The sequence below is a fragment of the Callospermophilus lateralis genome, chromosome 8 (genome assembly GCF_048772815.1).
Source record: "Callospermophilus lateralis isolate mCalLat2 chromosome 8, mCalLat2.hap1, whole genome shotgun sequence".
Lineage (NCBI taxonomy): Eukaryota > Metazoa > Chordata > Mammalia > Rodentia > Sciuridae > Callospermophilus > Callospermophilus lateralis.
Window position 1 is genome coordinate 64,070,445 of NC_135312.1, and position 142,982 is coordinate 64,213,426.

The following is a 142,982-nucleotide window of genomic DNA, read 5'->3' on the forward strand; positions in this document are numbered from 1 at the left end:
GTTTAAAGTAAAAGTCCAAAGTTAATATCTCAAGCTGGCAGGTAACTATGCTTCAAATACTCAAGGACTAGGTTCTTTCTGACATGATTTTCCACCCTAAACCCTGGGTCTTTTGCTGTCCGCACATTAAGGATTCTTGTAATTCAGGTGATGAGAAGGCAAAGAGAACGCATTCTCCTGATTTTAAGATGCAGGGCCCAGAAATATAGGTATATACTCTTTTTGTTTTTGCAGTACTAGGGATTGAACCAGGGCTTCACGCATGCTAGGCAAGTATTCTACCACTGAGTTATACCTCCAGCCAAAGGACACATTCTATTACTAACGTAGTCTTAGATGAAACTAACATGACCACAACTCTCTATTAGGTGAGCTGGAATTTCCTTTCTTTCTTTCTTTTTTTTTTTTTTTTTGACACAATACCTTTATTTTACTTATTTGTTTTTATGTGGTGCTGAGGATGGAAGCCAGTGCCTCACATGTTCTAGGCAAGTGCTCTGCCATGAATTATAACCCCAACCTGGAAATGTTTCATAGCAATGTACCTAGGAAGAAAAATTCACCCCTTCCCCTGTGCTAGGGATAGAACTCAGGGCCTCACATATGCTAGGCAAGTGTTTTATCTTTGAGCCACATGCCCAGCCCAGGTAACAGAATCTTCATATTCAAGTTAGAGCCTGAGCTAAGAAAACCACTCTGAAAGATATATACAGACTGCTGGTCTCATACACTCATATACTTCTAATACACATAAGGGTACAGAGCCTCTACAGTATAGCTAATTAATCCATGTAGCTTGAACACCACATGGTTTTCCAGTTAAAAATGATTTCCACCATTCTCAGGCATATTTTTTTTATTGGTTGTTCAAAACATTACGAAGCTCATGACATATCAACTTTCATACATTTGATTCAAGTGAGTTATGAACTCCCATTTTTACCCCAAATACAAATTGCAGAATCACATCAGTTACACATTCACAATTTTTACATAATGCCATATTAGTGACTGTTGTATTCTGCTGCCTTTCCTATCCCCTACTATCCCCCCTCCCCTCCCCTCCCATCTTCCCTCTCTACCTCATCTGCTGTTGTTCAATTCTCTCCCTTGTTTCCCCCTCCCTTTCCCCTCACAACCTCTTATATGTAATTTTGTGCAACATTGAGGGTCTCCTACCATTTCCATATGCTTTCCCTTCTCTCTCCCTTTCTCTTCCCCCACTCGTCTCTGTTTAGTGTTAATCTTTTCCTCATGCTCTTCCTCCCTGTTCTGTTCTTAGTTGCTCTCTTTATATCAAAGAAGATATTTGGTATTTGTTTTTTTAAGGATTGGCTAGCTTCGATTAGCATAATCTGTTCTAATGCCATCCATTTCCCTGCAAATTCTATGATTTTGTCATTTTTTAGTGCTGCGTAATACTCCATTGTGTATAGATGCCACATTTTTTTTTATCCATTCATCTATTGAAGGGCATCTAGGTTGATTCCACAGTCTAGCTATTGTGAATTGTGCCGCTATGATCATTGATGTGGCAGTATCTCTATAGTATGCTCTTTTAAGATCCTCAGGGAATAGTCCGAGAAGGGCGATAGCTGAGTCAAATGGTGGATCCATTCCCAGCTTTCCCAGGAATCTCCATACTGCTTTCCAAATTGGCCTCACCAATTTGCAGTCCCACCAGCAGTGTACAAGTGTACCCTTTTCCCCACATCCTTGCCAACACTTATTGTTGTTTGACTTCATAATGGCTGCCAATCTTACTGGAGTGAGATGGTATCTTAGGGTGGTTTTGATTTGCATTTCTCTGACTGCTAGAGACGGTGAGCATTTTTTCATGTACTTGTTGATCGATTGTATGTCCTCCTCTGTGAAGTGTCTGTTCAGGTCCTTGACCCATTTGTTGATTGGGTTATTTGTTATCTTATTGTTTAATTTTTTGAGTTCTTTGTATATTCTGGATATTAGGGCTCTATCTGAAGTGTGAGGGGTAAAAATTTGTTCCCAGGATGTAGGCTCTCTATTTATCTCTCTTATTGTTTCTCTTGCTGAGAAAAAACTTTTTAGTTTAAGTAAGTCCCATTTGTTTATTCTTGTTATTAACTCTTGGGCTATGGGCATCCTATTAAGGAATTTGGAGCCCGACCCCACAGTATGTAGATCATTGCCAACTTTTTCTTTTATCAGATGCCATGTCTCTGATTTGATATCTAGGTCCTTGATCCATTTTGAGTTAATTTTTGTGCATGGCGAGAGACAGGGATTCAGTTTCATTTTGTTGCATATGGATTTCCAATTTTCCCAGCACCATTTGTTGAAGATGCTATCCTTCCTCCATTGCATGCTTTTAGCCCCTTTATCAAATATAAGAAAGTTGTACTTTTGTGGATTGGTTTCTGTGTCCTCTATTCTGTACCATTGGTCCACCCGCCTGTTTTGGTACCAGTACCACGCTGTTTTTGTTACTATTGCTTTGTAGTACAGTTTGAACTCTGGTATCGCTATACCTCCAGATTCACACTTCCTGCTTAGAATTGCTTTTGCTATCTGGGTCTTTTGTTTTTCCATATGAATTTCATGATTGCTTTATCTATTTCTACAAGAAATGCCTTTGGGATTTTGATTGGCATTGCATTAAACCTGTAGAGAACTTTGGGTAATATTGCCATTTTGATGATGTTAGTTCTGCCTATCCATGAACAGGGTACATTTTTCCATCTTCTAAGATCTTCTTCTATCTCTCTCTTTAGGGTTCTGTAGTTTTCATTGTATAAATCTTTCACCTCTTTTGTTAGGTTGATTCCCAAGTATCTTATTTTCTTTGAGGATATTGTGAATGGAGTGGTTTTCCTCATTTCCATTTCAGAAGTTTTGTTGCTGATATACAGGAATGCCTTTGATTTATGCATTGATTTTATATCCTGCCACTTTGCTGAATTCATTTATTAGCTCTAATAGTTTCTTTGTAGACCCTTTTGGGTCTGTTAAATATATTATCATGTCATCCGCAAACAGTGATAATTTAAGTTCTTCTTTTCCTATTTTTATGCCTTTAATTTATTTTGTCTGTCTGATTGCTCTGGCTAGTATTTCAAGAACTAAATTGAATAGAAGTGGTGATAGAGGGCATCCCTGTCTTGTTCCAGATTTTAGAGGGAATGCCTTCAGTTTTTCTCCATTTAGGATGATGCTAGCCTGAGGTTTAGCATATATATAGCTTTTACCATGTTGAGGTAAGTTCCTGTTATCCCTAGTTTTTCTAGTGTTTTGAACATAAAGGGATGCTGTACTTTGTCGAATGCTTTTTCTGCATCTATCAAGATGATCATATGGTTCTTGTCTTTAAGTCTATTGATGTGGTGGATTACATTTATTGATTTCCGTATATTGAACCAGCCTTGCATCCCAGGGATGAATCCTACTTGATCATGATGCACAATTTTTTCGATATGCTTTTGTATTCGATTCGCCAGGATTTTATTGAGAATTTTTGCATCTAAGTTCATTTGAGATATTGGTCTGTAGTTTTCTTTCTTTGAAGTGTCTTTGTCTGTTTTTGGGATCAGGGTGATGTTGGCTTCATAGAATGAATTTAGAAGAACTCCTTCTTTTTCTATTTCTTGAAATAGCTTGAAAAGTATTGGTATTAATTCTTCTTTGAATGTTTTGTAGAACTCCGCTGTACACCCATCCGGTCCAGGGCTTTTTTTGGTTGGTAGTATTTTGATGGCTTCTTCTATTTCTTCTTTTGTTATTGGTCTATTTAAATTGTGTGTGTTTTCCTGACTCAATCTGGGCAGATCGTATGACTTAAGAAATTTATCGATATCTTCATTATCTTCTATTTTATTGGAATATAGGGTTTCAAAATACTTTCTAATTATCTTCTGTATTTCTGTAGTGTCTGTTGTGATATTGCCTTTTTCATCCCGTATGTTAGTAATTTGAGTTCTCTCTCTTCTTCTCTTCGTTAGCATGGCTAAGAGCCTGTCGATCTCATTTATTTTTTCAAAGGACCAACTTTTAGTTTTTTCAATGGTTTTTTTTGTTTCAATTTCGTTGATTTCTGCTCTAATTTTAATTATTTCTTGTTTTCTACTACATTTGCTGTTGTTTTGCTCTTCCTTTTCTAGGTTTTTGAGGTGTAGTATGAGTTCATTTATTTGTTGGTTTTTTCTTTTTTTGAGGAAAGAACTCCAAGAAATGAATTTCCCTCTTAAAACTGCTTTCATTGTGTCCCATAGATTCTGGTATGTTGTGTCTGTATTGTCATTTGTCTCTAAGAATTTTTTATCTCCTCCTTTATGTCTTCTGTAACCCATTGATCATTCAGTAACATATTGTTCATTTTCCACGTGATGTAGGATTTTTCCTTCCTTCTTTTATCATTGATTTCCAGTTTCATTCCATTATGATCAGATATGGTGCATGGTATTATCTCCACACCTTTATATTTACTGAGAGTTGCCCTATGGCATAATATATGGTCTATCTTTGAGTAGGATCCATGTGCTGCTGAGAAGAACGTGTATCCACTTGATGATGGTTGATATATTCTATATATGTCGGTTAAGTCTAGGTTATTGATAGTGTTATTGAGTTTTATAGTTTCTTTGTTCAGCTTTTGTCTAGAGGATCTGTCCAATGGTGAGAGCGGTGTGTTGAAGTCCCCCATAATTATTGTGTTGTGGTCTATTTGACTCTTGAACTTGAGGAGGGTTTGTTTTATGAATGTTGCAGCACCATTGTTTGGTGCATACAAATTGATAATAATTGTTATGTCTTGGTGGTGGATGGTTCCTTTTAACAGTATACAGTGTCCTTCTTTATCCCTTTTGATTAACTTAGGTTTGAAGTTGATTTTATTCGATATGAGTATGGCCAGTCCTGCTTGCTTCCGAGGGCCATGTGAGTGGTATGATTTTTCCCATCCTTTCACCTTCAGTCTGTGTATGTTTTTTCCTATCATATGAGTCTCCTGAAGGCAGCATATTGTTGGATTTGTTTTTTTAATCCAGGTTACTAGCCTATGTCTCTTGATTGGTGAATTTAAGCCATTAACATTTAAGGTTACAATTGAAATATGGTTTGTACTTCCAGTCATGTTTATTTATTTATTTATTTTAGTTTGGCTAGTTTTTCCTCTTTGGTTATTTTTCTCCCCCTTTACTGAAATACCTCCCACTGTTAGTTTTGGGCACTATTTTTCAATTCCCCTTCTTGTAGTATTTTGCTCAAAATGCTTTGCAGTGCTGGTTTTCTGGCTGCGAATTCTTTTAGCTTTTGGTTATCATGAAAGATTTTAATTTCATTGTCAAATCTGAAGCTTAATTTTGCTGGATACAGTATTCTTGGTTGGAATCCATTATTTTTCAGCGTTTGAAATACGTTGTTCCAGGATCTTCTCACTTTCAAAGTCTGTGATGAAAAATCAGTCGTTAACCTAATTGGTTTACCCCTGAATGTAATCTGCCTCCTTTCTCTCGTAGCTTTTATTTATTTATTTATTTTAAAGAGAGAGTGAGAGAGGGAGAGAGAGAGAGAGAAAGAGAGAGAGAGAGAATTTTTTAATGTTTTTTTTTTAGTTATCGGCGGACACAACATCTTTGTATGTGGTGCTGAGAATCGAACCCGGGCCGCAAGCATGCCAGGCAAGCATGCTACCGCTTGAGCCACATCCTGAGCCCCTCTCTCGTAGCTTTTAATATTCTCTCCTTGTTCTGTATGTTAGCTATCTTCATAATTATATGTCTTGGAGTTGGTCTATTATGGTTTTGGATGTTTGGGGTCCTGTAGGCTTCCAGGATTTGGCAATCCATTCCATCTTTCATCTCTGGGAAGTTTTCTAGGATTATTTCATTTAATAAGTTGTCCATTCCTTTGGTTTGAAACTCTGTGCCTTCTTCTATCCCAATGACTCTCAAATTTGGTTTTTTTATGAGATCCCATATCTCTTGGATAGATTGCTCGTGAGATTTAAGCATCTTTTCTGTTGACTATATTCTTTTCAAGTTGATAAACTTTGTCTTCATTATCTGATGTTCTGACTTCTACTTGATCTAGTCTATTTGTAATATTCTCGTTAGAGTTTTTAATCTGGTTTATGGTTTCTTGCATTTCTAGGATTACTGTTTTCTTTTTTTTTTTAATCTCTATCTCCTGGTAAAGCTCGTCCTTTGCAGTTTGAATTTGTTTGTTTAGTTCGTTTTCAAAATATACTTTCAATGCTTGGACTTGCCGTCTCATGTCTTCTCTAATATTCCGTTCCATCTGAATTAGGTATGCCTTGATTTCTTTCCCTGTCCATGTTTCTGATGCTTCTAGGTCCTCCTGTAGATTTAAGTTGTCTTGCATTGTTTGTAGTCCTTTTTTCCCTTGTTTTTTTCATGTTGTTCACGTTACTTTCCAGCTCTGTTTGACTGCTTTGTAACTGCTTTCTCCTATACATTTGTTTTGGCTTTGTATATCTCTGTTGTCTCTCCTTTGTGGTGGGAGATTATGCCTAGAAATGTTGGGCTTTATTGTACTTTAAAGCTGATTCATTCAATTCATAAAAGGCTTCCAGGTTCTGTATGCATATAGTGATTTGTTGTTTGTTCGTAGGACTATGTGTTTAGGTTAGGTGCTATGATGGTACGAGGGTTAGTATGTCTTGGCTACTTTAGAAGATTGCTCTACTGAAGGTGGATACTAACAGGCGATTGGATCAGGGTGTTGGTAGTAGCTAGGTATTTAGGAGCCCTATAGACAGCCTCGAGACATTCACCTATTTGCATTTAGACAATTAAATGTAATGGAAGATGTAATGCTTGGGATGAAAGTTGGGGGGTAGGGGAATGAAGGTGCTCTTAAAAAGAAAGAAGGAGAGAGAGATAGATAGATTAGAGGAGAATGAAAAGAACAATAAAACTTGAAATGGGAAAGAAAGAGAGAAGGAAAAGGGGAGAAAGGAACAGAGAGAGAAGAAGAAAAAAAAATATTGAAGTCTTAGAGATCCATTTTCTTCTCTTCCAGTAGGTGGAGCTGTGCCCTCCGAGCGGAGCTTCTGCTCTCTACCTGCCCATAGCAATCCCTGTAAGGCGTCTCCTGGGAGCCTCTCAGACTTGTCAGTCCAGAGCCATTTCACTTCTCCGGCCCTTACCCCCCTTCCTCCTGTCAGCCAGCCAGCCAGGTCCTGTTCACCAGAAGCGGTTCCCCAGAGATCTAGTTACACTTGCAGCCCCACCGCGTGTCCCATTTAAGCCCCAGTGCTGTGGTAAACTGGAGGCTAAGAACTTGGGAGTCACCGCTGGTGATATGGGGGGTTGGGGGTCGGGGATCCCCTCTACTTCCCTACAGACACGACCCCTGAGAGGTCCATGAAGTTTCCTGGCTGCTTGTATCTGGATGGGGAGGGAGTCACACACCTGCTAAAGTGGATTCTGTTGGGAAGGAATTCCGTCGGCTGAACTCCAATGACGTCACCTCTCTGCTATGGCGGGCCTCAGGCTCCTTGCTGGAGTGTCCAAAGGGAGGGGTGGGACTGGTCTGTCCCCGGTTGGCTTCAGCTCCCAGCTTGCTAATTCATGAAGGCTTGGCTAAATACTTCTTCCTGCCAAGCTGCGTCTTGGAGGCTAGCGGGACCCAGTCACGTTTGCTGCGGGCGGACAGGCCGGCAGCCGCACGCTGCGGCGCACGGACTGTGGCTGGTGGATCTGGACCTCTGCATCTCGTGGGGAAATCTGTTGCTTCAACAAATCCTAGTAGCTCCCAGCCAGTCTCTCTTCAGTGGAATTTTGCTAGGAGATTCTCCGTTGGTAGAATCTAAGCGTTATCTATGCGTCTTTATGACCCCATCACTGGGGGGGTATTGAAAACACTGCCTCTCCACCCGCCGCCATGTTGGATCTCCCATTTTTAGGCATATTAACAACTAGCATAATGATGTAGCAGTAGTTGAACGACTTATAATAGGTCCTCTGGAACATAGAGACTTAAGAAAAACATTTCAGCAACACCCTGAAGAGTATATTCCTAATTAGGGGAATTTAAATGCTAATTTACCATCTCTAGATTAAAATTAACACACACATATCACATTGTACCACTGATAGAACACTGAAAACATTTACACACACACACACACAAACACGCGTGCGCGAGCGCGAGCACATACATTGGAAATACAGAAGATGTGGCACCAGCATTGAGATGGGGGTCCATGCCACTTGGTAACATGCAGCTATCACCATATAAATATTCTTTTTTTTTTCCATTGTAAGGCTTTTAATTAAAGAACAAGAATTTGACCCAAGCGTAAAAGATGAACTTCCATAAAATCTCAATATTCATCTGCTTGAAGGAAGCAGAATGTATTTCTTCAGTAAAGAAACCATACATAAAATTGATACAGAAAAGTTGATGTTAATCTGATGGAATATTTTCTTTTTTTATTTAGTATCTAATTTTATTTTTTTTTAATTTTTAAAAAATTTTTATTGTTGGTTGTTCATAACATTACATAGTTCTTGATATATCATATTTCACACTTTGATTCAAGTGGGTTATGAACTCCCATTTTTACCCCGTATACAGATTGCAGAATCACATCGGTTACACATCCACTGATTTACATATTGCCATACTAGTGTCTGTTGTATTCTGCTGCCTTTCCTATCCTCTGCTATCCCCCTCCCCTCCCCTCCCCTCCCCTTCGCTCTTCTCTCTCTACCCCATCTACTGTAATTCATTTCTCCCCCTTGTTTTTTTTCCCTTACCCCTCACTTCCTCTTGTATGTAATTTTGTAAAACCCTGAGGGTCTCCTTCCATTTCCATGCAATTTCCCATCTCTCTCCCTTTTCCTCCCACCTCTCATCCCTGTTTAATGTTAATCTTCTTCTCATGCTCTTCCTCCCTACTCTGTTCTTAGTTATTCTCCTTATATCAAAGAAGACATTTGGCATTTGTTTTTTAGGGATTGGCTAGCTTCACTTAGCATAACTGCTCTAATGCCATCCATTTCCCTGCAAATTCTATGATTTTGTCATTTTTTAATGCAGAGTAATACTCCATTGTGTATAAATGCCACATTTTTTTTTTTTTTTATCCATTCATCTATTGAAGGGCATCTAGGCTGGTTCCACAGTCTTGCTATTGTGAATTGTGCTGCTATGAACATCGATGTAGCAGTGTCCCTGTAGTATGCTCTTTTTAGGTCTTTAGGGAATAGACCAAGAAGGGGAATAGCTGGGTCAAATGGTGGTTCCATTCCCAGCTTTCCAAGAAATCTCCATACTGCTTTCCATATTGGCCGCGCCAATTTGCAGTCCCACTAGCAAAGTACAAGTGTACCCTTTTCCCCACATCCTCGCCAGCACTTGTTTTTTTTTTTTTTTTTTGCACTTGTTGTTTGACTTCATAATGGCTGCCAATCTTATTGGAGTGAGATGGTATCTTAGGGTGGTTTTGATTTGCATTTCTCTGGCTGCTAGAGATGATGAGCATTTTTTCATGTACTTGTTGATTGATTGTATGTCCTCCTCTGAGAAGTGTCTGTTCAGGTCCTTGGCCCATTTGTTGATTGGGTTATTTGTTATCTTATTGTTTAATTTTTTGGGTTCTTTGTATACTCTGGATATTAGGGCTTTATCTGAAGTGTGAGGAGTAAAGATTATAAATATTCTTAAGGGCTTCTATAATTTAGGATTTTGTGAAGAAAACAAAAGAAATGAAGGATGACTGAACCCATCCTGTATCTTACAATTCTGGGTCCTGACATCAATGTCCATTTCTCCTCACTAAGGAACTGGCAATCAAGGTTAACCTCTGTGGCCTAAGGACTGTTTCCCAGATGGCCTGGATCCTGCTTCAGATTCTTACACTGCTCTTATCCCATGCTATTTGGGTATGTCTACTTCTGTGTCTGGGTTTGTATTATAAATGAGAAAGTTATTTTTTATCTTGACCCTGGTTCAAAATATCATCCTGAACTACTGAATCCCTATTGATTCCTTTATATCTGATTGCATTGTTCTTTGTGAAAGGGCAATAAAACTGAGAGTGACAAACACTTTTAGTTTCCTCATCTGAAAACTGAGTCGATAGATACCAAGTGCTTAGAACAGCACCTGGCACTCAGTAACACTCTATGGGTATCGTCAGATCCATAGGCTGGTACTTTGAATCATCTCCACTTTATTTTGCTGTTATAACTAAACCACTAGCAAATACTTCTATACTTTAAAGATCACTCTGGGCACATTGCATGTGCTGCCTTCCTTTAGGTAACTGCCAGGGCAAGGTCATATGGCTGCTGGGATTGTTTTGAATCTTGACATTAGTGAGCCTGTGATTCCAGGATCAGAAACATTACTTTTCTCTTGCCCTTTATCTGTTGTCTGCTTTTTAGACATGAAATTGACTTTTATATGAAGTAATAAATGGGTTAGAAAAGGAGAACTGAAATAATTTCTTTTTAAAGAACTAAAGTTCAGTGGGTAGCTGTTGAAAATTTGAGAGTTCCCCATCTTCCTGCCTTAATTTTTATCTGCCTACTATACGTTCCCCTTAATAACTATAGATTTTTTTGCTGGTTTTAAAATGTTCTGAAAATTCAGAGAAAATATTTTAAACTTGTTTATTTAAAAAAATGGAACTGGGGCTGTAGCTAAGTGGTTGGACACAAGGCCCTGGTTCTATCTCCAGAATGGGGGAAAACAATGTATGACAGACCTTATGTAATTCTGGCTGTGAGGTTGTGTCACATTAACTATTCATCCATTGAGCTTATGATAAATATTCTATCATCATCTGATGGGAACTGATAGTAATGGCTAAAAGATATGTAAAATTGAAAGTATACTTTATCAACAAAAATTACATATACATTAATATAACTGTATCCTAAAGTAAAAACTCTCCTTAGTAGGTTTAAAATAGATTCAAATAGTAAAAATTAAATCTGAGAAAACTATTTCCTTATCCTTCCAGACAATGTAGTTGCTGGGATAGTGACTAGATTGCTAGATTCTGGGGGTCCTGGTTTGCCTGAAATTTTCCTAGTGATATTACAAACAGTCCCAAGTCCCAGGAAACACCTCAGTCCTGGGCAAACTAGGAGATTTGGTTGTCCTAGCTAGGAGGAAAGGGGGCCTTACACGCCAAACTAGAAAGGCTCATTGACATAGCAGTTCCACGAACAGAAGGACATCAGGCACCATCTACCATGTTCTGTGGCTTCCTAGGAACCTCTTCTTTCAGAGGAAAAAAGAGAAGCCATAATCATACCACCTCCCATCCCCCAAACACACCAAATCTAGTGTTTAGCATCTAGACATTTGTGTATTCCTCAATGCCATCCAGACCATGGTTGAGGAGTGTATCACCTTGTCCCCTTAAGGAGATAAAATATACTAATAGTTAAGATGGTGTAAGAAGGTTGAGACTTCACACTGCCTACAGTCACATTCCTGCTCTGCCCCTTCCTAGGTGTGACAACTTTATAATGAGTCAACTTGGCTAGAATGAATGTTTTCTGGGGTTATCCTGCCTGTGTGGCTCTAGGTAGGGAGGCCACTAGACACATTCTTTAATCAAGGACCTCTGTGTCTGTAAATTCACTTAGGTCTGAAAACTGGGTAAAAGGCTATGACTTTTCATTATGATGATTCAAGCAGGTTTTTGGCTACCAGTCCTAAGAGTTTTTCCATAATATAGCTCAAGCAATATACTAGACTGCCTGAATACTTTGTTCCCAGGAACATCATGATCAATTAGCCACTGCCAAAGGTCTTTGTGAGCCAAGGGAAAAGATTGACAATATGACCCTGCCACCCTGTACTGCAGGTGTGCCCACACATCTAGTCTTGGTGGTCACATATTGCAACTTTGGGGGCTGGGGTTGTGGTTCCACAGTAGAGTGCTCACGTAGCACGTGCAAGGCCCTGGGTTCGATCTTAAGCACCACATAAAAATAAATAAAATAAAGGTATTGTGTCCAACTACAACAAAAAAATAAATATTTAAAAAATGTAACTTTGCTTCCTCTGCTCTGGGATTCTGTAACCCCCATGCAAATCAGGTAACCCTTCTCAATGGTGACATCTTTTATAATCATGCCTAACTTACAAAGGTGACAACCACAGTTTCAAGACTGAAGCCTTGGTGAAGGGACTTGTCTTCTGGGTCTTCTCCTGAAACATGGTTCAGGAAAAGTGTGCAGGTTGCATGTGATTAATCTAGTCCAATATTCCTGTCTCCCAAAGACTTTGGCATCCTTCCATATGGCAATAGGGAAGCTCTCTAGTAAGTACACCCCAGTGAATGAACTTGGCCTGATCTAGTGTTATATTCTGCTCTTCGTTCCCTAACATTTTTAGAATGCATCCCTGATTTATGGGGCTATATGTAATCTAAAAGTGTAGCACTAGTTATGGATCTGATGGCAATTAGGGTGACTGTGGTAGATTTTCAAAATGAGTAACCCCTTTCTAGGCCTATGCTTCTGATGAGATTATCAGAGGTATTTAAGCAAAGAAAGGCTAGTCTTCCACAGAGCACAGCTACTCCAGGACAGGGAAGCTCCAAAACTATAAATTCAATATTGCTGTAATCCAGAAACCTATACTGTTAAATTGTAGGTTTAATTTTCAGCAATATTAGTCCTTTGGTTACAAGAAATAACAGATGTTTGGAAGACTGTCATGGAAACTCTCTGGTTCTCCAACAATGACTTGAGCTGAAAGTTAGATTTGAGTTTGTTATTTCTTTTCTATAAGTACTCAAGTGTGCTCAGAACAATCTCATTCTACTTTCTCTATAGTCCTCATTTAATAACATTGACAGTATAGCAGCCAATTGGGCCCTTGAGACCGTTTATTGGGTTGGCACTCTATTATAATTAAGCACGTGATAGTTTGATTGTGCTGTCCTTGCATTCCATTTCCCCTTGGCAAGGACCTTAGCACTGTGCTCAAATCAAAGGATATGACCAACAAATCCCATCTTGTAAGTGTATCTCCTGGAATTTCTCCCATGCCAGTTCTGTATCATTCAGACTTGGTACTAGACCAGAGTCCAAGCATAATTTGAACAGTGAATTTAATATAAAGAATTAACTTTAATAAAGGAATGATTATAAGGAGAGGGAGCTCTTAAGAATATTGTAGGGCTAATAAAAGAACCCAAGGAAAGGCTGGGGATGTGGCTCAAGCGGTAGTGCGCTTGCCCGGCATCGTGCGGCCCAGGTTCGATCCTCAGCACCACATACAAACAAAGATGTTGTGTCCGCCGAAAACTAAAAAATTCTCTCTCTCTCTCTCACTCTCTCTTTAAAAAAAAAAAAAAAAAAAAGAACCCAAGGACCCAAGGAAGAAAGATACTAGGAAGGGTCTCCTCAAGCTGGGATTCAAAACTTCTTGGAGATGTAGTTGTACCCACTGGGTGGTAAACAAATTTGGGGAATTGACCCAGCCCAGAGCTTATCTATAGTTACTGAACGAGCAGGAAACACCCTCTTAGGGACCAAGAGGACTGACACTGGCCAGGAAACCATGATCAAGACTGGTAAATAGGAAACACCCTTCCAGGGCACACAGGCAAGGCTGGCAAATATTCCATAGTATAAGAGGAGCAAGACTGGTGGGTGGGCCTGTGTAGGGACTCAGATATCAAGGGCTCATTTGCTAACTGGGTGCCATGAAGCTGGGTGTTACGAGAAAAAAGTAGTTAATGGGCTAGGCTGGGGCTGAGAGCTGGCCAAGGGATTGCCTTCTATGTGCATAGCTGATGCATTAGCCTCCTAGGGCTGCCATAACAAAGTACTACAGACCCAGTGGCCTGAACATCAGAAATTTCCTTCCTTACAATCTGGAGGCTGGAAGTCTCATACCAAGTGTTGGCAGGATCAGTTTCCTCGGAGGGTCTCTTTCCTAGTCTGGTAGTTGGCCTTTTTTACCCAGTGCCTTCACATATGCGTGTGTATGTACAATTCTATGAGTTTTGAGAAACAAACACATACGATTATGTAATACTACTGCAATCAAGATATAAAACATTGTATACCACACACCCTTTTGTAGTTAGTTACCACTCTGCAGTCACCAATCTGTTTCCTGTTCCTATACTTTTACCTCTTCTGGAATGTCATATAAGTGAAATCATATAGTACATAGTTTTTTGAGTCTTGCTTTTTCACCTGGCTTAATGTAGTTGAGATTCATGCATGTTTTGCATGTCGCTACATGTATCATCCAAGGTTTGTTCCTTTTTTATTTCTGAGTAGTATTCCATCTTATTTTATGTATAAATATATGTATCACAGTGTATTTATTGTTTATCTATTGATCGATATTTGTGCTTTCCAGTTTAGAGTGATTATGATTCAAACTACTATCAATATTCATGGACAAGCTTTGTGTGAATATAAGCTTTCCTTTCTCTTAGGTGAATATTGAAGTGTGATATCCTGAGTCACATAGCCAGTTAGTTAACTAAAGGAAAGTGCCAAACTCTTCTCCAAAGTGAATACCATTTTGCATTCTCACCATCAATGCATAAGATTTCTAATTTCTCTACATCTTTCCCATCTCTTATAATGTGGTATGGCTATAGACTATGAAAACAAGATCAGAAATCTGGTCTTCTTGTTGTTCCTTGAATCTACTCAGTCCATCCCTCTTTCAGCCTTATGTCCTTGCTGTTCCTTCTTCCTTGGAACTTACATGGGGTAGTATAGCCTCCATAACATTTCATTTTAAAGGAACACTTATCTACACACATATGAAGATCTGCTAAAAACAGAATGAATGAAAGAGAAATTATAAAATTGTATACCTTTCCCCTACATTCTTCCATGTATCCTGAGATCTTAGTTTTCTATTATTAACTAATTGATCTGTGCTAAAGACTTTCTTATTTGTAATCTAAGTGGCTTTGATTAAGATATTCAGAGTGTGTATTTTTACTTACCAGAAACCATCATGTATAACCAGAGAAATAAAAAGTTGTGCTCCACTTGTGTATAATGAATCAAAATGCATTCTGCTATCATGTATAACTAATTAGAACAAATTAAAAATAAATAAATAGCTCTATATGTGCAATAAGAATTATAATGCATTCCAATGTCATATACAAATAAAAAGTTAATTAAAAAATAAATAAAAAGAAACACAAAAGATGAGAAAAAAATACTTACCAGATACATAAATTACTCTGGATTTTGAAGTTTTAACATTGTCTTTATCTCTCTTTGAGAAAATAGTGTAAACTGAAAGCAATTTGTTTATGAAGCAGTTCCACAATAGAACCTGACCTCTAGAGCCAGTAGTTCTCTTTATAGATACAGTGAAATATAAACAAAATGAGAGTCATGATAATTTACTTTTTTTTTTTAATTGGTTGTTCAAAAGATAATTTACTTTGTTACAGTGGTGCTTAAGGAAACTTAATTGTTAAATTTAATTTTTAAAAGAACAAGTTCAAGTTTTAAATTAGCAAATAAACAAATAGAAATCTAGTTAATGTTTGTCTGCATTACTTTCTATTTATTTACATTAAATTTATGCTTTATTAATAGGTAGGGCAACCCTTTTAAAGTTCAAGCTAATTTTGGCAAGTTCTTCATTTTCTGTTCTATGTTTCCCAAACCTTACTAAATTAAAACAATTTAAGAAACCCAGGCTCCAAAAGTGAATGTTAAAATTGTTTTTCTAAAATAAACCCTAAAAAAATCAGCTCTCTCTTAAGCAAATAATTTTTCATAAATTGCTTATGGCAAAGGAAATTGTTCAGAGAGGGGAAAAATGCTGAAAATGTCTATAAACAATGACAGCATTTACTGGGCACAGATTGTGCTGTTAAGTTTTATATACATGATTCACTCAACAAATATTTATTGAAAGATTATGTGCTAGGCATTATTCCAGGCACTGGAGATAAAGTATTGATCAAAATAGAAAACATCTGTGCCATAATGGAGCTTAAATTCTGGTTGGTGAGGGTAGATAAAAAAGAAAATGAGATAAACAAATTCTATGTATTAAATATGGAGAAAAATACAGCAGGAACAGAAGAAATAAGTTCATGCCTGGTGTGTGTGAAGTTTCAGAAAATGAAGATAGAGGTTTCACTGAGATGGTGACCTTTGTGTAAAGACTGCAAGAGAAGAGGGAGCAACCATGGCAGTATCTGAGGAAGTGCTCCTGGAACTGCAAGAGGCCAGGGGGGCTGGCCACAGCAGTGCTGGTGGAGGGGAGAGTGAGGGATGAGCCAGCAGGTAACAGGACTGTCGGCCATGCTGAGGACTTGGGCTCACACAGGAAGCTGCTGGGAGGTGCTGAGCAAAGGCATGACGTGCACTGGCTTAGGTTAGAGCAGGATCAGTCTGGTTCCTGTGTGAGAATACAGTAAAAGGGGGCAAGGAGGAGGAGGGAGTTCAATTAGGAAGCTATAGCCTGCATTCTGGATGGAAGATGATGACTTGGACCAGGATGACAACCATAGAGAAGGGAAGAAAGGGGATTCTGCATAGATTTTGAAGGTAGAGCTTTTCTAATGTTTTGGATAGGGAGTGAGAGAAGGAGAGAAGTCATGGCTGACTGCAAGGTTTTGGCTAGATAAAGGAAGAATGGATGATGCCACTGCTAAGATGGCAAGGAGATGGGGATGAGAAAGTTTGAGGAATAAGATTAGGAGTTCAGTTTTGGACATATGAAGCTGGAGGTGCCTATTTGGCAGTGAAGTAGGTCAGGTTCAAGAAGGAGGTTTAGGCTGGAGGTACACTTTTGGCAGTAACTGATGTGCAGATGACAGTTAGGAGTCTGGATGAGACCATTTTCTTGTGTAATTCTTACTTCACCACCATGACAGAGATATTATTTAACCCATTTAGATAAAAAACTGAAGCTAGAGAGGTTTGAATAGTTAGCTCCAAGTTGTATAATAGGTAACCATGTGTATTAAATGTTCATTCTTTTTATAATTCTCATGTGGCAATAACTTCTTCTGATTATGAGTAAATTATTTCTCTAGCTTTAGTTTTTTTTATATGCAAGATCATGAGATAAACAGTTTTCTTTTTCTTTTGGTACCAGGGATTGAACCCAGGGGTACTTAGTTACTGACTCAGATCCCCAGCCCTTTTTATTTTTTATTTTGAGACAGGGTCTCACTAAGTTGCTTAGGGCCTCAGCAAGTTGCTGAGGCTGGCTTTGACCTTGTGGTCCCCCTGCCTCAGCCTCCCGAGCCGCTGGATTACAGGCGTACACCACTACACCCGGATAGGAGATCACTGTTTTTCTAAGTGGGCTCTGTGAATCTTAAAAGAAAGAGAGGCTCAGAAGGCAGGTTTCAGCATTTCCACCCAGCCTGAGGGAAGTGTCTCTGCCTTTCACCTGTACTTACAATGCTTGGAGTTTATGTGAGAATATACTTGGAAAAAAATTTCCACCTTTTTATCAAAAGTTAGAAAAATTTGCTAGACTAGGTGGTCTGTGACCTCTATTACTCTACCAGTTTCATGTTTTTCTTCAATAAGCAACTGGCGCCTGTTTTTGCTTGTCTATATACTGTGCTCTGTTCTTAGTATTCTACTCAATGTTGAGAAGGGAAAGAGGGATAGGGATTTTTCCCATTTTATGATTAAAATGTCAGGAGACAAGAAGCAACTGTATGTCTATGGAGCCATTGTTTGCTTGCTTATCCATGCATCTGTCCATGCATCCATTCATCATCTATCATCTATTTTCACCATCCACCTCTCAATGTATTCATAAAACTGAATCTAGTTAGGAAATACTGATAGTAGCATAAAACTTAAAAGCATGACATACTAGTCTGTTTTGTTCTTATATGGCTGATTACCTTTCAAATCATAGGAGTGTGGGGAGAAAGAACAGTTTTGGAGGTGTGTTGGTTTGGCATAGTGAATTTTAATGTCTCCCCTAAGGGGGAGGAGACATTGCACTACCTACTTTTGATGATATCCCAAGAGATGTCTTGCACTTAGGTACAGAAAGGATTTGATCCAGTCTTGTCCTGGCTTAGAATATAGATAGGCATATATTGTGGGTGCCTCAAATTGTTTTGGGTGAGGATGGGGCAGAAGGTGGACAGGGAATATGTTTGAGAGCCACTGGTAAGAGTATGGGTTTAAGTGCTTGATGACTAAGGTAGTTGGTTCCGGGCAGCAAGGGCCTCAAGAGCAGCCTGCACCTTCAGGCTGAGTAGCCACTGCTGTGGCAGCCTCTATATGCCTATTCACAAGCTTCCGGCTCAAACCATAGCTGGATCTCTCTGGATCCCCTCTGTGAGGTCAGTGGCCTGGATGATGTACCTGCTGAGGGGGATGTGGGTCTCCCTGGATGGTCCCAAGGAGGCTTCAGCCTGGTTCATGTGTCCTCTGGTGGTCCTCAAGGCACAATGCAAGCCCTGGTAGTGCTCTTAAAATCAAAATTAACATTAAAATTCACTGTGCCAAACAAATATACCTCAAAAACTATTCTTTCTCCCCACGCTACTATGATTTGAAAGGTAATCTGCCATTTAAGAACAAAACAGACTAGTATGTCATGCTTTTAAGTTTTATGCTACCATCAATATTTCCTAACTAGATTCTAATTTATGAATACATTGAGAGGTGGTAGATGCTTTCTGGCGCCTGCAGCATCTTCACCCTGACCAGATGGAAGCTCTGCCTAAATGTGGAATCAAATCTTGGATTAGCCGCAGCTACATACTACCTGGTTTATCTTGAATTCTCTCTGGGCTGGGTGCACGAGCAGGATTGTGACTTAAGAAGCCCCCCTGTGTCGTCCCAGCTGTCTGCTACAGGCTAAGTGCAGGGAGGCCAGTTTTTGAGGTTTTATTATGTGTCAAGAAGTTTGTTTAACTTTTTCCTCATGACAATTAAGTGAAATATTATTCCCTATATTTATCAGATAAGGAAACTAAGGCTTTGAATGTAACTTGGCTGTGGTCACTCAGCAGATTTTCACATCAAGATCTATCCCACCCCAAAGCCAGTACCTGTGTATCAGTGCTATCAACAGCTTGCAACTAAGTCACAAAAGCTTTCTGTTTGCCAAACTTCATTAAGGTTTCTTTGAATTCAAGAAATTACATTCCTTACACCTTCTAATTTATAGTTTTATGGTTTTGATTATGCATTGCCACACTGCTTTTCAAGATGCTGTCCTTTATTGCCAATACTAAAGGACAGACAGATCCACTTTACTACATCCTTGTCACCACTGGGTACTGTCATTTGAAAACTTTAAAAAAAACTTACCTGAATCAAATGTGGTGATGCACACCTGTAATCCCAGCTACTCAGGAGGCTGAGGCAGGAGGACTTCAAATTCAAGGTCAGTCAGAGCAACTTAGTGAGACCCTATCTCAAAATAAAAGATAAAATGGACTGGGGATGTGGCTCAGTGGTGCAGCACCCCTGGGTTCAATCCCCTGCACTAACAAAACAACCAAAAAAAAAAAACTTCAGTTGGTTGCTTTAATTTTCAGAACTTTGTCTTTTAAATTAATTTTAACATTTCTTTGTGTTTGCTAGCTTGTTACCTTTTACCTATATAATTCCAAATGAGAAGACACTTGTAAGAGTGTTGAAAATGATGAAAAAATATAAAAACCTACTTGTTAAATGAGTGATTAAATTATACTACATAGATATGGTAATAACCTAGGCAGCCAATAAATACTGATATTTTTAAAGAATGATTAAAGATAGGAGAAAATATTAAGTAAAAAATGTATACACACACATTTGTATTGAAAATGCAGTAATTCTTATTTTTTTAAGGTAGAAGAGAAGAAAGCTGTAGATAACTTTCTGCTTCTTGTCCTGAAGATAAGTAAGGCAATATTGCTATTCTTGGTCATGTTTCTGATAATGAGCAAGGTGTGGCAATTATTATTCAACCTTACAGGAAGCTCTGATATCATTGGTTAAGAAAATGTGTTGCTTCTATTGTGAGGTGGGATTATGACTGTTTTACAATGTGACTTCTTGGCAGCACAAGGATGGTCTAACTTTAGTGCTCTATTGGGGTTTATCTTTTCTTAGAAATGTAATTTCAGATGTTGTCCAAGGATTGATTATGCTCAAAGGAAGACAGGGACGTCTGGGGCTAGTTAAATGTCTTCCTCTGGTCCTCAATCCTATTCTTTATTTTGGGAAGAATTTATGAAAATGATAATTTTCTTGCCTTTGTATTTGTGAGGACTACACATAGGTTATCTTGCAAATATTAAAAACTACAAATTATACTGGATTAGCTTAAACATGAAATTTAGAAGTAACACCTTTCCAATTTTATTATAAAACCACATTCTAATAATCTGTTACCTAAGATATAACTTTTTTTGCTTCTTTCATCTTCTTTACCTATACTTTTACATAGTTTTGATCATGTATACACGAAATTATTTTTACTATGGTGCCTCTGTTATAAATTTTACATGACATTAATGATTTCTAATGGTTGAGCAAGGGATGTAGCTCAGTGACAGAGGGTTTGTCTAGCATATGTAAGGCTCTGGGTTCAATCCCCAGCAACACTAACACATATCTGTCTAATGGTTACAGCTAACAACAGGTCTGGCAAGTGGCTCAAATGTTAGTTCACTTGATGTACAATAAATATTTGAGTACTTATGGTGTGGTGTATTGGGGACATTTCAGCAAATAAGACAAAGTCCCAGTTGTCATAAAATTTTTATTCTAACAGGGGGAGACAAAATTTTTAAACTCATGTGAAAAGGTATTATCATCCCTATTTGAGCATCTGAACCTCAGAGATCAGAGAATTTGCTCAAAATCATCCCACTAGTAGGTATTAAAGCAGATTCCAACCCAAGCAGCTGTGGCCAGGACTTGAATTTTTAGCTACTGCTCCACTGGTACTAAGTGCTCTGGGAATTCAGAGGACGGGTCAGTGAGAGCTGGAATAGTTGTATTGGTTTCTTGTGCCTGCTATAATAAATTACCATAAATGTAGTGACTTAAAAGGACACAAACTTATTATCTTATGGTTCTGGAGATCAGAAGTCCAAAAATTAGCTCCATTGGGCTAAAGTCAAGGTGTCAGCAGGGCTGGCTCCTTCTTATATGCTGAAGGATGTGCCGGTTTCCTTTTTCAGCTTCCAAAGGCCACCTTCATTCCTTGGCTCATAATGCCTTTCTCCCATCATTCCAATTTCTTGCTTCTGCTATCACATCTCATACCACAGCCTTTGTGTGTGTGTGTGTGTGGGGGGCAGGTAGCAGGGATTTAACCAATGGCTTTCTACCACTAAGACACATCCCTAACACCTTTTTTTTCTTTTGTGAGACTGGGTCTTGCTAAGTTGTTTAGGGCCTTGTTAAGTTACTAAGGCTGGCTTTGAACTTGTGATCCTCCTGCCTCAGTTTCCAAAGTTTCTGGGATTATAGGCACACGTGTGTGACCATGCCTGGCTTATCACTACCTTTGACTTTCCTGCCCTTTTTTAAGAACTGGTGATTATGTTGCACCCCTACACAAACTGATAATTTCTGTATCTCAAGAGCCTTAACTCAGCCATCTGTGAAGTGCCTTTTACTATGTAACATATTTGCCAGTTCTGGTGATTATAATGTGGACATCTTTGGGAGGGTTTTATTTAGCCAACTATAGTTGTGGATACTGGAAGGTCCAAAATTTGTGCTTTGGGACAAAAAGGAAGAATTGCAGGAAAATGAGAGTGTTTCTGTGAATTCCCTTTGTAGATGGCTTTCCTATGCCAGACTCAGGGCTTCCTGTTAGTTTTATAGGACTGCCATTGCAAACTACTACAGATTAGGTGACTTAAAAAGCAAATTTGTTTTCTCACAGTTGTGGATATAAAATGGCTGAGATCAAAGTGCTAGCAGGTTTGTTTTTTCCTGAGGCCTCTATCCTTTGCTTGCAGATAAGCTACCTTCTTGCAGTGCATGTGTCTCTATGCATTCATTTGTCTAGTTTCTATGTCTAGATTTCCTTCTTACAAGGACACCAATCACACTGGATTAGTATACACCCTTAAGATCTCATTTTAACTCAATCACTTCTTTAAAGATCTTATCTGTAAATACAGACAAGGGGTATTTTGAGATACAAGGGGTTAGAACTTCAATATATGAAGTTTTCTGGGGCATAAGAGTCAGTCCATAACTCAAACATATCCCAAATCAGTTAAATGTTAATGATAGCTCAGTTTGGCAGATGAGGACATGGTGCCAGAGGGGTCCTAGCTGAAGACTGCCAGAGTACTCAAACCTGGGCCTATTACTCCAGGGGCCTCACCATACTATCTGCTGGCAGAACAGTTGTAATGACAGAGAAGGGCGGGAGTGTGATCTGAAGATAGTGAAGAGAGGCCCTGAGGGTTGAGGTTTGAGGCTGAGTTGGGAAATGGTAGGGTGGGACCTGATTGTGAAGGCCTTTCTAATCTAGGCATTGAGCAAAGTAGCAAAGAAATTCAGGAAGAGGGAGAGGCAGCACATGTGATATCATAAATTTAAGCAAGATGACTGTCCACAATTTATAGAAAGAACTCTTTCACTCATTTCTCTATACAGACTCACAGAATCCAAAGTAGATGTCTAGAGCAAGGACTCTATCCATTTAATAGATTTCCCAAGACTGGTGACTCCCACTGTCATTTTATGTCTGGCAATACCCCTCATAATTATACAGGGTACAGACAATCTTCACTGTAGATGGATGACAGTTGTTCTTTCTGAGTCGGAATTGTTTTGAGTCCTTGATTCTAGAGGCTAATATCCTACTTCATCTTTATTTCCTATCTTACCCTTACCCATTTATATTGTTTTTTTTCTGCTTGTCTACTGGAAGACAAAAGCAGAAATGTGAAAGAACTAAAATGATCCAGTTAAGTTTTAGCAGCTTTTGAGAGCAAGTGAATCTATGAATTAACTTTCTCTTCTCCTGCCCCGAGTCTTCACAAATGGCTGCAAGATTTTTATTGATTCCAAAATTTCTTTCAATTTTTTTCAACTTAGGAAAATGAAACCAATGCCATTCATCCTCCTTTTAACTGAAGTCAATGATAATGGGTTAAGATGGTTAAGCATTTTAAAATATAACATGATATTATTAAGAAAACAAATCAATAATTTAAATTCTATCTTTTTTTTTAAAGATAGAGGAGAGAGAGAGAGAGAGAGAGAGAGAATTTTTTTAATATCTATTTTTTAGTTTTCGGCGGATACAACATCTTTGTTTGTATGTGGTGCTGAGGATCGAACCCAGGCCGCACGGATGCCAGGCGAGTGCGCTACCGCTTGAGCCACATCCCCAGCCCTTAAATTCTATCTTGATCAGTGTAAGAATTAGGTAAAATTAAAGGCAATCATAAGTAGGGTACCATGTTCCTCCTTCTTCCTCCTTCAATTCACTGCTACTACAGCAAAGTTACAGCTGCTACTTCTGTCCTAAGTCTTAACACTTTCAATGTTTCATTATTTGCTGGAAAAAGTTAAACAATTTTTCCTAGGCTTATTGATCAGTGATGGGAATATGTAAGTGCTCAGTCGGTTGCATTACTGTCATTGTCATCAATATTATACAAGTTAACATTTGTTGCTGCCCACAACCCACATATACAAGTGATTGCCTCTTCATCTCATTGTCCATGATAGTCACTTAAATCAAGTAAAAGGTATTTTAGGTTAACAATAAGTGTTGCAAGAAAAAAGCAATGAAGAGCTTTTTAGAGACAGGAAGTATGGGTAATATCTGTATAAATTTTAGAAACAGTGACTAAGAAAAGCCTCTTCGAGAAGGTGAGCTTCAAGAAAAGACTGGAAGCCAGGTGCAGTAGTGCATGCTTATATTCCAGTGACTTGGGAGGTGGATGCAGGAAGATCACAATTCAGTGAGAGAAAAGAAGGAAGAAAGGATGGGTAGGGGGGAGGGAAGTGGGGAAGAGAAAAAGACCTGCAGTAAAGGAGTAAGACCTAGTTTTCACTCAAGCAAAGTGAATAGTATATGAAAAGGTCCTAGGGTAGGAGTCTGCCTACACTGACTGAGAACAGTAAGGCACAAAGCATGGCTGGAGCAGGTTTGAGTATGAAGAATAATGAGAGATGAAGCCAGATCATGAAAGTCTAGCAGGTAACAGGATTCTGAGTTTGTATTGAGCGACCAGGGGAGATCCTGGAGGGTTCTGGGCAGAGGAATGACATGACCTTACTTAGGTCACTTAAGAGAATTACTCTGGTTGCTGTGTTGGAAACATTCTGAAGGGGTATGGAGAAAAATGATACATTCAAACATGTTTCTATTTTATAAATTATAATTAGATAATATAAAAAATAAATAGAAACTATATTTTCCTACAGAGACATTCATTTTGATGAGATACATATCAGGGTTTTTCTAAAGTGCTAAAACTCTCATGATTTCCATAACTTCAGATGAGAATTATAATGGGCAGAAGAATGCATCAACTTAAATATCAAGGTCATCTCAAATCTTAAGAGAGTCCCTGGTTTCTGTGACAGGGGAATAATTCTGCTAGCAAATAGATGAATTAAAACCCAGGTAAATATGATATAAATCTTCATCTTTTGGTTCTTACTTCTTTAACATATTGCACCAGATTGCTTATTTTACCTAATTATGTGCTTGCAAGGCCTGAGAGTGTTTTGTCAAAATTTGTTTTCCTAATTCCTAAACTTTATTTGCTAATTTTCTATTTTACTATCTTTATTTGTCTTTGTTTCATCTATCTTCTTTTCTTTCCACAAGTTCCCAAGGACAATCCCTAAAAAAATGATTATTCCTATTGTTCGGTTGGAGGTAAATTTATCCCAACAATCCTCAGGTCTGTGGATGTCTAGGGTGTAAATCTGTAAGAGAAGAACATAATACTGCATTGGTATCTAGTCAGGGCTTTGGAATATAACAAAGAAATAATCAATACAGAGGAAATAGTAGTCACTGAATTTTAAGTAATGGGAAATACTATATCCCAAATTGTCTCCCAATGTGGAAAAATCTATCATTATTTTTCACTGAGAATCATCCAAGCTGTGTCCTAAAAAATTCTGGTAAGGGGTGTGTGAATGCTTTGAGAGGTAACTCATACTATTCTTAGTTCTGACTATAGATTGAGCATCCCTAAACCGAATATCTGAAATGCTCCAAAATCCAAAACTGACACCACAGCAGACTTGACGTATCACAAGTGGAAAATTCGACACTTGGCCTCATTTAACGAACTGCAGTCAAAATGCAGACATATTAAAAACATTTTATAGAATTGTCTTCAGGTTATGTGAATAAGATGTACATGAAACAAAAATGAGCATATGGATATGCAAATATTCCAAAACTCTCAAGTATTTCTTGTCTCAAGCATTTCAGACCCAAAGTGTTCCCTATACTCAGAAAGCTCTTCCTTACACAGTGATCTGAAGTTGGCTTCCTTGCAACTCTCATCCTCTGGTTCAAACTTTACTCTCAACCAAGGACAAGTCACATTTGGGCAGGACAATTCTATTGTGCAGGGCTGTTTGGTGCACTGAAACAGTTAATACTCTTGGCTCTCAATGACTAAATGTATGAGAGAACCAGGGATGTCCCTATACATTTCTAAACATTCTTCCCATCCCTACATGGAGAAGGGGATATAGAGAACCTAGAACACACAAACATACTTTCCCCTCTATGGTAGCCCTGCAAATACGTCATGAAAGTCTCATGTTCTTGTTTTAGTTTTCCCTACGCATAGGGAACTAGTTCTTCCTTATTATATGGTCTTCCTTTCTACTCAAATACTAGAAGATTATATCCATCTTAGAACACTGAATTAAGGACTAGACATATGCAGTTGCAAATGTAAAGTGGGTTCCACAGATTCCTTATATTTGTGGTTGTTCTCGTAATTTTTGTGTTCCTCTTCCATCTAATATCCAGGTGCTTAAATATTCATGTATATCTATTATCCAGACCAGAAAATCAATTGATGATGACAGTCCTCATAGAAATGAGTTATGGCCAGAAGGGGATGCTGAGAAATTCTAAAGAGGAAAATGGTGATATTCTAGAGAATCACCAATTCACATCTTTTAGCTTTCACAATGAAAAAACAATGCCGGAAAATCAGTACATTAGATTTCAGTTTCCTTCATACCATTCCTTGTTGTACAAGTCTTGCCTACACTGACCAGTAACTCATAACAATCTGCCTAAAATAGATCATCTAAGCAAAGATTCACCAACATCTTGTCAATTCTATTCAAAGAAAGAAAAAGAGAACACTGATACAAATAGCCAATTTATTAAATTAAAATTAGATTTAGTTCATTCATTTTGTAAGTCAATAATGCAGACTTTCACTATAAGCTTGTAGGGACTCGCGGTGTGGTGCTGGGTGAATATTTTGAAATTATAATTTCCTTCTTTCTAGGCAGAACCTAGACATGTTTACGTGTCATGTCTTACCTGGCACTGGTCTCAATGTCAGTGAAACCCATACTTCTGAATGATTAGTCTACTAATCATTAACAGAAACTAAGATTTTTTTTTTTTTTTTAAGTTTGGTTTATCAGTTTGCTTTTAGAGCAATTCAACTCAATCCACAAGTTTCACACACTGCTGAAATTTTCCCAGATGCATCAGAAGTGATTCCAGGAAAATCAAAGGGGAAAATCCAAGCTTAGGTTTATAATATTTCTCTAAAATAATTTAGCCAAATATTTAATATGACAACTTGGGGCAGGGGAAGGGGCAATTCAAGGTAATACAAATCAACTGGTTGTTTAAGAAGTTCCTTGCTAAACATAGAGGGCACTTTGTTTAAATAATTTTTATAATTTATACCAAGGAAAAATGAGGGAAAAAAGAAAAAGTTCAAACCTGGTAAGCTAGATGGGCTCCGACAGTGGCCAGAGCAGCATAGTATGGAACAGTTTGATCACTATTTACTCCCACTAGGCTCAGCGCCCCCATCATGGCAACACTGAAGCCAGTTAGCCACTGCTTGGTGTTTTCTTGGAACCGCAGTGCTGTGGACTTAAGACCAATCAGAGCATCGTCTCTTTTGTCCTAATATCAGAAAATAATAAGAAATTGTTTTTTGGGGGATTTAACTATATACACAAATTTCATATTTCAAAATTATAATTTAGCAGTTTTAAATATATTCCCAAGGTTATTCAATTATCGCTGCCTTTTAGCTATAGAAGAAAAGTCTTTTAAAGAGCATGCTGATATATCACAAGCTGTAAGGGATGATACTAACATAGAAATATAGACTAATCATAATGAATATGCAGGTTGAACCAAAGTTACATGCAATACTAAAATCATCAGCCAGCTCTATTCCCATGTATTTTATTTCTTATAACCATAAAATGATTTAAATTATATCACATTACTATATCACGATTAAAACTCTAATTCTTCACATAGCTCCTTTCTACCTCAAAGTTCTCAAATCTCAATAATTTCTTATGTATTTTAATACAGGTAGAATGCTCACTCACCACATAATCACATCATCCATCCCCTATACTTGTAGCCCAATTCCTTGGCTTTCCCATCAAGTCTTTTCTGTTTATGCACATCTAGTTGTGTGGTCTCCCCCAGTAACTGTATGTTGTAATTAGGGTCACATGATATCAGTGGCTGCATGCTGAACTGTACACTCAACTGCGGACAGTCAGCTACTTGACAGGCTATCTTTTAGGGACCAAATCTAAACTACAGTTAAGTATGGGATTAACCTATTTCTTTTTCTTTCATACTGTAATCACATTCAGGGTAAAAACTGCCTAATTATGTGAATCATAAATCTCAATGAGTATGTGGTGTTTTACTAAAGAAGTCAATTTAATTGGAGTACAGTTATTCTAATCACTAGCTTAGTATCTCTCCTAAACTGTGAGTCAATACTACTTCAGAAATAAGACTGATTACAGATCTGCTTCTCCATATGTAACAGTAATGGAGTAAAAAGGATGAAATCCAGGTTGAAATACTACAAAAAGAATTTTATTAAATCATGACATATTCTTTAAGCAAATAATTGAGAATATATAATCATAATTTATAAGAAAAATGTTGTTAAAAAGTTTTTAAAGTTTATAAACACCCTCACCACATGCACAAACAGTAATTAATTGTAGTGATGAGTGTGTCAATTAATTTGATTATGGTAATCATTTCACAATGTATATGTATATCAAATTATCACATTATATATCTTGAAAATATAATTTTTTGTTAACTACATCTCAAGGTAGAAAAGAAGCATAAATGTACAAGGTCATAAATAAAAAAATGTTAAAAAAAGAAGTTTCAAAAATCAAAATTATGTCAAAGCATTATCAAGAGCTATAAAAAAAGGGCTGGGGTTGTGGCTGAGTGGTAGAGCGCTCGCCTGGCATGCATGAAGCACTGGGTTCGATCCTCAGCACCACATAAAAACAAAATAATGTGTCCACCTAAAACTAAAGATACATAAATAAATATTTTTAAAAATTAAAAAAAAGCTATAAAAGTGTATACCTTTAATTCAGTAATACCATTCATAAAAATTTACCTGAAGACCTCATGTTCATGAACTATTAATGATTTATAATATTTATAAATATATTTATAAATTGTAAAAACTCAGAAACAGCTTAAATGGCCAAAATAGACATACTGTTAAATTTAAAATAACTATGGCATACCAAGTTAATGGATATTATGTAGTCTTAAAATAACAATGACAAAGAATCAGTAAAAATGTGTACTAAGTAAAAAAAAAAAAAGATCAATACAATGATTAAAGGTATATAGAGGGGAAGGATTGTATAACATTAAAAATACAGATTCTGGAAACTGAGTTTGAATCTCAGCTCTGCCACCTATTGTGTGACATGGCCAAGTTATTTCATACATACTTCATACATCTGTAAAATGACAATAATAAAATTACCTTCCTTGCAGGCTATTGTGAACAATAAACTAGTATTTGAAAAGTGTTGAAAATAGTCCTTGAGTATAGTAAAAATTACTTAAATTCTTGTAAATAAAACAGACTAGTCAAACTCTTTGGTTAACATACATAAATATGAAACAAGTATTTTGTTGGGAGTTATGGAATTGTGCCTTTCTTTTTAGGAAAAAAAACAACTTTCTCCTTTATTTGGTTCTGATTTTAAGGTTCTCTAAAAACAATATATAAACCAAAGTTAAGAAAAAATATTATTTCTTTACCTGATGAGCATATATAGTATCATATATCAGTGTCCACATAACTCCAGAAAAATAAAGAGGTAGGCACACAGATGGATCACAGGAACCCTTGATAGCAGACCATCCAAGTAATGCTCCCCAATTAAAAGTCAGCCCTATGATTGATAAAACAGAGAGGGGAAAAGTCAAGATGTACTTCAGAATTCCACATGGAAGGAGAGGGGCATCTGTATATACTAAGTGCTTGCTATTTTAGGGTCTGAAGAGACTCCTATGTGTTCCTTCATTAAATTCTTTTAGCCGTCTATGGCACTTATTAGCTCAAAATTACCAAAAAGGAAACAGGCTCAGAATTTAATTAAGAATTAAAATAACATAGCTAATAGAATAATATCACCCAATAAGGTAAATAGGTTTAATGAGAACATTTACCCTGCCTAGTAAGGCACCTGGTGTAGTCAGTAAGCAGCAACTACTGGGGTCTAAACTTAGACCTGAAAAACGGAGTTCTTTCCAATACCACTCAACTTCTCCCGTAAATTATAGAAATAAGAGTAGAGATGGGAATACTCACCTATTTTACAAGCCCATCCTCCACGGTGAATGTGAACATAATAGCTCCTAAATCTCTATTTGTAAGTCTGATCACTTCCCTAAGCTTCAGACTAGACACTAACATTCTACTTAACATCTCTGCCTGTGACTCCCTCAGACACCTTAAATGCAACAATATTTTTTCTTAGAAACCCCTTTTCTCCTCTTTTATTGCCTATTTCCATTCAGAAAATGTCCTCAACTGTGGTCCTAGAGTATTCACACATGCTACACTGTACTACAAAGACCTGCTTATCTTTTGTCTTCTTCTCTACCTCCTTAAAGATGGTAAATGTGTTTTGATCATTTTTGACTTCTAAGTACCTAGGATAATTCCTGGCACAGGTAAAAGGAGTGTTTAATAAATGTTAGAAGTAAAGCAACAGCTTTTGAGTATTATCTTGTGGATAGGAAATGCTTAGACTCCATCTACCAAAAGAATCCCAGTTAGTTAAGAAGATAATTTTCTACTTTTTTTTTTTTTAATAATGAAAAGAAAGAGAGCATTCAATTAGAAATCTTAGAAGATACATAATTCTATCACAACTTTCCCACAAGTCAGGCTTTCATCAATTGGCTGGAGTGCCCTTTTGCTCTTTTATTTGTTGGAAGAATGGTCCCCAAACCTAGAATCACTCTTGGAATAGTCTAGAACATTCTAGAAAAATAGAAAAGTCTAGGAGTAGATTTTTTTTGCAATAGATTTTGACTTACTTATTAACATACCTATCTTTCTCTCTTTTCACCAACAAATAATCTACTGAAAACCTGCACTATGCCAAGTACTATATGTTAGATGCTGCCATATGTAAAGAATGCCTTAACCTTTAGTTACTTACAATTTATTAATGGGGAAATATAGGAGGCTGTCAATATATTTTTGTTGAATTAATGTTAAAATGAGTAAATGCCACAGTAGAGGGCTATGGAAGTCCAGAGATTACTGCCTTCTTGGGAAGTCTAAGAAAGCTTCACAGAATGGCTACTGTCTAAGCTATCACACATACTTTTAATCCTTGTTCTTCTAGAATGCTTCCTATCTCATTCCCCAAATTTTTTACGGCACCCATATCAATCATCTTTTCACAACATGCCTAGATTTGCTGGGGAGAGGAGGTGTTACTGAGGACTGTACCCAGGGGCACTCTGAAGCACTATGAAGCTATATCCTCAGCCCTTTTTGAGACAGGGTGTGGCTAAGTGACCTTGAACTTGCAATCCTCCTCCTCAGCCTCCAGTGTAGCTGGGATTACAGGTGTATGTCATAGGGTCTGGAACAGGGGCAGGCTTTTTAAAAAGATTCCAGAAAATAATGATGATGAGGATGGGGATGATAATTAAATAAATATGGAAGATTTTATTAGTCAATAGGAATGAATAAATGCCCTCTTTATAATATAAAAATTAATTTGGTTTGGAAAATTCATAACTGACTTGATATTTAATCTCTGTCTTTCTCTATAAATATATATATATATATATATATATATATATATATATATATATATATATATATATATAGTATCAAAGGAAATACTTAGCTATTCCAAGCTCACCCAAGGCTAACTGAGGCCAGTATGTAATTCTCTTCATTAGTGGGTAGGTGATGACAAGAAGTAAGGATGCTGCTCCCAGAGCTATACTGAAAACAGGAAAAACAGGATTAATCATTAGAAACAACTAAGTATTTTAATGCATTAGTAATACTAAGTGGAAGATATATTTATCTTAAGTAATATTTTCTGTTATGTAAAATTTTCTTCCTAAACTTTGACTTTTTCTATTAAAGGACTAATTAGAAAAATATTTTAAGTGTTATTATAAAACCCCAACAAAATAACAACTAACACACATAGTACTCTTATACTAGGCACTATTCTAGGTACTTTACATTTGTTAAGTCATGAGAATCTTCACAATGACCCCAGGAGGCAGGAGGCTTTATTCTCATTCCTTTTTACAGATGAGAAAACTGTTACTTCTCAGGAAAAAGAAAGCAACTATGGAACCATAAGATGTTCTTAAATACCCAAATTTCAGCTGGGCATGGTGGCACACACCTGTAACCCCAGCAGCTCGGGAGGCTGAGGCAGGAGGATCACAAGTTCAAAGCCTGCCTCAGCAACGAGGAGGTGTTAAGCAATTCAGTGAGACCCTGTCTCCAATGAAAATACAAAACAGGGCTGGGGATGTGGCTCAGTGGTTGAGTGCCCTTGAGTTCAATCCCCGGTACCAAAAAACACCCAAAACAGAACAAAACAAAAAAACCTCAAATTTCATCTAACACCATCCCTCCAGGAATAACCTTCCAAAAGTGCTTTTATGCTATCAGGGCAAGATATGTAATTAAGTCCAGTTTCTATAAAGTAATACTTATATACTGAAACCTCTCCAACCCCAACACACACACACACACACACACACACACACACACACACACACACTCACAGCCTTGAGGTATTCTGTAACAGTCTTCTTATACACACATTGTGTCTCTGTTTAAGAGATCTAGGAGTCCTCCCACTTATTTCTTCTGTCACTCATTAATTACATGAATCTGGGAAAGACACAGTTCCTCTTACTGAAAATGATTCTAATCACTCCTGCTTCCATGTACTTCAGATAAAATTATTAGCATAAATCAAACTACATATACATGTGGGTGTATATACACTTATAAAACCCAACAAAGTACCTTGTGTTCCTCTGGGAACACGTTGTACAAACAATGAAGGTGGTTCAGAACAAATTAAATGATGATCTCTTAACTCCTTTGGCTGAGAGCAACCTTGAAGCAGATTTTATAATGTGTGGTGGTTTACTGTATTTATGCTTGCTAACTTACAGATGCTTGTCAGGTAGCCAATAAGCAACTCTATGATAAAACTATTTCTATTTTACTTTTTTCTTACTTTTTTTCATTTCAAAGAAGAGATTTTTATACATGATTATGAAAACACATTTAATATACCTGTAGTAATTCAAACATAGAAGAATACCCAGTGCCAAAGTCAGCTGTCCTCCAAGAAAAACAAAGGATTGAAAAATTGAAATGTCTCCAGCAGCTATCGGACGATTTGCTGTTCTTGTAACCTTAACACATAAAAATAGATATGTAAGCCTCATTTAATGACTCATTTATTTAAATACTTAATCAAATGTTTGGCCTATGGTAGGCACCAAGGTACAAATATAAATAGAAAGAAAACAACATTTGAAGTACTGCCAAGAATTAGAATTGCAACTTGAAACAGCTTTGAAAAGAGCTCAAGATTCCCATCCCCATCTTCATCAAACCAATCAAAGCAACTTCTTTATCTAGTTTTTTTTAGCTACTCAGCATAACAAATACACAAATTCAATTTCCATTAAAAAAAAAAAAAGATGCACAATACTAATGAGAATTCTCAGGAAAGAGGAAACTGCAAGAGATATTAGAGAGGTTAATATCACATGAATGTTTTGAGTACAGGAAGCATTACCCTCAGAATTCAGACATGAGAAAGAAGACATATATCTGGGCTTGTAAGGGGGGTGCTTTTGCCAGGTTACTTAAGAATGTGTCTATACATTCAATCAACTATACCCAAATGCTAAGGGCAAAACCACTCTGAAGAATGTGAACAGACAGAGCTGTTAAATAGACAAATTATATATACTAACTGTTCTTTTCCTTCAGGAAATGTGATTATCTTAAATTCAACCACAAATAAAGAATGTAACCAAAAATTTCAAAATTGCCAGAAGTTAAAAATTCAGAATCCGGGATCTAAGAACTCAGCATTTGAATCCATCACTTACTGGCTGGGTAAATTCTGGCAAATGACTTAAGCTCTTCTAGCCTTAGGTTACTTATCTATTAAAGGAAAAATAGGAAGAAATAATAATAGCACCACCTTATAGAGTAAATGCACTGAGGCATGTAAGTATGCAACAAATATTACCTATTGTTAACAACATATTTTTTTATGACTGATATCAAAGGTTATGTTTTGTAGGGCAAATACAGTCTACTGCCTACCTCTGTGCAGCCAATGAGCTAAGAATGGTTTTTAACATTTTTTAAATGGCTGGAAATAATTAAAAAAAAAAAAACATGAAATTCAAACCTCAATGTCTATAAATAAAGTTTTATTGAGAAACACAGCCATACTTTTTTATATATTATATATGTATGCTTTCACACTCTAACAAAGAATTGATTATTTGCAACAAGGCAACTTGGCCTACAAAGCCTCAAGTATTTACTAACTTTATAGAAAAAGTCTGCCAATTAGATTTATATCATGTTTCATTATGTAATAAAGTGACTCATCCAAAACTGTAAAGATATATCCTAGTTAGAGTACCAGACTTGGATCTTTGTCCCTGATATGGTTCTAAAGTTTGAAATTGGAAATAGTATTTGTTTTTGTATTTATTTCAAGATATTATCATTATTCTAACAAGTTAATGAGTGTTCACAATGTGCTATTATTCCAAGAGCCATAATTGAATCCTTTCACTCAATCCTCATAGTCATTCACAAGTTCTTGAAACTACTAATGTTAATGAAACTGAGGAAGAGGCTTTGTAACTTTCCAAGGTCACAGATGCTAAAGGATAGCAGTCAGTCCATCCTAATAACCACATCACTGTAGTACAGAATTACCTAACTAAATTTGAAAGCTTCAAATAAACAAGACTCCATCAAGAATAGAGATGATATGACACATTGGTCAAAACATATTCTATGAAACCAGAACATGAAGAGCTTAAGTAACCAACTAGAAGAGCTTAAGTAATTTGCCAAAATTCACTCAGCCAGTAAGTGATGAATTCAAATACTGGGTTCTCAGATCCTAGATTCTGAATTTTGAACTTCACTGGATGCCTGAAACAGGAGAGAATACCAAACCCTAAGTATACTATGCTTATAATATTCCTTTATGTACATACTGAAGGTAGTTAATTTACAGATTAGATACAGTAGGATATTAACTACAACAATTAAAAATGAAATAAAATCATAACAATACACCTTAATAAAAGCGAGTTCACCATTCTACTCAGAATGGTGCACAATATAAAACTTACAAATTGTTTATTTCTGTGATTTTCCATTTAATGTTGTACTTGACGTTGGAGAATTTAAACCTCAAAAGGCAAAACCAAGGATAAAGGGAACTACTGTATAACCAATGCTTACGGGACAATTTAAATTAAGATTTGATAAATAAGCATAGTTAGGGCACCACATACATCTCAATGAAAGGGACAGCAGATCTTTTGGACCCTAAAAGGTTCAGGAGGGATTTTTCACTTTTACTCTTACCCTTTATCTCCTTTACCCTCAGTCTCCCAAATTCTTGTGAATTAGCTTTGCCAAAATGAAGTGCATGGGCTGGGGTTATGGCTTAGTGGTAAGTGCTTGTCTAGCAAGTGTGAAGCACTGGGTTCAATCCTTAGCACTATATACAAAATAAATAAATAAATAAAGGTATTGTGTCCATTTACAACTAAAAACTTTTTTTTTTTTTTAAGTGACATACAGTTTGCCCCACGCTACTCTTGTGTTGAGGAAGAAAGTAAACTGCACTTTGCAATATCAACTTTTCAAGTGACACTGACATTTCTCATGCTGGCTTTTAGTGAGGACACTAATTGATCCTGTTGCTTTTTATGGCATTCAAAAGTAATGCCACCATGTTATTCTATAGAATTGAGAGAAGCCACTCTGTTATTTTTCAGGATAAAACTACCTTTTTATCGTAGTCATGGTCCCACATGTCATTAATAGTACAGCCTGCTCCACGCATCAGAATAGCTCCAGTGCCAAAGAGGGATAACATGTACCAATCTGGAAAACAACCTGGTTCAGCTGCCAAACCAATGCTCCAGGTACATGGCAAATACAGTAGCCAGGTTCCTAAGCAAAAATATAAACACAAAACAGGTACAAACACTCATCAGTTAACTGTTTTTATTTGTTTAAATGCTACATGCTACTGAAGTAAGGAGCACTATAAGCAAAGTAAAAAAATACATGACAGAACTGGGAAAACAAATATTATAAGGGATTATTCTCCCTAATATGTAAAGAGCCCCTAGAAATAAAGAAGAGAGAGATCAGTAGTCCAACTAAAAATGAATAAAGGACGTTATAAAAGTTTGCACAAAAAGATATACAAATGGCTCTTATTCACAAGAAGAGACACTCAACTTTGAGAAACACATTAAAACTACATTGAGACAACATTTTTCACCTGTAAGACTGGCAAAACCCAAAGTCTGATGACATACCCTGGGAGTTAGACACTCATGTATTTCTGATGAGGTTATAAAATGGTCCTACCCTTATAGAACTGTTATGCTATGAATTTGTATAAAACACATCTATGTATAAAACAAATACATATATGTGTTAGTATGTTCACATACTATGTCAGTAGGGCACATTAGAAACATAATAATTGCTTCTGGAAAGGGGAACTGCATGAATAAGAGGGGTGGAAAACTTATTTTTCACTCTAGCCTGGCAACTTCTGAATTCTGTATCATTTGCACATAATAGCTGCTCAAAAAAGTTAACAGAAACCTCCTTTACAGTTAGTACAATACACTGAGATGGTCTTAGAGGAGTTATTAGCATACAGCTATTTGTTATTTGTAACATGTTACAACTACATGTACAAACAGAGTTAATTCTTAGTATTTAACCCACAAACTAGATGAAATTAAGCAAATAGATTGGGTTATTTGTTTTTTGGTGTTTAGCTTTTGAGTTCTTTATATACCCTAGAGATAGTGCTCTACTTGATGTGTGAGCGGTAAAAATTTGCTCCCGAGATGTAGGCTCTCTATTTACCTCACTGTTTCTTTTGCTGAGAAGAAGCTTTTTAGTTTGAATTCATTCCACTTATTGATTCTTGGTTTTAATTCTTATGCTATAGAAGTCTTATTAAGGAAGTTGGCGCCTAATCTGACATGATGAAGATTAGGGCCTACTTTTTCTTCTATTAGATGCAGAGTCTCTGGTTTAATTCCTAGGTCCTTGATCCACTTAGTTTTGTGCATGGTCAGAGATAGGGGTTTAATTTCATTTTGTTGCAAATGGATTTCCAGTTTCCCCAGCACTATTTTTGAAGAAAAGGATATACAGTCAATCGACAAATATATGAAAAAATGTTCATTGCAAATCAAAACTACTCTAAGATATCATCTCACTCCAGTCAGAATGGCTGCTATTATGAAGACAAACAACAGTAAGTGTTGGTGAAGATGTGGGGAAAAAGGTACACTCACACATTTCTAGTGAGACTGCAAATTGGTGCAGCCATTATGGAAAGCAGTATGGAAATTCCTTGGAAAACTGGGAATGGAACCGCCATTTGACCCAGCTATCCCTCTCCTCGGTCCATACCTAAAGGACTTAAAAAACAGCATATTACAGGGACACAGCGACATCAATGTTTGTAGTGGCATAATTCACAATAGCTAAACTGTGGAACCAACCTAGATACTCTTCAGTTGATGAATGGATAAAAAAAAATGTGGCATATATACACAATGGATTATTACTCAGCAATAAAAGAGAATAAAGTCATGGCATTTGCAGGTAAATGCATTGCACTGGAGAAGATAATGCTAAGTGAAGTTAGTCAATCCCCAAAAAACAAATGTTGAATGTTTTCTCCGATATAAGGTGACTGACTCATAGTGGAGTAGGGAGGGGGAGCATGGGAGAAATAGATGAACTCTAGATAGGGCAGAGGGGTGGGAGGGGAAGGGAAGGGGCAGTGGGTTAACAAGGATGGTGGAATGTGATGGACATCATTATCCAAAGTACATGTATGAAGACACAAATTTGTGTGAGCACACTTTATATACAACCAGAGATATCAAAAATTGTGCTGTATATGTGTAACAAGAATTGTAATGCATTCCACTATTTATTTAAAAGAATAAAAAAAGAAATTAAGTAAATAGATTATACAGATAAGACTTTACACATGAACTTCAATAGATATTCTACTTTAAAAAGAAAGCCTGTCAACTAATGTTTGGATATGGTGTCAATTAGATAAAACTCTGAGTTTTCTTCCCTTATTCAGGAACAAGAGAAAAAGGATTCTGGGATAAATGAAGATAAAATCCTGCAAAAAAAAAAAAAAAATGGCCAAATGACCAATGTTTCCATAATCATTTATGAATGTAAATTTATTCATTTATAAATATTTATAAAGCACACACTTGTGCTAGGAAACAGGAATACAATGGTGACCAAGAAAGAGCTGCTTTCTGCCTTCATAATGCTTATAAATCAAAAGTAAGAAATTAGTTAAATGAGCGATAATAATGAAAGACTAATCCAACAACTATACAGGAACAAGGTGCTATAAAGGGATAAAATAGAACTACCCAAGTTATTTGGGGAGGAGGTGAAGAAGAATCAGGGAATCTTTTCCAGTGGGTGCTTAAACTCAGAGCAGAAAAGTCAAGGAGAGGCCTCAAGCTAAAACTTGCGACATGCCCAGTCCAGTACCTAAATTCAGATTGTCCTGGAGAGATTAATTTTTAGTGTATCCAACCTAAAATAATAACATTAACATTTACTGAATGTTCACAAAGTGTCAGGCAGTGTTTCAAATATTTTTTATACATAAACTCACCCAAACCTCAATAACATCCTCATAAAATAGGTTCTATTAGTAACCTTCTCTTACAGATGAAAAAACAGGAAAACAGAGGTTAAGTAAAAGATAATAGGTTTGACTACTTCCTTTACCTTGGAGTCACCAGTAGAATTTGCAAGGAATAGAGATATTGCTGACACTATCATCCTAGCCTAGAGAAGAAATAATTACTTCACAGCTATTATTTACTGGTGCAAGTAGAACTGAAGTTTCTAATAAAAAGAAAAAAAATCGAGATCAGGTCTGAGAAGAGATGGGCATACCAAAGTGCCTGTAAAAAGTGAGCCTAATATTCATTCACTACTTGTGGATTAACTTTAAGAAAACATAATCACCCATAAATGCAGTAAAACGAAAAATTATACTGCCAATTTAGTGGAAAGAGCGCCACCTACTGAAACTTCTGTTGAAAGAGCGCCACCAACTGAAAAACGTTGATTGACTCATTTTAAAGAAGTTATTATGTCTTCAAAAACAATGAAATCTACTGCTTTATGAAAGTATCAAAATGTAGCTCTAAAAAGTAAAATAATGCATACAAAATTACCTTACAAGATAACTTAAATAAATAAATATTAAACCAAAAATTCTTTCAATTATTGTCCCTGGCATATGTAAGGGCTCAAAAATGTTTGTTCACTAAACTCTTTTTAAGTTTCCTGAAAAATTCTGTAATCATTTTATTTAGACTCAAAAGATGTATCTTAAGGATGGTATCTTAACGTACATGACCATAAACACAACTTTCTCTAATAATTACTTCTGGCTTATATTTCTTGAGTCCTTGTTATATGCCAGGCACTTCCTGATAACCTTATGAAATTGTTATTAGTATCTTCACTTTATAGTTAAGAAATCTAGCCCAAAGAGGTGAAGTAGTTTAACTAAGGTCCCTCAAATGTGTGATGTAGAGATCCAAATCTAAGAGATCTGGCTCAAAACTTGCTTAAATTGTTTATAGCCTCCGGTTACATGGCAAAATGTTCAGTCAGTAAGATAGAAGTCAGAGGTTTAATTATGGAAATAGTAATAATGGCAGCTATTGGTCTTTCTAGAATGTCTGTAAATCTCTCATATAGTTCTGTGATGCAGAATCCAAGAACAGAACTAACAGTGAGGCTTTAGATTAGAACTAGGCTTAGAAATTTATGCCTATAAACATGAATCTGGCCCCCAAATGCAAGGAGGTCATTCCAACAATGACAGGGCTATACCTATTATTTAATATATTTTTTACTTTAATTGCTGTTATGACTCAGTTCTTTGATTCCAAATAGGAGTACAAATCTAGACAAAACAAGCCCTAATTGGGGGTCTTGAATGGACAAAGGCCAAGTGAATACATCTAGGCATTCAAATGTGTTTCCATACCCTGATATGGCAAATGTCAACATCCACATTAGCTAGAATACAGCCTTATCCTCTTTCTCCTTGTTATTCATCTTCTTTAGTCCAGCCTTGTCTCCTGCAATTTTCTATACCCTCTTGGGAGTTGCAGATGAGGCTCATACTCTTACCGCTCCAACACTCCACCCTTGGATCTTTGCAAAAATATTTCCCCCACCAAGATCTCTTTCCTCCTCTGCAAAATCAAAATATTCTTTGGAGTACAATTTCTTCTTAAAACTTTTTGAAGTTTATTTTTTTCTTTTCTTTCTTTCTTTCTTTCTTTTTTTTTTTTGAGACCCAAAGTAATTTCTCTATTTTTTTCTGCAGCACTGTACTACTCCTATTTGATCCCATACTTCCCATTTCATCAACTATCTTTTCCAGACATACCAGATATCCTCGAAAGCAGGGAGTTTCCATAGCTCTTTCTATCCCTATGGCTAGGGCGATGTGATAAGAACTTATTAATTCAGTTAATACTATTGCCAAACAATGTTCTAGAGAGCAGACAAGAGTTAAGTCCCAGGTATACGGAGCTTATATTACATTAGAGGAGTCAATAAAATAAGTGCATAGAGGTAGTTAATGGTGAATGCTATGGAAAAAAAAAAAGAGGTAAAGAGTGAGATGGTAGGTGTTGAATAGGAGGTCTGGGAAATCCTCTCAGCGGGCGATTATAAGGTCCAGAACGGATGTACCAACTGCCTTCAAATGTACTAAATCTTTGTGTTACGGATGACTGGGCGGGGGGAGGAAGCTCAGCACTGACCCGCTAGGTTCTGGTCTGGGTCTGATGAGGACCCTTAGTTTCTTCAGTGTCTTGTCTTTAGTATTTGCCTCACAGGATTGTGGAGAGGATCCATCTCTCTAGTAACTGCAGAAGTGCTTCAACACTGAAAAGTTGCAAATGCAGGGCCACGAGAACGCAATGCTTCGTTAGATTCAACATTTACACCAGTGGGATTTTTTTTTCTTCTTGCCTGCCTCTGGGACTCAGGACTCAGGGTCCCTCCGGGGACCGTCCCGATCCTATAACGAGGTGACCCGTCCTAGAACACACGACACCGAGGCGCCAAGCCGGCTTTCTGGTGCTCGTTTTCAATACGCCCGGGCGGGCCACCGCGGATAGTTCCGAGGTGTACACTCGGAGGCCCGCAGAGTCCCGGGCCGCTCTTGCGCGCGCCCGCCCGCACTCACCAATGGGCTTGTCCAACCGCATGAGGCGCAGATAGGGCTGCACAGGGCGGGGCGCCGAGCTCACGACCGCCGCAGCCGAAAGGCTGAGCGGGCGCCGGTGTAGCTGCGGTGGGGCTGGGGACAGCCAGTCCCCAGTGCGGGGCGCGCCTGCTGTGTGCGCCACGGCCAGCGCACCGCAACTCGAGTCCCGCAGCCATGCAGACGCCACGGCCCGCAGGCCTCGTGCAAGCACTACTTCCCGAAAGCCCAGCATGGCGCTAGGGAGGCCGCGACGCCGGGCGACGTCATCTTCCAGCGTCGGCTCGTGGGCGGGCATGCGCGGTGGCGTCAGGGGAAATGACCGTCCCTCCTGAGGCAGGTGGGTGGCCTTCAGGGTCGCCTTACCTTGTGAAGGGGTGTGTGGGGGTACATTGCTGTTATCAGTTTTCTCAATGGATGTGAAAGGAAAGTGTTCATTCACATGGAACAGTTGTACCCAGAGAAAAGTTGAGAAAAACTTACCAAACTTGAAATTTTACATTTGCATCCAGGTTCATCCCTTTTAAATCTAAATGGCACCAAGTAGCCAAATAAACCCAAGAATGTAAATTGAAACTGTACTCAAAGTCAAGGAACGTTCATTTCAATAGCGAAAACCTTAAATTTGACAGTGGTCCAAAAGAGCTCCTATAATGGGAAAGTAGCGAAAGTGTGTAATTCCAAGACCCTGAAGCTAGAACATCTGGTCGGCACACTTAATTGTGTAGTCTTCTACACTGATGGATGCAAGACAGTTCACGTGTGATCCCATTTAATCCCTCATTGAGTGACCCTAGTCAAGTCACTTATCTGGAATTTCCCATTGTCTGGAATTTGCACCAGGGTCTCTCTTGATTCAAAATTCAAGAAGCGTCATGAATGCTCTTTCTATCTTTGGGGGGAAAATGTGATAAAACAGTCATATTTTTATAATACCGTCAATGCTAAAATGCCAAACTCCAGGAACGAGGAAAGCTCTAAAATGTCAGCCCTTCCTGACTGCAGACACAGGGTGTGGACCTTTTCTACCTCTCCTGCACCACGTAAAAATCAGTGTTTTGCTGGACAGCCTTTGCCATAGAGGCACAGGAGTTTCTGTAGCCCTATCTTACTAGGAAACAATGTGGAGCTCCTGAGGCTGCACTGGACCTGAGATGAGAGTATTCTTTGGGGATCTGAGTCTTCATGGGGAATCCTGTGGGCTTGGGGGACAAGGACCAGCAGTGCTGGGGGATACCACCTGACTAGCCATCCACTCTCATCCATGTGTTTCAATTCCTCCTCCTCCTCCTCCTCCTTTTTTTTTTTTTCTTTTGGTGCTGGGGTTTGAACCCAGGGCCTTGTACATGCAAGACAAGCATTCTATCAACTAAGATATATCCCCACTGCCTTCTTCAAATGGCTTCTCAAACTCAATGAAGATGTTGCCTTGGCCTTTGGAAACATTCTTGCCTTTGGAAATTCTTGGCCTTTGGTAACACATTCTTTCTGTTAGTCCAACAGCACTTAGATGATCCCCAAATGTGGGAAATATCCATGTAATGTGATTCTAGTTAAGCTTCTTCAAAGCCTCCCATTGTGTATTTTCAGATTTAGGGCAAAGGGTTCACCTTTTCCTTTCTTTTTCATCATTTTTAGGCAATTGATATTTGGAATGAGGTTGCTGTCTGTTGTCCTGTCACTGGTGAGTTGAAACTGGAGAAGATGGGAGGAAATAAGGACTTCTAGAGTGGCTAGGCTTTGTCCTTCAGCTTGATGCAGAAATGCTGGTCCCAGTTCCAGTCAACAGGAATGCCCTTACATGGGGCTAAGCCTCTTTGGTTTCCTTGGTGACTGCCTTATTTTATCTTATTTTTGTGGGGTACCAGAGGTTGAACTGAGGGGCACTTAACTACTGAGCCACATCCCAGCCCTTTTTTGTATTTATTTAGAGACAGGGTCTCACTGAGTTGCTTAGGGCCTCACTAAATTGCTTAGATTGGCTTTGAACTTGAAATCCTCCTGCCTCAGCCCCCTGAGTCACTGGGATTATAGGAGGTACCACCATATCCAGCCTAAGTGACTGCTTTATTGTGTGTGTGTGTGTGTGTGTGTGTGTGTGTGTGTGTGTGTTGTCAGATCAGGCGAGGCAGGCAGCGACCAAAAGAGGCAGATTTAAAAGGGCCGCTGAAAGAGGCTTTATTGAGACTCACTCCCCGTCAGAACTTGATCAGACCCACAGAGTGGACAGAGGAAGGGTCTGAGGAGAAACCGCGTGGAAGCTCAACCGGACTGGACTTTTATGGGGCTTACTACAGGAAGGGAAGGGCTTGGGACAGGAAAAGGTGTTTTTAGGGTCCCTTGTCCCATTGGAGTTGGTCAGGGGAGTTGGCTGAACTCCAGGATTGGCCAGGAGGTCCTGCTGATTGACAGGCGTTTCTGCCGGCACCTGATTGATGTTCTTTTGCGGTGGGGGCTGCTTTGTTCTAAGTCACCACTAAGTTGCCACCCGCCACCACTGACCTAACTTGTGTGTGTGTGTGTGTGTGAGAGAGAGAGAGAGAGAGAGAGAGAGAGAGAGAGAGAGAGAGAGAGAGAGAGAGAGAGAGAGAGGGAGAGAGGGAGAGAGGGGAGGGGGGGAGAGAGAGAGAGAGAGAGAGAGAGAGAGAGAGAGAGAGAGAGAGACTGCCTTATCTTTAGCACAGTCTTTACACTTGCCATCAGAGTGGCTTCTGTGTTTGGTAAGCCCCTAGAGTTGGATGATCTTGGAGGATTGAGGTGGTGGTTGAGTTTCTGAGTTTGCTATTTTGTGTGATTACACTGTACCACTGAAATTTACATGCAAGAGCAGCATCTTCCCATTCCCACTTCATGGGCCTTTGAGATTGTAAATAAAGCCCTTCAATTATAAAACATTTTTTCTCAAAATACTTATAAAACTTTATTTAATGGAATTTTTAAGTAATTTTCCTTTTGTATTTTAGTAATTTATAATATGCTTTTCTCATTTTGATTGTAAAATTCTTAAAGCCAGGGACTGTAAATAACTAAATATAATAAAATATTCAGAGCATTCTTATTTTATGAAAGCACTGTGTTTATTATATAGAGAATGAGTCTCAAGGAGCACAAAGACTAGAGAGGAAAACATTGTTTCGCCAACAATATTCTTAATTCTTTGATTAACTGTTACTAGCTGGCTGTCCTACAATTTAATTTGGACACTAACTGCCCAGAATTATTAAGTTTCAATTCTACAAGACCATCCCTTACTTCAGACCCCAGCCACAAATGGGTCCCTATGTTACCTGCACTTCTGCCTGGCCAACTACAAATTTGGGGTTCTTGTGACCCTCACTCAAGGTTTGATAATTCTCTAGAAAGTACTACATTTATGTAGAAAGTACATTTATGGTTATAGTTTACTATGAAGGATACAAATTAACAGATAAAGAAGTACATTAGGAAAGGTTCAGAAGGACCCAAGCACAGGAACTTCTGTCCCCAAGAAATCAGAGTATACAAGCTTCCTGGTACATAAATATGGTCACCATCCATTAAGTTCTCCTAGCCTCATTATTCAAACATTTTTTATTGGCGCTGTATTATATAGGCATGATTGATTAAACCAATAGGCACTGGTGATTGAATTCAATTTCTAATCTCCACCTTGAGAATGAGGGGTGGGATTGAAATTTTTAAGCTTCTAATTTTGAGGATGACCAGGCAGGATGCATCTTGGGTAACCTTATTCGCATAAAACTCAGGTATGGTAGAAAAGAGCTCCTTATAAATAATAAAGACTTTCTGATCGCTGGGGATATTCCAAGGATTTCTAAAGCTCTAAGCTAGGAATAAGAGACAAATTACTGCTCCTACCCCAAATATACATACGTGTGTGTGTGTGTTTTGAATATTTCCATCTATCCATTCATTCATTCATCCACAACTTCCAAGGTACCAGGAAGACTGGAGCATAGCTCTGTAAGTATTGATATTTCAAGGAGAGGTGAGACTCAGAAGCATGCAAGTATCTCTAGATCACAAAAGCTGAACACAAATGGAAGTCTATCTTGCCCTAAAGAGATTTTATTTTTATTCCTAAAAAGTTAGCTTTGAGAGCCCAGAATTCTTTGGATCGCATCTCCAACAAGCAAAGGACTTTCCCTTTTTGTGAGGTGTGGGAAGACAGCTACCTCTTTTACCTGCATGCAAGCAGAGAACATCATATTTCTTCTCTCCTCACCTATGGAAAAGACTTTCAAATTTGTACAGATATAACATTCAACCTGGTTTTGACTGCATTGCCCCAGGAGTGAGAAATATGGTATGGGGAATCATACACGCAGTATTTGCTTTCTAATGTGAATAATAAATCTGTCTCATCTAAACATGTCATATTTACACTCAGGCTAAAATTAATAAATATTTAAAATGTAAGAGAGAACAAAAGCATGGCCTATTCTTAGACCCATAGTTATGATCTCTCGCTCACATCCTGCGCAGGCGGTGAGAATGGGGTTCCCCTCAGTGGAATGAGTTGGCTGCGAAATAAAAGATAAGAAAAATGGAACAATGAAAAAAACCACAGCACACAGAAAATATTTTCAAAAAGTGGGGGCAGGTTGGGCAAGCTGACCACACCAATTGAACTTCTAGAATAAATGGCAAAATGGAGCCTGTGCTTGCTTTATTTATGTCAGGGAACATCAAAGCCCTCCCATAGAATGTTCTTCACCAAAAAAGGTTAAAGATGGGCTGTCCAGTTCCCAACATCTCTGGAGCTACTATGAAGGATCTTTCTAGTAGAGTGAAGATAAAGATCATGTGCCTTCGACAATCTCTTGCATGGGAGAATCATGAATAATTACCAAAGTTATCCCTAAAATCTCCCTGGCTGCCATGAAGAGAAGACCCTTGAGTAATTCACAGGTGGCTTCCCACAATGATGTTTTTTCCTTTTTTTGTTGTGGGAATTGAACCAGGGGCATTTAACCACTGAGCCACATTCCCAGCCCATTTTTATATTTTATTTAGAGATAGGATCTCACTGAGATGCTTAGGGCCTCGCTAAGTTGCTGAGGATGGCTTTGAACTCACAATCCTCCTGCCTCCAGAGCCACTGGGATTACAGGTGTGCACCACCATGCCCATTCTGTAGGTATATTTCAAGAAGAGTGTTGAGGAGCAAGACACAGGAAGATTGCGAGTGTCTCATAAGAAATCCATCATGTAAGGATAGGCAGAGAAATACAGAGAAGGGATAGCCAGAGAGAGAAGTAGAAAACTGGGAGAGGTTGTATCAAGGAAGCAAAGTGAGAAGATGATTTCAAGAAGGGAAAGTGGTCAACAGTGTCAAAGATAAGAATTGAAAAGTAACCACAGAGCATATCTGCACTGGGATGTCTAGCAGCAGCTGGCACAGGGCCTTTCACAAGGTAAGAGTCGATTCATTTATTCAAGTTGAGAGAACAAGGCCAGAATTATGAACATCTGAATTTTAATTGTTATCAACACCATTGTAAATATGTATTACATATTCTATGAACCTGAATTTTTCCCATGACTACTGAGTAGAGCCTTTATATAGAAAGCTTTCCCAGCTCTCTTCACTTGATATATTATGAACATTTTCTCTGTCACTATGTTTTCTTCCAAAAAAATGGATGTTATTGGCTGCAAAATAGTCCTTTATTTGAATGTACCATGATTATTTAACCATTTTTTCCTTAATACTCAGGCATTTAGATGATTTTCATCTTTTACTACTATAGATAACTTTTCCCTCTGATTATTTTCATAAGTAACTGTCCAATCACACTACTGCCTTGGGCTATATTCCTAAATAGCATCAAATATTTGTTTCTACTCAATTGTATGGCTGACTTTCATAAAAGCTTTAAGAATGCCCTAAACTACAGTGCCTTGGTAAAAGAGTTCAAAGCGCCATAAGAAAGCCACAGAGATGTTTTAAAAACTGACAGAGCATGAAATCAGAGGTAAATCTGGCAGAGCAAATAGATGCTGGGTACACTGGCTGGATGTGAACCACAGACACAAAGGTCCAGTAACTCACTGTGTAGACAGCATCCAAAGACAGGACTGGTCAGGTAATTTTTTAAAAAAGAAAAATGAGTGCAACTACAAAATTAACAAGCTCTAAACACACAAAATTTCATAACTGGATTTGGGAATTCTCATTTTCACGGAGCCACAAAAGCCACGCTAAAAGACAGAATAATTTTGAGCCTATATGATATTTTGCAGAAAATAAATGTATAGGATTGGTTAAACAGAAACAGAAGGGTGTAGGCTCAAAAAGTCTTACTGAGGGGCTGGGGCTATAGCTCAGTGGCAGAGTGCTTGTCTACCATGTGTGAAGCACTGGGTTCAATCCTCAGCACCACATAAAAATTAAATAAAGGTATGCTGTTCATCTACAACTACCAAAAAAAAAAAAAAAAAGTCTCACTGACATGAGACAAATGGTTCCCCTGAGAAACCATTAAAGTTTAAGGAAACTTTAATATCATTACATTTAATATTCATTAATAACTGTAAGAATTTATTTATTCATAAAACTATCCACCATTGGTAATAGCTTGCTCAACAATAATTCTTATAACTTTTATTTATTTTATTTTTAAAATAGACACATTTATTCAACATCATAATTAGACTATTACATTTAGCAATCAACAGTATGGCTGCAAAAAAAAATGAAGTCTACATTAAAACCTTTTGTTGGAATACTACACTTTCCCCAGAAATAACCTGCTATACAATTAGTTACAAATACAGTCCTTGAGTTTTTTGCCCATACACGAGCATTGTCTAACTCATGTCTTCTTTGTAGCACAGAATCCCTGACACCACTATGCTTGGCTGCGTTCACAAATCTGTTGTAACCTATATCTTCCCTGTCATTTACCGGGCTCTTCTCTCTTGCTAATCTTTGTTTCCTGGCAGTATTAAAACCTTCTGCCACTGCCACAGCTACTGCTGCTGCTGGAATCTGCATAGCCACATTGGTTTTGTAATTTAGCAAAGTATTGGCCTCCACCACCATAAGGTCCAGAGTTTCTGCCTCCAAAGTTTCCACCCTTCTTGGGTCCAAAATTTTATGACTGTTGTAATTGTCAAAATCTTTGTTGCTTCCACCACCTCCAAAATTGCTTCCATCTTTACCAAATCCATTGTAGCCATTGCTACTGCCACCATATCTACCAGTTTACTCCATAACCAAAATTATCATTTCCACCAAAACCACCTCCAAGACCACCACCAAAGTTTTCAGAACCACTTTGATCTCTTTGGCTAGATGAAACACTAGCCATGTCTTGCTTTGACAGGGTTTTCCTTACTTCACAGTTGTGGCCATTCACAGTACGGTATTTCTGAATGACAATCTCATTCACAGAGCCATGGTCATCAAAAGTTACTAAAGCAAAGCCCCGCTTCTTTCCGCTGCCTTGGTAAGTCATGATTTCAGTAACTTCTATTTTCCCAAACTGTTCAAAAGAATCTTGTAAGTGATGTTTTTCAGTGTCTTCTTTAATGCCACCAACAAAAAGATCTTTTTCACAGTTAAGTGGGCCCCAGTCTGGAAATCTCGAGACAGCTCTCTTTGGCTTTACAACTCTTCCATCACCTTGTGTGGTCCTGCATTCATGGCTGCATGCACTTCCTCCACAGTGACAAACCCAAAGCCCCTGGAGCACTAGGTGTTTGGGTCTCATTACCACACAGTCCGTGAGTGTTCCCCATGGCTCAAAATGGCTTCTCAGTTCTCATCAGTTGTTTTGAAGCTCTGCCCTCTGATGAATAGCACCTGCAGCTGTTCAGGCTCTTTAGGTGACTCTGATTTAGATATGAGACTTTAATGAGGCTTGGGGTCATCCCTGGGCAGAAAGGAGTAAGCTAACAAACATATCCTTAAAAGAATTTTAAAGAAGTAGTAAACACCACCTTCTTAGGTTTGAAATGTTAAATTTTCCTGAATATTCCAAATCAAAATACCATAGCTTCGTTTCAAACTTGAATGCTCTTTTATGTCATGAAGAAGTCATCTGATTGGTTACTGTGTGCTGGACAATGTGCTAAGCACAGGAAACGCAAAGATGATGAAGATACTATAACTGTTTCTTATAAGCTTCAAGTCAAATGAGACAGACTTATGGATACAATTAAAATGCATCATAAGTGCCAGAGTAAGTATATAAAATGCTGTGAAAGCAAAGAAAAATGAAAGCTACCTGAATGACTGAGGTATTGAAATTGATGTCTGAGCTGGTCTTCATAAACATGAATGTTCGCTACCTGAAGAGGACATTAGAATAGTTAGGAAGAGAGAGAGAACAGCATAAATGATCTGGGAGCAAATATGCAAGAGTATGTGGGTTCAGACTTCTCAACTCATATCTGCTTGGAGAACAGAATTCATGAGGAGAGTGACAAGTGTTAGGACTGAAGAAATAGGCAGGTGCCAGGTTATGGAGTATCTTATGTGCGTGTAAGAAATGGGGAGCCATTTAAGAATTTTAGGTCAGGATGAATAACTAGGTAATTCCTAGAATAAATTCAAGGCCTAATTTTTCACTTGTATTATGAAGTGGAAGAGGGGATAAGGAAAAGAAGCAAGACTCTGCCTCAAAACAAAAAATAAAAATGGGGATGTAACTCAGTGATAGAGAGCCCTAGGGTTCAATCATTAGTGGAAAAAATAAAAATAAAAAAAGAGACAAGACAGGGCTTTGATCATGATTAAATACATATGATGAGATATGATGGGCCCTTTTTTTTTTCAAAGTCAAGTACTTTGGTGTTGGAAAATGTGAAAGGACTAATAAACGCAAGAGTTATAAAGACAATGATGAAGAAAACAAGATTTTCAAATATAGGAATCTGTAGGCTTTAACTTTATTTAAAGAATATTAAGATTATAAAAATTACTTTATTTCAAAGGTGAAAATATAAAAACCACTTACATATAAAATTTAAGAGTATTGAAGCATCCAAACTTTTTTAAGTTCTAGCTTTATAAATTTACTTAAACTTTATTGAGGCAACATTCATAGACATAAATATAAAGAATAGTAATCCTTAAGAGGATTAAAATACAGGGGTAAATAATACATTTTGCCATTGATAAAAAGCACAGAACTATTTTGTGCAGTGCTGTGGACTCTTACAACCTTCTCCACTGCAAAGAGGACCATGCAGAGTCAATTCATGGTTATTGCCAGTGACTGGAGAAATGGCCACATGACCTATTCCTGACCAATAAGACATTAGCAGACACAAGGAAAAGTTTACTGGGAGAACCTCTGAGAAAGAGTTCTTCAACTCTTTACAGAAAAAAAAAAATGTTTTTCTTCCTCTGTTGCTACCAGATCTGCATGGATCCTTGGAGGAGCTAGAGACATCGTGTTATTAGCCCAGGAACAAAGCTAACACTAAAGATGGCACAACAGAGAGAGGAAAAGGACCTGGATTCCTGACAGACTCTTCCCTACTTGAACTTGCTGTTGTATGGAATTGTCAATTTCCTTATTATCTAAGCCATTTGAATCATGGTTTCTCTGTTACTTGCAGCTCAAAGTCTCCCAACTGAAACAAAAACAGCTGAGAAAAAATAAAAATTAACAAATGGTTATGATGTATTGGATGTTATCTAAAATTTTTCCTTTTGGAAAATCAATCTCATTTACAGTCATTTTAAAACTTCATTGGAAGTTTACATGATCCCTTAACCTCTGTATTGTTCAATACTTTGACACTCACATCTGACAATCTGTCCTCTCACAAATGATTGCTGACAAAGGCAAACAGAAGAGAAAAAGAGTAGCAGCTGACTCTACCTCTTGTTAAGGTGCAAATAGGTAGTTTCTATTTTACAGATGACTGCAAGGTTGTGGCAGGAAACTCTTCCCTATGGGAGCCCACAGAGATGGCACATGAAGGAAAGAATGTGACAATCTTTTAACAGTCTTTAAAAATAAAAACAAGTTAACACTTTCTTAAAATGAATAATACATCCTTCACTTATTTGCCTCTTGGCCATATTAGGAACATTCATATACATTGGGGTTGGGGTTAAAAGGGATTGAACTCAGGAAGCACTTGATCACTGAGCCACATCACCAGACCTATTTTGAATTTTATTTAGAGACAGGGTCTCACTGAATTGCTTACTGCCTTGCTTTTGCTGAGGTTGGCTTTGAACTCGTGATCCTACTGCACAGCTAAAGTTATAGGTGTGTGCCACCACACCTGGCTACATTTTTTAATAAACTTAAAAATAGTGCATGCAGTGTGCTAAGTGTTTGGCACATGGTATTATTAGCTATTATTATTAGCAGTGCTCTACTTAGAGATCAAAATACTATGCTAAATGTAGCACAGTGTTTCAGTGTCTTTGGAGCTCCCACTAGTTGATTTGTAATGAATCTTCTTGCTTCCTACAGTTTGAGCTTCGCTTTATTCATCAATGCACTTGATTTTTTGTTTGTTGTTTTGTTTTTTGGTCCTGGGACTTGTGCATGCTAGGCAAGTGCTCTACTGAGCTACTACTGAGCTACACCCCCAGCCCTTATCAATTACACTTGAAATATTTAATCTCAGAACTAGAATCAGCTTTTCTTTTTTATATACAAGCAGCCACTTTAGCATTTCTTATCACAAAAAACCCATATGAGAAAGGTGGCAAGCCTAGGGAACTTCCTGGGCGGAGAGGTTTTTCTGTCAGAGCTGGCAGTGTTTGCGCATCCACCATCTTCAGAGTTTGACCATTGAGTTCAACAGTTCTGCAAAGAGGAAAGATATACCTGAGTTACCCAAGCGGTGCATGCCCTGTAACCCCCTTCAAAACTTGTGCAATCCTTTTTAGACAATTTTTTTTTTGTGGCAGCTTATGTTATATAACTTGTATTTCAACACTATGTCAGTGAGGTGTGATATATCTTTTAATCACAGTGGTAGAGAAGAGTAGATGGAACAAAGACCATAGGACCTATAAAGCCTGAAATGCCATCTGTCCCTTTCCAGAAAATGAAACATACAAATCTATACTAGGCAATATAATGGAGGGATAAAAGAAAAAATATGACATAATTTCTGGAGTTGTGGCAATTGTATCTGATGGAAAATAATTGCTTATATATATATATATATATGTGTGTGTGTGTGTGTGTGTGTGTATACTTTACATATGTATACATATATGATATTTCTTATATATACATATATATATATTTACACACACACACACACACACACACACACACACACATACACATATTTTGGGTACCAGGAATTGAACTCAGAGTACTTAATTACTGAGCCACATCCCCAGCCCTATTTTGTATTTTATTTAGAGACAGGGTCTCACTGAGTTGCTTAGTGCCTCACCATTGCTGAGGCTGGCTTTGAACTCACCATCCTCTTGCCTCAGCCTCCTGGACCACTGGGATTGCAGGGGTGAGCCACATAAAAAATGACAGTCAATAAAATTTCCTACTTGTAACTTTTATTTAACTGTATAATTCCCTTCTCTCCCCAGGAAGGATACATTCATTTTCTTAGGTATTCAGGTAGAATGCTATAGTGGAACAAAATCAATTTTATTTGGCTAACCCACAGTAAAATTTATGTTTTCTGTGTATTTTACTATTGGAATTAAAATTTAAAACTGAGCCACATCTCCAGCACTTTGTATTTTTTTATTTTGAGACAGGGTCTCTCTAAGTTGCTTAGTGCATTGTTAAATTGATGAGGCTGGCTTTGAACTTGAGATCCTCCTGCATTAGCCTCCCCAGCCTAGCCATTGGGATTTCAGGCATGCACCATGGCACCTGGCCATATAGTTTTAATGAATAAAATTTAGTCTATTTTAGTTCTACTTATAGTTACTTTCATAATTCTAAATTATGCTTATATCTGTATCTTTTTTCAAATGCTTTTTTATTAGAAAAAAAAATTAGCACTATTTATTTATTTATTTTTGCTGTGCTGAGGATTGAACACAGGGCCTTGCTCATGCTAGGCAAGCACTCTATCACTGAGTCACATTCTAGCTCAAGTTAGCACTTTTTATTGTTGAAAACTTAGAAGACTAATGTTAGAATTACATTTATATCATAAATGTAATGTATGTAATGTACCTAGAACACTTATAACTATATCTTGAATACAATGAGCACTATAAAATTATTATATATGATCATTATTCAGATAAATAAATATAACAAAAGTAACTTGCTAAAATGTACTTTTAATATTTTGATGTATATTTATTCCATATTTCTGTTTGTATATTCTCACATATTTTACATAAATAAAAATGATATAGTGTACATATTTTCTTAAAACTTGATTCTTTTTCCCTTCATCCATCCTCATATTTGTTGAAAATTTTAACATTCATTCACTCATTTTATTGGATACACAGGATTCCATGATATTAGTACATTAATTTATTTACTTAATCCTCTACTGATATATATTTTCCTGTTTCCAAGTAGTATTACTATATATTTTTCATTATTAAAGATCTCTCACTCCCTGTCATTACTAAGGATCAAGGAGAAGAAAAAATGGTCTCTATATAACCTGGTTAGATGCTTATCTCTGGATTCAGTAATTTAAGCCATATCAGTAACACACTCAGGATTGTGCCCAAGACTAACAAGCCTGCATTGTAGTTGAAGTCAGTTCACAGGTGTCAGTTTTTGTTTTTTAACATCTATATCATAACAATTTTTAGATGGGGGAAATTTCATGACCATCATCAGGAGAGGAAATTTCATGACCACCATCAGGAAACCACAGATAAAAATAGGTCTTAAAAAATATCTCTAAATGATATTTTATTTTTTTATGATAGAAGTTAAGATGATAGAAGTTAAGAGTCTGTTCTGCATGAAATGAAGGTCCTGGCATGCCTACTCACATATGTTCCAGAAATGCTTTTGGTTATTCTAGACGTGCTTTTGGTGAAGGTAGTTTACTACCTCGGCTTAAAGGTTAACCTGATCATTGTGAATTAATATTGCTATAAGTTGAGGAACATAGCAAGATACTTATACCATCAGGTTATATTGTTTAATTAATTATACATATATCTAAAAGATGCTGTAAGTATACTCAGTGTAAGCCTAAAGTATGCTGATTATTTCCACATCAGGCTGGGCAAGGAGAGTAGGTATTTATTTGAGGATAGCAGCTTGTTTCATATGCTCATTCATTTTATTTATTTATTTATTTGGTTTTTGGTGCTTGGATTTGAACCCAGGGCCTCATGCATGCCAGACAAGCTCTTTACCACTGAGCCACATCCCCAGCTCTTGTTTCATATTTTGAGGATGGTAACATGAAGATAAGGTAATAGAAGACATATTTGTCAAGTTTCAGGAAAAATAAAGTAGGGAATGAGCAAGCAACAGATTTGACAAAATTGGGGATAACAGGAAAAAATATGAGATAAATATAAAATACTGCTTTTATATTAAAAATATATTCACTCAAATATTAATTAAATACTTATAAGTCAGGACTCTCAATAGGAACTATACAAAGGTTGTTCAATTAAAAAAATTATTTTTTAGGGTTGTCATTGTTTAGCTTTCTGAGGTCATTAATATGAGCAAATATACTGCATATGCATCAAACTTATCTGGGGTATACTTTGTTTTTTCTTTTTCTTTTTGTGGTACTTGTGATCAAACCCAGGGTCTCTACCATTCATTTTTAAATTTTATTTTGAGTCAGGATCTTGCAAAATTCCCCAGGCTGATCTCAAACTTGTGATCCTCCTGCTTCAGTTTCCCAAATAGATGAGATTACACAATGTACCAGCTCTGGGATTCTTCTTGTAAAATATAAACAAAGAAAAGTGGAAGTAATATGTATTCATTAAAGAAAAGTGAGAACAAAAAATTTTCCATAATTTTACGAGTTTTCCAATTAAAAACCATGAAATATGTGATCAGAATGCAACAGAGTCTGCTAAATACAACAACAACAACAAAAAAAAATCACTTAAGAAATTGGGCATATTTAGCTTGGAGAGAAGACAATCCAATCATCTTTCAAACATGTGAGAGTTAACCTGGGGAACTTTAGATAGTTAGCATCACCCCAGATTATGGCTGACAAACTCAAATGAGCCCGGGGCCAAGGAGAGTATATATTCAAGACCAGCAGGACAGGCATAGGGCAACAGGGTCAGGAAGGGATAATGCAGAACTAAAAAGCCAAAAATAGACAACTAAATGATCCACCTAAATAGACAACTCTAATCCAACTCCAGCTAAGGGAGAAAACTAACCCAGTGTTGCTGGAGTATTCATTTTTTAGGGGGTGGAGAGTACCGGGGATTAAACTCAGAGGTACTCAACCACTGAGCCATATCCCCAGCTCTATTTTGTATTTTATTTAGAGACAGGGTCTCACTGAGTTGCTTAGTGCCTTGCCATTGCTGAGGCTGCCTTTGAACTCATGATCCTCTTCCCTCAACCTCCCCAGCTGCTGGGATTACAGGCGTGTACCACTGTGCCCCACAAGTATCCATTTTAAAAGAAAAGCTAGAGGGAATGTAGCTCAGGAGTACAGTACTTGCTTAGCATGCACAAGGCTCTGGGTTCTATCCCCAGCATTCACATACTTGTGTGTGTGTACAAACACACACACACAAGCTAGAAATTGATATATTTTAGTAATCGTCAATTCATAAATGTTGCAATTAACTTAAAAACAAAAATTAATAGAGTGCATGCCAACCTCCCCTACCAGAAAATGGTTGCATATGTGGGAATCCTCTACAGGCATAAGGTAGATTTTCCAACCTCTGTTCTAGGGAATAGAATTAAGAACAAAGTAAAGATACTGAACATAGCTGCCTTTAGGAGGTTGTGGGTTCCAGCTGAACTCAAAAGAACCAAACTGAGCTGAATGGCCTTGGATGAGTCTCCTAAGACACTTCCACCTCTACAACCATTAGTTATTTCAGAAAGCTTTTTTCTTATCAGCATCAGACATGAATATGCTAAAAAGGACTCATTTTGAAAGCATCTAAATGAAAATAGAGAAAAGTATTTGTTGTCTAAATATGCATTATTTATTATTGGGGGAAAATGGTTTGAACAGTAGGAAAATGGTCAAGTAAATCATGGTATTTTATAAAACATGCAACCCATTAAATATATCTACAAAAACCATGTAGAAAGAGACTTGGGAGCTGGGTGCAATGATAAGCACCTATAATCCCAGCAACTCAAGAGGATGGAAGCTCAAGGCCAGCCTTGGCTCAAATAAAAAATAAAAAGGGCTGGGGACATAGCTCAGTGGTAGGGCTTCAATTTCCAGTATAAAACACACACACACATACACACACACACACACACACACACGGATATGGGAAAACCTGTAGATCTTATAGATCCTCTTTTTTCCTGTGAGAGGTTATATAATTATAGTATTTACAAAGGCACTGGGCGGGTGTGGGGGTGCTGGGGTTGTAGCTCAGCGGTAGAGCACTTGCGTAGCACATGTGAGGCACTGGGTTCAATCCCCAGCACCACATAAAAATAAATAAACAAAATAAAGGTATCATGTCCACCTACAACTAAAAATATATTTTTTAAAAAAGCACTGGGGAAAATAATGGAATGCATGGTACCCAATGTAAATATTGCTTGTTTGTGAAGGATAGGACTTTGGAGAAAGTAGGCTTACTGTACTTTCTCATGTTCCATTGCTAATACTCACTGAAAACATCACACAGATAACATTTGTGAAGATGGGAGATGATGGTAATATTACAAACTGTTCATTTTTTTGTTCTCCACTATGAGAATAGTCACTATAAAAAGAGATCCTTCCAACACATACAAGACAGAATCTTAAAATGTTTGTATACCCATCTCTGCAAGACTCAGCCATTCTTTGGTACTCTGTTGAATATGTGCTTTTATAAGATGTATTCAGTGACTGAGTTTTAAAACCAACTTCAAATAATCTGAGTAGTAATTACATTTCTAGTCATTTTGTCTTACTCTAACCAACAAAAATTTATTTTAATGCTGTAAGAGAATCACACCCAGCTCAAATGGAATGGTATGATATTTTGTAGCAACCCACACATACTTAATAACAATTATATATAGGTATGTTTTGCTTTAGAGACTGTGTTACCAAGAATTATGTCATTTCAGAGGAAATAATCTAAATGCATTGAGTGGACTATGATTATCAAGTTATTCTGAAATACAAACTATCCTCTAAGATAACTGCTGGTTTGTGTTCAGATCTTTCACTTTGGACTCTCTGAGTAAGTTATGCTTGTATTCATAAGTATCCCTGAATATTAAGAACAGTTAGAATTTGAAATAGTTGACTTTTTATTTTTTGCCCCCTCTCAAAACTCTCTATTCTGATAAACACCATCAAGTTCATTAAAAGTGTGAAATGAACAAGGAAAATCACTCACTTGGAAAGTAATCCATCAGGTCCTGAAGGTTTTACAAGGTACTTATCCACTTGTTTGTTAAATAAGTTATATGGTAACTGCAAGCGCTTGGTGACGTTATAGAGGTTTAAGGCATACAGAGTTAAATCTCCTTCTTTATACCTTGGGCTAAAAAGCAAATAGGTTAATTTAATAAAAACATTTATCTAATTTAAGCAATTAAGAACTTGATTACAAATATGATCATGGATACTAAGTATCAGCATCCATAATGATGATGGGACTATTAGCATCTTCTTTTTATAATATTAGACCACACATGTGGTCCTATTCTGAAAACATAATTAAAAATATTGCTCTTATGAGCTGGTGTAGTAGCATGTGTGAGGCATTGGGTTTGGTCCCTCGGACAGAACAAAAACAGAAAAAATATTGCTCTTTATACTACATTTTTTGGAGCCAGACCTCTAAAATCTTTACTAATTTGTCAGACTAAGTTGTTGGAAAGCCAGATAGACCACCCATTTTTAAGTATAAGAAGGCTAAATGATAAAAAAGTAAATTTTATGAGTTCATATGAATTCAAATTACAAACTATAAAAATAGCATCTCTTCCTATCTCTATGAAAAGAATGAAATAAACAGGAAACATGGACACATTTCAGAATTCATCCATTCAAACCATTCCCTTACTACTTCCTAGTGGGGCCTCTACCCTCCATCGTATTTCCAGTCACAGAAAATGGAAATGGTAGGTGGATTTTTTTGCTAGAATCCGTATTAAAGTACCTTTCTATCAGGATGATAGATTGAAACTGAGAAGAGAAAATCCCTGGGATTTAGGAATATTGTTTGCTACCTAAAGCCACACTGCAGGACTATGAAAGTCTCTCTAGGGCCTCTCAACTCTAGAAACTATGGTGGCAACTTTTGAAATTAAGATTGTTATTTTTATTGTTCCCTTTCTTTTGATTATTTTTCTTCTTCTTCCTTTGTGTTTCTTAGGTATAATAGGAGATAAATACATTACAATTGTTTATTCATATTAATTCTCACTTGTATTTATACTCATAGTCCTTTAATGAATTAATGCTTAAACAAAAGTATTTATATTTTCTTATATTTTTACTATCCTTATATATTAAAATTTGGTATATCTCCATTATAGATTATAACAATTAAAATCATTATCTAAATTTTTATTGACTGTAAATGCCTACATTTAAGCAATTTTTTGAAGTTAGATTCTGATATCATATCACCATGAATATAACAAAAAAAACAAAGAATGAAAGGACCAATGACACAGCTTAGACCCTCTGTGTAGACAGATAGCAACAGGGTGTTAGTATAGGATGTTATGTGCTTATGGATTAAATCTTGTAGGTTGGCTAACAGCATGCTTCACACTTACTGGTTGGCGTTTGTGCAGTGAAGGTACACTCGAACTTTGCTTCTGTCTGGGCCTTTCACACTTGCCATGAACACACTGGTGCCAACCAATTTTTTGAACAGGAGAGACAGCCAATAATCCTAGTTGTGGTGGTTGGGGAGGGCAGGGTCAAAAATAGAACTTTACTTATTTTATTAACAAAACTAGTGGCAAGCAAATAGCTATCCTACAAAGAGTAGGACCCTTATCCTGCATATATGTAAATAGGATTATTTCTTTCCTCCTTTCCTCCCATGTGATCCTCCCCTTCCTTCTATATGATCACCTTGAATCTGAGGGAAATATGTTATTTGCAGCTTTATGTCTCTAGAGGACTTTCAAAATTCAGAGAGTCATAGCCACAGGAAGACATATTTCAAGAATGCAATCAATTGCTCAGAAAGTTTAAATATTCTTGGTTGTCTTTCATCCAAGAATTCAAGGTAAAGCTCAAACCAGAACTTTTTTCGGGGTAGTGGGGTGTACTGGGGATTGAATTCAGGGGTGCTATACCAATTAGCTATATCCTCAGTCCTTTTAATTTTTTTATTTCAAGACAAGGTCTAGCTAAGTTACTAAGACTGGCCTCAAACTTGTAATCTTCCTGCTTCAGCGTCTCAAATTGTTGGGATTACCAGTGTGTACCACCACACTCAACTTAAACCAGAAATTTAAGACATACACATCCACAAATAGACACATACACAAAGACAATTTTTTGAAATAAAACTTCTAAGACAAAAGTAATTTCCTTTAAAACATGATAACCCTCCTAATAAAACGATGGGTTAAGCAATAATCATTATCTATCAAGATCAAAAGAAGAGAGAAACATTAAGTACTTCTAGACAGAAGAACACAACATCATCTGTGAGGAATTCTTGCTCCCTCAAAACAGAGCTTGAATAAGTTCACGTTTCTAGGTATAGCTAACAGTTTACAGGAAATGGGAGCAACAAACATGCTAAATGATATGACAGGAATAAATTTATTAAAATCCAGAATGTGGGAAACACTTTTAAAATAATCCACTTAGTTTCTTTAATTGATAAATTACATGGACAAAAGAGAGAAAAGAGTACCTAAAGTTGAACAAACATAGAGACATATCAACCAAATGCATTAGGCAGACCTTGTTTGGATTCTGGTTTGAACAATAAACTATTAGTAATATTTTAGACAATAAGGAAAATGTGAAACACTGATTAAATAGAACTATTCAAATAACTCCCTCAAGAATTTTTCTTAGAAAACAGAAATCCTCAAATCCATTTTAGATGATAGAAATCAAAGTCATACTTCTCAGGGTTACATTTCTATTATCCTAATTTATATGTATATAAATATGTACATATATAAATATGTACATATAAATTAGGATAACAGATGTATAAGATGTATATAAATAAAAACTAGGATAATATGTATGTATATAAATTAGGTAAATATGCATCTATATAAATTAGCAATTATATATATATATACACACACACACATATATATATATCTTACAGGTGGCACTTCGGATAAACAAAGCTATATTTCCTCACTTGGCAACAGATACAGTTAGAGATAGGATGAAAATGAGACTTCATTCATAAATATCTTGAAGCTGATCAACAAATATTCAATTCTTAGAGTAAGTTTTTAAAAAGAAATATATGGCACTGGCTCATTTTAAAGCTAAATAAAATACGATTTCATGATATAAAAATTTTGTGAAGCTTTGGGCACTAAACAGAAATTTTAACTTTGATTTGTTTCACAAACTTTTTTTTTTGGGGGGGGGAGGGCAGCGCTGGGGTTTGAACCCGTGGTCTTTCACATGCATGGCAAGCGCTCTACTACTGATCTACACCCCCAGTCTTGCAAAACAATTTTAGATAAAAGTTTGTTATCTTGTGAGATGAGTCATAAAAATTTCAAATGACCCTTTTTAAAAAGCATATCCAGGGGCTGTGGTTGTGGCTCAGTGGTAAGAATGCTTGCCTAGCATATACGAGGTACTGGGTTTGATTCTCAGTACCACATAAAAATAAATAAATAAAATAAAGGTATTGTGTCCATCTGCAACTAAAAAAAAAAAAAAAAGCATATCCTTGGCCAGGTGTGGTGGTACACGCCTATACTCTCAGCAACTTGGGAAGCTGAGGCAGGAGGATCACAAGTTCAAGGCCAGTCTCTGCAACTTAGTGAGGCCCTGTCTCAAAATAAAAAAATAAAAAGGACTGGGGCTGTGGCTCAGTGGTTGAGCACCCCTGGATTCAATCCCTAGTACTGAAGGGAAAAAAAAAAAAGTGTATCTACTCTATGCTTCAAATGGCCTGCATTAAAAAGAGTTAATTCTGGTTCCTGATTTCTTCTCTAGTCACACTAGGTTCCTTTCAACTCATCATCCCACGATTTGACTATTTATTGTGAGGACTGTCTATAAATATAAGGGTTAGTATTGTTCAACAAATTAAGAAGGGCTCTGAGCATACTTTTATCTTCTCATAAAAGTAGAAAAATAATGGTCACTTACAGGCAAAGGTTCAAAGTTTTCATCTACTAGGTGGTAGTTTCCAGCTCCAAAGAGAACCTGCCTCATCACCACTTCTATGCCCATCTGGGCTGACAGGCCCAGTTTATCCAGCCACCTGGGGCAGAGAAACATTCAGCTTTGTTTAGGTTTGAAAACAAAATCCCTCAATTCTAACTACACACAATCCTGATTTACTATTTGTCTATTTGGGAGGAATTAATGGAAACTTAGATGAGTGGCATTAATTATACAGAAGCCATTCCAATGAAATGCACTGTGTGCAGCAGCACATCCTCCCTCACGTCTCCCCACACCAGCAAGATGACACATCCTTGAATTCCACTAACTTGCCAGGAGTCCCTTTCAGGGCAAGGCAACTTCTACAAAGCAGAGTAGACAAATTCCCACCCCAAGAGACAATTCCTCATCCTGTGCCTGACCCCTATATACACACTGTGAGAGGGCTGAAGAAAAGGCTGTAGCCAGCAGAGATAAAGATGGAGAATAAGTAGAATCACAATTAAACTCTTAGGACATCTCCTATCATACCCTGTCTGTACCCCCACCATCTACACCCCAAGTCTTTCATTAATGGTAAAACCAATGCCTCCGTTCTTCTCTCTATTCTTATATCATATCATAAGATTATAACCATGAAGAAAGAAGTGGGTGGGGAGAGGTAGGACAGGAGAGGAAAGAGAAAAAATCTCTATGAGGACACAGAACTATATAAGCATACTCAGGAAGTTATATACTGAATGTAAATACACCATGGTTTAAAGAAATCAAGTTTCTGGTATTGGCTAATGAGGTGATTCAGTAAATGTTTAACTTCACTGGCAGCCCTGCGCTGTGACCTTATATTTTAGACTCTATACTTCTTGGGAATCTATTATACAGCTAGATACTCTAAGCATGCTTCTCAGAGCCAGCACTCCCGATGCATTGTTTTACAGGGAGCGTTTTTACATGAAGGACTCCTGTGATATATTTCTAGGCCACAATTAAGGAATATAATGTCTAAAACCATTCATCCTTTTAATGATTAATTTGGGACATTTGTTAAAGAGGTCCAACAAACTTTAACAAGTGATTTTCTTGCACCATCTGGCACAAATTTTGGTGCTTCAGCCACAAAAACTGTCTTTGTTCTGGTTTTGGCTGACACTAACAGGATGGAGAATGGCCACAATCTGATCTCTGAGGTCAGTGCAGTTTCACTCACATAAAGCCAGCTGCAAAGGTGTTGGACAGCAAGGGTGCGCCTCCCCCATACGCAGAGCTCGTTTCTCCTAACCAGACCTTCTTGCTAGGCCTGGTCTCCTTAACCACCTATGGGAACAGGAGAGTCTCCATGGTAATTGCAGACAAGCTGACCAACTGTGGTGTTGAAGATTAACAGCATCCAAAACCTTGTATTTCCAGACCCATCTGTCCTACACAGTTACAAAATAGTTCACGGTCATTTAGGTCTTAAACAATTTTCTTTTATTGGAATACTAGGGTATGGAAGGATATAAATATTCAGTATTATAGTCTATGGTAGTTAATTATACTTAAGACTATTGGAAGTGTTTTTTAAATTTGTTCTTTTTAGTTATAGTATTTTTCATTTGTAATAAATATAAATGAGTAAGATCCAATGCTGGGGAAGAAACCAAAGGCTGAATAAAACAGTGCTTATTCTCCAAAATGAGAAAAGAAAACATGTGAATATATATACCTATGAAATTTAGAACTAACTAGACTACAAAAGAAGAACTCTGGTTTTATATAAAAAACTTAAAAAGACTATTACCTGGAAAATTTTTTGCACGGATAAAATAAAAGTGTCCAGCACATCAGGGTTTAGAAAATCTTCTTCGGTAGCAATGCGTCCATTCAAATAGTAGCTAAATTATTCAGAAAATATTCAAAGAAAAATAACAAACTTTACCTTCTGCTCTAAGTCAATTGCCAACCTTGTTCTCCTTCCTAAGTTGCTCATCCCCATTGTTAAAAAAATTTTTTTAAAAGGCAGAGATGCTATAAAGGAAGGACCAAGATGAAAAGGGAACAAGAGGAAGAGACCAGTCTATCAAAAAACTAGAAATCAGTTCCTTTGTCTTAAAAGGATACAGTCACAAGTACAGGTACTTCTGGGTTTCCTGGTTTTTGGCAAGCAATTGGTTTTAGCTACTTTTATATTGTATGTGTTAGTTGACAGTATACCTTGATCTTTAAAGATACCACATTATTTAAAATAACATTACATTTTTGTTTTATTCATCTTAAAATTCTAGTACACTGCTTGAGATACTATTTGTTTCTTATCTGAACTATAAAGCTAGTTAGCAATTAAGTGGAGATAATTTTTTTTAAAACTGGCAGTAAGTAAAAGTAGCATTATTTTTCTACTATTAAGAATAGAAGATATACTTACTGATGCCACGTAACCGAATCAATCACTTCTCCACCAACCTTCAGGAAACTAGAACAAAAATTCTATTATGCTCTCACTTCCTCATATAGATGTACAGTGTTTACATAGGGGTTTTATTCCCTAGAAATGGCTTGTTATGATGTTAGATTCAGACAAACACAAAAACTACCTAATTCTGACAACAAATTTTTTCATAGGTGCCAACTAGGTGCCAGAATTCTTGGTATTCTAAGCCAATATTTCCTCTTTTAATAAACCATGTAGGCAGGCAGCAAATTGTGTAATAACAGGTGGTCTGTTGGGGATTATCCCCAGATTTTTTGTGTGGGGAAGTGAGAGATATCAGGGATTGAACCCAGGGGCCCTTAAAAACTGAGCCACATCCCCAACCTTTTTTATGTTTTATTTTGAGACAGGATCTCTCTACGTTGCTTAGGGCCTTACTAAGTTGCTGAGGCTGGCTTTGAACTTGTGATCCTCCTGCCTCAGCCTCCTGAGCTGTGGGGATTACAGGCATGTGCCACTACACCTGGCTATTGTTAAGAAAAGTGGTTCTGTATTCTCTGGGTCTTACCTCCTTAGCATTTTAACTGTGTTTCCTCGAGGCTGACCCACATCAGGACCATAGAGTTTTGCATATTTGAAAGTGGAATTTCTAAGAAGTTTGTGCAGCTCAATAAAATCTTCTCCTAACTGTAATCCATCAACGTAAATCCCAGACTTCTTCCAGAAACTGTTAGGTTCTGAAAGACAGCAATAGTCAAACTAATCACCTATCTAGACATTTTTCCTAGCTTTAAAAGCTAGAATTTGCTTTAAAAGCAAAAACACAGCAGCATATAAATGCAACAAACATTTTCCAAATTGCAAAAACTTACAATTCAAAGTGAAGAAAAGAAAAATCACAGTTATAAAAAAAGATTTTTTTTCTATAAAAATAAAATGTTAATTGCATAAATGAAGTATGAGGAGGGTATTGAACAACTTGAAGTTAATAATATTAAACCATTTGGAAAATAGTCTGTATCCAGTATTAAATAAGAAGGAAGAGGAAGAGGAGGAGGAGGAAAATTTGAGGCAGAGAGAAGAGATCAAATGCTTAGCACAATGCCTACCACAGAGCATGTGCTCACTATGTTACATTTCATTTTCCATTTTATAATCAGTTTCATTGGGTAATGCATAGAAAAGTACTATATTTTGAAAAAAAATAGAACTAATCATTAACACTTTAGTTGGAATTTATAAGTTCCTTGCAAAAGAGTGAAGAAGGAGACATTTAGGAGCTTGATATGGGTAATATTTTATGCTGGCAAATTTTAGTCATCTTGAGCAAGTAATGAAAATTGGGACAGGGTTGCTGAGATTAACTGACAAATGGAAAAACAGAGAAAGGAGGGGCGGGGCGAGTGAAAACAAATGGCCTACTTCACAGTTTTGCTGAGTCCAGCCTGCCAAGCATAATAGGTCTAATAGACTCTGAAAATCTCAAGGGAACCTGGAGCTGGGAAGGTTGCTGGCTTTAATAGTTTGCCTCACCTCAAATATAGCATAAACTGGGACTAGTAATGTATTCTGGAATATATATAGTTTCACAAGTTGCAGTGCCCACCCCCATCCCCCATACTGGGAATTGACCACAGTGGTGTACTAACACTGAGCTACTGAGCTACATCTCTTGAACTTTTTATTTTTTATTTTGAGACAGGGTCTCACTAAGTTGCCCAGGCTGGCCTCAAACTTGCAATCCTCCTGCCTCAGCCTCTCAAATAGCTGGAATTATAGACACGCATCATTGTGCCCAGCTCCCAAAAGTTGCATTGTTGAAAACCTGCAAGAATGTGCTAATATTCAAAAGAATGTCATAAATAGGAACAAATAATGCCAAAGGGGAATCTCCTTATTAAAAGTTTCCAGGGTACTCACCATTGCCTAGTTCCCAAGAAATGTTGTAATTCTTGGAAGAGCAGTAGTCCAGGAGCAACTGAGCATTAGAACTATTCCACTGCAAATCTGCTGTTCTTAGTAATGCATTTAGACCAAAGATCAAGTTTAGTCCTGAGCAATTTGCAAAACTATACAGCATATCCACTGAGCTTCCTAAAAGAAAAATATTACGGGTTAATGGTTAGATCAGCAACATAATGAAGAATACCTCCAGATCTGATCTTCATAATGAGTATTATTTGTTATCAAATCAAAGGAATTCCATTACCAATAAATGACTATAATTTTGTCTATGTTACAACAAAATTGGACAGGAAAATTAAAAAAAAAATCTTACTTCATTTGCTTCAGCTGTTGGAAGTCCTTGGAAGATACAAGAAGTTCTGCTCTGGCAGTAAGGTTTTGCTCAAGTGACAGCAGGTGAATTGGGGACACCACAATTTATGGCTCAGTGCTCAATGCTCAGTGTACACAGGCTGGACCATCATCAGTTAGTATAAACCCCATTTTCATAATCTGAACATCTCTACTCAAACTGAATACAAAATATTTGGGTACTTTAATTATATTTAAAACATTTTAAAAATGACCTAGGGCTTTATGGCTATGGTTTCCAAATTATGTGTCAAGATGCCCTAAGGAGTCATAGCAAATCCATGGGTATGCTTCTAAGATGTAGCAAATAAAATTACAGGACACCTAGTTTAGTTTTGAACTTTGATGAGTAATGAACAGTTTTCATTACATGTCCCATGTAATAGATAAAAATAATTCATGCTAAAAAAGAAAAAGAATTATTGTTATTTTTTCAAAATTCAAATCTAACCAGGCTATTCTATTCACAGGGGAACTGCAGAATCTCTAAGCTTACAAGGGGAAAACATCAACATAACAAAACATAATAAAAGTTATTACTATTAGGTTGTTTTGAACTAGCAATTGAATAATCAAAGCTTAGGTATATTGCTGGGCACAGTAATGCATGCACAAAATTCTAACTTCTCAGGAGATTGAGGCAAGAGGTTAACAAGTTCGAAACCAGCCTGGGCAACTTAGATTCTGTCTCAAGAACAAAAAAAAGGGGATTGAGGATATAGTTCAATGGTAGAACATTTGCCTGACATGTGCAAGGGTATTCTCTGTGGCTTAGGTATGCTATTAAAAAATTAGAGTCATAAACGCCATAAGTTTGTGATTTTCTGTACTCTGCTTTTTTTTTTTTTAACCCATTAGCTAGTTTATAAATCACCTTTTGAGAGTGGCAACAATTATGATATGCATAAGTCCTTAGGATTTTCATGTATACTTCAGAGTCATTTGTTATACAGCAATTCACTTTTGAACCCCCTAGTTAAAAAATCTCTTATCTATTTGGCAAATTTATACCCTTTCTCTTTAAAATGGGCACTGTGTTTGTTTTGTTTCTGTCTTTGGCCTGAATCACTTGGATAACCACAACAGTGAAATCCTAGATTTAAAATACTGCTGATAAAGGCTGCTGAGCAGGAACAACTCTGCAAGCTGTGTCACCTTTCTATCACTGTGGAAAACACTTGAGAAAAACACCCTAAAGAAGGAAATGCTTATTTTGGCTCAGATTCAGGGGTTTCAATCTATAGTGAAGCAGAACATTGTGGTAGGTGTGGCAGAGCAAAGGTGCCAGAAGGGAGGGAGAGAGGACAAAGGAAGAGAGGACAGAGAGAGAGAGAGAGAGAGAGAGAGAGTGAGAGGCAGCGGAGGGAGGAGAGGAAGACACCAAGGGCAAGATGCACTCTTCAAAGGTCCACCTTAGTGACCCCAAGTTCAATGAGGCCCTACCTTCTAAAGCTTACACCACCTCTCAGCCCCAACAGCTGGGGCCAAGCCTTCAGCACATGAGACTCTGGGAGGTATTCCAGATCACAGTTATAATAGGTGTTGTGATATTTGCTGTGTTGCCCACTTCCACAGAACTGTGGTGCCAGACATTAGGGTTTGAGACGCTCTCGTGTCCTGTAGCACAATGCTTTACTAGACCTTAGGGTCATAGTTTAAGACAACATGAAACTTGGAATTACTGAACCTACTACAAACCTTCATTCTCATTTTTCTAGGAGGAAACCAAGATTCAAACAAGGTAAATTCTTTGCCCAATGTCAAACAGACTATTTATTATAGAAGGGTGACTCAGATGTCTTACTTACACTTATATTGTGTGGGGCTGGGGATATAGCTCAGTTGGTAGAGTGCTTGCTTCGCATGAACAAGGCTCTGGGTTCAAACTCAGCACCACAGCAAATAAATAAATAAATAAATAAATAAATAAAATCATGTTGTAGAAAGTACCCTGGATCCGTGCTATCATTTGAATCTTAAATGTATCTCAAAGGCTCCTCTGTTAAAGACTTGCTCTCCAGGGTGGTGCTATTAGGAGTTGGGACCAAGTAGAAGGTCTTTAGGTCACTGGGTGCATTCTCTTTATGAAGGGCTAAGGAAAGTATTAAGAGATCTTCCTGGTTCTTGTACCTACCTTGCAAATCTAAAGAATGCAGACTTCTTGATGAGTTTGACTCACTCAGAGGAACTCAGAGACATTCACTTATCTCAAGGCAAACACTCCTTCCCTTCTGGGATCTGGCCAGCCCTTGGGGGGATGAAGTGTCCTTGAGGGGATCACTAGATCATGCAGGCTGTTATAAAGGAGATTTCTTCATTCTAACTTGTATTTAAAAAGCCCCACTTGGAATAAGACTTTAGGCCAACTATTACTATAGTTGGGGCTATGCTCTGGGGTTCTCCAGCTACATGACTTCAAGTGTTGGTGTTTCCCCAATATGATGATATATTTTCTTCTCTTTCTCTCTTACCTTTCATGTTATTGCTAAAATAAATGCTTTATCTTGCATAAAGAGAGTGTCTTTATTAATTATCAGATCTGACCTGCCAAATTCGAGAGCTGCAAACACACATAACACTTTAACATTACACCTTGAAGGGAGCTGTGAGACCCCAGTCTCTTCCTCTTTCTCTTTCTTATTTCCTGGCCATGAGGTAAACAATTTTGCTCTACCACAAATTCCTTGCCATTGCCATAGGCACCCCCACCAGAAACCTGAAAGCAATGTGTCCACCTAATCAGGGACTGGAACCCTGAGTCAAAATAAAGCTTTCCTCTTTATAAGTTAGTTTTCTCAGGTATTTTTTACAGGAATTGCAAGACCTAAGACCCAGGTCCAGCTCTCCCACCTATCGACTACAGCATGATTGGGGCAATATCTTTATCCTACAGAACCTCTTGCTGTGGATTGACAGTCCTGGAACAAGCATCATCTCATGCCTGCCAGATAAAACCAAGTTTGAAGAAATACATGTGAAAATTGTTCTTAAATCATAAAATATCCTTACAGGTATGAAGTACACTATTGCCTAGCCTCCAAAGATTATGGCATTTCAAAAAGCCTGAACTTCTTGCATTTTAGATAATTTATCCAACTCCTACTCTATCCTCTCACATTTCTTCATTCTTCTAAATGAACTTGGAATTTACGTGGTGTGAAATTCTATTATACATCTCCCTATAACATAATGAACAGTTACATATTCTAAAACAAAGTCTATATTGCTGGGTTCAAATTCATTCTTCAAATAAAAAGGAAAAAGAAAAAACACCCAGCTCACTTTCTCCCCCAAATAGAAAATACAGTAAGAAAACTCACAACTAATTATCCTATTATCAATTATTTTCTAAACTCTTATCTCTTACTCTATGGGAGAGTGGAAAAATCCCTGGGATGAAGATAACCTAAAAGACACTTTAAAAAAAATATAACTGACTCTTTCCCTTGCAGTGTACCATGTAAATTCACAGGAAGGTGTCTAACATCCAGCATGGGAGGGGGCATTGGGGTGGAGGAGTGGAGTGATGAGGAAGAGAGGTGGAGAAAAAGGAAAGCAATGCATGAGATCATAAGTATGATGAGTGTAATAATTTTTTCTGTAGTCACACCTAGAATTACATCTGTAATGCTGCTGCTTTTTCCTGCCCAAACAGGTTTACAGTATGAGTCTATATTATATCATAATGTTTTCAACATCTTCTACTTAAATAGAACACACAATCTGAGACCACCTGTGTTAGAAAACTTACCTGTATCTTCTAGGGCATCTATCTTAGGATGCAGGCCACTAACCAAACAATTAACACACCCTTGCCACAACAGACTGGCACTATCCCTTCCATTGCATGATGTCCCTCAAACCACTAACTATTCCCAATCCAAGCCATGGGTCCAGAACAATGTTTGGAAACACTTATTGGCTTCTAAGATATTTGTCATTATAATGAGTAGCTGCCCAGATTAAACATGGTAGGTTTCTATCTATGTTTCCATGACATGAAGACTAAAATTGAAAATTTCAAAAAGAGGTCAAATATTTCTCAATGCAAATGGAATATCTGTATTGGTTATACATTTTAGTATTGCCAGCATGATGGCTGGAGTTATGCTAACCCAGTTGCATGGTTAGCAAAGGAAGTATATTCAGTTGCTGTAGGAACTATAAAGGTCCAAGTACCAAGGCAGGTAAAGATGTTAGATACCTAACACCTTGATAAGAACAAGATCATGGGAATGAAGGAAGCTTTTTTAGTAAAATGTTTAATATGACTCCCCTGCAATTGGGAATCCAAATTACCTAATACCATGGGATCTTCTCCTAGCAGGCCTATATCATGATTTATTACAAATGATACCTTACCAGGAGGATTGCAAGTTCAAGACCAGCCTTAGTGAGACCCTGACTTAAAGTAAAAAATAAAAAGGGCTGGGAATGAATCTCAATAGTCAAGTGCCTCTGGGTTCAATCCTCAGTATCCCCCCTAAACAAACAAACAACAACAAAAAAAGAGAACTTACTACTGTAGATTTCTGGTAGTTTATTATTCCTTTAATAGTACCTGAGATAGCTCTGCATTGTGTTGAATTCAACAACAAATCATGCTTATTAAAATTTCAGAGTAGTTTCCTCTCCTCTTAAGAACACACAAAAATGTTTAGAGAACACTAGCTATTAGCACATAAGCTATTTTCTGAGATGTGTGTGTGTGTGTGTGTGTGTGTGTGTGATGTGTGTATTTAAATGTAGTACACAGTAAATCTGACAAACATAAATAATCTATTTTAAGTAAGGTACAGGCATACCTTGAAGATATTGAGCATTTGGTTCTGGATTATTGCAATAAAACAAATATCACAATAATGTGAGTCACACACATTTTTGGTGTCTCCCAGTACATATAGAAGTTATGTGTATGCTATGCTGTAGTCTATTAAGTGTGCAATAGCATTAAAATGTGCATACTTTAATTAAAAATGCTTTATTTTGGGGCTGGAGTTGTAGCTCAGTAGTAGAGCGCTTACCTAGCACATGTGAGGCACTGGGTTCCATCCTCAGCACCACATTAAAAAAAAAAGCATAAAATAGAGGTATGATGTTCATCTACAACTAAAAATATTCTAAAAAATACTTTATTGTTAAAAATGCTAATGACCATCTGAGCCGACAGCAAGTCCTTTTTGCAGGTGGAGGATTTACATTGATGTTGATGGCTGCTAAATGGTCAGGGCGGTGGTTGCTGAAAGCTGGGGTGGTTGTGACAATTCCTTAAACTAAAACAAAAATGAAGGCTACCACATCGATTAACTCTTCTTTACATAAAAAATTTATCTGAGACACACAATGTTGTTTGATAGCATTTTACCTAGGGAGGACCCTCTTTCAGGACTGAAGTCAATCCTCTCTCACCCTGCTGTTTTCATGTGTGTTTTACTAGAAGTTAAACCCAGGAGCTCTCAACCACAGAGCTACATTCCTGTACCTTTTTATATTTTTATTTTTGAGAAAGGTTCTCAATTAATTGCTGAGGCTGTTCTTGAACTTATGATCCTCCTGCCTCAGCCTCCCAAATTGCTGGAGTTACCAGTATGTGCCACCAGCGACCCTACCTGGCTCCTGCTGCCTTTTAAATCAAGTTAATGTAATATTCTAAATCCTTTGTTCAACACAATGTTAACAACATCATCTTTAGTAAGATTAAGATTCCATCTTAAGAAATCACTTTCTTTTGCTCATAAGAAATAATTCTTTATTTGTTGAAGTTTTATTATGAGATCACAGAAATCACATCACATTTCCTGACTCTACTTCTAATTCTTTTCACCACATTGGCAGTTACTTCCTCCACTGAAATCTTGAACCCCTCAAAGTCATCCATGAAGTTTGAAATAGCTTCTTTCAAACTCCTATTATGTTGCTATTTTGACTTCCTTCCATGAATCATGAATATTCTTAATGGTATCTTGAATGGATGTTATATTAGCAGGGATGAAAACATTAATCTCATTATGTATACATCCACATCACAGCTCTTGACCAGGTGAAGTCTGTCACATCAATTGATTCTTTCTTGCATGAAAAATTTATTTGAGACACACAATGTTGTTTGATAGCACTATGAGTGACCAGGTGCATTGTCAATGAGCCATAATATTTTAGGAGAAATCTCTTCTTCTTCTTTTTTTTTTTTTTGGCTCTGGGGATTGAACCCATAGGTGCTATACTACTGAGATACATCCCCAGCCCTTCTTTATGTTTTATTTTAAGACAGAGTCTTGCAAAGTTGCCTAGGCTTGCCTTGAACATGTGATTCTCCTGCCTAAGCCCCCCAAATAGCTGGGATTACAAGTGTGCACTATCACACTCAGTAAGACAAATCTTTTTTTCTTGAGCAATAGGTCAAGCAATAGCGCTTATGTTGAGCTATTTCACTTATAGAGCATAAGCAAGATAGATTTAGTATAATTCTTCAGGGGCCTAGGATTTTGTGAAATAGTGAATGAGCCTTGGCTTCACCTTAAAGTCACTTTTTGTATCACCCTCTTTCAAGAGAGCCACGCTTCTTTGAAGTTTTGAAGCCAAGCATTGACTTTTCCTTTCTAGCTATGAAAGTCCTAGATGAGTATTTTCTTTAAGTATAGGGGGCTCTTTTGTCTACAATGAAAACCTGAGGTTTAGCAAAGCCACCTTCATCAATGACCTTAGGCAGATATTCTGGATAACTTGCTGCAGCTTCTATCAGCATTTACTGATCATTGTGCACTTTAATGCTATGGAGATGCTTCTTTCCTTGAACCTCATGAATTAATTTCTGCTAGATTCAAAATTTTTTTTGTCTGCAGCTCCCTCAGTCCTCTCAGCCTTCACAAAACTGAAGAGAGTTCAGGCTGGATTAGGCTTTGGCACAAGGGACTGTTATGGCTGGTTTGATCTACCCACCCTGCTAAACTATCCGTTTCTTCATATCAGCAATAAAGGTGTTTTGCTTTCTTATCATTTGTGTGTGCACTGGAATAGAACTTTCAATTTCCAACAGTAAGTTTTCCATTGCATTCAGAATTTGGCTGCTTTCAGCCTAGCTCAGCTTTGACCTTTCTCACTAAGCTTGATCATTTCTAGTTTTTGGTTTAAAGTAGGAGATGCCTGGCTTTATTTTCACTTGAACATTTAGAGGATTCTGTAAAGTTATTAATTGGCCTAATTTAAACATAGTTGTGTTTCAGGGAATAGGGAGGCCTGAGCTGAGGGAGAGAGATGGGGGAACAGCAAGTCAGCAGAGCAGTCAAAACATACACAACACTTATCAATTAACTTTGCTATCTTAAATGGGTATGGTTTATGGCACTCTAAAACAATTAAAATACTAACATCACTGATCACAGATGACCATAGCAAGAATAATAAAACTTTAAAATATTTCAAGTTTACCAAAATGTGACACAGAGATATTAAATCAGCATGTGCTATTGAAAAAATGATGCCAATAGACTTGCTTGATGCAGGATTGTCACAAACCTTCACTTTTTTTTTTTTAAAGTTGACATTTGTGGAGGGCAATAAAATATGATACGACTTTAAGAAACGTTAACTAACCAAATAAAGTTATATATTTTTAAAAGCCAAAAGAAGACAGTTTTAGAGTATCTGAGCACATGATTATCTTAATTGAGATTTAGAGTGACATCAGAAAACATCAATTTCAGATAAAAATACATTGCATAGTTAAAGATAGCTTGTTTCATTTGCTTTAAAGTCCTGTGTGGTAATGATGTCCTCTTTTGAAGACTAAAAAAAGTATTTCAATGAATGGAAATAAATTCCTGCTTAGATGAGAAAGTAGCTTAGTGGCTAACACCGGTACAAGCCAGGATTGCCTGCCTAATGATGTATATCATCTCTTCCCATGGACTGAATCTCCCTTATCTGAAATGCCTGGGACCAAGTGTTTCAAATTTTAAAGTTTTCTGGATTTTGGAATATTCACATAGGCTTTACCAGTTGAGAATGCTTAATCTTATTGATACTCAAAAAATTTTGGATTTTGGAGAAGTTTGAAGTCTGATTAGAGATTATCAACCTATAGGAGTTACTTCTGGCAAGGGAAACAGATGAACAAGTTGTGAATGATTTTCACATTTTACATGAGGAATATATCCATGTCATCCTGTCTCCTTAGTTCTTTTTTTGGGGGGTGGGGGTAAGGGGACTGAGACTGGCTTTGAACTTGTGATCCTCCTGCCTCAGACTCCCAAGCCACTGGGATTACATGAGTGTGCACTGTGCCTGTCTCCCTAGTTCTTGAGAGCAGTAAAAGTCATTCATTATTAGTTCATGAATCTTTGGCTAGTAGGCAAAGTCAGATAAAAAAGAAAAAGCCAGAAATAAAGTTTTGGGTTCAAGATTTCCCATTAACTCTTCCTTTTTCTTTTTGGTGCTGGTTATTGAAACTGGGGCCTTATACACGTTAAGTGTGTGCTTTACCACTGAACTACACTCCCAGCCCCAGCCCCTCCCATGAACTCTTGATAGCATTTAAATATTGTATAGCTTTCACAACTGTTGTGGGGCTTACTAGACTCAAACCCAAATTTAACCTAACCAAATACTTTTGTGGCCAGTACACCTGCCGGGAGACTTTTGTTCCTTACTTGAGTAGGTGCTGCTCTTGAACTTTTTCTGATATTGTTCTCTGAGTAGCAGCTGCTCCTGGAAGGGCCATTCCAACTGTAACCTTTTCTCCACATCAGAAAGGAGCAATCCAGATTTGCAAATATCTGTGGGTGGAAAAGAGAATTAGAGAATGTGTGTTTGTTGTAATAAGGTTGAAATCCTACACACGTTTAGTTAGCTATTACATGACTAGAGCAGCATAATTAAGTTTCAGGTTATTGGGTAAGAGATCAGAGAACAATATGTGCCAAATTTGCCAGCTTACCACCCACCACAAAAAAAAAAAAAAAAAAAAAAAAAACAACTCTAAGAAGAATGTTCCTAAGAAACACTGGACATACTGGACATACACTGATTATAGAACACTGGATATGGCTTCAAGTTATTTAAATAATTCAAAAGGTAGCTCAGAAGTGTGAGATTACCAGGGGACCCTAACAGAAAACCTAGTTCAGTTCTGTTAAGGTTCACTTTAAAATATATAGTAGACATTTATTATATACGGCCTCTGTCTACTTCATAGTGATTTCTTCTTGCTATAATGAAGACAGGCCTGGCCAGGTGCAGTGGCTCATGCCTGTAATCCCAGCAGCTCAGGAGGCTGAGGCAGGAGGATCAGGAGTTCAAAGCCAGCCTCAGAAAAATCGACATGCTAGGCAACTCAGTAAATCCTGTCTCTAAATAAAATACAAAATACAGCTGGAGATGTGGCTCAGTGGTTGAGTGCCCCTGAATCCAATCTCTGGTACCCACCCAGCCCCCCACCAAAAAATGAAGATAGAGATTATTGACTTTTCCCCCCTCTACATTTGATACCATCCAAGCTTCTGGGACCACAACCCACGTACTTGGAAAACCTTGCTACTAGGCGGGGGACCCTGTGTTTCTTTATCACAAGGCAGCAGGGCCTCTGGGTGCTTGCTGCCAGGGTGTTTGACTGGCCAACCACTTCCTTTCTGGGAACCTGCACATTGTGACTTGCTGGCAACTGGGCCTCCTCTATCCCTGCACTCATAAAGGATGTTTCAGAGGAACTGGGATAATCCCAGTGACAATCCTCCCCCCAAGATAAAAAAAACAAACAAACAAACAAAAAAACTGGTGACAAAAGGACATTTTCCTGCCTAAAAAGGTTTAGAGCTTTTGAAGGCATGTGACTGCTGGAAAGGGCCAAATCCAAACGATTCCAAAACACATTATTCAAAGAGAACCCCCTGCCTTTCTTCTATTTTTTCTAATTACCACTCACTTAATTTTGGTTCAATGTTCGATTAAAAGTTCTAACTACTTCCTAGCTGAAGAAAATAAACAAAAAGAAAATATGTATTACATAAAATAATTAAATATTACTCACTAATATCGGTAATAAATATACATTATCATAATTTGTTGATGTATATGATATATTTATCAATTGCTCAGATAGTGATTTAACTTCCATTTGACATCTAGTGGCACTTCTGAAAGACCCAGGGCAATCCTCAACACTCCATTGGGCAGGTTTCTCAGGTGAAGCCACACACTTCTTTTTTTTAACTTATTTATTTATTTTAATCAGGTATATATGACAGCAGAATGCATTTTGATTCATTGTACACAATTGCAGTACAACTTTACATTTCTATGGTTGTAAATGATGTAGCATTGCACCGTATGTACAGTAACCACACACTTCTAATATCAGAATCACTTAACTAGTTCGCTAAACTCAGACTCTAAGGCTAGAGCCCAGAGATCCAAATATTCAGATTCATAGCAAGTGATATGAACAGCCAATAATGGTTGAGAACCATTGCCCAGGAAATCAAGTTTTTTGAAACCCATTTGTAGAAGCAGAGTGTATCTCTATGTCCCTTGTTAGATCTTCCTTCCACATTCTATTTCCAGAATAAATGTGCCAAATTTAAAAAAATCTATTGCTGTGTGGATATATTCAGCTGGAAATATCCTTTTCAGTTTGTCACCTTTTTGCCCATGTGCTCCCTCCAAGCAGCCCTGTCCTTTGGCTACAACCACTGTCCTATTAATAGCACAACTCCCTCTCAGTTATGCTCAGCACACCTTGTCTGTAAGGTTCCACAGTCACGAAAAGATCAGATGAGGAAACCTGTCCATAGCTTGCTCCTGTCATTTAGGCACCTCCACAGATCAGTTGGGGTCCTTAATCTCTTGTGAATTTATAATACGTGAGCAATAACACTTTTCTCCCAGTATTCTCGTGACAGACACAAGTTAATTAAAATATAGAATCTTTAAAAAGTTTCACCCTGGTTGACTTGAGATTGCCAGTAACTTCTTTCTTCAAAGGTTGGTTCCTTCTTGGGATCAAAAATTAGGAAGTCTGTCTTGGTGCCACCAAATCTCAAGTATGCAGGAGACAAACCTCTGGCCAAAGTACGAAGCTTTGGAGAACTGTTATGAAGACAAGCAAGAAAGTATAATTATTTTTTCCAAGAAAACCTAGTCAAATGTTTTTACTTCATTTCCTTTTGAAAGACTTATTTCCTGACTTCTAACTTGGTAACTTGCTTCAGGGATAGAGAGCAGTGGATACAGTTAGGACATATTTATACATAGAAATTATAAGTTTAGTTATTAATTCAATGTTGAGGAGGAGGCAAGAGTTTATCTTGGGAAATGAGTTGGAAGATGGTAATATCATTTGTTGAGATAAAGAATTGGTAATAGATTGGTGATAAGGATGAAGGAGAAAACAGAGAGAAGGTTTAGTTTTGTAGAATTTGAGATGATGAAGTAACACCAAAAACCTTATTTCCATCTAGCCCTTGACCAAGTGTGTCTGGAATTCAAGCGACACATCTAGGCTAGGGATATAGATTGGTGAGTATAAAGATCAGTGACTAGTAACCCCTAGTGCACAGGTCCCAAGACATGGCCTTAAAACCAATGTGAGGAACCTCCTCTGAGAGAGTCACTCAAGACTGACACCATTACTGCCTTTAGCTAGGCATTGACTCTAGCTCTTGGTATTGTGATTATTTGGTGATAGAAAAACTCATTTAGATTCATGTAGGTAATATCTGTAAGCAATTGAGATTTGACAAGAGATTGGTCCTCTTTGGGAAATGGAAGGAAAAACTAGCATCTGGGAAAGGAGCCCAGGCATTGAAAGATAGTCTGGGTCAGATACCTAAATGCCAGAGCTGGTGCACAAAGGTTCGAACTATAACACCTTGGGGAGCTCTTCACTACATCACCCTGCCTTATTTCCTTCACAGCATTCACCACTCTCTCAAATCAGCCTCATATAGTTCCTTGGTTTCCCATCTAGCCCAGCCTCACTTCTGATGCAAGTTCCCTGACAGCAGGGGACCTTGTTTGTCTGGTTTATCAGACTCTCTCCAGTACTTAGACAAATGTCTGGCACACAGCTGCTACTTAATAAATATGTGGTAAGTGAAAGAACAAGGGAGACTAGTCTGACGAAAGAGGAAGGAGGCCAAACAAAGATTATATTCTGAACAAAATGAAATCAAAACCCAATGCTTTGGCTGTTGCTACATAAAGGGAATCACATGTTTCAAAGTTTTGGTATTAAGTCTCCTTTGCACTGGAATATTTCCATGTTTTGAGAATACAATATTGATGCCTTCTGACAAAAAACATATGTAATACAGCTGCAGAACTTTTCCATAAAAACAAAATTGATCAAAGGTACAGTATTTCAATCATATGTAGAAAAAAGGAAAGGGAAAAATAGCTACTACTACAATGATATGGAAATAATGAAAGAATATATAAAAGCAGCTGCAGCTATTTCGTTTCCAGAGCAGTTTGTTAGGGGAAAACCCAAGAGTCTGCAGTTGTTTTTATTTTAGCTTTTGTGCAAATATAAGTTATATATCTTTGACACAAAGAGCAGAGATGGTTTATTAATATGCACCAAACATTAAGCAATATTTTTCCATTTCCAGATTTAGGGGCCACACTGTAGATTCCAAAGAGAGAAAATATAGTTGGAACAAGTCAGATTTGGGAGTTTTATCAGGAAGAACAATGGCATAGGATTTGAGATTACTATCACAAGAGGAGTTTGGGTGATAAATCAAGAAGGACTATGCCAGGTGCTGTGGTGCATGCCTGTAATTCCAGAGACTGGGGAGGCTGAAGCAGGAGCCAGTTACTTAGTGAGGCCCTAAGCAACTTAGTGAGAACCTGCCTCAAATAAAAAACAAACCAAAAAAAGGGCTGGGGATGTGATTCAGTGGTTAAGGCCCTGGGTTCTGTCCCTGGTACACACACACACACACACACAAAAAAAAAAAAAAAAAAAAAAGTAAAAAAGAAGCCCAAATCAGGGGCCGGGATTGTGGTTCAGCAGTAGAATGCTCGCCTTGCATGTGCAAGACCCTGGGTTCGATCTTCAGCACCACATAAAAATAAATAAATAAAATAAAGGTATTGTGTCCAACTACAACTAAAAAAAAAAAATAAATATTTAAAAAAGAAGCCCAAATCAAATATGGAAGAAGTAGAGAGAGGAGTAAATTGTTCAGTGGAGGTACTTAAAAAAAAAAAAAAAGAAAGAAAGAAAAAAAATTATGATGGGAACTTATTTACTTTTACCATAGAATAAAGGGGCTGAGAGGATATGGAGCTGAGAAATCTGAATTTAAGTTTCTGGATGTTGGAAGATCACTAGTGATGAAGAGCATTGAGAATTTACTAGATGAAGTGGTGTGAAGCAGTGTGTGCTGCCAGGCCAGCTCTCAGGAAAGTGCCCTGATTTTCACTGTTTGCAATTTCCACCATGATGTTTATACCACAGTGATGTAAAAATCCCCACCATCTCAAAACAGCAGTATGATGTCACTGAATGCAGAGTTGAGAAGAAATGAACTCATTTTGTGAGCTGGTGCAAGCTGCTTACCACACTGAATGAAGAGTAGCAAATAACGTGTAGGGTGAAGAAATCGAGGGAGAAGTGTATTCAGATGGATTTAAAGGCATCCAAGATGATGACAGGACTTGATGTTAGAGAGGAAGCTGGGAGATCAGTGCCAGTCTTTAATCAATAAGGAGAAATAAGAGGGGAGCAGAGTGTTATGACAAGGAGCATTGCATGAGAACCTCACACTGGTGTCATGACAATCATCTCTAATATGTGTCAGCTTAGTCCAAGCTGAGTGTTTTAAGCATGTTGCATAGATTTTTTTTCACTTAGTCTCAAAATAACCCAATGAGGTGGGTGTCATTATTATCCTTATTTTGTAGATATAAAACCTGAACAAAAGGAAATGAAGTTAACTTGTCCAAGGGAGTAAGTCAAAAGGAATTTGAACTACAGCAGTCTGCATTCAAACGAGTGGGCTGTTATCTAGAAGCTGTGTGGGGGAACAGGAAAAGGACTGGAGAGTGGAAGAACGTGCAACCTGAATTCTAAAGGGTTACAGGGGAAGAGAATGTCTTCAGGGAAGTGCCATGTTTTTAGTTGGTCAAGGGGGTGGAGGGAATATTCTGAGGACAGAAAGGGGTCACTGTGCAAAGGAACACAGTGGAAAGGTTCAGGAGGGAGGGGAACACTAAGAGCTCACTCAGGGGGACAGAGCTTCTCAGGGATCAGAACTGTCATTGTTCTTAGCTCTGTCTCTTTTTCCATAGTCATTTCCACCAGCAATTGGCACATGGAGGATCTGTGGCTCTTTATACATCAGTTATAAAAACGTGCATTTCACGGTGATAAGTATTTTTCCAAATATGAAAAAGCAACTTTGTTAATGATGGGGGAATCTAATTGTTTTTATTTTGATTCATTTTTTTGATACCAGCGATTAAATCTGGGAGTGCTTAACCACTGAGCCACATCCCCAGCCCTTTTTTAAAATATTTTGTTTAGAAACAGGGTCTCACTGAGTTGCTTAGTGCCTTGCTAAGGTGCTGAGGGTGGCTTTGAACTCAGAATCCTCCTGTCTCAGCCTCTGGAGCCACTGGAATTACAGGTGTGGACAACCATGCCCGGCAGAAATCTAATTGTTGAAAGTTATTATTAATGAATATTTATTAAACTGGCAAAAAACAAAAAAGATGAACTTTGCTGAAGAAAAATAACAGATTACTATGACAAGCAAGCACACCTGCAATGTTAATATTATTCCTATTCAACAGCACTTTTGCTTTGTAATATTTATGATTTTTTATGAAGCACAGTACTCAGCTATGTATTGTTTTATCTTGCATGAGGGAATTATGCTTTTGCATGTGTCTTGTCTCAAATGTAAGCACTCTCTAATACAGTAGCCACTTTACATATGTTAGCAGTCTAAATTGAGAAGTGCTGAAAGCATATAAAATGTAGATTTTGGAGATGTGGTTTGAGAAAAGAAATGTCAAATACCTCATTAATGATTTTATATCAATTACAGTTATGATGTTAAAAATAATCAAATCAATAACATAATTATTAAAATTAATTTCACCTGTTTCTTTTTACTTCATTTATTTTTGTCTTTTCCTTTTTTTTTTTTTTTTTTTTTTTGGAACTGGGGAATCAAACCCAAGGCATTTCATATGCGAGGCAAGTGTTTTACATCGCAGCTACATCCCAGACCTCTTCTTACTTTTTAAAATATGACTACTAGAAAATTTAAAATTCCATAAATGCCTTGCAACACAAAGCTCACATTAGATTTCTATTCCACATACTATTTCTAGGGCCAGGTCCTTTTTGGAGTTCTGTGCCAAGTCAGGCTGAGGAAATATTCTGGTTTGTTGATTAATTGCCTCTGGGAGGAGAAATTACAACTTCTGTTTTTCAATTCTAAATTGTTTCTATCATTAGATTTTTGGTTTTATGTATTAGAACACAGATGAACCTGTTTGCCATCGTGGGAAGCCAGAACTGCAACATCTGATGAAATTTACTTAGTTCTGCTTTCCAGGACCTTAGAGATTTTTCAGTCCTGATTCCCCAGCATCTTTGTGTCAGTGCTTCTTTTCCGTCTCTCAATTTGTTTTTGGACAATCTTTTTCTAACATGTTCTGTCCCATTTCCTTTAAAAAATAAAAATTGCTTTGCTTTCTTTTTACTTTTCTTTCTTTACTGTTGTCTCTGTGATCAAAGTCTACTTTCAAACTCCGATTTCTTTTGCTATCTAGCTGATCATGGCCAAATTATTTAATCTCCCCGAATCAGAAATTCTTCACTCTTAAAATGGGAATGATAATCGTACTCATCTCATAGTGCTGCAGCAAAGACTAAATGAATTCAGATTAGGAAGGGCCTAGAACAGAGCCTGGGAAACTGACCAGCGCTGTACTGTCCTCCTTCCTTACTGAGTTTTCAGCTGTTCAACTCTTGCCAGTCTTGCCCATGCAACTTTACTTTTAAGGAATTGGGATAAAATAACTTCCAGCTCACCCTTCTCTACAACTGTAAACAGACAATAAGTTTTGTGTCACCTTCTGAGATGACTGTCCGCCACCCCAGGCCCTATGCTAACCACCCTGGGGAGATTTAGCAGTGAAGAGTGAGCTCAGGAAAAGGCGCTCCTGCTTCTACTAATCAGCTGAGTACAGTGCACGCAGATGAGTAACCTGGAAAGAAGCTTGTATGGAGAGGAATTGTTTTATAAATGCGCACAAACACAACCCAAAATCAAAATGTAAAACAAAACATGAAAACACCAAACCAGGTTGTTTCTTGGATTTTCATTATCCTCTAGTCTCCAACAAAAAGGGATTGGGATAAGAGGGAAGAAAGAGTGTTATGGGAAGCTAAGAGATGTGTTAAGAAGAGTAAAGGTATCACTCTTACTAAATTGTAACCTGGAAGTTCTGTGTTCGGGGTGGAAATGCTAGTTCACTGAGGTGAACTTGACTGCAGAGTGTTTGACCCTGGATCCTAAAAGTTATACCATAAGTTTTTTCTTTTGGACCTGTTCCTCCTAAGGGGATCCCCACCTGCCCATTCCTGGAGAGGGAGCGTGGTATCTGCTAGCTGTGACAGAAGAGGACTTCAGTCCTCACATTTAAGTAAATGGACACCTACTTCATCATGTTTTCAGTGAGCTCCCCCATCCCCCCCCCCCCCCCTCAGGCTTGGGCTCCTCAGATCCAGAGGCCTGTGTTCAGCATTACTCCAGAGTATTCTTCCCATCCTCCATCCAGCTGCAGCCAGGTGTCAACTTTCTATCCTTAAGGGGAAGGGCAAAAAGCGAGGCCCCTCCTCCCCACAAAGGGGAAAAGAGACACAGAAAACTGCTGAATGGCTAAGCAAACACTATTTCCCAGGAAGAAACAAGGAACTTAAATACTCCAAGTCAAACATTGTGCCAATTACTTATCATATTATCAAATTTTCACAATAATTCTATGAGGCAGGCTCTAGAAAATCTATTCTATAGATAAAGAAGCAAAGTCTTGGAGTGGCCAAGCTGCCCATAAAAACCGAGTTTCCTTGTTTTACACAGTTGGGAGTCAAGACAAGGTGTTCTGCCTGTCAATCTTTTAACCACTAACTAGACCACCTGTGAAATTAGCAATGGCCTAACAGTGTGGGCTCACCAAGGGCAAGTCTAGGCCTTTGACAATGGTGAGATGATGGACTGGTCAAGATGTGGTCATCTCTGGAAGCTCCTATGGCCTAGATGACCTAGGACTGTCCTTGTAGCTGTTCATCTTGTGATCAGACTGAGGCAAAAGCAATAAACCTGCAACAGGTGCATTTCCACAGGTGAGGAGGAAATAAACAAACAAACCATTTAAAACTGTTAAAGCAGCACCACAATTTGCAGTTTCATTTTGGAGAGACATCTTTTTATTAGGGCTCTGGGTCGCTGCAGTAGTCTCCGAGGGCTCACTTATCTAACATTTAAATTTTTAAAAGAAATAAGTAACACATATTCTTCTCCTTTGAGGTCTTTTCCGTCTGATTTTTTTAAATTTATTTTTTAAAAACAAAATCTTCCTAACAGTTTTTAAAGGACCACAAAACCTGATCCACGAGCTTATTATTTATTTATTTATTTTTTGTATACTGCACAGAAAATTCAAACAGCCCTCCAGGGGCACTTGTCTCTGTCCCCTCCAGCTAGCGGGGTGCTGCAGGTGGGTAGTTTCTTTTCCAAAATTTTCCATAATACTTGTGCTTGGTTGGCGTTCAGCCAACACGTGCTGAATGAATGAAGTAAAAATGCGAAAGCTGTCTGCAACTGGCTGGAGCGGGTGGGGGAGGGTGTTCTCAAGACCAAATGTAAAGTTGTTTCACCGCAGAAGAGAGGAGAGTGGCTGGCCCGACTGGCGGGTGTGTCGGGAGGCCCGGAGAGGGGACAGGACCAGGAGGCTGGCGCTTACCCCAGGAAGGTGAGGAACCGCGGGTCGGTGGCCAGGTTGGCGTCGATGGTGAAGGACAGGAACGCGGGACTCACCAGGTGCAGTGGCCGCTCAGTGGAGAAGTCCAGCTCCACGATGTCCTTGGCCTGCCAGGGTCCCGCCAGGGCGCCCTGGGAGAGAGGACCGAGCGGCCCCAGGAGCAGCAGGAGCAGCCCCTGCTCGGAGCGCAGCAGCATCTCGGGCTCACCTGGGTGCTCCACCCGCCAGCGGCTGCGCAGCGAGAGTCGACAGCTCGCACACTTCCTCCCGCCTGGCCACCGCACCCTTTTCTTCTTTTCTCCACCGTCTCACGCCCTCACCCCTCCCACTGCGCCCTACATCCCTCCCACTCCTCCCCTGCATCCCTCCCACTGCTCCCTCTTCTCTCCGCCCTGCCTTCCCCGGTCACTCCCATTTCCTTGCAGGCTCTCCCCTCGGTGGCGGTCACGTCCACTTACGAAATCACCCACACTCGTCCTGAAGGGTGCGCAGATGGCTAGGATCCAAGCGCCTAGATGGCTAGGAGGGAGCGCCCGGGAAGGAGTGCTGAGCATCTGGAGCTGAGCTCCCTTAGGGACAATATTCTGCGCCCTGTGGGGGAAATAGGGTCGTTTCCCTCTCCCAGGTCCCATCCAGATGGCGCTACTTCTTCTGAAAGAACCTTCAGTTGAGCATTTGTCATTTTCCCTCCCATTTGGTTTAAACACTGGCATGTCATTTGAGCTTGCCAAATAGGATTAACCCTGTGTTCTCGGGCCAGGAAGCTATTTCTCAGGTATCTTACTTTTTGCTTGAAAAACCTGACCAAGTTTGCTTTGGCTAAATTGTACCCAGAAAGAGATCAACTCTCAACAATTCTTTATCAACTTAGGTAAATAGTATTTAGTGAAGTCTTACAGATCCACTAAATACTACTATTACTAATAATAGTAATTATGATTATTTATTATTAGTAGTATAATTATAATTACTTATTATTATTATTGGCTCAGAGATCTGAAACGGAGGAAAAAAGCTCCCATATAATTGTGATGAACTGACTACCCCTTGGATTTGGAGACTTTGCCAAATTTCCCCTCTATGCATATATCTTTCGATTTTATCCAAACTTTCTTTAGTTTTCCTTTGATGTTTATGTTGATATATAATTATAGCAAGCAACAAGCACTTAGTGCTTACTATATGCCTGATTGTGAGAGAAGTGCTTTACCTGTGTTACCTCTCATTCTCACAACCTTGCTAAAAGCACATTTTTTTTTCTCGTTTTACACATGAGGCCTCAAGCTCTGAGACAGCAACTTGTCCAAGTGTCAGAGCTGAGATGTGAATGTAGTTACACACCTGGATGACAGCAGCCTATCTGCTGAAATGTAATTTCCTCAAGGAAGCTCTCCCCGAGTCTTCAGGCAACTGGAGTCCCCCCGTAATACTTTCTCATAGCATACTGAGCTTTTGAGAACCTGCCAATTTGTTAGTACTGTGATTTTGCTCAGCATTGACCTCATCTATTGGGTTATAAACTCCTTGAAGGCAAAGTTAAGGTTTGTCTTGTCTACTGTGCTAGCCACAGCCCCTGCATGGCACCCTGCTTGGCACTTTGTAAGCATCCAATAAATATCTGTTGAGAAAACCCTTAGCAATAAAAAAAAAAAAAATGGGTTGTTTTGTAGGGTATATCAGATTTACATCAACCTATTTCTTAAGCAACTTTAGAGTTATGCATAGCTAATTTTGCAATCTGAATCAGGTTCATATTCTATAATGACAGTGTACATATGAAAAAATTCATATATAATCACCAAGCTGTTCAGGGGGTACAATTCTATGACAGCAGATGTGGAGCTGGAAAAGCAGACTAGGCTCTTTTTTCTACCTTTGTCATGACATTGATCCTACATTCCACTCAACATCCCTGACTCTTGTTGTCATGGGGCACAAATCTTACCAATTTCTTTGGAATATTTGGGTTATTTGAAAAGTGGATCATTGCAAATTTTCTACGTTTTCAGTATTCACTCATGACATTCTGAGATGTGGGTCAGTGTAATCCACATGCAAGTTACTGATTTCGTAACTGAGAAAACATAAATGAGGAAGCAAAGAGAAGTAACGTGCTCACATGATGATTCATTGGGTGAGATCAGAAGTTTCTGGTTCTTAACTCTGCTAGGTTAGTTGGTTTGATCCACTACACTGGGTAAGAAGTTTATATAGGCAGATAGGAGGTAAGAATATATGGGAATATTAGTAGAGAATTGTAATTTCAAAGATATTTTATAATAAGACAACTGTTATGGTTTAGATATTTGGTATCCTCTAAAAACTCATGTGTGAGACAATGCAAGAAAATTTGGAGAAGTTGTAATTGGGTTATAGCCTTAACCTAATCAGTGAATTAATCCCTCATGGGATTAACTGAATGGTAACTAGAAGCAGGTGGGATATGGCTCCAGGAAATGGTTCATTGAGAGTGTGGCTTTAGGGTACATATTTTGTATCTAGAGAGTAGGGTTGTTAGACCGGGACACAAAGAAAAGACCACTGACTCCAATTAAAATCAAATTAAAGCAAGCTTATTATTTTGACCGGCCAGGCTGCCTCTCCCACCAAAAACCGCAGGAACAAGACAGCACTGCATCTTTCTTGCAGCCCAGCTTTATAGCCCAGAAAGTTACACAAAGGGAGGTTACAGATAACAAAACTCTGACGAGCATAACATGAAGGCTAGTTTACATTTTTGCTGGCCCTGACATCAGAATTTATGAAGGTCATTAGAGCCTCAGAGAGGGTCGTTATCTGGTCAGGGAAGACCAAGATTTGTGGGGCGTCACTAAAGTTTCAGAGAGGGCTGCTATCTGGTCAGAGAGCCAGGCATGGGTGAGTTCAAGGCACGGGCAGGCATTCTAAGCAGGTTCAGAATTTGCAGTAATTTATAGTAAAACCGAAATTATCTTTTCATGGCTTTAGGGCTAGATGGCTCCCAATTTTAAGAGAAAATCAGGCTGGGTCTATCAGGGTCTCTCTCTGCTTCTTGACCATCATGTGAGCTGCTTCCCTAAGCCGCACTCTCCTGCCATGATGTTCTGCCTCACCTTAAGCCCCAAGGAATGGAGCTGGCCTTCTATGGACTAAGACTCTGAAACCATGAGCCCTCAAATAAACTTTTTCTCCTCTACAATTGTTCTGGTCAGATCTTTTAGTCACAGCAGCGAGAAAACTGACTAAAACAACACCTTACATTTAATTTTTTTATTTATATATGACAGTGGAATGCATTACAATTCTTATTACACATATAGGACACAATTTTTCATATCTCTGATTGTATATAAATTATATTCACACCAATTTGTTTCTTCATACATGTACTTTGGATAATAATGTCCATCATATTCCACCATCATTTCTAACCCCACGCCCACTCCCTCCCCTCCCACCACTCTGCCCTATCTAGAGTTTGTCTATTCCTCCCATGCTCCCCCTCCCTACCCCATTATGAATCAGCCTCTTTATATCAGAGAAAACATTCAGCATTTGGTTTTTTGGGGATTGGCTAACTTCACTTAGCATTATCTTCTCCAACTTCATCTATTTACCTGCAAATGCCATGATTTTATTCTCTTTTATTGCTGAGTAATATTCCATTGTGTATATATGCCACATTTTTTTTTATCCATTCAGCTATTGAAGGGCACCCAGGTTGGTTCCACAGTTCAGCTATTGTGGATTGTGCTGCTTTAAAAATTGATGTGGCTGTGTCCCTGTAGAATGATGTAAAAGTTCTACCAGAAAACTTCTAGAACTAGTAAGTGAATTCAGCAAACTAGTAGGATATAAGACCAACACCCATAAATCAAATGCATTTCTGTATATCAGTGACAAATCCTCAGAAAGGGAAACGAGGAAAACTACCCCATTTATAATAGCCTCAAAAACAATAAAATATTTGGGAATCAACTTAATGAAAAAGGTGAAAGATCTTACAATGAAAATTACAGAACCCTAAAGAAAGAAATCAAAAAAGACCTTAGAAGATGGAAAGATCTACCTTGCTCTTGGATAGGCAGAATTAATATTATCAAAATGACCACACTACCAAAAGCACTATACAGATTTAATGTAATTCTGATCAAAATCCCAATGACATTCCTCATAGAAATATAAAAAGCAGTCATGAAATTCATCTGGAAAATAAGAGACCCAGAATAGCTAAAGCAATCCTTAGCAGGAAGAGTAGAACAGGTAGCATCACTATACCATAACTTAAATTATACTACAGAGCAATAGTAACAAAGGCAGCATGGTATTGGCACCAAAACAGACTGGTAGACCAATGGTACAGAATAGAGAACACAGAGACTAATCCACAAAATTACAATTATCTTATATTAGACAAAATCACTGAAAACATGCATTGGAGAAAAGATAACCTCTTCATCAAATGGTGCTAGGAAAATTGGAAACCCATATGCAACAAAAATGAAATTAAACCCCTATCTCTCACCATGCACAAAACTCAAAATGGATCAAGGACTTAGGAGTAAAACCAGACACCCTGTGTCTAATAGAAGAAAAAGTAGGCCCTAATCTCCATCATGTGGGATTAGGCCCCAATTTCCTTAATAAGACTCCTTTGGTGCAAGAATTAAAATCAAGACTCAATAAATGGGATGGATTCAAACACCTTACATTTTGGTGACAAGTTACAGGTTACATGTAGTCTAGCTAAAGCCCTTTAACACTTGCTACAATACCTTTATTTAATTTATGTATTATTATGTGGTGCTGAGGATCAAACCTAGTGCCTCACATGTGGTAGGCAAGTGCTCTACCACTGAGCTACAACCCCAGCCCTTGACATTCACTTTAATCCTGGGCAAGGTGTAGGGGCTTGGAACAATTTTCAACATCCAAGGGCTTCACTTTCCTCATCTATAAAGTGGAAATAATTATATATATTTCATGCTGGGCACTGTGGCACATGCCTATAATCCCAGGGGCTCTGGAGGCTGAGTCAGGAGGGTTGAAAGTTCAAAGCCAGCCTCAGCAATTTAGCAAGGCTTTAAGCAACTAAGTGAGACCCTGTCAAAATAAAATATGAAAAGGGCTGTGGATGTGGTTCAGTGGTTAAGCCCTCCTGGGTTCAATCCTTGATATGGAGAAAAAAAATTTAAAAAGGAAGACTTTGAAATATGTATTATTACTATATTATTATTATTATTAAACAGGGATTGAACCCAGGGGTGCTTAACCACTGAGCAACATCCCCAGCCCTTTTTAATTTTACTTTGAGACAGAGTCTAAGTTGCTTAAAGCCTTACTAAATTGCTGAGGCTGGCTTTGAGCTTGTGATTCTCCTGTCTCAGCCTCCAGAGCCACTGGTATTATGGGTATGTGCCACCAAGCCAGGCGCTCAAAATCTTTTATTAATAATTAGTTGAGGGGCTGGGGTTTTGGCTCAGAGGTAGAGCGCTCACTTAGCATGTGTGAGATATGGGTTTCATTCTTCAGCACCACATAAAAATAAAATAAAGGTATTTTGTCCACCTATAACTAAAAAATAAATATTAAAAAGAATTAGTTGACTTACATGTACATGTAAAACACCTAGCTTCAGATGCAATATGAAATATAAATTCAGCAGATAAGAGAATTTAAAAAAATATTATCACAATTTATTCTTCAAAATAAATTTGTCAACTAAATTTAGACCCAGCTTTCTGATTCTAAGTCCAGCTTTTCCTCTGCAGCACCCAGATTTGGAGACCTACAAATTAGGTGATGATGACAACTTAGAAATAAAAATCTTCAAATAAACTAGGACAATGTATATGAATCACTTAATAATTATAATATGGTAATGTAACAGAGACTTAGACTCTTCACATTATTTTAATTTTTTTTTTCAGTACTGGGGATTGAACCCAGGGTCATTTTATAATTGAGTTACATCCCCAGCCCTTTTTACTTTTTATTTTGAGGCAGGGTCTTGCTAAGTTGATGAGGGGATCACAAAGTTGCTGAGGCTGGCCTTGAACTTGTGAACCTCCTGCTCAGCCTCCTGAGTTGCTGGGATTACAGGTATGTGCCAATGCCTCTTCATTATTGTCTGTAAATGTCTGGTGGGTGGCTACAAGTAGGTTTAAAAACTCAATATCTCAACTTTAATTTTGCATCTTTCTCCTTTGCTCTGACTCACTTTGGATTCCAGGAACAAGGTCTGACATCTTCTGATAAGTAGAAACTACCCCCTAGACAGTGACTTTCTTATGCTGACAAGGCCCACCCGACCAATCCTGAGATAATGATAAAGCAGACTACACTTTGTCCAGGTCATCTGCTATGGAATCTGTGAAAAGCCTCCAGTTATGCAAATCCCCCAACCCTTCCCCTCATTCCCCTTTTTATAAAATCTCAAAGTCATTGAGGGCCCTCTAAGGCAGGGGTCCCCTTGTCTTCTGGATGTAGCTACGTGGATGAAACTTCTTTTCATGTTTTTCCTTATTACCTTCTCTGTTTGTTTTTTGGGGCAAGTAGCTGGACCTGATTTGTTGGATTCCCAGAGTCAGGCCTCCCTCTGTCCTAGGACTCTAGTACCTATCCTTTCTATGTGGACTTTGGATTGATTTCCAGTAGTTTCATTAGGGTTTTGATTTGGGGATTTGCCTGGTATGAATATAAACACTTATAAGACAATAAATTGATTTCAGAGTGTTTTTAGAAAATATCAATCTTTTCAATTGTTTGTCTAGAAAATTAAGATTTTCCTAATGTAGAAATCTCTTCAGGGGCAAAACTTGTTTAGGCATTTGTGATTACTTCCAAGCTCTGTAAATAGTTACATACTATGTTGTTCAAAGTTATTGGTTTATGACTTACTAAAGCTAACTTTAAGTTTTAATTATTTGCTGATCAAACTATCCTCTAAAACAAACTAAAAGAAAATCTTTGCTAGATGCTGAAAGAAAGTAATTTAACATCTATTGAGTCCATCCTGTTCTTCAAAGTGTTTTCACATATTCATTTCTTTATCAATTCATTCAAATATTTATTCAGTGACTACCATGTACTAAGCACTGAGCTAAGCAACAGTAAGCACAAGCAGGAATGGTTCCTGTGCTCTGGAAGGCTCAGACTTCCCCTTCTACTAGGGAAATAGAAAGTATTTTTAAAAAATCACACAGAAGCAAAATTGCAAGTGCAGTAGGTTCTCCAAAGATGGCGGTGCTTTACATATGTGTGATGGAGGATTTGCATCTGGGTGAGGGAAAGGGTTCCTGAGGGGTAATACTTGAGTTGAAACCTGAAAGGTGAGTAGACAACTAGTCCAAGATGGGGGAACTCTTTCAAGTCTTAGGAGAGGGTATGACTGAGAGAAGGCTGAGGCAGCTGGATTGGAGAGAGCAAGGGGTTGGTTGGGGACACAGGGACAAACACTGCAGAAACTTACAGTAGCCCTGGTGCAATGGGAAGCCATTGAAAGGGCTTCAAGCCTAGGGTAGGGGATGCTATATAATTAGCTTAGTATGTTTAAAAGGCAAACTATAGGGCTAGAGGTATAACAGTGATTGAGTGCTTGCCTAGCACATGTAAAGCCCTGGGTTCTACCTATAGCACTGCAAAAAAAAAAAAAAAAAAAAAAAGCAAAAAGCAAAAAAAAAAAAAAAAAAAAAAAGATAAACTGTAAATGTTTCCTCTTTGGGGTTGATGACTATTTATAGTACATGGATGTGCATTTTTCTATAGATACAGACAGAATTTCCAGTTTGTAATATGTGTATATGTATGAGTATATATATGTATATATAATGTATGAGTATCACTATAAATATGTATACCATACTATGCCGTATGAAATATGTATTTCTGTATCTGTAGCCAGCTGGGCACTGGCACTGTGAACCAGAAGATGTCAGGAAAAGCAGGAATTGTTCTTAGAATCATAAGAAAAAATGTGCTCCAGTGGCCACACATGATAACCAGGTAGATAATTTATGGAGTTTGGGAGGTTACTCAAAAGTCCCCTGAGAAAAGCTGGCTGCCTAAATTTGGTCATATGTCTCTGAAATGATAAAGGCCCTTGGAGACCCAACTAATTATACTCATTCCAAAAGTATAATAAAGTAAAGTAGTACATTAATTATTGTTACCTTCAGCAATTAACAGTAAACTGTAAACAGTATAAACTATATAAACACAAACAGTTAAAACAGTCCAAACATGGGACGGAGAATGAAGAAGTCCAGCAAATGCTTTGGAAATAAGGAAGTGGTGGGATGGGAGAAAGTTTATGTTCTGGTAAAATAAGGAAACAAGAAAATAGTTTTGGGCTGGGGATATAACTCAGTTGGTAGAGTGCTTGCCTAGAATGCATAAGGCTCTGAGTTCAATCCCCAGCACCACCAGAAGAAAATAGTTTATTATGAGCCCAATATGAGTGACCTTGCCCAGGAACATGGATTCAAGTTACCCTGAATATGTTTTACCCTTGAAAAAATTACATGAACTCTTATAGTCGCAGCAGAGGAGAAAGCCATAAAGCAATACGTTTACCAGTGACATTGGTGGGAGCAGCTATAGCCAGGTACATCCCTTTTGAAGGCTTCAGATGTTAAAGCTTTCTTAGCTTTAGGGTCGATGCAGCCTAGAGGTCTGCAAAGCTGTGTGATACCTTCTAAGAAACTTATCTTTTAGTTACAAGAATGTTAGGTCAGATAAAAAAGATAGGCCAAGATAAACTTGGCTCTAGACATGTAATATTCTGTCTCTCTACAATTGCAGTGTTCTAGTCAGGCACGGCCCAGCAGTCTGTAGTCTGTAGGAATTTTTTTTTTGCGGGGGAGGGACATGCTGGGGATTGAACTCAGGGGCACTTGACCACTGAGCCACATCCCCAGCCCTATTTTGTATTTTATTTAGAGACAGGGTCTCACTGAGTTGTTTAGCACCTCACTTTTGCTGAGGCTGGCTTTGAACTCCCCATCCTCCTGCCTCACTCAGCCTCTAAAGCTGCTGGGATTACAGGCATCCGCCACCGTGCTGGGCAGCCCGTAGGATTTTAATACAGATGTTGCTTCTTCAGGGAACTTTGTCATGTAGCCTATCCTAATATTAGATGTAGGCTAGACGCAGTCTAGAGTGTTCTTGATTTGTGGCCAACTGTCAGTGTTATGGTTTGGATCTGGAATATCTCCTAGGACTCCTGTGTGGAAGGCTGAGTCCCCAGGTGCTATTGAGGTGGCAGTGCTATTGAGGTGGTAGAAACTTCTGGAGATGGGGGTCTAAGTGAAGGAAGTTGGGCCACTGGGACATGACGTTGAAGGGTGTGTTTGGACCCTGGCCCATCCTTTCTCTCACCCTGTCTCTCTCTTTGCTTCCTGGTCACCATTAGGTGAGCAGTTTGCTGCTTCCCACCATGGCATTCTGCCTTGCCATGGGCCCAAAGCAACAGGACCAAGGGCCATGGACTGAAACCTCTGAAATCTTGGGCCAAAATAAATCTTTCCTCCTTTCAAGTTGTTTATCACAGGTATGCTGTTATAACATCAGGAAGCTAACTAATACAGTCAGGTTTGGGCTCTTTCAAGAAATAAGTGCTTTGGCTGGGACTGAGTGGTATATGCATGCTAGCATGTGTGAGGCCCTGAGTTCAATTCCCAGAATTACAAAAAAGAAAAGGGAAGAAAGTAAAGTGTCCTTAAGGTGGGACACAATTATTTCCTTCTTTGTTGGCTCCAAATAAGGAGTTAATAATGGAGATTGCCTGTGTAGGAAACAGTCCTTACTGACTTAGTACTGGTGACTGAGGCCTTGTAATAGCTGTTGTTTACACCCAGATTTTTGCCAAAGCGCATGTGAGAGCATTCAACAAGCTGGGTTTGTAATTGCTTCTACGACATTTATTGAATAGTTGCTTCAGTCATTGCTGTGGTTTGAATGCATACCCCCCAAAAGCATATGTTGAAATTTAATTGCCTTTGTTAACAGTACAACTAGGTGATTAATATCATTATTGGGGGAGTGTTCAATATCATGGGAATGGATTCCTTGTAAAAGGATAAGTTCAACCTTCTCTTGCTTTCTCTCTTGCCCTCTCCTTCCGCCTCCCACCATGGGAAGACACAATAGCAAGGCCTTCTCCACATACTGGCCCCTCGATCCTTGCTTGCAAAACTGTGAGAAATAAATTTCTTTTCAGTATAAATTACCCATTGACAATTAATCTCTGATAGCATTATAAAACAGACTATGATTGGTCTGATTGGGCAATTATTTGAGTTTTCTACTAAATTTTGTCATTATTTTATAAAATTCATAGAAAATGGAAAATACTATTGATAGGAAACATCATTTGCTTACTTCATTTGCAACCGGGTGGGATATCATTAGGTGTATGGATACAGACAAGTTTTTTCCTGAAATTGATATACATTAGACAGTAGCTTAATAAATACCTGAGACAAATCAACTTAAAAAGAGGAAAGACTTATTTTGGCTCACATTTTTGGAGGATTAAGTCCATGATTGATTTATTCTGTTGCTTTGGGCCTATGGTGACACAGTGCCTCATGGTGGGAGCACATAAGGGTAGAGGCCTGTTCACCTCATGGCCTAGTGTGAAAAAGAAAGTGGAAGAGATCAGCTCCCACAATCTTCTTCTAAAATGTCACACCTCTTAAAATTTCCACCACCTCAACAGCATGGACTGGCAATCAAGCCTTGAACACATGGGCCTTTGGAGAACTTTTCATAGTTAAACTATAACAATTCATAAACAGTTATGTGTTTGTGGGGTAGAATGTGATACTTCAGTACATGCATACATTGTGTAAAGTTCGAAAAAGGGTAAGCCTATCTGAGATCAGATTTGTCTGTCTGAGATAAGTCTGTAGAAGGTTGAACTTATCCTTTTACAAGGAATTATATTATAAATCTTCAGTCTGATGCTCTTCAGATTTAAGCAAGTCAAATCTGCATTTATTTCTGAAGAAAAGCTCACATTAAAGAACCAACAAATAAACTTTATTAAAAAAAACATTTACGAGGCAATCAGGGAAACATGGATGGGATATTGAATGATATTAAGCAAATTAGTGTTAATGTTTTTAAGGGTTGATGTTGGCATTATGACTATTCTTCAAGGATCCTTATTTTTTTTAGAGATACCTGTTGAAGGGTTTATAGGTAAACTGATATGATGTTTAGAATTTCATTCAAAATAATCTAAGAGGAAGAATGAAGGTAGATAGGGATAAATGAAACAAGATTGACCATGAGCAGATAATTATTGAGGCTGAGTAATTGATATAGCTGTGGCAGACTTTGTTTTCTAAATGTAATAATATTTGTTTTCAACCAACAAGTGTTCTATAATTTTCGGTCCTTCCACAGAAGGGTGGGGACCTGCCAGGCCTGGTGGTACACACCTGGAATTTTAGCAACTTGGGAGGCTGAGGCAGGAGGATCACCAATTTGAGACCAGCCTTAGTAATTTAGTAAGACCCTGTCTCAAAATAAAGTAGGGGTCGAGGTGCTGGGGATGTATCAGTGGTAAAGGGCCCCTGGGTTCAATCAGTAACAGCAACAACAACAAAGTTGGGGGTGTCTATGTCCCTTCCTGTTGGATATTAGTCAGGCTTATACTGCATTAATCAACACATTACCACAGAATGACACAATGTGACCTCTGAGGCCAGGTCATAAAAAAAAGCCCACCTGATTCTCCAGGTACTTCCCTCAGGATGGCCCCTCTGGAAACCCAGCTGCCAGAGACTGAAGCCCCCTTGCTGAGTCAAAGGTATGTGGCATTTATCTATCGTCTACTTATTTTCTTTTGCTTTTTATTTTAAAGCAAGTTCTTTTATATGTGTTAATAGAATAATCTTAAAATTTGTATCATGGGCTATTTTTTCATAAGTTTATTATAAAAATTGCAAACATATGGAAAAATGGAAAGAATTATACAATAGACACTCATGTAACCACCACCTCAATTCTATAATGAGCATTTTGCTGTGATTGTTTTATTATACGTTTACCAACCACCCCTCTATCCATTTATTAATCTGTCTTATTTTTTTTAATCAAGATACAACTCTCATATCATAAATCTACACTTTAAAAATGTACAAAATGTGCATTTCTCTGATTGAAAAATGATACTGAACATTTTTCTAGTGCTTACCTGCCATTTTTTTAACTTATTCACAAGGTTGAGCTATCATCACTACTATCTAAGATTAAAACATCTTCATTGCCCTAAAAAGAAAATCTTCATCCATTAATTAGTCACTTCCCACTGTCATCTACTTTCAATCTCTGTGGATTTGACTATTCTGGACATTTCATACAAAAGAAATAGACTATGTGGCCTTTTGTGCCTGATTTCTTTTACTTAGCACAATGTTTGCAAGATTCATCTGTATGGTAGCATGAATCAGTACTTTATTCCTTTTTTATGGCTGAATACTATTCTTTTATATGGACAAAACACTTGTATTTGTCCATTAATAAGTTGATGAACATTTGTGCTCTTTCTATTATGTCTTATATTCGTGTGAATACTTATATACAAGCTTTTATGTAGACATGTTTTCCAATTTAGAGTTATATATCCAGGAGTGGAATTTTTGAGTCATATGATAACTCTATGTTTAACATTTTGAGAAAATGCCAAACTGTTTTCTACAGTGACTTTGCCATATTACATTTTTTTCACCAACAATATATGAGGGTTCCAATTTCTCCACATCTTCAACAATACTTGTTATTGTGTGTCTTCTTTTTTTTTCAGGTTGGGGATGGAACCCAGGGGCTCACACACAGTAGGCAAGTAATCTACCATTAAGCTACACACCCAGTCTTTTAAATTTCTTTTTTTTTAAATTTTGAGACAGGGTATCACTAAATAGCCCAGACTGGCCTCAGATTTGTGATTCTCCTACCTTAGCCTCTTAGTAACTGGGATTACAGATATATGCCACCATCCCAGTCTGTGTCTTTTTGATTATAGTCATTGTAAAGGAGGAAAAACTTCTTCCTACCCTTTCAGGCTCTGGGTCTGTGCCTAAGAATGAAACTGACATAAAATAGATCAATAGGAAAAACATACAAGTTCACCCAATACTTTAACATGTACATGGGCGCCTTCAGAAGAGAGATGAAGACCCAAAGAACCAACAGGCCTTAAAGCGTATGTGCCCTTTTACATAAAGAATGACACGTTTGTGGGGATGGGACAAGGCAAAGGGCTGGACGCCCCAGTCTAGCAATGAGAATGTTCTCCTCTCCCTGGTGCAGATAGGGTACACTTCTAGTGGGAAATTTTGTGACCTGCTTTTGGGTAGAAAGGGGCAGGCAGAGAGCCCTTCCTGCATCTGCTGCTTCCCAAGTGCCTGTAGCTCAAAATATTCAATTTTCACAAGTGAAATATTTGGGAGATGGTATGTTCTGAACCTCTTCACTCTCCTAATTGGTGAGAAGGGACATCCCATATGGTTTTGATGTGCATTTCTCTGATGACAAATGATACTGAACATTTTTCTAGTGCTTACTGGCCATTTGCATACCTTTCGCAGAGAAATGTCTATTTAAATCCTTTGCTCATTATTTTATTTTTTGATACATTTCAATACAAACTGCAGACATTAGTGTACTTTACTCTTTTTTTTATAATTTTAATTGTTGGTTGTTCAAAACATTACATAGTTCTTGACATATCATATTTCACATTTTGATTCAAGTGGGTTATGAACTCCCATTTTTACCCCATATACAGATTGCAGAATCACATCGGTTACACATCCACTGATTTACATATTGCCATACTAGTGTCTGTTGTATTCTGCTGCCTTTCCTATCCTCTACTACTCCCCCTCCTCTTCTCTCTATCCCCCCTCCCCTCCCATCTTCTCTCTCTACCCCATCTACTACAATAAATTTCTCCCCCTGTTTTTTTTCCCTTTCCCCTCACTTCCTCTTGTATGTAATTTTGTATACTCCTGAGGATCTCCTTCCATTTCCATGCAATTTCCCTTCTCTCTCCCTTTCCCTCCCCCTCTCATCTCTGTTTAATGTTAATCTTCTTCTCATGCTCTTCCTCCCTACTCTGTTCTTAGTTACTCTCCTTATATCAAAGAAGACATTTGGCATTTGTTTTTGAGGGATTGGCTAGCTTCACTTAGCATAATCTGCTCTAATGCCATCCATTTCCCTGCAAATTCTATGATTTTGTCATTTTTTAATGCAGAGTAATACTCCATTGTGTATAAATGCCACATTTTTTTTATCCATTCGTCTTTTGAAGGGCATCTAGGTTGGTTCCACAGTCTTGCTATTGTGAATTGTGCTGCTATGAACATCGATGTAGCAGTGTCCCTGTAGTATGCTCTTTTTAGGTCTTTAGGGAATAGACCGAGAAGGGGAATAGCTGGGTCAAATGGTGGTTCCATTCCCAGCTTTCCAAGAAATCTCCATACTGCTTTCCAAATTGGCCGCACCAATTTTCAGTCCCACCAGCAATGTACAAGTGTACCCTTTCCCCCACATCCTCGCCAGCACTTGTTGTTTGACTTCCTAATGGCTGCTAATCTTACTGGAGTGAGATGATATCTTAGGGTGGTTTTGATTTGCATTTCTCTGACTGCTAGAGATTGCCGCAGTCTCTGGCTGGGCACAAATCACAAGCCACCACACAGCTTGTAGATTCAAACAGCAATTCTTTATTCCCGAACTCACACCGGCCGTCTACAAACACGTTCTGGGGAAATCCACGTTCTCTGCCCAAATCCACCACTCCTGGGCTTCTGTCTCCCAAATATACTGTCTGACCCTAAGAACTCAAGAGGAACTCAGGCAGCAGGATACGCCCTATTCTAAACAGGGAATACCCTAATTTCGTATTATGCTAAACCGGGAACACCCTAAACACGGATCCGCCCTGGTCCTTGAGCAAGGTCACCTTACATGCAATGTAGCTGCAAAATGTCCTATTTCCACGAATCCTTCCACTAAAGAAACATGGGGGTACGCTGGCAAGGAAATTGTCATACCTACTTGGCTGATGGCTCCCAGCAAGAGATGGTGAGCATTTTTTCATGTACTTGTTGATTGATTGTATGTCCTCCTCTGAGAAGTTCAGAAGTTCAGGTCCTTGGCCCATTTGTTGATTGGGTTATTTGTTATCTTATTGTTTAATTTTTTGAGTTCTTTGTATACTCTGGATATTAGGGCTCTATCTGAAGTGTGAGGAGTAAAGATTTGTTCCCATGATGTAGGCTCCCTATTTACCTCTCTTATTGTTTCTTTTGCTGAGAAAAAACTTTTTAGTTTGAGTAAGTCCCATTTGTTGATTCTAGTTATTAACTCTTGTGCTATGGGTGTCCTATTGAGGAATTTGGAGCCCGACCCTACAGTATGTAGATCGTAGCCAACTTTTTCTTCTATCAGACGCCGTGTCTCTGATTTGATATCAAGCTCCTTGATCCATTTTGAGTTAACTTTTGTGCATGGCAAGAGAAAGGGATTCAGTTTCATTTTGTTGCATATGGATTTCCAGTTTTCCCAGCACCATTTGTTGAAGATGCTATCCTTCCTCCATTGCACACTTTTAGCCCCTTTATCAAATATAAGATAGTTGTAATATTGTGGGTTGGTTTCTGTGTCCTCTATTCTGTACCATTGGTCCACCCACCTGTTTTGGTACCAGTACCATGCTGTTTTTGTTACTATTGCTCTGTAGTATAGTTTGAAGTCTGGTATCGCTATACCAGCTGATTCACACTTCTGCTTAGAGTTGTTTTTGCTATTCTGGGTCTTTTATTTTTCCATATGAATTTCATGATTGCTTTATCTAGAAATGCCATTGGGATTTTGATTGGCATTGCATTAAACCTATAGAGAACTTTTGGTAATATCGCCTTTTTGATGATGTTAGTTCTGCCTATCCATGAACAGGGTATATTTTTCCATCTTCTAAGATCTTCTTCTATTTATCTCGTTAGGTTTCTGTAGTTTTCATTGTATAAGTCTTTCACCTCTTTTGTTAGGTTGATTCCCAAGTATTTTATTTTATTTTTTTGAGGATATTGTGAATGGAGTGGTTGTCCTCATTTTCATTTCAGAGGATTTGTCGCTGATATACAGGAATGCCTTTGATTTATGCGTGTTGATTTTATATCCTGCCACTTTGCTGAATTCATTTATTAGCTCTTATAGTTTCTTTGTAGACCCTTTTGGGTCTGCTAGGTATAGAATCATGTCATCTGCAAATAGTGATAATTTAAGTTCTTCTTTTCCTATTTTTATGCCTTTAATTTCTTTCATCTGTCTAATTGCTCTGGCCAGTGTTTCGAGAACTATGTTGAACAGGGCATCCCTGTCTTGTTCCAGATTTTAGAGGGAATGCCTTCAGTTTTTCTCCATTCAGAATGATGCTAGCCTGAGGCTTAGCATAGATAGCTTTTACAATATTGAGGTATGTTCCTGTTATCCCTAGTTTTTCTAGAGTTTTGAACATAAAGGGATGCTGTACTTTGTCGAATGCTTTTTCTGCATCTATCGAGATGATCATATGGTTCTTATCTTTAAGTCTATTGATGTGGTGAATAACATTTATTGATTTCCGTATATTGAACCAGCCTTGCATCCCAGGGATGAATCCTACTTGATCATGGTGCACAATTTTTTTGATATGTTTTTGTATTCGATTCGCCAGAATTTTATTGAGGATTTTTGCATCTAGATTCATTAGAGATATTGGTCTGTAGTTTTCTTTCTTTGAAGTATCTTTGTCTGGTTTAGGAATCAGGGTGATGTTGGCCTCGTAGAATGAATTTGGAAGTTCTCCCTCTTTTTCTATTTCCTGGAATAGCTTGAAAAGTATTGGTATTAATTCTTCTTTAAAGGTTTTGTAAAACTCTGCTGTATACCCATCCGGTCCTGGGCTTTTCTTAGTTGGTAGACTTTTGATGGCTTCTTCTATTTCCTCAATTGATATTGGTCTGTTTAGGTTGTCTATATCCTCCTGACTCAATCTGGGCAGATCATATGACTTAAGAAATTTATCGATGCCTTCACTATCTTCTATTTTATTGGAGTATAAGGATTCAAAATACTTTCTAATTATCTTCTGTATTTCTGAAGTGTCTGTTGTGATATTGCCTTTTTCATCCTGTATGCTAGTAATTTGAGTTCTCTTTCTTCTTCTCTTCGTTAACATGGCTAAGGGTCTGTTGATCTTATTTATTTTTTCAAAGAACCAACTTTTAGTTTTTCAATTGTTTCTTTTGTTTTGATTTCATTAATTTGAGCTCTGATTTTAATTATTTCTTGCCTTCTACTTCTTTTGCTGTTGTTTTGCTCTTCTTTTTCTAGGATTTTGAGATGAAGTGTGAGATCATTTATTTGTTGGTTTTTCCTTTTTTTTAAGGAATGAACTCCAGGCAATGAATTTTCCTCTTAGAACTGCTTTCATTGTGTCCCATAGATTCCGATATGTTGTGTCTGTGTTTTCATTTATCTCTAAGAATTTTTAATTTCCTCCTTGATGTCTTCTATAACCCATTGATCATTCAGTAAACTATTGTTCATTCTCCAAGTGATGCATGATTTTTCCTTCCTTCTTTTATTGTTGATTTCCAGTTTCATTCCATTATGAACAGATAAGATGCATGGTATTATCTCTACTCCTTTATAATGTCTAAGAGTTGCCCTGTGACATAATATATGTGTACTTTACTCTTAAAGATTTCAACATTCACACTATTAACTAGAGTTCAACATTTGTTTGATTTTTTTGTTTGTTTTTAGGTAAAATGTACATATATTGAACTGCACAAATATATGACATTGGATGAGGTATTTTTTCCTTTTCCTTTGGTACTGGGGATTGAACCCAGGAGCATTTAACCACTGAGCCATATCCCCAGCTCTTTTTATTTTTTGTTTTTCAGACAGTGTCTTGCTAAGTTGCTGAGGTTGGCTTTGAACTTGCAATTCTCCTGCCTCAGCCTCCCCAAGTTGCTGAGATTACAAGTGTGCACCACCAGCTGCATTGGGTGAATTTTGATAAATGCATAAACCCAAAACTCTATTACTCCAGCAAGTTCTTCAAGTCCTTTCCTAGTAAATCCCTGTCCCACAGAGGCAATAATTATTTTGACTTTATTCATTGAAAGTTAGTTCAGACTGCTCTGAACTTAAAAAAAAATAGAAGAATCATAACATGATACATACTCTTTCATGTAAGACTCCTTTAGCTCAGTATAAAGTTTTTGAAATTAATTCAGGTTGTTGTATATATCACAGTTCATTCTTTTATTTTTCTAAGTAGTTTCCATTGTATGAATATAAAACAGGCTGTTGATCCATTTTCCTGTTAGGGGGCATTTGAGGTTTGTTACAGTTTTTAAATAAAGTATCATTCAAAGATTTGTGAGTTGAAGTCTTGGTCCCCAGTGCAACAACGCTCAGAGGTAGGGATTTTAGGAAGTGCTTGGATCATAAGGGTCCTTATCCATGGATTGATTCATTGAGGAATTCATAGCAGAATAGATTATTGGGAGGTAAGGCAAAATGTAGGAAGTGGAACCTACATGGAGGGAGTGGATTCTTTGGGGCATGCCTTTGTGGGCTAAATCTTGTCCCTGGCCATTTTTTTCTGTCTGTGCTTCACAAATAGTGTTGGGAAAACTGGAAATCCATATGAAGTAAAATGAAATTGAACCCCTATTTCTCACCCTGCACAAAACTCAACTCAAAGTGGACCAAGGATCTAGGTATTGGACCAGAGACCCTGCACCTACTAGAAGAAAATGTAGGCCCAACTCTAGAAGAAAATGTAGGCTTAGGAACTGAATTCCTCAACAAGACTCCTAAAGTCTCTAAGTGACCGGCTTCACTCTGTCACACCCTCCTGCCATGTTATTCTGCCTCACCACAAGCCCAGAAGCAATAGAACAAGCCAACCATGAATGGAAAACTCTGAAACTGTGAGTCAAAATAAATCTTTCCTCCTTTTCGGTTGTTTGTTAGGTGATGAAAAACTAACACGAGGTTGCTGCCAATTTTTAGCTGGTTTGAATAAAGTTGCTAAGAACATTTATATTTCATTTCTCTAGGGTAAATCGGAGAGAAATTGTTAGATCCTGGGGTTGATGTGAAACCACCAAAACATTGTCTAACGCGGTTGTACCATTTTTAGTGTTTGTCAGTTTAAAAATTTTAGCCGTTCTGGTGGGTATATAATCCTATCTTGTTGTGGTTTTAGTTTTCATTTCTCTGATGGCTAAGGATGTGTGCTTATTTACCATTTGAATAGGTTCCTTTATAAAATGACTGTTCAAGTTTTTGTTCATTGGATAGCATTTTAATGTGTAGAAGGGTTGTATGTTCATTAAGATAGTAAAAAAGAAGAGAATGGGGAATTCTGTGATTCAGATATGTAAGTATAGAAAGAGCCAAATAAATGCAAATACATTGGCATAATTTGTCAGCCTAAGTGCGGTGTCATTCTGTAAGTTGACTTAAAAATTAGACCCTGATAGGACTCACACCAGGAATATGGGCTAAAGTGACCAGGACCACATTATAACTTTTGGGGAGAAGTATTAGGAATTATTTCTTACCAGTGTTTTGATACACGAATTAATATAATTGAAGCTGAATTTGATAGTATGTGATCATTATTGCTACATTAATTTTTTCTTCTGATTTTAAAAGAAATGAAAGCATATATATGGGCAGCTAAAATATCATGGGCTCTAGGCACTGTACCACTCTGCTTAAAGTGTGTCAGCTCTGAAGTAGCCATGCACTCCTTATGTTATGACATAAAGAGGTATTGTAATTATAAAAGAAAGTCAAACCTGAGTCAGGGTTGTGACAAAAGCTGTCTTGGAGGTGTGCAGTCCAGGACTAATGCCCTGGCTAAAATCTCTGGTTGTATTTAATGCAATTCCTATTAAAATTCCAATGATGTTCTTCGTGGAAATAGAAATGAAATTCATTTGGAAAAATAAGAGGCCCAGAATAGCCAAAGCAGTCCTTAGCAAGAAGAGTGAAGCAGAAGGCATCACAATACCAGACCTTAAATTATACTACAGAGATATAGTAACCAAAACAGACATGAAGAGCAATGGAATGGTAGAATGAAACCGATATAACATTCTTATGCTCATATATGCATATACAACCATTGTAACGCCACATCATATACAACCTCAATAGAACAGAAGACACAGAGACAAACCCACATAAATACAGTTATCTCATACTGGATAAAGTTGCCATAAACACATATTGGAGAAAAGATAGCATCTTTCACAAATGGTGCTGGGAAAACTGGAAATCCATATGAAGTAAAATGAAATTAACCCCCTATCTCTCACCTTGCACAAAACTCAATTTAAAGTGGATCAAGGACTTAGTTATTAGACCAGAGACCCTGCACCTACCAGAAGAAAATGTAGGCCCAACTCCATCATGTCAGTTTAGGAACCAAATTCCTCAACAAGACTCCTAAAGCTCAAGAAGTAAAATCAAGACTCAATAAATGGGAAGTATCAAACTAAAAAGCTTCTGCACAGCAAAGGAAACAATTAAGAATGTTAAGAGAGAGCCTATATAATAGGAGTAAATCTTTGCCACCTGCACCTCAGATAGAGCATACTCTCCAGGATATACAAAGAACTCGAAAAACTTAACATTAAATCATCATCATCATCATCATCATTATCATCATCATCCAATTAATAAATGAGCCTAGGAGCTGAACAGGCACTTCACAGAAGAAATACAAATGGTCAACAAATATATGAAAAAAAGTTCAATATTTCTAGCAATTAGAGAAATGCAAATTAAAACAGAGTGACTATTATCAAGAATACAAGTAACAATAAATGTTGGTGAGGCTGTGGGGGAAAAAGGTACACTCATACATTGTTGGTGGGACTGCAAATTGGTGCAACTCTGGAAAGCAGTATGGAGATTCCTCAGAAAACTTGGAATGGAACCACAATTTGACCCAGTTGTCCCACTCCTCAGTATATATCCAAAGGACTTCAAATCAGCATACTACTGTGATACAGCCACACCAATATTTATAGTAGCTCAATTCACAATAGCAAAGCTATAGAACTAATCTAGGTACCCTTCAACAGATGAATGGACAAAGAAAATGTGGTATGTATACACAATGGAATATTACTCAGTCATAAAGAAGAATGAAATTACGGCATTTTCCATTAAATGGATGGAACTGGAGACTGCCATACTGAGTCAGTCAGTCCCGAAAAACCAGGGACTGAATGTTCTCTTTTATAGGAGAAGATAATAGAAGTTCATCAGATTAGACAGAGAGGAGTGAAGAGAAGGGAGGGGGAATGAAATAGTAGAATGAAACAGATATAACATTATTGTGTTCATATATGAATATACAACCACTGTAACTCCACATCATATGAAACCACAAGAATGTGATCCTGATTAAAATAAGTTATACTCTATGTATATCTAATAGGTCAAAATGCATTATATTGTATATGTGTGTTCTTGTGTATGTGTGTGTGTGTGTATATATATATATAAAAACCTCTGGTTGCTCTGCAAATGCTCACACCTCTGAGAGGGAAATCCCCAGAGTACGGGATGATGTCATCTTTTCCTTAGCAGGTCAGAGCCTCTCAGCCTCTGAAAGCATAAAGTACAGGAGTGGCTAGGAGAATCGCACCTTTACAGGAATATTTTGGGGCTAAAGGAACTATACATATGGGATATGAAAGCATTTGAATTTGGCCTATTAGAGTAATATATTAGTTTTATAATTTCCGAGTAAGTATGCAATTGAACAATTGTCCTAGTTCATCATTTCAAGTCGAAATGTCATGAATTTATTATAGATCATAGTTTACCTGAGAACATGTGAAGGTTTGTTTTAGCAGTACTTGATAGGAAAATCAAAGATGCTAAATGTATCACTATAGTCGTTACTATTTAAGGGAATTTACTTAATCAAATTAAAAATCCTTTAAAGCAGGTATGAAAATTGTCTGGATTTTTAAAGCAATGTATATTGCTTTAAAAATAGTAATATTCCATTGTGTATATTTTATATGTTTTTAGAACCGTGTCTTACTTCCTATAAAGCTTAAGGAATAATCAGATTTTTAATAATCTGAGTGATAATTTAGAAAATGAAAATAACATTCTGTGCACAAAAAACCACCCAACAGAATATGGAAAATATTCTTGCTCCGGCATATGTGCCACACCGGGGAACATCTGCTTTGGGATGTGAGAGGAAAACCCTGAACCTTTTGACTAAGCCTCATCTGTGTCATATTTTGGTCTCGGTCTCAAGAGCAAACTCTGCTTGAGCTATGAATTTATCTGTGAATTTATATGGCACTGACACACCAATGTCAAAGCCCTCTATCCATTCCCTATTATTGCCTTTCTGTAAAACATACTTTGAAATTTGCCATCAGTACCTGATCTCTCAAACATGGATTCCACCTTGGCCTGAACTCTCTGCTTTTGCATTATTTATCTGGCTATTAATTCCATACAGCTTTTTTCTTTTTTTGTACTCCCTAGGTGAAAATTAGAGCTTTTGGAAGCCGCTTTAAGTTTTTCAGTCACTAGGGTCCTGTTTACCCTCATTTACCAGAATAAGAATTCCTTAAATGGTGCCCTAGTGGCCCAAATAAATGGATGTCCCTTTCAAATTGCCTAATTTGCATCGTGAGCATGATTTAGCCAGCCAGCAACATCTAGAATTCCATTTTTATTTTTTCTCATTAATTAACTTTTTAATTTTCTTTTATAACTCTTCTCATAGTACCTATATCATATTGCTTGGAGAAGGGAAATTAATGTCACTGAGCTAATAGGAGCCAGTTCAAGTTACTATATAAGAATACATATTCATATGCAAAGAGTATGATTTTTTAAATGTGAAGAACATGATATTCAGGCTGGGGTTGTTGCTCAGGGTTGAACGCTTGCCTTGCATGCATGAGGCACTGGGTTCAATCCACAGCACCACATAAAATAAGTAAATAAGTTAAAGAAAGATATTGTCCATCTACAACTAAATTTTTTTTAAAAAGAGAACATGATATTCCTATCTACAGACAGTTTAATAGTTACATTAATTTCTCATAAAAGTTATAGAGTCTTTGTTCCCTGGGATATTGTTACTCTTGTTCTACAATGTGTTTGCCTTCTCCTCCCACCTCCAAGAATAGCTCCTTCCACCTGTCCAGAGTTGATTCTGTGCATAAAAATTGTACTACATGATAGTCACTATTTCCTGGTCATTGCTGATTGACCAAGAATGGAAATCTAATTTAGGCTCAGCCATTCCTTTCTGGAAATTGTGACTTTACAGAGTGGGAAAGTGCCTGTTGGTGTGCAAATGCCAGGCCTTGTAATGGGAATTCTGAGGTCACTGCTGGGGGGCAGCCATCCTGCAACAAATATTCTAAATATCAGTCATAGAATTTACATCTTGAAAAAAAAAATTACCCTTAATTTAGGAGAAAAATAATTGCTGCAGTCTGGCTCAGCACAAATAACCAAGCCGCCACAAAGCCTTGTAGGTTCAAACAACAACTCTTTATTCCCCAACTCTCACCGGCACTCTACACACACTTCCCGGGAACACACTCCCTCCACCAGGCTCCGCGTGCCAATTCTCCCGGAACCCCACAAGAACTCAACGGGAACTCCAAAGTAGAGGGCCCGGGCCCGAGGCAGCAGGATCCGCCCTAATCCGAAGCCACTCTATTCCTGGAGCAGGGTCACCTTTCAACCATTCCCTCTGGCAAAATGCCAGGCGTCATTCCGACTAAAATGTGGCTCTCAACATCTTCCCCCTTCTGTTTAATTAAACAACAAGCATGTGGCTTAGGGACCGTGCCTGTCTTAGGTTGTCCAATTCAACATATGGTTCTTACCCGTCATCGGATGATCTGACCTCAAGGCGTCAGCCTCCTGTCTTAGGTTGGTACCATTGCAATTGGATCTTACCTGTCATTGACTACTGGTCCAGCATACAGCCACACCTGTGGATAGGCCTTTGCACCAGTGGGGGCAGGGGTGAGGTTCTTTGCCTCACCTCTGTTGGCCCCCAAATTTTAGACCATCACAAGCAGAAGGGAGGAGGATGCAAAATGCCATGGCACCAAGCCAAATGATGGCTCTTTTTGGAAAAATTGTACCACTGATGACACCATCAGCAAAGATACCCCAGCACTACCACAATTTGCTGCACCAACAGATAGTTCACAATGCATGCAAGTGATACATAGTCCAGGTAAGTTCTGCAAGCAGTTCAAAGCAGAGGAATCCATTAATATGTCCATTTCCTCCCAAAGTAAATCGACTTCTTGATTGAGCATCACTTGTTGAGTTATTATTCATTGATGCATCAGTTTACTGTGATAGCTATCGAAGAAGCTGTAGTTTAGTTTTATCTTTGTCTTCACCGGCACTGGGATGATGATAGGAATTCTGGCAATGATGGCTAAAAAAAAATTATGTAACATTCCAACAGACACTAAGAAAACAATATTCTGAACAATTTACATTATCCTGAACAGAATTATTAAATATAATGAAAAGGAAAGGTGAAAGTAAACAAACAGATCTGTTAATCACCTTTAAATACAATCCTTAACAGCTGTTTACCTAATTTAAATTAAACCATTTCAATAACGTGAATAAAAAAAATATTCGGATCCATTTTTTCATGAGTGCTCCTCATATATGATATATGGACATACACACATACGGACATACAACACAAAACAGAAGTGTGCACACATAACACAATACATACAACACATAATAGTAAAGGCCTTGTAGCTTTTCACAGGTGAAATTTCCATTGCAATGTTTAAAAACTCCAGAGTAAAAAAATAGAACTGATCAGAAAAAACATTAACCTAGGTCTGTATGAGCTCAAAAAATAAAATAAAACTTCATGATGTGGGAAAAGGCAATAATAAAATAGATATTGAAGAAAAACATCCTGGTTACCGCCTGGGTTTGACTCTTCTTATGATATCCCATCCTTCTTCCTGTAACTTGCATATGAGTCTGAAGGTATTCCCACAAGTAAGTCCCAAGGTTTCTTACATTTGAAATAGGCTTGGGGCTGGGGATGTGGCTCAAGTGGTAGCGCGCTTGCCTGGCATGTGTGCGGCCCGGGTTCGATCCTCAGCACCACATACAAACAAAGATGTTGTGTCCGCCGAAAACTAAAAAATAAATATGAAATAGGCTTAATGGTGTTCATTATTCATTAGCCTCCAGGTGTGGGATAATCACTGTCGCAGATGTAAGAATAGCCAAACTGGAGTTCTGAATATCAGCTGTTATGGATTTGAGCCAAATCATCTTCTTTTTGGTCTGTAGAAGTCGCTTTAGTTAATCTCTCTGGAATCCAAATCGGCTGCTGTTCTCCCTGTGGAAACACACAAATAGACCCCCGACTCCAGACAATCACTGGGTCAGGACCTTTCCATTGTCCTGTTAGAATATCCTTCTAAAGTACCTTGGGTTTATGTACATTTTTTGGACACATATGCCTTTCCGCAGTACTAAGCCCTGATGAATCCAAATTTAAAAAGTTTAGAGTAAAAAGGGTTATTTTAAGTTTATCTTTGGGGGATATATACCCATTCCCAATTCCCTCTTTTTGCTTTAATAAGTACATTTTAATAGTTTGATGAGCTCTTTCAACTATGCCTTGTCCCTGTGGATTGTATGGGATTCCTGAATAATGCCAAATGATGGGCAAAATTGTTCAAAAGAGGTAGAAGTATAACCAGGGCCATTATCTGTTTTTAACTGTTTTGGAACTCCCACAGTGGCAAAATTTTGTAAGCAATGAGCTATAATATCTTTAGTTTTGTCTCCGGCATGAAGGGAGCCCATCAAAAATCCAGAAGAAGTATCAACTGTAACATGCAAATATTTTAATTTTCCAAATTCTGGCAAGTGTGTGACATCCATCTGCCAAATATGGTTAGGTATCAGTCCTCTAGGATTGACTCCAAGATTAAATCTTGCAATAATCTCCATTTACCAATTTCTTTTTAATGACAAAAATGGGAGCATTATGGGGAGATACAGAAGGTTGTATATGTCCCTCCGCTAATTGTTGTTTGACCAGGTCATGGGCTACTTGTATCTTTTCTTTAGTCAGGGGTCACTGAGGAACCCATACTGGTCTTTCTGATTTCCAATTAATTTTTATTGTCTCAGTGACCCCTTCTGAAAACCCAATCCATGTCTATCTATTCCTTGATCTATTTGAATTGGTGCTGATATACCTTGTTCTTGTTCTCCTAATCTTTTTTCTTTCCTAAAACCTTGTCTAGCCCTAATAGTGGGCACATCTGGATTGATGTTATTTGTTAATGTCAAAACTAATTGATCTAGGACATCTCATCCCCATAAATTTATTGGAAGATGATCCAATACATATGGATGTATAGTTCCTTCACATCCTTCAGGATCCTTCCAATCTAATACCATTGCAAGTCTATGGGGATTAGTTGCTATTCCTAGGCCTTGAAGCGTTTGAGTGGCCTATTGTAATGGCCAATATTTCGGCCATTCTTGACGAGAGATGATGATAAGGTCTGTACCTGTGTCCAGTAGCCCATTAAATTCATGTCCTTGAATATTTAGTTTTAGCATTGGACGAGAATCTAAATTTAAAGAAAGCATTGCCCAATCTACACCTGTGCAGCCTAATTCCCTGGAACCTCTTTCTATAGTATGGCTGGAAAATTTATCATGTAGGCTGGGTATTATTAACAACTGTGCTATTCTATCTCCTGGTGAAATTACTGATATACCCCTTGGAGAACTGGCTATAATTTTTATTTCACCTTCATAATCAGTATCAATTACTCCAGGACTTATCATAAGTCCTTTTAGAGTAGAAGAACTCCGTCCCAATAATAAGCCTACTGTTCCTTTGGGAAGAGGTCCTTTTACTCCTGTGGGAATGATTTGAACTCCCATCTCTGGAGTTAGTACTGATCTGGCGGAGGCGCAGATGTCCAACCCTGCGCTCCCTCGGGTTTGTCTGATGAGGGATTTAATGGACAATGTGTCCTGGGAACTACCCTGATGGTGTTGCTGGGTTCCTCCACTGCCCCGTATATTTGTGGTCGTGGGCCCCGGAGCATTGGGCCCCCCTGTCCATTTTTTGGCAATGGAGCCCGATGCTTTTCTCCACGATATTGTGGGTAAACACTTGGTCCTTGTCCGTTTTTTGATAACGGAGTACCCTCTATGGTAGTTTGAGAACGGCATTCATTAGCCCAATATCTCCCTCTATGGCATCGGGGGCAAATACCCTGTATTCTACCCCTTTGATACCTAGTTTTGTTAAACCCTTTTCCTATGGGGCAATTCCTTTTAAAATGTCCTGTTTGTTTGCAATTGTAGCATGTTTTTGGCCTGGCATCTAAAGCCTGTTGTACTGCAGCTGCCAAGACTTGCCCTTGTTCATTAATGTCTCTACATAATTTAATACATGTGTTTAAATCTTCATGTTTCCATGGTCTAATGGCTTTCTTGCACCAATGATTTGCTTGTTCATAGGCTAGCTGTTTAATTAATGTCATTGCTTGTTCTGTATCCACAAAAACTCTGGTAGCTGTTTGAATAAGCCTATCTACAAATTCAGCATAAGGTTCATTAGCTCCTTGTATAACCTTAGATGATTGAACTTGTAAATCTCCATGTCCTTGTAAAGTCTTCCATGCCCTAACCACATCTGTAGCAATTTGCGAATATATGGCAGGATCATATTCAATTTGTTGCTGCTGACCCTCATAAGGTCCCTGTCCTAACAACATATCTAGATTTCTCTGAGGATAACCGGCTGCTGCCTAGTCATCTCCATGCAAAATTCCTCATTGGCAACCTTCCATAACAAATATTGTCCTCCATTTAGCACAGATTTACACATACTAGCCCAATCTGCTGGCGTCATGTCCAAGTTGGTAATGGATTCAACCATGCTTACAGTGAAATGTGCTTGAGGACCATAGGTTGTTACAGCCTCTTTTAAGTGCTTCACTGTTTTGAAATCTAAAACACGGTGAATTTGCTGCCCTCCTGCCTGCTCAAGTACAGGGCATGCTAATCTTTGAGGTCCTGTCTCAGGATCCCATCTATCAACTATGGGGGTTGGGGGTTCCCCAGCATATGTTGTCTCTATAGGTGGAGCTGTTGGTTGGACACTTATGCCCTCTGATGATAGAAAGGTGTTAGTAGCAGCCTCCTGTTGTAAGTTTTTTTCTGATAGCCCCTTTTCCTTTAAATTTTCTTCTTCTGTCTGACTAAAAATCAAGAGATCTTCTCTTTTACTTGATCTACCATAGTCTGAACCTCTAACAATCTACTTAACATTCTTTCGGTTTGTTTTTTACTAATTTCTGATCTACTATAAAGATAACGCAACCCAACAAGATAACACAAAACAAAACCAAAACAGAATGAAACAAAAATGGAACAAAATATCGTTGTATCAGTTTTTCTATTTTCTTGACATGTGCATTTGTGGTCTATCTCTATCTGTTCCTCAGGGGCGAACAACTTCAAACCTTGAGCCAACAATTTTCCCCAGTTTGCCTGAGAAAGTTCTAGGGATAGGCAACTTGAAATAAAAACAAAATAAATCAAAACAAGAACACATTGTTTTTTGAAATGGTCACCCATTCTCTCGCCTTCCCTCAGGGGCGAGCAATTTCATTTACCTCCAAGCTTCAGGCGTTCCCTGTACAGGCCACCAAATGCCACAGTCTGACTGGGCACAAATAACCAAGCCGCCACAAAGCCTTGTAGGTTCAAACAGCAACTCTCACCGGCACTCTACACATACTTCCTGGGAACACACTCCCTCCACCGGGCTCCATGTGCCAATTCTCCCAGAACCTCGCGAGAACTCAAGGGGAACTCCAAAATAGGGGGCACCTGAGGCAGCAGGATCCGCCCTAATCCAGGAGCCGCCCTATTCCCAGCAGGATTCGCCCTAATCCCGGAGCTGCCCTATTCCTGGAGCAGGATCACCTTTCAACCATTCCCTCTGGCAAAATGCCTGGCGTCATTCCGACTAAACTGTGGCTCTCAACAAATAATGCAATCTTCAATGAAAAGAAAATTATGGTCCACATAGATTTTTAGGTTCTATGGTATTAGGGTTTCTGTTCCCAGCTTATAGTAATTAACAGTGTGCAGTAACTTCCATCTAAAAGACCAAACTGGTCAGGCACAGTGGCATTCTCCTGTGATCCTAGTTATTTGGGAGGCCAAGGAAAGAGAATCACAAGTTTGAGGCCAGCCTCAGCAACTCAGCCAGGCCCTAAGCAACTTAGCAAGATCCCGTTTCAAAATTTTAAAAAAAAGTGGCTCAGTGGTAAAGTGTCACTGGGTTCAATGTCGAGTATCCCCCCAACCCCCACTAAACCAGACCTATCTACTTTTCTTTCTTTCTCTTTCTTTCCCTTTCCTTCCTTCCTTCCTTCCTTCCTTCCTTCCTTCCTTCCTTCCTTCCTTCCTTCCTTCATTTCTTATCATGTTTTAGTCAGCTTTTTCACTGCTGTGACTTAAATATCTGACAAGAACAACTGTAGAAGAGGAAAGGTTTATTTAGTTCATAAAAGGTCGGCTCCATTCCACTGGCTCCAGGTGAGGCAGGACATCATGGTGGAAGAGTGTGGCAGAGGAAACTAGCTCACATGATGATCAGAAAACAGAGACTCCACTGTCCCTATACAAAATACATACCTCATAGCCTCGCCCCCAATAAACCACATCCTCCAGCCACACCCCATCAGGGAATCAATTTACTCATTAAGTTAAGACTTAACCCAATCATTTCTTCTCCAAACTTCTTGCATTGTCTCACACGTAAGCTTTTGGGGGACACCACAGCTAAACCATAATAAGTCAGTTCTCAATAAAAATGCACAACATGATTTTATTTATTTGCAGTACTTGAGATTGAACTCAGGGCCTTGCACATGCTAGACAAGCACTCTGCCACTGATCTACATCCCCAGTCCACAGAAATTTTTACTTTTTTTTTTAAATATTTTTTTTAGTTGTAGTTGGACACAATATCTTTATTTTTATGTGGTTCTGAGGACTGATCCCAGTGCCTTACATGTGTCAGGCAAGCACTCTACAACTGAGCTACAGCTACAGCCTTTTACTAACTTAAAAAAAATTTTTTTGTAGTTGTAGATGAACAGCATGCCTTTATTTTATTTGCTTATTTTTATGTGGTGCTAAGGATTGAACTCAGTGCCCCATCCTGAGCTACAGCCAGAGCCTTGAAAATTTTTACTTTCCAATGGAGTTTTTTTTAGTACAGGGGATTAAACTCAGAGGTGCTTTACCACTGTGCCACATCCCCATGCCTTTTTATTTTGAGACAGGGTCTCACTAAATTTCTTAGGGCCTTTCTAAGTTGCTGAGGCTGATCTTGAACCTGCAATCCTCCCCAGGAACTTGAACTTGCCCCAGCCTCCCAAGTTGCTATGATTATAGGCATGAGCCAATGCTCCCAGTATCCAGAATAGATTTTTAAATCCTATAATGTTGTATACTCTGATTAACAGCTTAAGTCAGATTTTTAACAGATATTAAGTGAGTATATACAGATGTGCCAATATTGGGGATACAAAATGATTAAGAGTGGTCTCTGACTTCTAAAGGTTGTGTCCAATAATAGAGAAAGTCAATGGCATAGACTGAATGTCTGTGTCCCTTCAGGATTCCTGGGCTGAAACCTCCTGCCCACGGTGATGATTTTAGGAGGTGAAGACTTTGGAGGTGATGAGGTCATGAATTGGTGCCCTTATAAAAAGGACCTCTGAGAGCTCTTGCATTCCTTCCACTACATGAGAACAGGGAGAGAAGTCACCATTGGTGAACCAGGAAATGAGCCCCCGCCAGACACTGAACCTGTGGGGTAAAGTGCTTGCCTCATACTTAGGTCTCAAGATCCAGAGCTATGATAAACAATTGTTTTTTTTAAGCTGCCCCGTCTGTGGTTCTTCATTATCGCATCCTGAATGACCAAGAGAGTAAAAAAATTAAATATAAGTTCCTTTCCTCCCATTTCTCTGCTGATGGACTTCTATGGGGAGATGGAAGAAATTACAGGACTAGCTAGTAACAGCTGGTCTGGATAGACCTTCCTTGGAACCTAAGCTGACAGAAGAGCATTGAATAGGAGAATGGAGACCTGGGTTCCAGGCTAGGCTTTGCCAACACTAACATACCTCTGTGGTTCCTGTGTCTAGCTGGCAGAAACATTTCCCTATGCTAATTTTCCTGTCCTTTTCCACAACTGGAAATGGAGCAAAGGGAAATTGGTGGAAAAGGTGCTCACATGGATAGATCACCCAGGATTCTGTTGTAGGAAAGGGACACTATTCCACACATGTTTTAAGAGGAAAGGAATTTTTTTAAATGAAGGTATTTAGATAGTAAAGAAAGAACTCCAGGTTGGGCCTTTGGGATGATTCTCAGAATATATGGCAGAATTAGTTCCCCAGGGACTAGGGAATCAGAGACTGAAATAGGAGCAGGACATATTGACTTCAAGGACAGACCTCCATAACCTTGATCCAGGACGATTCTCTCTGGACTCTAGGAAGCTAATTACGGACCTGAACCCTGCTGTAGAAAACTTCAGTGGATCCAAGGCAGCACTTGCCAGAGGAAGACAGTAGCGTAACAGGAAAGATGGCCGCCTCCTCCTCACATCCACTTTCAGAATAGCAGCTAAAACAACAATGATGATTGTAATAAGGCCAGCACTCATTGATACCATGTACCAGGCAAAGCAATTTATATAATCAACTCACTTAGTTCTTATAAAATCCCTATGAGAGAGATGCTCTTATCTTCATTTTAAAAACAAGGAAATGGAGGTAACTGGAACCTAGCTGCAAGGAATTCTGGGAAGCAAAGTATGGTTTTTGGTTTTTCCAACTCTGCAACTCTTGAGGGCGCTAGAAGGGAGATAGAGTGGCAACTGTGTGGTTGTCCATCCTGTCCATCCTTGCGGGGCAGCTGCAGAGTCAGTGCTTATCATGGCAAAAATGTCACAATAGCAGTCATTCAAAGCATCCAATCTAATCATCTGTTGTCCTAAGATTAGCCTACCACAAAACCCTATCAGAGCAATACAGATGCCGTCTAGATTCTAGCTGACAGTCATTCCTGTTGAATGAAGCATAAATTAGTTTGTTGCCTGTGTTTATTTTATGGATTCAAAATTACAAACGATTTTAAATTTCGTTTTTCAAATGTCCACATTTTGGCAAATTATGAACGGTTTTCTTTAAAAATAAGCAAACCCACCCTGAGTAATAATCAAAAGCTCAATAGATATAAATAGTTTTCCTTCATGTTTCGGTCCCAACGGTCACCTCTTTTATTAATTGTGTTCTCTTCTATAAAATACTTATGTCTATATGAATTTGTTGGAATGCCATAACTGGGTAGTTTAAACAACACAAAATTCTCAGTTCTAGAGGCTAGTAATCCCTGGTCAGGCTGTGAGTAGAGTTGGTTTCTTCTGAGGCTTGTCATCTTGGCTTGTGGATGGCCATCTTCTTCCTGTATCCGAACGTGGTCTCACCTCTGTCAGTGTCTCTGTCCTCCCCGTCCTCCCCTCCTCTTCTTCCTTTTTGGTACTTGGGTATTGAGCCTAGGGATGCTTTACCATTGAGCCACATCCCTAGCCAGTTTTATTTTTTCTTTTGAAACAGGGCCTCCATAAGTTGCTGAGGCTGGCCTTAAACTTTTGATCTTCTCGCCTCAGCCTCCCAAATTGCTGGGATTATAGGCATGCACTACTGTGCCTAACCCTAACTCCTGTTCTTTTAAAGACACCAGTCACATTGGCTTAGGTCCACTCTTTTATTTGTTTATTTTTGATTTTTAGTTGTTGACAAAATACCTTTATTTTATTTGCTTATTTTTATGGGGCTGTAAAAACCAAACCCAGTCAGTGCCTCACATGTGCTAGGCCAGAGCTCTAACACTGAGCTACAACCCCAACCCTAGGGTCCACTCTCATGACTTCATTTTTAACTTATTTTGTAAAGACCTCCATCTCCAATGCAGTCATAACCTTCTGAGGTACAAAGGTTAGAACTACAACATATGAAGTTTTCTTTATTTGGGGTGGGGGGGGGGAACACCATTCAACCTACAACAGTAGTCCTTTGCCAACTAGACTTTCATGCTCTCAGCAATTTTCTTACCAATGTACATAAGCAATTGGGGTGGCATAGGGTGTGCTTGTTACGTTGCCCAGACTGGTGTTGAACTCCTGGGCCAAATGATCCTCCTTAGCCTCCTGAGTACTGGGGCTACAGTCATGCCACCATGCCCAGTTTTCACAAGTAATTTTGATAAAAATATACTAACCCTTTAACTGTCCAACTTGCTGCTGAAAGAGTGTAGACATTGCCATCCCCAAATATCCTGCTCTGGTGCATTAACTATTTTGAGTTAAAGGCACATGAAACAACAGCAGACACAAGGAGATCACTCTGATTTTCATGCTGTTTCTTAAAAGCAGGAAATGAAATTCCCAAGTGAAAGATACCTACCAAAAGGAAAACAGCATTCTTATCATCAAACACGGGAAAGTCAAGGCCAACAACCTTGTCTTCCTAGTCACTTTTTATCCAATTAACTACCTGAGGCCAAGTCCCTTTGATTTGGCCCCTTCCACAATTTACTATTCTTTGTTCAAGTCAGCATATGTGTCCAACTCTAACTACGTATTTGGTCTCATTCCTTACAAGAGCTACACATAAAGTTTTATTAAATAAACTTGTATACTTTTCTCCCATTGATCTATCTTATGTCAATTTAATTCTCAAACCCAGTCAAAAAACTCTAAGAAGTTGAAGGTAAAGTTTTGCCTCTCCTCCACTGCAAATAATTTTAAAAATCTAATTATATTTTGACATTTGTGTTAAAATTGTTTTATATAATTAAATTTTCCCACCTTTCCTTCTTTTATTTTTATTTTTTGGGGGATACTAGGGATTGAACTCAAGGGCACTCAACCACTGAGCCACATCCCCAGCTCTATATTGTATTTTACTTAGAGACAGGGTCTCACTGAGTTGCTTAGTGCCTCGCTTTTGCTGAGGCTGGCTTTGAACTCGTGATCCTCCTGCTTCAGCCTCCGGAGCCACTGGGATATTCCCACCTTTCCTTTAATTTCTTCTTCTTTATCTCTGAAACTCTAGTTTCTTATTTTTTTTGTTTGATTTGTCCATTTTATCTGTATATCTTTAAAGTATCTTGAGCTTATGGATATTATTCGGGCAAGAATCTGATCAGTTTTTATTTTTCTCAGTTTTTAATGGTTTCAACATCATTTTCTGAATGTACCTTTTTTCCTTCACCTGATGTGATGCCCTGTCCTTTATAAAATGGTATTCTTATACAATTCTCTTGCTTTGTGCTCAAGATGAGGAGATAAAAAGATTAGCCTTGGGCATAAGAGAAAACTCTTCATTGTCTGAGGAGGGAAGAAAGAAAAGAGTGGGAGTGTGTGTGTGTGGATGTGGGTGTGTGCACACACAAGTGTGTTGAGGAAGGGCCGTGTGCAGAAACTGGAAGAGTCCCTAACTGGCATGTCAAAATGTCCTCCTATTGTGGAAGAAGAATTGGGAAGATACCCCTGTCCCATCCATCTCTAGTCAAGGTCAGGTTGTATGTTGCAGGCTCTGCACATCTGATACTCACTCAGGATTTTTAATCTGGAAGAAATGACACAGTGAGGCTCCACCGAGATGGCAGCAGTGTCTGCTGTCACAGTGCCCCTCCCAACTGTCATAGCTAAAGGACCTTCTGTACTTCCTCCTCCTTTGTTCTAAGCAGCTGCCTTTGTTCTGGTTCATTTCCCAAGTCTGGCCGTCAGACCGCAGGCCAGTGCTGTGAACCTCCACTATCTTTCTGTTATAATGGTTGGAGTTGTTTCTGGCACCTGCATCCAAGAACCCTGACTGACACTTGGGGGTGAGATTTGGAATTAACTACAGGTTTTTTACTTCAGCCTTTTTATTAGCTTTTTGGCCTTGAGCAAGAGGCTTAAACAATCTAAACCCCAATTTCTTTCATTTTATAAAATAATAATAATAATAATAATAATAATAATAATAATAATAATAATAAACCTTACAAGGCTGTTAGAATTCAATAAAATAAGAAGTATAAAATATCTTCAATTATATCTGCATTTTTGTCAGATTTTGATAAAGAAGTTATTCTTTAACAAAATGACTTTGTGCATATAATTTAATATAACTTCATGAATCAATGTAGGGAATCCGTCCCTGTATTATAGATTTGGAGTGAATGAAACTGGGGTTTAGATCCAAGTTTTCTGATTCGTGGTCCCATTCCCTCGAGAACCCTTGTTGAGAGTGTACAGATGGATGGGAGTTTCATTTGGTGTTCACAGAAATCCCTAGGGAAAGGTTTTGGGGGAAGGATTAGAAACCTATGACCAGGAAGATGCCTTTTTGAACCCTATGACTGTAGTGAACAGGAGGAGATAGTGTACCTGGTACATGCACAGGTCAGAGGGGAAAGCAGAGCAGACAGAGGTGTGGAGTAGTAGATGGCAAAGAAGAAAATAATTGGCTTCTAAGCACCTGAAAATAAAGAAGAGTATGGGGTTGACTGACAGAATTCAGCAATTCAGAGAGATCATAAGGGCTGAGACCGGCTGGATGCGACTATAGAGATATTACCTGTATTAAAAGATACCACATTGGTACCCAGTCTAGTCATTCAGACTTATCTGTATCAAGTTGACAATTATTTTAAAGGACTTGTTTCATTCACAAAATTAGATATAAATAAATAGAAAATATACTAATGATATATTTCATTACATATGCTGTATAATGCTTTTCACTAATTGCCATTAATTTTTTAAATGGTAATATTCCCAGAAATGGAAGACCATCATTATAATAATTTCTGAAATCACCCCATAAAGTTAAAGGCAATTCTTGATTGTTAGAACATTTTTTGTATTGATCACTGGAAAAAAAATGAATAGCTTTTCTGATGCACATAAGTGCACAATTAAAGCAGTTAAAAAAATCTAGCAATGCAAGTAATGTACGGCTATTTCCTATTATATAGGAATAAGAAGCATATCATACTGGTGAGTGGTTCAGATTTTTTGGTTTCAAGTTCAGGAGTATAAATGAGCTCGGTGCCTCATGGGTTCACTCAGCTCCAAAGTCACAAGTTAATGCTGCTGAGCACATTATTTGAAATTAACTGTGGAGGTCAATCAATGAAGACAAGGCCGCAGGAGAAAAACTTCTGTGATGCTTTGCACAGTCTCTTCTGTATCTTCTCAGAATAATACGATAAAAATGAAAAAAAATATTTGGAAAATATGTGATTTTTTTTCTTTTGCTATTTTTTTGAAATTTTATTTTTTGCATATTTTAATGAAAATACATGAATATTGTGTTTGCATCATCAAAACTTATGATTTTGGGTTTTTTTTTTCCCTTCTTTTACGTAAGACTGAAAGAAAAACACTAACTACTCTGACAATCTTAAATCAGACTCCAGAAATGTCAGCAATAGCATGACCTTTGTGAGCAAATCCAGCCACAAGAACTTCATCACTTTCTCAGTAAAGTCTGAGCAGTGTCATTGCTTGAACATAAGTATGGCAGAATTTGGCTGTTAGGCTTTTTCTAGCACAAAGGAAAAGTGCACAGGAAGTGCTCCAAAGCATTTTAGTAGGTTTTGCACTGGAAAGACATTGCAAGAAGAAGGATATTCTCCTAGTCTGGTTCTTCTATTCATCTCTCCCTTCAAGCAGAAGCAGTGCTGGACTATATGACAGTCCCCTGAGCTGGAGGTGGGAAGTCTCTGAGGGCCACATCCCCATTGCCAGTGGGTGCATCCACCCCAGCTGCTGGGTGTGGGCTGATGACAAATCCCCCAGGTGTCCCTTTGTTAGAGAATTGTCCTTGGCCATACAGGAGCTGCTGTAACCTGCCTAGCAGGCTCTGCCACATTCTCACTCACCTGCCCTTGGGTCCTCCAATGACTGACCCATGGAGGAGGGACCAAAAAAGGCTGGTCCTGTCTCCTCAATTAGACTAATTCTGTTGCGATTTGCATCCCAGAACATCTTGATGGGGTTCGCCTTAAGGTAGGCCTATGGTTTAGATGTGGTGTCCTCTAAAAGCTCATGTGTGAAATAATGCAAGAGTGTTTGGAGGTGAAATGAGTGGGTTATGAGAACCTTCACCTGATCAATGTATTAACTCCTGATAAGGATTTACTGGGTGGTAACTGTAGGCACGGTGTGGCTGGAGGAGGTAGGTCATTAAGGGCGTAACTTTTGGGTATATTTAGTCCCTGGTGATCCAAGCTTAGTCTCTCTCTCTGCTTTTTGGATGTCATGTCCTGAGTTGCTGACCTCCTCTATACTTTTCCACCATGATGGTTTGCTTTACCTCAGGCCCTGGGCAATGGAATAGGCCATGTATGGACTGAGACCTCTGAAACCACGAGCCTCAAATAAACTTTTCCTCCTCTAATTCTTCTTGCCAGGTCTTTTCATCACAGCAGTGAAAAAGCTAAGCCACCAAGCCTCAGCTGAGCCCCTTCTTGCTGAGCTTCATTCCCCGGTCTCATCCTGCTTTCCTCACTTTGCTTCTCCTGGAAGCACTCCCCCAGCAAAGCCCAACAAGAATTTAACAAAGTTTAACAAGAATTCTCATCTCGTAGTGTGTGCAAGATCTGGCTTCCAGAACCGCACCCCCCCTCCCAAAAAAGAAGAATTCCCATTTCAGATTCTGCTCTTCTTGGGAGCCTGATAACATGGAGGCAGGCCAGGGCTGACAGAAGAGAAGCTCTTTGAAGGCAGGAGCACCCCAAAAAGGAAAGTGGGAGAAGACAGAGCTAAGATATGACCTTTGTTCCTCCTCCCAAAGTCAGCAGTCACAATCTATTCTTCCTTCACATCATATTTCTTTCCTTTATCTATTTTGTGTGTGCTTGGAATAGAACCCAGGGCCCCATACATGCTAAATGCTCTACCACTGAGATCCACCCCCAAGTCCCACATTATAATACTGTAAGAACATCAGAGGTGTTGGATTAGCAGCTCACCCTGTTCCTGTTTGAATCTTAACAAATTACAACTGCAATCATTTCCAAATAAACTTGCATTCAGAGGTACTGAAGGTGAGGACACAGTTCAACCTGTAACAACTATATAGGTCAAATACCATATGTCACAGGTCCCCTTCATCAAGAAAGCTATCACATAGCTGGTGTAGTTTCTTCTCCTCTGTTTCTACAGCACCTATCTGTGTGTGCAGAAGAGCAGTCTCGATCACTGCATCACATTATACAATAGGCATCAGCCTGCTTTGATTTCCCCCTAGACTGCAACGCCTTCAGAGCCGGAGCAATTAATTTGTCTTTGAGTCTGTACCTGGTTACAAAATATGCCACATAAAGTCCACTCACTAAATGTTTGTTGAATAAAAATTCTAGATGTCCAACCAAACACAATTGAGGTTCAGATTATTGGCCTTTGACTTCCACTCACTGAGCCTCTAGTTTGCCATTTGTAAAATGGGATTCATAAACCACCCACATGGCCCTGTTTTGAGAGAGAGCCGGCCCCAGTGCTGTGACTTGAAGAGGGTTAGCTTCCAATCCTTTTGCTGCTTTTTCCTCTTTGAGGGTATGGAGCCACCTGGATCACCAAAATGTGTACCAAGATGACTTTAAGCGGAAGGGCACTTGAGATCCCACAGATGCAGAAAGAAGCCTTCTCAGAGCTTCCCTTATCTGAGCAGACATTTTCAACAAATAAGGATGTTGACAGAAGAGAGGATGCCATGAATTTCTTCTTTGGGGCAGGTCCATTCCCAGAGGAGAAACTAAGAAACTAAGTGACCCTTCCATAAGTCTCCTCTCCATGGGAGTTTTATGGCCTAAAAAGATGGAAAGACCACTCTCACCCATTATCACAGACTTTCCAATCTGCCACTTGTTCTCCTGAAACCTCACTTTTCTTGCCTGAAGAAACCTATTTGCTCTCCCATAGTAGCTTTTTCTTCCTCCTCCCTTTTCCATATGAAATTAGAGACATCATAAACCTTTAACCATTGAAGAAGCCAACTACTTTTTTGTTGTTGTTGTTGACTCCCGTGTGCATACAATTTTCTCTTGGTAAAGTCTTTTGTCAGTTTAATCCGCAGGCCCCAGACACAGAATATAACAGGGTAGAGAAAAAGTGTTTCCTAAAGGAGCCCATTTAAAAAAAAAATTGTGGCCATGTGGCTTAACTATGTACAAATACAAATATCCTGGAATATTATCTTAACAAAGATGGACGATTCTACTAAAAAAGGTGTGTTCATTTTTGCTGTCATCAGTTTCTAGCAATTTTTGCTGCAATACATCTAAACCACAGATGTCCCCAGTGACCCCTCTCTCCCATACACAGGACTCACAGCACAAGCAGGTACATTGTTAAAATGTATCTGTTTGCAAGGGAAGACAGAAGGAATGCATACTAAAGTGTCAGCAGAAGCTATTTCTGGATGAAGAAGCTTTAAAATTTCCTTTCTTGCAGCTATTTTTATTTTCTAAGTTTTTACCAGCAAATACTAGTTTTATCATAATAAAGCTTTGTCCTCCATAATAAATATTAACTTGAAAACAAAAGTAAGTAATTAAAAGGTATAAGAGGCATACTCTAGATCACTCTTGTTTGCTGGTATTTTTACCTTTTTTTTTTAACCTTCAATCCATATTTAACATTGCTGTTTAAGCATTTATGCATAGTCTGCATTCCTTGCTCTTTGGATGGTTATAAGTAGTAAAAGGGAAGTTTTTTCCTTTGGGGTTTTGCAGTCTCTGCAGGGATTTAACCTTTGCCTCCGAACCTGAAGTCAGAGCTTATTTATCTATTTATTTTGTTACTGGGGATTGAACTCAGGGGCACTCAACCACTGAGCCACATCCCCAGCCCTATTTTGTATTTTATTTAGAGACAGGGTCTTCCTGAGTTGCTTAGCACCTTGCCATTGCTGAGGCTGGCTTTAAAGTTGCAATCCTCCTGCTACAGCCTCCGGAGCTGCTGGGATTACAAACTGTGCCACTGTGCCTGGCTCAGAGTTTATTTTATTTTACTTTTTGCAATTGCACACCTAATCACTACTTCTTACAGCCATAGGAATTATTTTTTATTAAGCAAGGATCCTACCAATAATGGATGAAAGAGGTAAAAAAAAAAAAGAAAGAAAGAAAGAAAGAAGTTTTTAGCCGGTTTTCCATCATTATTACACATACCTGGGGCAATCAACTTATAAGAAGAAAAGGTTTGTTTTGACCTGCAATTTTGGAAGTTTGGACCTATGATTGATTTGTCCCATTGCTTTTGAGCAGGTGGCAAAGCACGTGGGGTAACAAAGTTGCTCACCTCATGGCCAGGAAGCCAAAGAGAGAGAGGGGAAGGGACCAGGGTCCTACAATCCTCTTGGGAAGTGTGTCCCAATAACCTGAAGTCCTCCTAAAGAATCCACCACCTCCCTAAAGTGCCATTCTAGAGACTGATCCCTTAACACCTGGGCATTAGGGGGCAAGATCCAACAGGTAGAATGGTGTCAGGGAGAAAAGTAAGATCTTTTCCTGTCACAAGATTCCGGGCTGACACTCCAATCAGAAAGACAAACACAGATTAACAAGAGAAAAGCATAACAAATTGGCTTTCTTGAATAAAGTTTGATGTGACACGGATCCTTCAGAAATGAAAACCCAAAGAAATGCGGAAAACTTCATTCGTGTGCTGAGGTTGGATGAAGAAGGGATAGTTGTGGAGAAGTGGACAAGGGAGTTGGTCTAATGATAGTTAATGGCAGTAACTTGAGTGAGGCCGTCTTAAGTCTCTGTGTCTTCACTCCTTCCTTCTGGGGCTGGAGGAGGGGTGGGAATTGGGCTCTATTGAGATGCATCGGCCTAGACAAATTACCAAAGTCAGCAACAAAACCTTGAGATGGGCCTGGGACAGGGACCAGGCTTTCAACACCCCCTTGTCTCTCCCTGTAGCTCCAGGCCCATCTGATGTGTGTGGCAGGAGTGTCTGGTGACATGGGACCGGGCCTCTCCTCTTCACAGTCCTCTTAGAGGACGATAGCTCAGCTCCGTATGGACCTGCCCAGCAGCCGGGTGCCTTGTCTTTTTTGTAACAGCACCTTGATTATCTGTTTCAGTCCTTATGGTGTGAGAAGGGAAGATCAGGAGGATTGATCGTGGGGGTAAAGGGAATTTTCCCCTACACCCTCTCAAGAGTCACTGAAATAAAGTGACAAAAACAAATTGGAGCAAAGACACACACATTTACACACGTGCCTGGAGGCAATCCCAGGGGGCAATTACCCAGTACAACACAAGATTATCTACCCCTTTCTATAGAGGAGGGCAGAATGAGGAATACAGATAATTTTAAGGGGGACACAAATTTTTACTAGGAGAATAAATGGTCCTCAGAGACAGAAATTAGCTTGAAAAATTGTTCTCATAGGAATTTGATTGATCTCAAGTGACATACATCAACTTGAAAGGGAAGTCTATCCAGTGTCTGTCCATCCCTGTCTTTTTTAATTCTGATGAATATTGTACATTAAAAGAAACCTGACAGTGCTAATAGGAGCGGAAATCTCCTAATCAAATGATAATAAGCAAAGATAGCAATTATTTGCATTTACAAAGCGTCTGATAACATTCGGTATTTTTTTTTCATATGATTTAACCTCCATGAAAGCTGTTCAGATAAAAAAAAATTTTGGTTATTTGTTTCTTATTTTTTTTTAAATCTCAGACCACGACAAATACTCTATCACAATCTGGCCTCAACACATACACATAACTCAATTATTTAAGTCTTTTTTTTCTTGACGGACAATGAGACTTCAGGGTAGGATGGAAAGCAGTAGTGTTCCCTCCTGCAGTCTGGTCTCAAGGCAAACAAGAGGATTCCAGGGGGAGTCTCTCCTTGTGCTTATAAGGGAGAAGAGGAAGACAAGGCCTTTTAATTTTATTTATATCAAATTGCTCAACAAATGCCATATTTGGGGGGTATCATTCTTTGAGACTCATTGTGATCTAAACCATTGTAGCTCTGGGGGTTGTCTTCTATCCAAGGCCTTGTTTACGTAATTCACTGTTCTAGCCACCATGAAAAGGATAAAAGAGAATTCTTTTTTTTTTTTTTTTTGGTTTTGACTGTGAGGGCATGAACCTGTAGACCACTATTTGCTAACATCATGAAAACAGTTCAGGGGTAAGAAGAATTAAGATAAAAGGAGAGAGTGTCCTGGAAACCCAAATTTGAGTCCTGGATGAAGTCAGACCTGAAGTCATTGCTTACAAATTGTCAATATGAGTTATCAAAGCCATTGTTGGGAAGTGACAAAACTTTAATCAGGCTTGACCAAACTTTAATCAGGCTCTAGGATCATCTGTATACTTCACTGTAAAATCTAGTTTTGAGCCTGGACTCAGTAGTACATCCCTCTATACTCAGCTTCTTAGGAGGCTGAAACAGGAGTACCACAAGTCTGAGGCCAGCCTGAGCAACTTATTAAGACTCGTATCAAATTAAAATAAAAAGAGTCTAGGGATATATCTCCGTGGTAGAGCACTAGCATGTGTGAGACCCTGGGTTCAATCCCCAGTACCTCAAAAAAAAAAAAAAAAAATCTAAGAACTCTCTCACTTTAGCAAGACATTTCATCTATGATATCTGATCAACCCTTATCAGGTACCTCATCCTCTACCATCCCCCAAGATAATGTCTGATGACCCTATGCTGCTTTCTGCAAGAATCCTGCTTAGCCAGAATTCCCCATTACCCTTGTGTATCCCCTTAGTAATTTTCCACCCACTGACCCTGCTTCTTGGCTGTAAATTCTTTCTTACCCATGCCATACTCACAGCTGAGCTCAATCCCATTGCTGGTCTCCATAACTACAGAGATGGTCCTGCATAAAATCTACCTCGTGAAGGAGTTAAACACATGTCACCCCAAAATACACAGTCTGGTATAGTTATTTTGAGTTAAAAGCACTTAAAATACAGCAGGTACAAGATCACTCTGATCCCTAGCCAGGTGTGGTGGCACAGGTCTGTAATCACAGCAGGAGGATCACAAGTTCAAAGCCAGCCTCAGCAAAAAAGCAAGATGCTAAGCAACTCAGTAAGACCCTGTCTCTAAATAAAATCCAAATTAAGGCTGGGGATGTGGCTCGAGTGGCTGAGTGCCCCTGAGTTCAATCTCTGGTACCCACCTTTCCACAAAAAAGATCACTCTGATCCCAGCAACCAAGAAGGATCACAAGTTAGAGGCCAGTCTTGGCAACTTAGTGAGACCTTGCTTGAAATTTTAAAAGGTAGGGAGTGGCAGTGGGAATATGTATCAATGGCAGAGGCCCCTGTGTTCAATCCCCAATACCGAGTGAGGCAGGGAAGTTACTCTATTTTTCTATTTCTTAAAATCAGGAGATGAAGCTCCTATGTGAAAGATGCCCTCCTCATACCAAAAGAAAAATGTCAATTTTATGAAGGATGGTAAGTTGAGGCCAATGGAAATAATTGCACATAACCTTATTTTTTTTTTATAAATGAATTTTTTTTAATTAATATTTATTTTTTAGTTTTTGGCAGATACAACATCTTTGTATGTGGTGTGGAGGATCGAACCTGGGCCGCACGCATGCCAGGCGAGCGCGCTACCACTTGAGCCACATCCCCAGCCCCACATAACCTTATTAACCTTTATCTTTCTGGCCACTTCTCCACCTGTTTAACGACCCTACCCCAAGCCCATTTGCTTCATTACATTTTGCAATTTATTACTCTATCCAATTTAGTATATAAGTGTTTGCCTCAAACTGATCTTTGGGTCTTCATTTCCCTATAATCTCCCCTGTGCCATGTAAAAGTTGTATTTGTAAGTCTTTTTCCTGTTTAATCTGTCCTATGTGTAGGGAAGCTTTAAATTTTCTTTTCCCCTCTGACTACTTGATAATTTTTTTATTATTAGTTGTCCAAAACATTACAAAGCTCTTGACATATAATATTTCATACATTTGATTCAAGCGGATTATGAATTCCCATTTTTACCCCATATATGTATTGCAGATTCACATCGGTTACACATCCACTTTTTACCTACTGCCATACTAGTGTATGTTGTATTCTGCTGCCCTTCTTATCCTCTACTATCCCCCCTCCCCTTCCCTTCCATCTTCTCTCTCTACCCCATCTACTGTAATTCATTTCTCTCTCTTGTTTTTTTCCCCTTTCCCCTCACTTCCTCTTATATGTAATTTTGTATAACAATGAGGGTCTCCTTCCTTTACCATGCAATTTCCCTTCTCTCTCCCTTTCCCTCCCCCCTCTCATCCCTGTTTAGTGGTGATCTTCTTCTCATGCTCTTCCTCCCTATTCTGTTCTTAGTTGCTCTCCTTATATCAAAATGACATTTGGCATTTGTTTTTTAGGGATTGGCTAGCTTCATTTAGCATAATCTACTCTAGTGCCATCCATTTCCCTGCAAATTCCATGATTTTGTCATTTTTTAGTGCAGAGTAATACTCCATGGTGTATAAATCCACATTTTTTTTTGTCCATTTATCTATTGAAGGGCATCCAGATTGGTTCCACAGTCTAGCTATTGTGAATTGTGCTGCTATGATCATCGTTGTAGCAGTGTCCCTATAGTACGCTCTTTTAAGGTCTTTAGGGAATAGTCCAAGAAGAGGAATAGCTGGGTCAAATGGTGGTTACTGCTTGATAATTTTAGTTTACGAAATGAATAGACAATAGAGAGATTAATGGGGAAAAAATATCAAACAAGGTTTATGCCTAAGCATAGGAGTCACACACGCTGCCGGGTTTCTGTTCTCGTGACTAAAAGGCTCAGGGGTCACTCCAGTTGAACTGGGCTGACTGGGCTACACAAAGTAACCACATAAGAGACACAAATACCTTTTTCTTTGGGGTCGCTGTGACGGCTCCTCTGACCTTAAGGGTCCGCAGAAAGAGAGAGATCGAAGAGCACGTGCTGACCCCTTTTATTGAGGAGAAGCTATTCAAATAAGGCAAGGGGTCAGGTTTCAGGGGGCTGAGTCTATCTTCATGATGTCCACTGTCAGCAGGTTGACTGACACCTGGGTAGGCCACACCCAAGGGCACAGTAAGAGGAGGGGACACACACAAGGCACTTCCATGGAAGATTCTACCCTAAACAGGGCAAGGGGTTATATTACAGAGGAACAGGTGAGCATAGCTTCACCCACGGGGCTGTAGCAAGACACTCCCATGCCCGAAACACCAACCCTTGAACCCAAGAAGGGTGGGGAAAGCTCTGCCACATTTCTGTGACTGAGTGCCTCAGCACCCAGCTGGAGAGTGTGACTCAGTTATGTGTAAGGTTGGTCTCCCACAACACACAGTATGAGACTTGTGTAGGTGCAAGATGGCTGACCCTTACACAGCTAATCCCAAGAGAGGGACTTGGGCTTCTGGAGGAAGGGAGGTGGTATAGGCTGTGGAAGGCTGGGGGAGGTGTGCACGGCAAAGGTTGTCTTGTTTTGCTCATGAGGTGTCCCAGGTAACAGCACCTGTGGTCACCTCTGTTTGGGTCAGGTGTCAGATTCCCAATTTCTCTTTCTCTGGAAAGAACTCTCCAAGGCAGAAAAGGAGACATCAGAAAGCTTGTAGCTATCTGCTGTTTGCTTCACTAACAGAGATTTCCTATTTAGACATAGATTTCTTTTTACAAAACAACAAGTTTTGGGGGAAGTCTATAATTTCTCTGAATAACCAACTCAATATGTGCCAAAGAAATCTATTTCACGATGGCACATTTTTGGGTCTCACACATGCCAATTGAGTTCTCAGCTAAAAAACAAAACAATACAAAAAGGGGGGGGGACCACAAACCTCATAAAGGTAGAGGTAAATAATCTTCCACTCTTCAGTTCTTAGCTTGGTTTCTGTAACAGAAAACAAATTAACAAGAAGGAGAAAAAAGTAGAAGCTTAATACCATGAATACCTCCTGCATATATGGGAGATAATCCAGAGATTGAGTGAATTGCTAGAGTAGACCTCAAAGAGTTTAAACTTCAGGTTTAAGTGCCATTGGTTTCTGAAACAAGGAAAGAAGGGTGTAAGAGAAGTCTGGTGAGGATGAGATGGCTAGGAAAGGCACCATAAACCCAGGTGAGGTTTGCCATGTAGATGGAGCCATTGTGTTCCCCCTCTGAGAAAGGCCTAGTGGCAAAGTGTCCTTCTCTTCCCAGTACGTTGAGGGGAGGCATACTTATAAGTGGCGATTCCCCTTATAGATGTCAACTTCTCTTACAAAAGTACCATTTCCCAGAGCTTCAGGGCCTGCAGTTTCTCAAAATGATCAGCTCAAAATAATCCTTATCCTAAAGAGGCAAATTTTGGAGTGGCATGTTCTGGGCTCCTGCACTCATATTTTAGAAGACACATCTGAGCCCTATAGTAGCAAGGACTTAGACTCTTCACTTTGTTCTGCAAATGTCTGACGGGTGACTAAAAGCAGGATTAAAGACTTGGTGTCTCAACCTCCATTTTGCATCTGCCTCCTATCCTCTGAGTCACCTTGCATGCCAGGAACAACAGGTCTGATTATTATAAGTCTTGTGACGAGTTGAAGCTACCCCTCCACCCCAGGCAACAGCAACTTTTTCATGCTGACAAAGCCCTGCCTGATCAATCCTGAGACCAGACCTCAAGATCACCTGCTTGGGCAGCTGTGTAAAGCCTCCAGCTAGGCAAACCCCCAACCCCTCCCCTCATTCCCCTTTCTGTAAAACCTCAAAGTTATCAGCCCCTTGAAGACAGGGCTAAGGACATAGGACCCCATGTCTTCCCAGTGTAGCTACACTGATTAAAGTTCCTTTCACCATTACCTTTTCTGTTAGGTTGTTCAGTGGCCAGACCTGATTTGTTGGATCCCCATGGTTAAGCCTCTGGCCCAGGACTCCAGTAGCACTGTCACTGTGCTTTGATAAGGATCACTGAACAATATTCCCTGTAACCGAATTTAGTGTGCAACTGGCATGCAGTATTCATAGACCCTCCGTGCCTTCCCTTCTTCCAGGCAGATCAGAGATGAAGGTGGAGGAAGCAGCTCTTTCACATTCTCTTCTAATCCCCCTCAGTTCTGTGCTTTGGCCCCTCCTCTTAAATCCCTCTCCTTACCACTTTTGATGTAGTTATTTATGAGTCTGCTTTGTTCCTGAAGCTAAGCTATATGTTTCCTAAGGACCACAGGCGTCAGGTTCACCTTTATATCCTCTGCAGCACACAGAGAACTCACAAAAGAAAGCCGGGGCTACATGAAGCAACTTCCAACGGGTATCAGCCTTGATCTACCTGTATCTTAAATTGATGCCTTTCTGGTTCCCACAGTAAGATTCAAGGAAAAATTTCAGCAGCATTCAGATTCTGGAAGCTGGGTCTGCTTCTTCTCTTTTGCATGCTGGACTCCATTTTTCTAGGCATTCCTCACTCATATTTATGGACACAAATCATGGCCAAACAGCTCGATCATCCCTTCCTTGGGTAGCCAGCCAATGTATTCTGTTCTTGAAGACTACCAGAATATGCCATCCCAAAACATGACTTTTTGGTTTATATATTATTTTGAGCTAAAGGCAACTGAGAACCAGCAAACACAGGAAAAGCTCTTTATTTCCCCCTAATTGCCTAAAAACAAAGGCTATATATATAAAGGTAACTTCCATCTTTAAAGGTGTCTCTGTACAGAGCTACCTTATCACTGGACTCTTATCTGCATAACAAGACAGTTCTTATTTACCATATATTTCCTCCCCTCCTCTTTCTATAACTTATCTTCTCTGTCCTTAAGTTCCAAACATCTTTTCCTTTGTTTAGACTCAGATTGTACATATGTGTCAATCATTTGATTGCCTCCCCAACTACAATTTTCTTGATGAACTTTTATGCCTTCAGCTGTAATTAAAACTGTTTTGCTTTCTCAAAACACTAATCTCTGTCCTCTGAAGAGGTTTTTGTTTGTTTGTTTGTTTTTTGTGGTGCTGAGGATTGAACCATGTGAGGCAGGCACACTACCAACTGAGACATATCCCTGCATGGTGACAAGGAAGACCAAACCATGCTGTTTATTTTATCAGAGAGGATCCAGTATGGAAAACAGTTCATCTCAGATAATTTGAAGAAATTTGATGTAGGGAATTGCTATGGTTTGGGACACAAAAGACCTTATGTTAAAGGTCGTGGCACTATTGAGAGGTGGTGGAACCTATAGGAGGTGGGACATGGTGGAAGGAAGTTAGGTCATTGGGGGATATGGCTTTGAGGGGGATATTGGCATCCTGATCCTTCCTCTTTCTCTCTGTCTGCTTCCTGGATGCCACGAGGTAAACAGACCTTCTCTGCCATGTGATTTTAGGCCCAAAGCCATGGGACCAAGTGAATGTGGACTGCAACTTCTGAAAACATGAGCCCAAACAAATATTTCTTTCAAGTTGATTATCTCAGGTATTTTTGTTACAGCAACAGAAACCTGACAAACAGTGGGAGTGATTACCACATGAAACGTACAAAAGTGCTAAAAAATTTGAAAAGTCAAGCAAAGGAGCAGGGCAGGAGGGACAAGCCAGATGAGAGCAGCAAAGAGCTGCAGTTACCCAGAGGGCTAGAGAGAGCAAGGGAGAAGGGGTGTTAGGAGCCCAGGAACCAGGCTCAACACTATTGATGGCAACAAACCATACTGGAGCCTGCCAGAGGGGCTGAATCTACCAAGGAGCTGTCGCACAGGAGCTGGAACCTTGGAGGACACAGCCAGAGATGCTGCCAGTTGCCTGCAGTGCCTCCCACTGGCTGGTGGGGAGGGGAAATTTTTCCTTTATCCTCTAAGGTCTAGTGGTTGGGTGCCTGTGAAATTAATTGAAATAAGAGATATAAGAGTAAATTCAGTTTTTGCAACACACATACATGGAAGGGTGCTCAGTTATAAGCAATTCAAATTGGTGGTTAGAATTTGGAGTTTACGCTGGTGAGGTGCACACACCTGTAATCTGTCTTGGGAGGCTGAGGCAGGAGGATCATGAGTTTAAAGTCAGCTTCAGCAAAGGTGGGGTGCTAAGCAACTCAGTGAGATCCTGTTTCTAAATAAAATACAAAATAGGGCTTGAGATGTGTCTCAGTGGCCAAGTTCCCCCGAGTTCAATCCCAGGTACCAAAAAAAAAAAAAAAAAATTGGGGGTTTACTACTCAACTTCACTGAGGAAAGGGAGTGGGGGAGAAAAGGTTCCTAAGGAAGAACAAATAGGTTTCCTTAGGACACATAGGATTTTATGAGAAGGAATGAGAGACAAGAATGTTTAGGCAGGTGTGAGTGGACTTTCTGTCTTCCTTGCTATTTGCTTCCCCAGAGAGAGGCTTTATGGGAGGGTCACCACTATTCTCTCTTTTAGCAATAGGCTTGCCTCCAAAGAGGAGATTTATGGCAGTTTTATTTCTTAGAAGTTTCTGGGTTTTGTCAGACAAGAGAAGCTCTGAGAAGGCTTTTTAAAATTTTTTATTTCTCCTGCATCCATTGAATCTCAAATGTCTTCAGCTTAAAATAATACCAGTGGGGGGCTGGGGATGTGGCTCAAGCGGTAGCGCGCTCGCCTGGCATGCGTGCAGCCCGGGTTCAATCCTCAGCACCACATACAAACAAAGATGTTGTGTCCGCCGAGAACTAAAAAAATAAATAAATATTAAAAAATTCTCTCTCTCCCTCTCTGTCTCTCACTCTCTCTTTAAAAAAAAAAATAATAAATAATACCAGTGGGTCCCCATAGGCTAAAGCTGACTGAATACTAGTTGCTCAAGAGGGCATGGAAAATGTAGATGGCCAGATTCTAGTCCATGCACCTTGGAGAAGACAGGAGCAAGGAATGGGTCTGAGAACAGACAAACCACCAGCCTTCCGTGGTCATCTGTGATATAGCTTTCCTATTTCCTTTTTCTAGAGTCCTCCATTATGAAGGAAGCAATGCCTATCCCTCCAAGAGCAAGTCCGACAGTTCACTCCTGGGTCTACTTAAATCGCTAACTTGATGGTACTGCCTGAATAACAAAAAGAGCTGTTTATCAGAGAGACCTCACTACCCCCAATGGTGAAACTATTAACTTATTTGGGTTTATGGAATATGGAATAGAGAGAACTGTTTTTCTTCCAAGCCACTTGAATTACCAGGAACACTTTCCCTGCAATTCCCCCCAAAAATTAAGTCAGGGAAAGTTACCAATGATGGGAATCCATGCTTCTCATTCAAGAGAGATCACTGAAGTTTATTATGGACAAGCAGAAATGTGAAATGGGTTTTTCTGGTCTTACCCTTTCTAGTGGCCTGAATCAAATCTTGGAATTCCGTAGCCATTATTTGTGAATGAAACCACTAGCCATTAAGAATCAGTAGCTCACCAATTATGCATTTGGAGTAAATAATGGGAAAAATTATTTATTTTTGCTAATTTGACAAGCAAGGTAGTTTGATGGCATGTTAGAATCTTCTCATGTTGCAAGAAAGGACAACAATAAAGAACAAACCATAAGCTTGTGGGAAAGCCAGACTCCCTTGAAGTGCAGGCTGCTCATAGTAGAAGAAGGGTAAATTCAGCTACTGCCAAGTTCATTCTGTTTTCAGCACTATTTAGTGGGACATACACCAGATCATTTTTACTTTTTTTTATGTATGTACTCATGCCCTCTTTTTGTACTTCCCTCAAGGACTTTCAGCTTCTCCTTAAATAACTCATGTTCTTGTAGCTCAACATGTTGGCAAAAGCAAGTTGTTTTGGCAGCAGGGCCATTAATGATAGGTGTTGGTGTAAGCCTTGGCAGCCATTGCTCTGGGGAAGGCAGTGACCTGATTACTGACAGCTGTTAGAGCCTCGCTTGTCTGTTTTAATTTCCCCAGCAGAGTGGCATGAACACCACCATCATTAACATTTAATTTTGATTTAGTATGTCTACACAGGCTGGGACAACTAAAGTGCAGCCTGTTGCCTATAAAAGATCAAGCCCTCTTGAGGTTATTCTGAACTGCACCTGCTCAGGGTCAAGCGATGGGCAGAGGGAGCTTTTCAAGGTTGTTCCAGTTTTTAAAGTTTTCCTTTTGCTACAGGAGTCCTGAAAGGTGAACCAAAGAGCTAAAGAGCCAAAAGAACAGCAAAACCCTCTTCCTACTCCTTGGTAATTATACTGAGAAAAAAAAGCAAGAATTAAAATTAAGTTAAACTAGAGATCAAGACCCAGGTTTATAACACAGATTGAAAGGAATTAAATATCAATATTAGTGGTGGCATGTGTTGTTAAACTGAGCTAAGTGGATAATTTCAACAAATATTGGAAGGTGACAAAGACTCTCCTCTCAACCAAACTTTAGATAGACTCTTTTCAACTAGGCCTCAATTTTGGCCTATAAAAATGACAAATTGTTGCCACAAATAATTTTGTCCCCCCTGCACTAAAAGACTCGAAAAACACTAACATAGTTTTCTTTCTTTTTTCTTTATCTCTCCCTCCCTCCCTCCTTCCTTCCCTTCCTTTCTTTCTTTCGTTCATTCGTTCGATCTTTCTTCAATACTGGGAATTGAACACATAGGCACTCTACCACTGAGTTATATCCCTAACTCCTTTTATTTTTTTGAGATAGATTCTCACTAAGGTGCTTAGGCTGGACTTGAACTTGTGATCCTCCTGCCTCAGCCTCCCAAGTATATGGGATTCTGGGGTGCATCACCATGCCCAACAGAACAAAGATTAACACAGTTTCTAAAAACTCAGGGCTACACCTCTAGAATGAACCAACCTCTGTTAAAATGTCTGCCTGAGGAAGTCAACACTACCAAGAGAATAGTTTGTTCCAGCTACAACTGTTAATAGGCCCCTGAACTTCCTACCAGCTATAGAGCAGTTCCTTTAGAAAACTTGCCATTGTAATCCTCTCTTCCTTTGAGATGTTGATCTTCAACCAGCCAGAATAGCTTCTCTAGGACCTGAGAGCATTTTTGAAATGTAAACATTCAGGGAAATAAGTCTCAGTGTGTGTGCCTTGCTCTGTCTTTTCTAGTCCTTTCTAGCATAACAATATGAGAAGTTTGCTTCCTCTAGTCAGGCACCAATTAACAAACCCAGCCTTTGCTCACCCCTCTCCTTGTCTTCTACCCTAAACCCTCAATTTGCCTCTGAAACACCTGGTCACCCCTGCATAAATGGAAGTTGATCTCGGTTCACGCTGGACCTCTTCCCCTTCACCATGGGGTTATCACAGAATATTCGTAGCACTTTAGTGTCCAGCTTTACTTTTGACAAAGATTAAATACACTTTCTTTCTGTCCTAGTTTCGACAGATCACAGAGCCAAGAAGGCCAAGGTTGTGAACTTATTCTCCATATGGCTTTGCCTGCACTGTGGTCACCTGTGTGCTCCTCTGTCAGGTGTTTCACAGATGCCTTTCATTGATCACAGGGGAGACCAGATGAGAAAGCGGAGATGGCTCAGCACAAATCATGAGTGATTTTTTTTTATGGTTTCTCATAACCTCTTCTAGAACTCAAATACTTAGATGGTGTGGCTCACCACCGTCTCTTTGTACACCTCAGTTGGAAGAGTACCTATGTCCTCCCTTCTGCAGATGCCCTTCTTTCTTTGTCTCCAACATTCGGAATTCTCCTGTCTTTTTAGCATCTAGTTCATGGTTCATTTCTTGCACAGTTCTTCCTTGAGGACTCTGTCTCTAGGGTCTACAGCATTTGTCCCTGCCTCATTTTGTTCCTGTCATTGGCACATAGTCATTTTATTTGTGCCTAAAAGAAACAATGGAATTATCAGTGTGATATTCCACCTCTTTAGTTTCCACCTGTGTCTAGCATCAAACTAAATATATTGAAATTATTCAGTAAACTGTATTTTAAATATCTTTATTGAGCTTTCAAATGGCTTTGACAAATTCCAGCAAAATGATGTTGAACTTCATTTATTGGGTGGACAACAGAATTTTATTATGACTCTCAAAGTGCTTACAAATATATAAAGAATTAGACCAGTGTTACTGTATTTTATACAGAGAAGTCTATTGTCTGTGAAAATTTCCCCAATTGTATGTGCTACCATACAGTAATATTGTATTTTACCACAAAAGAAAATCATTTGGCATGTTACATTATAACAGCTGGTTCTTTACACTTAAATTCTGTTAGCCTACATTTTCATAGCTTTATGCATATCTTTTTATTATGATAATATACTTTCTGCCTTTTTAAAGAGAAAAAAAATTATAAGATGTCCTAGATTAGATGGCTCATAAAACTCCTCAGAAGGATTCAAATGTCCAGTTCTCTGCAGTAATTGGATCTCTTTTGTTGCTTTGTTTTAATCAGGGATAGAACTTGAACATTTTATATAAGCTGCTGTTAGGATATGTAAAAAAGAAACCATTTCACTAGAGAAAATTACAATTTATAAAAATGGTCGGTATTTATCATAGTTAACTTCCATAGAGTTTTTAGAAACACAAAATACCCTTTCATGGGCATAATTGCTCATGTGCTAACAACCAGAAAGAATCCCCCAAAATGGTGATTTTCTAATTGTGTTCCATAGAGATGCCAGAGAGCAATTTTCAGATGTATTAGTTTCTTATTGCTGCTGTAACAAATTAGCACAAAGTGCAGTGATTTAAAACAATACAAATTTGTTATCTTACAATTCTGAATGTCAGAAGTCTAGAAAGGTCTCAGTAGGCTAAAAACAGGTATAAGCAGGACTGTGTTTCTTTCTGCAGGCCCTAGAAGGGAATCCATTTCTTGCCTTTTCCAGCTTCCAGAGGCACCATTCATTCCTTGACTCAAGGTTTCCTTCCATCTTCAAACTCATCAATGGCTGGGGAATCTTTCATCATATCATTCTGACTCTCCTGTCACCTCTTTCACTTACAAGGTCATTTGTGACTACATTGGGCCCACCCAGATAATTCAAGATAACCTTGCCATCACCAGTCACCTAATTGGCAACCTTAATTCCATCTGCAACCTATCCACATATCAAATTTATAAGTTCAGTTATTATAAGGCAAACATGTCTGGGCAGGTTGTTATTATGCCTATCACTCCAAGAATCGCACACATTTAAGTTAAATTCTTAAAACAGAAAAAAACAAACCCAGATTAATTATTTAGAATATTCAGAAGAAATGAAACAAATACTAAAATGTATAATGTTTTGAACTTTAAACACCAGACACTACAAGCATATTGTGCTGCCAGGTTACTCATTGGTTTTGGTACAAACTTACCTTCTAATGCTATATATATGTATGTGCATATAATTCATTTTGGGGAAGTTTAATTATCTAATGTGTTTGGTTCAGCTGAAACAGAATCCAATCCACCATTTCCTCCTTCATATTTGGCATTCTTGGTTGTTTGTGAAACTTAGCACCTGAGAATCCCTGTTCTCTGCTTTTGCTGTTATCAGATTGTGCTAACATGCTGAGAGCGTGTGCCAATATCTTTTCTTGTGGGTAGGAGGAGGTCATCTATCTTTTTCTCCTTTATGGATTCCATAGAGAACCCTCCTCAACACTGCCTTAGCTTATGTAGAAAATGCAGCTTCTATAAAAATGTGCTATTCTGCATCAACAAAGGGAGTAAGACCTATGGCCTGGATGTTCCAATTGGCTCTTTAATCATCACAACTGTGTGTTAGTACTCATCTTCATTGTTTCCCCCCACCTCTACTATATACTTAAGCTATGTTTCATATCTTTTTTTGTAATTATTTCATAGGGTTTTAGACAGATGGAAGAGTAAACAGATATGTTCAGCCTGCCATCTTGACCCACAACTTTCCAAATATTTGTTGGGTAGCTTGTGCTCCAATGTGCACAATCAACAGAATAATCAGTGTGATCAGGTTTGAGTCCAGGTTGTTACTTATTAATGGTGGGTTCCAGGCAGGCCACATTTTATTTGTAACATAGGGTAAAAAAATAACATCATGGCTTCTCACTCTCGAGGAGGCCTGCATTCTCCCTTGAATGTATATTTATCCTAAATAAACCTGTTTATGCCTAAAAAAAAAAATAGCATCTTAGATGTCAGTAAGGAATCATCTAAATAGTGCTATCCAAAGGATTTAGCATAGTGCTAGCACATGGCAAGCCTTCAATAAATGGAAGTTTATTGTTTATTAACTTATCAGTGAGAGTACCATAGAAAATACACACATCACTATGATCATGTTATTGGAAATTATCAAAGGAAACCAAGTATAACAATGCTTATGTGTAATGCTTGGTGTTACTTCTTTTTTTTTTTTTTTGAAGTTTTGTTTTGAGATTAAATTTATTTGCAAACCCTCATGTAATCCAATTGGATATGAATAAAATTTTTAATATCAAGTTTTTAAATAAGTCATTTGAATATCTGCCTTTTCCCATGGGATAACAATAATATTACTATCATATTTTTCTTATTTTTATTACAATTAGTTCTTTACAAGATTATTATTAACATCCTGATTTTAAGTACAGGTTGAGAATTCCTTATCAAAAATGCTTGAGCCCACAAATATTTTGGAATATTTATACATATATAATGAGATATTTTAGGGATGAGACCTAAGTCTAAACATGAAATTCATTGATGTTTCCTATATTTTTACACATAACCTGAAGGTTATTTTATACATTTTTATTTTAACAAATTTTTATTTTTTGCAGTATAGGGATTTGAGCCCAGAAGCTCTCTACCACTGAAACTATATTCCCTTTATTTTTTTTTTTTATCTTGAAAATAGAGTTTTGCTATTGTTTAATTGTCCTGGAATTTGTGATCCTTCTCCCTCAGTCTCCCAAGTCACTGGGATTATAGGTGTTTGCCACCACACATGGCTTATACATATATTTATTAATAAAGTGGATGAAACAGTTTTATGGTATGGAATTTTCCACCTCAGGTGGCATATTGGTGCTCAAAGTTTTGGATTTGGGGGCATTTTGAACTTTTGAATGAAGGATGCTCAACCTGTACTTTGCTAAGGCAAAAGAGAAACATGATGCTTTAAAATTATTTTTAAATTTCCTATGAACTATTTTATAGTACAAAACTATTTGATATTAAGTATTCTTATGTTCAAATACTAAAAGTAATCTTTACTTCCCAAATTAAGTTTATACTCCAAGATTTTATTTTTAAAATATTTACATAATAAATACAATTTTAATCACTAAGTTCTTCCTCATCACTGAAATATGTACTTTTCTTTAGCCTTGGGCGTCCTGAATCATCTGATGTTGAAGGACCCCCTGCACTGGGTTGCCATTTGTTTTGTTCTTCTTCAATTTTGGCTTGCTGAAATGCAATGGCCTGACTGAGACTGTCAAGAGCAGGATCTTCCCCTTCATCTTCACTTTCTTCTACTTCCTCAATTTCTTCTTCTGGTTCAGGAATTTTCTTTTTTTTCTTTCTTCTTTGGAGGCTCCCTGTTCTCCAAGCATATTTTTAGGACAGGCATAACTTAAGTGTCCACTTTCCCCACATTCATAACACTTAGATTTATCAAAGTAGTTTCGCCTCCTGATGAACTCCGCTGCTCTTCCATTGTCAATAGCAATGCTTGCCTTTATCACTCTACCAAACAACTGTTTGTTGTTTATTGCCCTTGTGCAGTTTTGTGCAGAGTCTTTATCCAAAAATAAAATAAATGCAACCCCTTTACTTTTCCTGGTATCTTTGTCTTTCATTATAGTAACCTTCACAACTTTGCCATACTTGGAAAATATCCGATATAAATCGTTGTTTGTCAGGGAGAAGGGCAAGTTGGATACATACACTGTGCTCTTACTTGGAGCTAAGCCACCACTCATTTCTTCAGGTGGGGCGAGCCCGGGAGACCAGAGGACCAACAGCCTTGGCTTGGCTGGGGCTCAACCCCGACTCTTCCTTGCCACGGGCAGTGGATTTGGCATCATCTGTTCCTGCAGGGGTCAGAGGAAAATACCGGGCGGTAGGGCCACCTGTACCCCTTCCCGGTTCGCCTTAGACCTGGGCCCCGGAGGCGGGCGTTGGTGTTACTTCTTGTCACAGTGAGATGGAGTTCAGAAACTGCAGTGATGATTGTATGGGAAGGTTCTTGAAAATGAAAGCATAAAGCCAAAGAGGGTTTTCCATCAGTCCTTCCTAAAAAAAATATCAGTGTGCAGATTTGCTGAGAGAATAACTAAGTTTGAAAAGGCTTATACTTGACCAAAACTTGGGTGTGCTCCACAGAAAAGCTTTGTTTGGGTGGTAGTTGTTTAAGTTTATAGGGCAAAGCAAAACAAGTGTGGCCATTAGAAAGAGCTTAATGGAATTAGGCATCCTAGAAATGGACAGGCTGACTTACAACTTAAAAACATTGAAAAAGGAAAACCTGATACCACATTGGAATTCCCAACATTTTAATGTTTTGAAATTTAATATGAAGGAACTATAGGTACCTTCCTTGATGTGTCAGTGCAGTCAGATGACAGCAACAAAAATTTCAAATCTGAATGTGATATACATAAAATTTAAATTAAGTCTGAGATAAGTAGATTTAATATTTTTCTCAATAGTGAAGTAGCCATTTATTCCAACTCCATTCACTGAATGACCCACATTTTCCACTATGACTTGAAGTATCACCTGTACTACCTATTATTTTCTTCATTTATCACCACTTCCTGTCTTCTGAAAAAATCATCAAAATTCTATACCCTGGTCATAGGGGTGGGGAAATGGACCCACACTGACCACTAATAGATTTTTCCAGATTTTTTTTTTCCTAACTGAAATAGGCAGCAGTGACATCTTTGTGCTTTGGTCTTGAATCTATATGTAAGTCAGTCTTAATTTGCTTGACAGAGGACAGGTGGCAAGTACTGATGGTGTTAAGCTTCGCTGATTCTAATTGCCCTAAGGGTAGGTTTGTTGCTGTCCCCGTTTTGAGAATATGGTGGCTAAATATCCCTTTTTGCTTAAACTAGATATCCTTGGGTTTTTAATCACTCAAAAATGAAAAACCATGTTTATTATAAATTCGTAAAAATATTTGGGTCTATTTTATTCTTCATCTGTTCCTACTGATCTACTTTTCTAGAACTAAACTGCTTCAATGTCTTCATGCTTCAATATCCTTTAGTGTTAATACCATTTAGTCAACTTTCTATCACTATGACAAATACCTGAGATAAATCAACTTAAAAAGGAGGGAAAATTCATTTTGGCTCATGGTTTCAGAGGTCTGAGTTTGTGGTTGTTTGGCCATTGTTTTGGGCCGATGGCAGCACAGCACATCATTGTGGGAGTGCAGGGTGGAGGAGTTGCTCAGCTCATGGCAGCCAGAAAGCAGAGAGAGAGGAGGGGTCAGGATCCCAATATCTTCTTTGAGGGCATGTCCCTAGAAATGATAAGTAGACATTGAGGGCATGTCCCTAGAAATGATAGGTAGAAAATGATGGGTTTGAAAAATCACAGGGAAAATTCTGGGAATTTCATATAATCCAGTTTGAAGGAAGAAATGGGTAA

The 142,982-nt window shown here is 38.5% G+C and overlaps 2 protein-coding genes and 1 pseudogene across 4 annotated transcripts; all 3 read right to left on the reverse strand.

Annotated features, from left to right (window-relative positions):
- Positions 1 to 15,389: 15,389 nt before the first annotated feature.
- On the reverse strand, positions 15,390 to 41,325 carry Coq2 (coenzyme Q2, polyprenyltransferase). Its single transcript, XM_076863980.2, has 7 exons — positions 41,061 to 41,325; positions 35,541 to 35,707; positions 32,771 to 32,892; positions 31,356 to 31,441; positions 29,227 to 29,360; positions 26,878 to 27,066; positions 15,390 to 24,866 (listed from the first exon to the last, which is right to left on the reverse strand). Exons 1-7 carry the CDS (start codon positions 41,311 to 41,313, stop codon positions 24,702 to 24,704), a joined length of 1,116 nt encoding a protein of 371 aa, XP_076720095.2. The 5' UTR covers positions 41,314 to 41,325; the 3' UTR covers positions 15,390 to 24,701.
- Positions 41,326 to 50,127: 8,802 nt separating this feature from the next.
- Hpse (heparanase) lies at positions 50,128 to 84,428 on the reverse strand. 3 transcript variants are annotated; one of them, XM_076864492.2, is made up of 12 exons: positions 84,205 to 84,428; positions 77,159 to 77,304; positions 74,871 to 74,996; positions 65,827 to 66,000; positions 64,475 to 64,643; positions 63,901 to 63,948; positions 63,277 to 63,370; positions 62,704 to 62,810; positions 61,479 to 61,593; positions 58,937 to 59,055; positions 57,544 to 57,690; positions 50,128 to 51,862 (listed from the first exon to the last, which is right to left on the reverse strand). In XM_076864492.2, the coding sequence occupies exons 1-12, from the start codon at positions 84,417 to 84,419 to the stop codon at positions 51,703 to 51,705; spliced, it is 1,620 nt and encodes a 539-aa protein (XP_076720607.1). In that variant the 5' UTR covers positions 84,420 to 84,428; the 3' UTR covers positions 50,128 to 51,702. The 3 variants fall into 3 exon arrangements, with proteins under 3 accessions (XP_076720607.1, XP_076720605.1, XP_076720606.1); XM_076864490.2 differs by lacking the exon at positions 65,827 to 66,000 and having other exon boundaries at positions 84,205 to 84,419; XM_076864491.2 differs by lacking the exons at positions 61,479 to 61,593; positions 62,704 to 62,810 and having other exon boundaries at positions 84,205 to 84,419.
- A 56,149-nt stretch (positions 84,429 to 140,577) lies between these two features.
- On the reverse strand, positions 140,578 to 141,301 carry LOC143406002 (zinc finger CCHC-type and RNA-binding motif-containing protein 1 pseudogene; annotated as a pseudogene).
- Between the last annotated feature and the right edge of the window lie 1,681 nt (positions 141,302 to 142,982).

Coding starts and splice junctions, on each gene's coding strand:
- Coq2 (XM_076863980.2), bottom strand. CDS start 41,313: ATGCTGGGCTTTCGGGAAGTAGTGCTTGCACGAGGCCTGCGGGCCGTG. Junction 31,442..32,770: donor CTATGTTTGAATTACTACAG/GTATATTAAATG, acceptor TCCTGTTTTCAG/TATAGCTCTGGGAGCAGCAT. Junction 24,867..26,877: donor GAGCCCATCTAGCTTACCAG/GTTTGAACTTTT, acceptor CTTCTCTTACAG/ATTTACACCCTAGACATCCA.
- Hpse (XM_076864492.2), bottom strand. CDS start 84,419: ATGCTGCTGCGCTCCGAGCAGGGGCTGCTCCTGCTGCTCCTGGGGCCG. Junction 74,997..77,158: donor GCAATCTCAAGTCAACCAGG/GTGAAACTTTTT, acceptor TTCCACCCACAG/ATATTTGCAAATCTGGATTG. Junction 63,949..64,474: donor ACAGTTAAAATGCTAAGGAG/GTAAGACCCAGA, acceptor TTTTTGTTCTAG/TTTCCTGAAGGTTGGTGGAG.